The sequence below is a fragment of the Monodelphis domestica genome, chromosome 1 (genome assembly GCF_027887165.1).
Source record: "Monodelphis domestica isolate mMonDom1 chromosome 1, mMonDom1.pri, whole genome shotgun sequence".
In the NCBI taxonomy this organism is placed as follows: Eukaryota; Metazoa; Chordata; class Mammalia; order Didelphimorphia; family Didelphidae; genus Monodelphis; species Monodelphis domestica.
In genome coordinates, this window is record NC_077227.1 from 228166927 (window position 1) to 228311105 (window position 144179).

General features: G+C 38.1%; 2 protein-coding genes across 10 annotated transcripts in view; both read left to right on the forward strand.

Moving 5' to 3' along the window:
• The first annotated feature begins 8866 nt into the window (after window positions 1-8866).
• PPP4R3A (protein phosphatase 4 regulatory subunit 3A) lies at window positions 8867-77444 on the forward strand. 7 transcript variants are annotated; one of them, XM_056810516.1, is made up of 16 exons: window positions 8867-9004; window positions 17565-17722; window positions 39344-39399; window positions 47668-47766; window positions 53860-54477; window positions 59688-59765; window positions 59850-59966; window positions 60697-60879; window positions 62418-62549; window positions 62683-62785; window positions 63802-63960; window positions 71398-71567; window positions 72280-72422; window positions 73438-73628; window positions 74318-74544; window positions 76703-77444. In XM_056810516.1, exons 5-16 carry the CDS (start codon window positions 53935-53937, stop codon window positions 76811-76813), a joined length of 2157 nt encoding a protein of 718 aa, XP_056666494.1. In that variant the 5' UTR covers window positions 8867-9004; window positions 17565-17722; window positions 39344-39399; window positions 47668-47766; window positions 53860-53934; the 3' UTR covers window positions 76814-77444. The 7 variants fall into 7 exon arrangements, with proteins under 7 accessions (XP_056666494.1, XP_056666496.1, XP_007472647.1 ...); XM_056810517.1 differs by lacking the exon at window positions 8867-9004 and adding an exon at window positions 14502-14639; XM_056810518.1 differs by lacking the exons at window positions 8867-9004; window positions 17565-17722 and adding an exon at window positions 13797-13924.
• Window positions 77445-108501: 31057 nt separating this feature from the next.
• Window positions 108502-144179, forward strand: part of CCDC88C (coiled-coil domain containing 88C) — a 244952-nt gene continuing 209274 nt past the window's right edge. For 2 of the 3 annotated variants that reach the window (XM_007472588.3, XM_001366033.5), the window contains exons 1-3: window positions 108502-108734; window positions 109716-109816; window positions 121293-121401. In XM_007472588.3, the coding sequence (XP_007472650.2) occupies window positions 108675-108734; window positions 109716-109816; window positions 121293-121401 (270 nt within the window). In that variant the 5' untranslated portion in view covers window positions 108502-108674. Of the gene's footprint in view, window positions 108735-108957; window positions 109162-109715; window positions 109817-121292; window positions 121402-144179 lie in introns of those variants that run through there. The other variant, XM_007472590.3, reaches the window with a different exon arrangement.

Below are 144179 nucleotides of genomic sequence, written 5' to 3' on the forward strand. Positions count from 1 at the left end.
TAACTCAGACCCACTCTGGCTTAGGCTGAGCCAAAGCAGGCTTTAAGGCCTTGGATAGCCAAGGCAGAGAGAAAGGGATCAGTCCTTATCACTTACGTGATCAATCTGAAGGAAAGCAGTCCGCGGGGCTCCTCCAACTCCAAGCACCAGCCTGACACTGACTCTAGCCCTCCTCACAGGAAGTCCCGAGAACTCCAGAGGCTGTTCTCTACCTCACTTCCTGCATCTCACATGTGCCAATGGTGGCTCTAGCTTGACCACCCAGAGGTCCATCCTTTTTTTGCACATGTCTGTTGAAGGCCATATTCTCAAATAATTAAATCTTGAGTTTGCTGCAGCCCTTCCTAACCTTGTTACACTGAGTAGGGTGGAGAATGTAGTTTCCAAGACCTGATTCTATTATTCCAGGTATCTCTATTGTTATTGATCAGGAAATAGCTAAATCTGATCTTCTAAAGAGTGGTCTGAATAGGGTGGAGTAGTTTTGAAATTCACACCACCATCACTGCTGATTCTACATCCAAGAGGAGGAGCCTCAATGCCCACACCCTTTATCCTCTGTCTATAGGAAGTACTTAATGACAGAAAGTCAGTGGGCTCTTGGGAAATGTAGTTCTTTTTTAGGGTAATAGCTTTTCAATTATACATTCCCCCCTGAGACCCACAGAAGACTAGTCTCTCCAGTGGGTCTTGTAAACATACCAACTTTGAAATTACAAGAATTTGAGGATGAGGAAAAGAGAACAAAATTGACAAAAAGCCAGTTAGGGGACAGTCCCCTTTGGCATAAGAGTATACATACAAAACAAATGCATTCAACCCCACACAGTTCAAATCACCACATCCCAAAGTTCATTCTGGATCTTCTGGTGCAGTGTGTGGTCTGTGGAGGCATCTTCATGGTGCTTTCTCCAAAGAGCTCACTTTCCAGATTTGGAGAGGTAGCATGTGTCTTAACCTAAAATTACTCTCAAAAAGAATTTAAACTTTGCAATTTAAAATAATAATACATTCCCCCCTGAAAAGGATGTTGAAAAACACAGGGATCTCTTAGGAATCCATGGCTACGTTATGAAGTATATGAATCAATTATCAAAAGAAAAAACCAAAAACATAAAAGAAAAACAAATGGAAGAAAACGTAAACTTTTTTGGGAGAAAGAAAAAATTCAAAATCAGAATCAAAATATCAAAAATTTATGTACATAAAATTTTGAGTAAACAAGAATAAATTAATAACAAGACCTTATATTGGGGTCCAATTAAAGAAATTTCTATCCCATAAGTCTGTAGGACAAAATGCAGTACTATTTTACTTATCCATTTGCAGCCAAGACTACAGGAAGTTGGCACACTATGAAAGACAGAATAGGGACTAGATTATAGGAGCCAGGTAGGAGCCACATTTGAGATACTTGGTAGAATGTGGGACAAGGAAGACCTGCCTCTGACACATGTCAAAACAACTGCAACCTCAAACCCCAAACAAGTTCAAGTCCTCTTGTCTTGGTTCAAAATTTCATCAATCCAATTGGGATTGGTTGGTCTCTTTGACCATGTGCTCGATTGGCACTATGCGGTTTAGCTTTGTGCTTCTTTGGCACTGTGCAATGACTCTTTTTGTATTCTCTTGTCCTGGAATCAGACAAAATCATTAAGCAAAGTTCCATAATTATTTTTAATAAATGGCAGGTTTCCATAGTTTAAAGCTTTTGGGTATACATTCATATTATAGCAAATACATTTTAAACTTAATTATTGCAAATTCAAAAAAGTTAAAGAAAAATCTCAATACTGTTGACATGTGCTTCAAATACAAAAAGGAGAGAAAAAATAAAACTGAAATAGTATATGGCACATGCAAGCAAAAACAATAATAAAAGAGTTTTAAGATTCAAAAATATATAGCTTACAATCATTGACACACTGTGTCAGCTAAGGAAATGTGAAGTACAAAGGTTACTCACCCAAAAAATGAGATACATTTCATTTTCAACTTAACCACTGTGTGAGTACAAATGATTTTCAGAATAAAATAGTAATACAGTAGATAATACACATTCAAAGAAGTACAAAAGTCCCCAAAATTCACAATATCCCAGTTAATTACAATAACAAACAAACCCACTATCATATTTCGTATAAGTTGTTATATGACCGAAAAAAAAAAAACACCAACTATGATGGATATTTGTAAAATTTTTTTACAGACATAGCAAATCTTTCAACTTTGGCAAATATATTTTTAAACAAAGTAAAACTTATTTGGGTCTAGAACATCACCAATAAATCTAAATTGTTCTGGTGGAAGTAAATTAAATTGAAGAATTTTGCAGGAGTTCTTTTTGGCTTCCTGCTTTGTAGGAATATTTCTTTGTTTCTCTACCTTTAATACGACATTTTTTATAATATAAATATTTTTAAAAATCATCCAGTCAGAAACCACTAGTTAATTAAAATTATTTCTGAAGACCCTTTAGAATCACCATTTAAATTTTTAGCTCATTAAATTCTTCAAATATTGTTAGCCAGGTTGAGTTCATCCATCATCTATGTGACACTTAACAAATGCAAAATGGAAGAAAAAGCAGTTTATGGACTTTACAATATTTTGTTCAGTATAGTTATAGTGGAAAGGTAACAGAATATATCTAATAGTTAAAACACAGTAGATTAAACTGATTCTTAGTGTAACAGAATAGAATTGAATACATCAATGTATGAACTTAAAATAACAAAATTAAATCTTAAAACAATCAGCAAAATATAGAGACTTTCATAAAACCAGTGGAGTCTGAAAAGGATTAAAATCTTCACCTCCAGTCTCTTTAAAGTTCCTTTCTCTATTCATTCAGATTCCTTTTGTCACAACAGTGGTATTTCCCATAGCGAGGGAGAACACGAGTTTGAAGAATCTCAAACTGGATAAATCTTAGAGACTGAGCAGGCCCAAATGGCAAAGGGTTGTAAGGGGATGAATTTCTCCCCTGAATCTCAGGCAAGATAATTGAAAGGATTAGTGGTAGAAAGAAAAAACATCCTAAAGCTGGAAGCTGTTTGAAATTGGTAATGCACTGCTCTTTCATAGAATATGCCATGCTTGTAATCAACTTCGTGTTTGGAATGCTAGTTTCCCCAGAGGGAGTTAGAAGGCTAATCATTGCCTAAGGAAAAAGACCCCATTGGGTTTTTTTTGCCATCTGTCCTGACGAGTGACTCCAAGGATTCCTAGCTTCTCGGTGGCAGCAATCAGCCCAACAGGGGCAGCAACAACAGTCAGGGTCTGGGTGGAGGCAAATTTAGGAGCACAACTGGAGATCAAGAGGAGGATTTTTGGAGGCCCAGGGCTGGGCCAAGCCTGATGAGTGATTGGGGTCAGGGGCTGGAGGAAGAAGTATCAACAATGCCAGAATCTGCAGTGAGGAACGAGGAACAAAGGAGGAACGAGGACTCAAACAGTTAGGTGAGAGAAGCAGTTGATCACTTCTTCTCCAAGAGTCCCTTGGCTAAAAATAGCCTGGCCAGTAGGGAGAGCAAGCAACCGGGTAAAAATTAGGAAAAGAAAAACACAGAAGCTCCAAAGAGAGTTGGAGTTTGTGAGGGTGGGTGGGGTGGGCAAAGAGCCTTGGCAGAAGAAATGTGGCTTAAAAAATTTATCTAGGCTCTCTTAAAAAAATTGAGAGGGGGCAGCTGGGTAGCTCAGTGAATTGAGAACCAGGCCTAGAGACGGAAGGTCCTAGGTTCAAATCTGGCCTCAGACACATCCCAGCTGTCTGACCCTGGGCAAGTCATTTGACCCCCATTGCCTAGCCCTTACCACTCTTCTGCCTTGGAGCCAATACACAGTATTGACTCCAGGACAGAAGGTAAGGGTTTAATTAAAAAAAAAAATTGAGAGAGTTTCTTGTCCCTTTTGGTTGCCAACTGTAAAAATTAAAATCTCAATAATAAAAATCTATTTTTAAGAGATTTATTAATGATTATTAGAAATCAAGGAATAAAGAAGATACAAAATAAAGACCACATGCCCATGGCTGATCAGTCATTTTTAGCCATCCCCACTCACCACCATCACTACTGATTCTACATCCAAGAGGAGGAGCCTCAACGCTGTAAAAATTAAATTAGTCTCTAGTAATAGAAATTATACTTTTTGAGGTTTACTAAGGATTATTAGAAATCAAGGAATAAAGAAAATACAAAATTAGAAAACCACGTGCCTAGGGCTGATTAGTGTTACAAGGGAATCACTTTAAAAGACTGATATATATTAATTTAAGGTCGCCAAGGAATCAGCTATGTAATTCCTAAATGAAAAACTCAAGTCAGCCGTCAGCCTTTTTTGGAGTTTAATTACAATAGGAGCAAGAAAGGAATTAGAGATATATAGAGAGAGAGAAAGGGGAGAGAAGGGAATAGGGCTTAAATACCCCTTCTGTTTAGGCTGGGCCAAAAGGCCCAAGCCCTTAGATAGCTGGGGCGAAGAAAAGAGATCAGTCCCTATTACTCACGTGTCCAAAATGGAGAAACAGTCTCAGAGGCCCCCACCTTCAGCTTCCTTCAGAGCAAGCTTCCTCAGAGCCCAGGAACCACACCAACCCAAAAACTCAACTCCCTCCTCGAGTCTCCAGACCCTCCTATCTTTAAGGAAACCATCCAAGTTGCCTCCCCTCAGTCCTCACATCTACCAATCACTCTTCATCAATTTCCCTGTCAATGGAGGCTCTCGCTTAACCCAGGACCACCCAGAGGTTTCTGGCTTTTGCACATGTCTGTTGAAGGTCATATTTTTCAAATGATTAAATCTTTACTCCTTTGTTACAGCCCTTTCTAAATCCTGTTAACTTGAGTATGGTAGAGATTGGAATAATTAAATTTTGATCTAGGCTGCAGCCCTTACTCAATCCTATTAGGACTGAATAGGGTGGAGTATCTCCATTGTATCAATTCTAAAATCAATCAAGACTCAAAGAAATTCCTGTTCTATGCTCAAGCATAGGTCAAAGTCCTTTCCATTGTTCAGCAAAGGGTCTCTGTCCTAAAGTAATCTTAAGAAGGGAAGAGAAGGAACCTCCCATGCCAATGGGGTTCCCATTCCAATAGACTATCAGTAAGAAATTTTCCAAGTATGAAATATCCCAATGGTGAAATTTCCAACATTTATAAGTCTAAGGAAATTTGAGGTTTACAATAGTCCATTCAAAGCTTACTTACTACATCTTGCAAATGCCCGAGCAGAGAGATCGAGAGCATAGAAGAAGGAGAGGTAGGCGTTACTGCCAGTTAAAATACTAATTGTGATCTCGCCCAGGTGGAGACTCAGGTGAGATTATAGGGAATTCTGGGAAATACCAAGGACTTCTGGTGATTGAAGTCTAGGGTTCAAATCTCCATATTACAATGCCCACACCCTTTATCCTCTATCTATAGGAAGTATGTAATGACAGGAAGTCAGTGGGCTCTTGGGATATGTAGTTCTTTTTTTAGGGTAACAGTTTTTCAATTATGCATTTGCCAGAGTTTGGTAAAGATTATCCTGCCTCATCCTCCCCTCAGTAAGAAATAATATTTCTCTATCAGCCCCAAAGCTCTCTCTCTTTAGAGTTTCTTTTGTCCAGCTCACTTTTCCCTGGAAAGAGACACTTGTAATAAAAGTTCAAAAATTATCTCAATGTCAGAAAAATTTCTATTAACCATCCAAGATTGTCTTTGATGTAGCATTATGCAAAGGCCCAGGTCAAGATTGCCATTTTATAAGGGTCTCCAGCCATGTTCACTCATTTCCAGTTCAACTGACTCTCTGAACTGCTTTACCTCCTCACCAACTGTCTTACTGCTTATATCCATCTTTCTAGTCTTGTTCAGGCACTCTCTTCTCCATCCACAGATGTATATATTTCTGTTCTGTTTTGTCTCTCTTGTTGGAATGCAATCCTGTGTCCCTATCTCCTTTTCTTTCTTTTGTATCCCCAGCGATTAGTACAATGCCTGGCACAAGTAGGTGCTTAACCAATGCTTTATCCATCAGAGATCCACAGGGTTTCCTGATAGAGCAGTGAAATTATAAAATGACATGCAAATTACATCATTCAATCAATCAATAAGCATTTATAAGCACTTGCTATTGTCAGGAACTAAGCTAAATTTGAAAGACACAAAGTAAATGCAAAAGCAGTCCCTGTCCCCATAGAGCTCACATTCTAATGGGGAAGATAGCATGTAAACAAATGGATACATACAAGGGGAAAGCTTAATGGAATGCTCTAACAGCTGAGATTCACCACTATCTCCTCAATGTCTGTCTCTGAAGTGACTCTGCTCTTTTGCCAAGGAAAATTTGTCTATCTATACCTTTAATCACATTCTCTTCTGTTTTCCTTTCTTCCTTTCTTCCCTTACTCCTTCCTTCTTTCCTTCCTTTCTTTCTCCCTCTCTTCCTTCTTCCTCCCTTCTTCTTACTCCTTCACTCTCTCCCTCTCTCTTTATTTTCTCTTCCCTCCTTTCTCCCCTTTTCCTTCTCTTCCCTTCTTCCTTCCTCTTCCATCCCTCCTCCCTTTCCCCTTCTCCTCCCTCCCTCCTTGCCCTTCCTCTTCTTCCTTCTTCCCTCTTTCTCTTCCTCTCTCCCTCTTTTCTTCTTCTTCCTCCAGAGCTGCTGCTACTGCTTCCTCCTTTTGTGTTTTAAGCCTGGGTCTCCTTATCTCACCCTGGAAGTTCAGGGACCACTCAAAAGCTCAGTCCCAGTGCTGACTCACACCAAAAGCTTTGTCCTGGGTTTGTTTCTAATTTGGGCCTTTGGCACAGGGTTTACTCCTCCTCAGGCAGACTAGTGGCCCCCAATTCCCAGAGGCTTACCAAATTGGTGCCAGACAGTGAAGACACTTGATTGTCTTTAGTCCTACCATAAGCTGGAAACTCCCCAGATAAATCATTCCACGAGCTCCAACATCCTCCTCTCCCTTTCCCTTAAATCTAAACACTATCTATGAAATCTTAGTCACTTCATTTCTCTAAGTTTTACTTTTCTCATTTGTAAAATGGAAATAATAACACCGGCACCAACTGCATCATAGGATTGTTGTGAGAAAAGTGCTTAGCAAAATGAATTAGAAATATGTTTATCTTTACATAGTATTATTAATTCATCAGATTTCGAGTGGGAAAAGATACTAGGAGTCATCTAGTCCAATATTTCCATTTTATAGATGAAAAAAGTAGGGTTCACCTAAATGAAATATTTTACCCAAGTTCACAAAAGAAGTAAGCAGGGAAGATTGGATTTTTTTTTACTCCAGTTCTCTAGCTCCAAATCCATTGTTTGTACAAGTACACCATCCTGCCTCCCATCCCTAACTGAACTCTGTTATAATACAGTGATGCCCCAGAGGCTTTGAAGTATGTAGAACTGTTTGTCCTAGATGATCTCAGACTACTATGTTATACACAGAATGGGGAAAGAAACTGGTTCTATGAGTTCCTGTGTCTGTGAATATATGGAAGAACAAACAAAATTGAATCAACTGGAAAGAAGAAAGGGTAATAATATGACAAGAGAGTGCCAAGGTTGGTCCTTGCTCCTGTAATGAGTAAAAGACAAAATAATTGAAGAAGCAAAGATTTGATCTTCTGAGCATATTGATTTATTAAGTAATTCATGCCAATTGTCTAACAAATAGGGACTAAGCCCTTCCTTGGTTTTGGGCAAGACCTACATATATGGGGGATACAGACTTTTCTCCATTAAAAACAATTAATTAGATATGGCTAATTAGTTAAAAGGAAATGATATGACATTTGGTAATATGATTTTTAATTGAATAAAAGTTTAGGGACTTTCCAAGTTGAGAGGAAGAAAGTGAACAGGTACAATTGCCTTACTTCAGAAAAAGAGATGTTCCACTCCTCCTCAAGTATTTGTAACAATCAAAGGAACATGAAAACGATAACCGATTAATGAATATGGGCCCAATTTTCAGACAAGACACGTCTGTAGCTTGAAATATATACTTATGAAAGAACTCCTTACCAATCTTAGAATCTGACTTAATTTCTGGTCAATATAACCTGGATCCTTGGTTAAGGGTTTCTAAATAGCAGATAGAGGTGCTCCACCTACCCACACAGGGCTAGGTTCAAACAATGCAATAAGGTTCTCTCCCAATTCCTACAATTGAATAATCTTTTCTCACAAGATAGAATTTGGCCTAGGCCCATAATAGAAAGGGAACTAAACTAGCTCCAGAATTGAGTCACAAGATAGAGTCAGTGTAGTTTACTCAATTCCCACAATTAACCACTTGCTGTCCAAGTCCCCTTAATTCAATTTTCTCACACTCTTTAGCCAATTTTTGATGGAACTGAAATAGCTTTAATGAAAAATTCTCAATATAATTAAAAATGCCAGTTTATCATCATGTAATAAGAGTTCCCATTTTTATATAATCAGAAAGCCAATATTTAAACAGAACATTTTTTGAACAGAATTATTTTCTGTGATTCTCACATTTCCCAGCAATCTCTTGATTTCTTGAAAGTCAATAAAAACCCTAAACTTCTAAGCAATAACATTAAAACACCACAAGTTTAACCAAGGGATATGAAGGTAAGCCAGGAAAGATGGCATAGTATAATGAAAAATATACTGGATTAAGGAACAGAAGATATGGGTTTGAAATGTGCCTTTGGTTCTTAGAATCTAACACCTAGTCTCTCCTAGGAAAGGTGGATGGTTTTCCTGAGCCCTGTGACATGTTTTAGTTCCATAAGGAGGCTTGACTCCTGATTGGCTTAGAGAACAATGGACCATGACATTATGAAAGGAGAAGGCATTTACTTCAGTTTGTTAGACACACTTCCATGAGAGGACCTCAAGACCTGTTTAGGGAGGCAAGGCATGAACTTTTGAATGGCTAATGGGAGTCCCCAGAGCTGCAGACATGCGGAGAAGCTGGCCCCCATTATGTCCCTTGACTTCCATGTTTGCAATCCTAGAGAGTGGACATCCCTTGGTGAGAACATTCCCTCTCTCCTGGTTTGAGTTGAGATCTTCTCTTACTCCCAGCTGAAGGGATGATTTACTCTTATGTGTTTTGGGGGTATATTCTATGTTTAACTTCTCTGATTTCTGTTTGCTACTTTCTTTGATAAAAAGGTTTATTAATGTTTATGTTCTCAGCATTTGATGGGAAGGAGCCAAGTTGGCAGGGTTAAACTAAAGGCTACTCTTTTCTTTTGAGAATCATCAGAAAAAGGATTTTCATTATGACTAACCCATTTCAAGTCATAACCCTAGATTACAGATATTTAAGAGTTAGCAGACTGATATAGCTGGCCCAATAATCTCCTTGCTAGAAGAGACACCATCCTACTTCAGTCATCCTGGACTTCCTTGCCTTACTTTACCTACTGCTAGGCTATTAGGACCTCTATAAAGGTGGGCCAGACCTCATATCATATCTACACAACATATGAACCATATCTATAGACTTTAATAGTTTCATGTACACATACACACACACACACACACACACATATATCTTATACTAATATACTAGTACAGTCCTTTTTAGGTGTAGATGTGAGATGCAGAGTGTTTCAGGCACACTTGGGCATATCTACACCAATCTCCAGCATTCTCCACTACAGGATTATTTTATTAAAATGAGCTAAGTGCAACAGTGGGCTTGCTATCTGTGTGACTCTAGTAATTTAAATTTTGTCTGCCTGAGTTTTTTCATCTGTAAAATGGGGATAATTAATGGTATCTACCTCCCAGGGTTGTTCTGGGAGTATAATAAGACTTTCTAAAGTCCTTGACAAACCTTAAATCAATATATTAAATCTTTTCCTTTCAAGGTTCAAAGGCAGGATAGTGGGATTGCTCTGGAATATGCTTAGAAATTACCCAAAATTGCAGAAATGCTTTCTTTAATTAACTAGACCCCAATCCCTGAAGAAAGCCAAGGAAATCTTTTCTCCCATAAGCCAGGTTTCCCTTTCCAGTGCTGAACCATGAAATCATACAATCTTAGGCAAAGTCATTGTTAAAGTAATCAGTCATTGTTAATGTAATTTATTAGGAATATTAACTTAGAAATTAAAATAAGCATTTAAACAAAATACAGAAAACTACAATGGAACTCAGAGGTTATCATTTTTCTCCCCGCTTCCACTCTATATCCAGCTAATCTAAGGGAGATAGGTCAATAAGGAAAGAATTAAGATTTAAACATTGGATAAAATTTCCCCAATATTATACTCTATTTTTTTAAATGAAGGGAAAGGAAGAAAGGATCTGTTGACTAGACTTCACTAATAGCCATAATTGCCAGTTTGGGCTGATTTTATCTGCAGTTCAATTTTTTTGCCATGAACCTATCTTTTCTTCTCTTGCTGTCCCATTTGTTTTATGTATCCACTCATATCTTACTCTTTCATCTCTACCTCTTCTGTCTTGTGCCTCAAAACTTGAGCAGAAGTCCTTTCAAAGTCCCAAAACAAAGTTTTCCCAAATGCCTGTAAACAGACCATTCCAAGAATTCTCCATCAGGTTAGGGAGGTCATCAGAATTCTCTTCTGATCCCAGGTTTTGGCAACCCAGAGCTATACTAATGTGATCCTGATTTCACCAGATACCCAGTTTTCTCCTTATTTAAACCAATAAGTATTTATTAAGTGCCTATAATGTGCAGGACCTGAACTAGCTAGTGGAACTACAAAGCAAAAATGAAAAAAAAAAAAGGTTGCAATCTGTTAGGGGTTGCAACATTTACATAGGAAACAAGTATGAGATAATTTGAAAAGGGAGGGAGCACTGATAAGGATGGGAATCATTCCTGTAGGGAGTAGAAACTGAATTGAACCTTTAAGACTAAATGATTCTAAAAGTAGGAGATGAAGATGAACTGTTTCAAGTAGGTGGGGCAGCCTATACAAAGGAACTAAAATGGAAAGTGGAATGCAAAACTTATGGAACAGTAAATAGGCCAGTCTGGCAGGGACATAGAGACCATGAAGGGAGTGTAAAAATATATGCCACTTTTTAAGGGAGTCAAACTTGAATAGTCATAACTGTCAAGCTTAGAAGTTTGTGTTTTATCCTAGAGGATATAGAGAGCCATTGAAGAGTTTTGAGTAAAGAAATAATATGGTCAAATTGAAGTCATAAGATTATTGTATAGAAGATGAATTAGGACCTGAACTAGGAAAAGTGGTCTTGTGAAGGGGACAAACAGGAAATATTTTGTTAATTGACATGATTTGGGAGCTGACTGAAAAGAGTGGGACAGTGATTTGCAATGAAGAGTTTGTAAGACCCAAATGTTAGAAACCTCAATAACTACCTAGAAGGAGAATTTCAACAGAAATAGGGAAATTTGGAAGAAGAACAGGTTTAGAAGGGAAAATGAATTGTTTTAAATTGAATTTGAGAATTGAATTTGAGAAGCCTACAGCATATTGAATTTGAGAAGCCTACAGCATATCGAAAGTAGAAGTGTCCCATTGGCAGTCTGATGCCAAACTGGAGCTCAGGAGGGAAATTGGGTCTAAATATATAATTCTGGAAATCAAAACTAATGAAATCATCGAGAGAATATGCATACAGAAAAAACAATTTAGGACAGCTTTGGAAGACACATCCAGTTGGTGACCATAATGTGGATAAAAATCCAATCAGAAAACTGAGAAGAAAAAGTTGGTCAAGTAGTACTATAATCAAGAGAAAGTAGTATTACAGAAGCTGAAGGAGGGGAAAGTATGCAGAAGAGGTGATCAATAATGGTGTCAAAAGCTGGAAAAAAGTCAAGAAGGATGAGAATGAAAAATTGGCGACTGGTATTTCTGAACAGTCCATTTTAATCTAGGGTTAGTAATCAGGTATTGGATAACAAAGGATTGAGAAATGAGTGGAGAGTAAGGGAAATTGGAGGCAATATAGATGAATTTTTCTAAACACTTGGCTATGTAAAGGAGGAGAACACAGCAGAGAATATAGCAGAATAGGAAAGGAAGTGGTAGAACAAATAAATCTTTGATTCCTCTCTTAAAGTTGATTACCCAGTTTGGGGTTCATTCCAGATTTTGTCCCCTTTAAAGCACAATTAATATATTTCAACAAGCATTTATTATCACCTACTTTGGGGAAGGAATTGTGTGCTAGGAGCTGGGGGAGGGGGGTATAGGGTGTGTACAAATCCCTTAAATTCCTGGGAAGATTTGAAAAATCAAACAAAGATAAACCAAAACATCCTAGACAGAAAGCCTGATTGAAAGGGGAGAGGGAGAAGTGTTAGGATTTTATCTGTAGAAATGAGGGACAGAGAGGGTTCTGGTTCTGGTTCCATATATACATGTGTACATGTATATATGCACATGTACACATGTATATGCATATACATACACGTGTGTGTGCCTGTGTGTATATGTATGTATATATGCATACATATGCATATGTGTATATGTATATGTGGAGTCAGAGACTGAGACTTAGAGCTGGAAAGGGCCTTAGGTAAGAGTTCATAACCTGAAGTCTATGAACTTAAAACTGTATTTATATATTTATATTTGTATATGATATATTTATTAACTATATATTTATATGACAGCTGTACTTCAAATAAAATTAGTTTCCTTTGTAATATTATGTATTTTATTTTATTTTTTAAAAAACATTTTGAAAAGGGCTCCATAGGTCCATAGTCAAAAAGGGTCCATGTCACCAAAAACAACAAAAATTAACCTCTACCTTAGAAATACTCTAATCCAAAACTATTTTACAAAAAAGTGCATTGAAGCCCAAATAGGTGAAATAACCACATGAAAAAGATCAAATGGCAGAGCTCGAACTAAATCCTAGCTAGGTGTCTGGGCTCTCAACCTAAATATTATGTCACCATCCGACTCTCTTCAGGAAGGCACACAAACAGATATAACAAAAATTAAAATGTGTCAAGTGTAGGGGAAAAGATACAAACCCGTTAAGATTTAGGAGTTCTGAAGAGGGAAGAAGTATGCCTATTGAGTGCTACTTAGTAATTCATTCTTCTGCTCTTTATTGTAATGCCTCTCAATGACAGAAATCAGAATTCTGCGTTTACTATTTGTTTCAGCTATATTAAGGCGACACAGACAGATACGGAGACCAGTTTCCTCAGTCATCTGCCCTTCAAACTCCTCCACAAGGGGAAAAGGGTCTCACAAACCACCTGAGGCTCAGGAGCGAGAACCAAGTGTGTCACCCCAAGCTAGGACTTTTTGGAGCTCAGGGAAAATAAAACAGCAGCTGGGTAAAACACCAGCCCCGGGGAGTAAGAATTTTATTTGCAAAAATTGAAGAGGGAGATATCCGTGGGTTCAAGCTCCAGGAACCAGTCACCAGCCCGCGAATGCACGTGGGTGGAGCTCCGGGAGGAGCCGCTGTACGGACTAAGACAGGGCGGGCTTTGAACAGTTTGAAATTCATCAGCCAGGCTGATGACGAACGTAGGGAGCGACGGGAGGCAGATCGGTTCAGCCGGTCCCTAAGCTTAGTTTACCCGCGTGCGCAAGCAATCTCTAGGAAGTCCTGGGCCGTCACTAGGGCGACGAGCCTTCTTTTGCATCCCTAGAGCAGCCGCGCTCGCTTCCGGTCTAGCCTGGGAAACTCCAGGCCCGCCCTCTGCCCTCCCCCGTCCCGTTCTTTCCCCTCCCCCTCGCTTCCTCCCTCCTTCTCTCTGAAGCATTTCTACCCGGCTGCCGTCACCAAGCCGAGGGGCCTGTTCCTTTAAATGGCGTGGCCTCGGTACGGCCCCTGCAGCTGCGGTCTGGAAGACCCCGCGCGCCTCTATTGAGGGATGAACCAAGATGGCGGCTGCTTTGGCTCCGTGAGGGAGGAGGAAGAAGCGGCGGCAGCGGCCGAGAAGGGACCTGGCATTGGAAGGGCGCCCCAGGTACGACCGGGGGGGCCCTCGCCGACTCTGGAGAAGCGGCGGGCGCAGGGGCACAGGCCGGGGGCGGACACGCTCAACACCCGGAGAGCGCAGGGGAGCAGTGGAGCCGCCGGGGGCGGCCGCGGCGGCGGGGCCCGGGTATGAGGAAGGAGAACATGGCGGCGGCCTGAGGCGGCGGCTGGAAGCTACTTGACGAAGGAAGGGCATGGCGGAGGCAGGAGCAGGGCAGTGACCCGTGCCCAGTGCCCCGTGGAGCTCGTTCCTCCTCCTTCCCACCTGGTAGGCAGCTGGGCCTGGACAATAGACCCGCGCAGGAGCATCGGGGCAACACTTGCAGGGGGACGGCCAATCCGGACTCCGGCCCCCGGGTTCCCCGGCCTCCCGGGCCGTGACATGAGGGAGGAGGCCGCGGCGCGTGGGAGTGAAGGACCCCTGCAGGGAGGCTGCGGTCCGCGGTGCTGAGCGGAGAGGGCCCAGTCCGTCGCGGCCTCCCTTCCCCCTCCCGGGGCCCGCGGGGCGTCTCCCCCACTCCTCACCCCCTCCCCGGGCAGTAGCTGCGGGGGGGGCGGCAGGATGACTGACACCCGGAGACGGGTGAAGGTCTACACGCTCAACGAAGACCGGCAGTGGGACGACCGGGGCACCGGGCATGTGACCTCGGGCTACGTGGAGAGGCTGAAGGGCATGTCCCTGCTTGTCAGGGCGGAGAGCGACGGTGAGTGCACGCGGGGCGGGCGGCAGCACTAGGCTGGGCGGAGATGCTGGGAAGGACCCCTCTCCCCCCAACTCCGGCCTCCTCTTAGCTGAGGCAAGTTCAAATAAACGGGATGAGGAGGGCGGGAGGAGCGCATGGCACCCTTCTCCCTTGGGGATGGGGATGTCTCAGAGCCCTTTGAGGAAACGACGCTGTAGAGGGAAGGAAGTTCGGAGACAAGTGCCTATTAGGTGCCAAACGCTTTTACAGATACCTTCTCTGATTCCCGCGACTACCCTGGAGTGGATTAGGTGCTGCTCTACGGATAATAATTGGAAAGGTCTCTGTTAGGGAACGTTATCCCTCGGGTTGAGTGAATGGACCAACCGCATGCATTTCCATCATTCCCCCTCGGTTAAAGACAACCCCTCCGATTTCCCCTTTCCAGAAACGTTTCCTTCCCTTCCAAGGACTAGTCTGCTCTTTTGCTTGACGCATGTGTTTCTGCTTTCAAATGTGTTAAGAGGAGGCCAGCAGTTTTGCTTCTGTGGCCTACAGGTGTGTGTGGTGTGAAGTGGCGTGGCGCGTGGTGTGCGTGTTTTCTAGCTCGCACACGCCACATGTGAATGGGTTTGAAGTCAATCTGTAAAGGTTTATGATTTGTACCTACTAAGTGGCAGGCACTGTTGTGCCAAGCGCAGGAAATAGAGACAAAAGAAAGGCCCCTACCGTATTCCAGGCACTGTGCTAAAGACTGGAACTACTAAGCAAAAGCCTACAGTGTTCCCTAGCACTCTGAATTGCTTGGAATACAAATGAAAGCAAAAGTTAGTCTTGATCCTTAAGGATCTTACAATCCAGTGGTTGACAGAGGGCCTTCCTTTATTTGGACTGGGGAATATAAACAGAAGCAAAAAAAAAAAAGTCTCTTTCCTCTAGGAGTTTATAATCTAATGGGGAATCTTCATTTGAGAGTGACCTTGAGAAAGTCATTGACTAATGCCCATCTGCAGAGTAGGGGTGTGTGTGTGTGTATATACATATATATTTTTTTCACAAGGCATTAAGATATTTATTAACCATTTCTTAGTTTTTGAAGAACTACCATAAATGGATTTTGGAGTACTTTGCTTGAAAATACTATACGCTTGAGCTCCAGTTTCACATCAACAAAGATAGGCTAACTTCGTTTTTTATAGAAAATACTTCTTTGATCTCTGAGATATATATGTGCTGTTTACTCTTAAAAGCATTTTGTAGATGATATTGCCCTTTGTCCAGGAAACTTCCCATTTGCTGTCGTTTTTTCTATGGGACCTCTTTCTTATTTAAACGTGGGAAGAGAAAGCATGATATGATAGCCAACCTTAGAGCATCAGAGTCACCTGGTTTAAGACTTCTCTCTGACATACCCTGACTTAATGACCCTGGATGAGGGTTCTTCCTCTAAGCCCTCCTAGTAGGCACCTCTTCAAATTTTTTAAATTACTAAATTTTTCCTATACACTTTGGTGGGAGACACCTTATCCCAAATTCCCATTCATAAATTGGGACAAAACAAGGATATGATGGTGCCTACTGGTAAAATTCCTATTACTCTTTGAAAGTTTCTGGAGTACTTCCATTGATATGGGCTTTTTTGTTACTTTGCTTAATTTGACATAAGTCCAAGACCAAACTATAGGTTCTTTGAATATAAATTCTTAGGTTTGTTGTTTTTTGTTTTTTTCCAAACCTTTTGGTTACTACTGCCCTCCTTACAGTCATCAGTTTCAGTGAGCTAAAGGGGAACTATGGTCATCAAACATTAAACTTCAAAGTACATTTTACTGCACACTACTTTATTGTGAAGTGTTTTTAAAACTAGAAAGTTCACTTTCCACTCACGATGGAATTAAATAGTCACATACTCTTTAAAAAATAAGAAGCAACAAAGAGAAGAAAAATGCAAGGAATAACCACAGAAATAAAAATAAGCATATTTTTAAATGGAGAAAATAAAAATAACACTACATAATAGAATTATGACCAATAATAGAAATTGAAGAAAATAAAAAAATCATATAGAAATTCAACTTAGAATTTAAAATTACTTCTCTACCCTTCAAAAAATTGAGAAGAAACAATGAAGAAAAAAGAAAATCTCAAAAAAAATAGACTTGAAAAAACTGATTTATGCACAATAATCAACGATTGAATATACTGGCTCAAAAACAAATTGAAGAATTTTCAGAATCAAATCTCAGAATCAAAAGACAAATTTAAGGGATACTTCACAAGATGATAATTTTGAGATTACTGAAATCACAGAAAATTTAGAAAAAACAAGAATATAAAGACTTCTAAGAAATCTTCATATAAAATTTATCAGGAAAAACAAAAAGAAAATAAAATAGAATCCATTGAAGGAGAGTCCTAAGATTCACCTTCTGGCTAAATTCCAAGAATACAATGATAAGGAAAACATTTCAAGCTGCCAGAAGAAATAGAGAAAATATCAGAATCATAGTGGAAATCACAAAGGATAAAGAGATGGTTTAAAGAAACTGAAATGTAATGTTTATACAAATAAGCCAGAATTATTTGCCCTGCAAAATTTCGTATGCTGCATAAGGTATAAATGATTACTATTTGAGAAGTATTCAGGTTTTTAAAAGTTTGCAGTGAAACCTGTGGCTTTAGGGAAATCTAACAACAGTCAAGCCTCAGCCAAAAATAGACAAATATTTTAAAACAACTCACTTCTCAAATCAAGACAAGTTAGTTATAATATTGCGTTTGAATCTTCAGTTTTGTTTTAGATAATCACTGTTTCAGTAATGTGCTTCTGACAAAAGTACCCCCAAGTTAAAGAAACCTTGTTAATAAGGCTGAAGAACTTGATTTAGAGTGTTTTTCTTAAGTTTAATGTCAAATAATAAGAAAATGTATGTTCCCTTTCTATAGAATGATTGAAGAAAAGACAAACCTAACAGTTTTGTAATGCTAAATAAGAATGGATTAAGCTCTCCAATAATATGAAGAAGTCACAGAGTGGATTAAAAAGCAGAATTCAACAATGTCTTTGTTCACTGGAAACAGTTAATCCAGAAAATCCGGAATCTGTAAGGAACTGATACATATTTCTATAAGACTAATTACACATTCTTCAGTGAAGCATTGGTCTAGCTAGGGATGTGACAGTTTTTGAAGATGAAAGTACAAACTGGTTACCTGAAAAAATTCTTATATTCTAATGATCAAAGAGATGCAGTTCTAGATGAACTTGGAATTATTATAATATCCTTGCATCCACTATAATGACAAAGATTTGTTGGGGAAATGGACACTCACTGTTGGGCTTGCAGCCTGGCATGGTCATTTTAAAGATTGAGTATGCAAGTATGATTGTTTTATTTTGAGGCAATGATTCCCATTGATAGGGTTTTATTATAAAAACATCATAGAAAGGGAAACAGTCTTCATGACTGCTTTGTTTTGAAAAAAATTGAAAGCAACCTTTATGTCCAGCAAATAAAGAATGGCTGGATACTTTTTGCAATGTTGAGGTAATCAAATTTAATATTATTAGAAGTGAATAAGAAGCATCCTGTGACAAGTACTTGTTTAAACAATGAATGATGAGGTCATTAGTATCAGAACATTGTATATAGTGACTATAGGTATATAAAAAGAAAATCCATGGTTATAGAATTTGGAAATGGGAACATTGAACAAACATTTTTATTTAATTTGTTTGGTTCCACTTTGTTTTGATAAGTTTTTTGATAAGTAATCTCTTGATTTTGTGTGTTTGTTTTTGTTGACAATTCGTAAGTTTATGGTAATTAAAAAACCCAACCCTATAGGTTAAATGGTTAAATTGTGACCAGCTATTTAAGAACAGATTTTAAATTAAACATTACTCTGGAATTTTGCACCTTTTTATGATTATTCACCAGTTCAGATTGCAACCCATCCATCCCTGCTTAGCCTGACTCTTGTCTTTGTCTTATAAATCTTTCGTAGGGCATCCACCCTATGTGGCTGAAGGCCTTCCTCTAGATCTCTTGATGTTGCTTGAATATCAGTGGGGAAAAGGTCATTCCATCAGTACCCTTTGCCCCCAGTCACCCACCTTGCTAGGTGACATCCTTTCTTTCTCTTGTTTTCCAGAATTTGTTTTTATCACTATCATGAAAAGACGCATGGCATAGTCATAGTATCAGTGATTTAGAACTGGGAAAGACCTCAGCAGTTTTCTTGTCAAAATCTTTGGAGGGATTCCTTATAGATGATTAGGTTGTCTAGATACATCTGTTTGACAAAGTCAATGCGCCAATTGCATTAAAGCACAAAAGTTGCAAAGGTTTGCAAGTGTGTTCCATAATAGGAAAAAATGACTGGGTAAAGAGTGCAGATTGTCCTATTATATGTATTTGAATGGACAACCTAGGGAGCTTGACACAGATCTTGGATTAACACTGTAAGTGGATGATAGACCTACATTCTGAGTTGCCAAGAAGAGCAGAGTAGGTTAAATTGCTTTTGGGTAATTGAACAGTGCTTTTTATTAACTAGTTCTCCCTAACTTCCTCCTCCCAAAGCTGCTCCCTGAAACAAAGGCCATCTTTTGTACCTTATAGTTTGGAAATAGTTTCCTTCTATCTGCCTTGTTACATTGTGTTCTATAATTGCCACAGCTGAATTTTAAAAGTTATGTTTTTATAACTCACATTGAAACCAAATAATCCCACATTTCACATAAGTGATTAGCATATCCCTCAACTAGGAATTGTCCATCATATCCTGCTTCTTTTTCCCAAGAAACCTGCTTCCACTTCCCCACCCCCAAAACAATTATAAATGTTTGTCTGGCAAATACTGTCACTATATTACTTTAATTGAAAAAGGAGTATTTTAAGAGCCTTTTAAATGAAGATCAGAGCCATTCCAGACTTTTGTGAACAATACTTCATGTATTTCCCTGTGCTAATATTAAGACAATAGAAAAAATTTTGAAATTCTGGATTCATTATTCTTTTATTCTTGGAGGGGTGAACAATGGCATTGAAAGCCATCTATTGATATCTCAAGCCTTTGTCACTTTTTTTTTTAAACATTACTTTATTTGGTCATTTTCAAACATTATTCATTGGAAACAAAGATCACCTTCCCCCCTCCCCCCATCCCTCCCATTGGTGATCGCGTGATTCCTCTGGGTATCACATCTTTGCCACTTTTTATGTAGATGATTTACAGTGAATTTTATATTGCATACTAGTTGGTCTACCTTCCTTTCCCACCTTTCACAGGTTCCAATGTAAGTTTGGGGTGTGTAATAAATATGAAGGATACAAATAAATGGTCATAATGCTAGCTTATATAAAAAATAGACTCGAATACAGGACTACAATCCCCACGAGCCTTTGCTCCACTTCCCCAGAATGCCTTGTAATCTCACCTGGGCCGAGATTGAGAAGGTATTTAAGCTGATTCAAAGGCTTTTGAAGAGCTCTCTTGGGTCTTGGACTTCCGTTTGGGGCAGATGTGGCTTTTTTTCATAATGTAGGTGAGGTTGTGTCTAGGCCACTCTATGGCCTGGACACGTGTTTCTTATCCTGTATTTTCTTTAAACCTTAATCTTCAACAAACCTCTAAAAATATAATACTCCTTGCAGAGAGAAACTAATTTCTACCTGCCTCAGCTCCTGCCTCAGTCTCCCCATCTCCCCTAAATTTTAATCTTTACACTTAGTGTAAGACATTAAGAATTAACCTGTCCAGATACATTATACTTCAGTTCAAGAAAATGTCAAAATTTTCTTCCTGATATTTAATCTCAATGTGCAGTAATTCTTGGGAATCTATAGTGTGATAAAGGATGGAAAGGTTTGCGATTTTATCTAAAATCCTATCCTAACAATGGGGAACAGAATTGGGGAGCTAGAATCAATGGGAGAAGCGAGATGAAATTTTTGAAAGTTTAGAAGTTTTTAAGAAGAACCTTTAGCAGAAGTCTTGCAAACAGGTAAAAATTTGCCACAGACAAGCAGTGTGAACCCTTAACATTTTTACAGATGAGAAAACTGATCCCCACCCAAGTCAAGTGTTAACTAAATTCAAATAATTCTTATTGGAGCCCTGTTTAGAAACTGAGTCTTCTGACTAACTTCCCAGAGCAATGTCATGATATTCAAAGCCAAACACTTGTTAATTTGTGTTAGTACTGTTTTGGATTATCTGTGACACTAGTACAAACTTCCTTCCTTTCATAATGTAGGTGAGGTTGTGTCTAGGCCACTCTATGGCCTGGACACGTGTTTCTTATCCTGTATTATAGGGGTAATTGATCATTTGATTGTTGATAGACTGAGGAAAAAACAAAGATTTGTAAAATCCTTTATAGCTATTGACTAATATATGTATCAATGGAAAATTGCTAGTGTCAGTTATTGTAGTTATAGAATAATTAGTAGTGGACCACACCGAAGTCATGTTAACTTTTTTTACCCAATAAACAGTCTTCTAGTTTTTTTGTTTTTATACAATCAACACAAAATGAAATATTTTAGAGTCTCCCTGTGTCTATGGGGAATTGGTTAAGTATTCCGCTAAATGTGGTCAGGTACCTAACAAATCTTGCCCCTGCTAAATGTTCCTATCAATAATAAAAATGTTTCTTCAAAAATAAATATTCACATAGGAAGGATGAAGTTATGGTATTTACTTATTTTGCCATTGATTTCTTTTTTTCCCCCATTTTTTTAAAAACCCTTACCTTCCATCTTGGAGTCAATACTGTGTATTGTTTCCAAGGCAGGAGTGGTAAGGGCTAGACAATGGGGGTCAAGTGACTCGCCCAGGATCACACAGCTGGAAAGTGTCTGAGGCCAGATCTGAATCTAGAACCTCCTGTCTCTAGGCCTGGCTCTCTATCCACTGAGCCACCCAGCTGCCCCCCTAATAAACTGTATTTCTAAAATAACTAGATATAAATTTGTAGTGCTTGCCTTGGTTAGTCAAATATTTGCTGTGAATTTGCTGGAATATAAGAGAGATGGTCATTTGCTTTTTTTCCCCTTCCCCAAGTAAACTAAGTTGGATGTGATTGTACATGATTTATAAAGGGAATAAGGAAAAGTGAAATATACCAACATGCCTTTAGGAAGTACAACTGTGTAGTTTGGGAAAACATGTAAAGTTCTTACTCTAAACTGTTTGAAAAGATTTAAGAATGGATTTTCTTATGCTTTGCTTACTTTTTAATATATTGGGTTTTGGGGTGTGTGTGTGGGGGGTTAAACCCTTACCTTCTGTCTTAGAACCAATACTGTGTTAAGTGGGTTAAGTGATTTGCCCAGGGTCACACAGCTAGGAAATATCTGAGGTTAGATTTGAACACAGCACCTGCTGTCTCTGGGCCTGGCTCTCAATCCACTGAGCCACCTAGCTGCCCCCTAGTCATTCGTTTTTTAAGACTGGATCTCCTGAACTCATCCAAGCTGGAAGTGCAGAGGCTCCTCACAGGGTTGATCTGCTGCTAATGAATGGGCATAAGAACTTTGACCTGCTGATTTCTAACATAGTTCATCCCTCTTTAATCAAAGTAATGGCTCCATGCTTCTGGCTATTTTGCCATACTGATGCTGAATTTTAGTTGGGATGACTAGCTCGCTACAGCCCTCTCCTGAGATCTGCCAGCCTCAGCCTCTCTGGTAGCTGAGATTACAGAAGTGTGCTACCACCACACCCAACCACCATAAATTTTGTATAATACTTTTAGTTTTTCAAAGCATAATTATACTCATCTTTGTCCTCAAAGCAGTCCTATGAATGTAGGTGTTCTTATAGTTATACAAAGAAATCGGTATAGAAAATGATTGTACAAGGCCACACAGCTAACCAGTAGTAGAACTGAAATAGGATTACCATTTTACTGAATTCACATTGTCCTATGGTTTGATGTGTTTTCTGTATTTTACCATTAACATGTAAAGTTTGTCAAATTACTTTTGGGGGGAAAGAAGGAAGGAAAGAAACAAGCATTTATTAAGCATCTACTATCTACTATGTGCTAAGAGCTTTACAAATATGATTTTCATAATAACCTGGGGAGTTAAGTGCTATTTATTATCTCAGTTTTACACTTGAGGATGCTGAGACAGATAGGTTAATTGACTTTCTCAGGAACACACACATAGGGAATTTCTGAGATTTGATTTGAACTCAGATATTCCTGATTCAAGGATTCAACATACTACCCACTAGGGCCACCTAATTGTCTAAGCAAAGAATTTGTTGGCCTGTTGGATTTATTCCATATTACATTTTAAAAGTTATGTTACTTATAAACACATATATTATATGAATTACATACATGTAATATTACATATGACAACCATTTTCAAGACTACATTTGCCCAATAACCTAATGACTTTTGTCATTATTTTGTCATCTAGCACAGGGCTAATAATAAGGAGGAAATAGGTACCTACTATTGGGTTTTTATTATTGACTTCATTTACAAACCATTTATGTTGCTGTGTAAACCTTTCTTGAGATCTCCTAGGGTATAGGAGGGGGTCAAACAATGGATGTCTGAGTTTTGCATCTTTTTTTTTAAGGGTTTTGGGTTCATAAGTAGGTTGAGTTTGGGGTGCTGAAGCCTAAGTGCAAGTTATTGAGAAGACCTCTGAAGCAAAGGTTTTAAAAGACAATTGTAGGATATTATTTTTTCTGAGCTACTAATTGTTCATTTTAAAAATCTGGATAATTCTTAGAATAAAATACAAAGTATTGGAAAAGAGGAATTCAAGATAGGTCTACCATGAGTTCACAGTAAATCTATAACTGTAACATCTTCTAGTTTTTTGTTTTAAAATTTTGTATGCATTTGTTCTTGGTACCATTTTCTCTTTTCATTCAATATTAGCCTCTTGAATATTATGTTTATTCATTCCATGCACTTTCCAGTTCAATAAAGAATCAAGAGTCTCTACTTTTTACAGAGCTTAAATTTGAGTGATGGGGAAGGAATGGATTGAGAAAGCATCATGGTGAAGGGGAAAGAGTGTTGTTTGGAATTACAGGACCTGGGTTTAAATCCTAGCACATCCACTGTGTGGCTGTGTAACCTTCAACATATCTCTCCAGGTCCTCACTTTTATCATCTTTAAAGAGTAGGGTTGTACTAGATGCCCTAGAACAGTAATAATGGTGAACTTTTTAGAGATGGAGTGCTGGGCCCCACCCCCACTCCACCCACTGCTGGGCTTGCCCTGTCTCTTCCCCCTCCCCCTTTGCCCTACACAGAGGAGGTAGAAAGCACTCCCATTAGGCTGCTGGGCAGAGGAGTGGGTGATGATGGGAGGAATGTCCTATGGGAGTATAGAGAGGGGGAAGGGAGTGGCCTGAGGGTTCTGCTACCCTCTAGCTTTGTTGCTTGTGAGCCATGTGCTCCTATTGGGCTGCTGAGCAGAGGGGCAGGGTTGGGGGAGGGATGTGTATGAAAAAATATTATCAGATATGATGGGGAGAGGGAAGAAAGCAGCTCCACTTCTGCCTGGGTGTGGGGAAGAGTGGAAGTGCTCATAGAGCACTCTGAATGCCATCTTTGGCACCTGTGCCATATGTTTACCATCACTGCTGCCTAGAATGTTCCTTTTCTCTATAATCCTATATATTATATAGGGTAATTTGAAGATGAGCAAGCACTAACAGCTAGGGTGGATCAGGTAAAGATTTATGGAGGATATGATTTTTGAGCTGTACCTTGAAGAAAGATAAGGACTCCAGAAACTAGAGATGAGGAGAGGAAATACATTTTAGGCATATGGGGTACAACTTATGAGAATGGGAGTGTTGAGCCTGGGGAATGGTTAATAGTCCAGCTTAGCAGGAATAGAGAGTGCATGAAAGGGAGTATTGAAAAATAATTTAGGAAGAGTAGGTTGGAAACATTGTAGAGAACCTTAATCTGCGCACTATTTCAAATTGTATACTCTCCTCTTCAGTTAGCCTGGGACCCTTTTGTACCCCCATACATATTTTGTACCTCCTGCACCCATACTTTGTTTTGTGCTCTGTCTGGAATGCTCTCCCCTTACTGAATTCTTCCTACCCATCCAACTCAAGTGCTACCTAACTCCTTTGTGAGTCTTTGATCTTTCTCCCCCCTCCCAAAAATTTTTTTTATACCTTTCATGTACTTCTGTAGTATTTTATGAATTTTATATTGATGCTGTTTTTAATAACACTTTTTTTCCAAATATATTGTGCCCACACATAGTGACCCTTCCCTTTTAATAGAGTTTTAAAAATAGAAAACAGCAGTTCAGCAAAACCTTTGTCTAACAGTTTATATAATATTGCTACTTGTCATCTCTCATCTTTGCAAAAAAGGAATCAGATTTTCTTAAATCTTCTCTGGCTAAGCTTGGTCACTTATAATCACATAGCCATTAGTGGTTTTTTTTAAGTTGCTTCTGATTACATTTTTTCATTTTTGTGTTTTCCTAGTTAAGTGTTCATGTCATCAGTTATCCAGGAAAAAAGCCTTTTTAAAAGTTAAAACATAATTTTTTCCTTTTGTTGCTTGCTTTAGTAGACAGTGACTATGAATATTATTTAATTTGTTCTTTGGTTGCCTTAACTACTACCTAAGTATGAATAAAGTAAGTATAGCAAAAATAATGAGTATGAAAAGTGGTAACAACAAATAATTGAACATGAATTGTTTCCATCCTTATCCAGAGTAAAGTTGATTGATGTAAAATTTGGTTTGAGGTGCACTTTTGTAATTGCAATGATCAAAGGTGTAAAGGTGAGCAGAGTATTGTATATTTCAAAGATAACTGTAGTTTGGCTTTTAATGTCAACCTTAAAGTATCCATAGTAACTACATCTGTGACTGAAACCAATTTTTCCTCTCTTCCCCTATGATAGGCCAATCTGTAGACAGTTTTCCTTGCTTAGATATGAAAGCTATTTAAACCCTTGCCTTTTGCAGGCCACAGAGTACCAAAAGCTCTGTTGGATATTTCAAATATGTATAAAAATGACATCTCCATATGGCTTACCATATATGAATGCAAATAACTCCCTAAATATTAACTGATTCTACACCCCTAAGCATAAAAAAAGAACATGGGGAAATGAAACATTAAACTAGAAGTAACATAAATCATAAACAAAACTATTTGTGGCACAACATGGATGGCATTTAGCCTGCTGTGTAAAATTTTAAAATGAGGCCTGTAAATGTTGGGGGTGCTGGTAAAATCTCCCCTCCTGCTTCAACCTAATCTCTTGGTTTCTGATATGTGAGATTGTTTTCTCAGTAATTTCATATTAGTATCCTATCTTTTTAGGATTCTTTACTTGTATCATCCACGTCTTCATCAAAACTGTCTTTACAAATGTTACAAACTTTCTGAAAACAAGGAGGGTATAGCATCTCATAACATAACACAAAGATGTTTATGGCCTAACCCAGTTGTATAGGATACATTAATATCATCTCCTTTTTTTAATGATGATAAAAGCTTCTTGATATGCTTGTTTGATTCATCCACAGTTTTTCTTGTCATCACCAGCAATCTCAGCATCTTGTTTCCTTTTAAAAAAAATACTTTAACATTTTTTAATTACCAAAACAAAGAATAGTTCTCCTTCTCTCTCTCTCGCTCTCTCCCCCTTTCCCCCCCTTGTAGTTTGCCACCCCCACCCCTCCTTTGGGTACATAATAAATTTCACATTGCTTTAAAAACTACCCTCCTTGTTTATTACTTCCTTTTGAACAACCTTCTATGAATTTTTAAAAAATGCTTCTGTGGCCCTTGTCTCTTTGGGATCACTTGGCCAACCTCTTGTCTCTTCCCAACCCACTCCCAACTATAAAAGCAAAAGAGAGGTTCATTTGTAGCAAATATTCAGTCAAGGAAAACAAGACCACACAATAGCTATAAAAATGTTTCTGCATCTGGAGACTATCACCTCTCTATCAAGAGGTAGATAGTGTGCTTTACTTAAGTTCTCTGGATATATGCTTGGCCACGTTGCTTGCATATATAAGTTCTTCTGGTTCTGTTCATTTTATTCTACATCAGTTCATGATAACTAAATTTCAGTTTTCTCTTTTGACATTTCTAATAGTGCAATTATATTCCGTTACATTCATACCACAATTTGTTCAGCCATTCTGGAGTGATAGATGTCCTTTGATTCTAGCTTTTTTCTTTTTCCCTTTTTGATCTCCCTCCCTTTAAATTTAAATTTGCTCATTACCATTCCCTCTGGGATTATCCTCCTCTTTAATCCCTTCCTCTCATCCCCACCTGTTGAATTTGATAAATTTTTTCACCAAAATTTGTGTCTTGTCTCTAACCTTTGGGTAATAGCTAAATTCATCTGATACCTACTACTTCCATTCTGACTACATGCTTGTTTTTATTCTTCTCATTAACTTCATTTATGAGAAATAGCAAGTTCTACCCCTTCTTCCTACTTTTCTACATTATTTGTGTTTTTTTAAACTCTTTTCCCCTTCCTTGCTTAAGGCCCTCAGAACAGAACCAATCCACTGCTACCATCCCCAGCATCTCTGGTTTTCTTTTGTAAAGACCATATATGGTTCTGAAGGGACACTTATTTTCCTCCCTTAGTATGTTAACTCTTTAGGTTTCTCTGGACTCTTAACATTTGTATTTAGAAGTTCGTACTCAGCTTTGGTCTTTTTTTATCAGAAATTTTGAAAGTCTTTTCCATTTGTAAACCTCAAAATTCCTTAGACTTATAAATGTTGGAAATTTCACCATTGGGATATTTCATACTTGGAAAATTTCTTACTGATAGTCTATTGGAATGGGAACCCCATTGGCATGGGAGGTTCCTTCTCTTCCCTTCTTAAGATTACTTTAGGACAGAAACCTTTTGCTGAACAATGGAAAGGACTTTGACCTATGCTTAAGCATAGAACAGGAATTTCTTTGAGTCTTGATTGATTTTAGAATTGATACAATGGAGATACTCCACCCTATTCAGTCCTAATAGGATTGAGTAAGGGCTGCAGCCTAGATCAAAATTTAATTATTTCTAAATCTCTACCATACTCAAGTTAACAGGATTTAGAAAGGGCTGTAGCAAAGGAGTAAAGATTTAATCATTTGAAAAATATGACCTTCAACAGACATGTGCAAAAGCCAGAAACCTCTGGGCGGTCCTGGGTTAAGCGAGAGCCTCCATTGACAGGGAAATTGATGAAGAGTGATTGGTAGATGTGAGGACTGGGGGGAGGCAACTTGGATGGTGTCCTTAAAGATAGGAGGGTCTGGAGACTGGAGGGTTGTTGAGGTTTTGGTCGGTGTGGTTCCTGGGCTCTGAGAAGGCTTGCTCTGAAGGAAGCTGAAGGTGGGGGCCCCTGAGACTGTTTCTCCATTTTGGACACGTGAGTAATAGGGACTGGTCTCTTTTCTTTGCTCCAGCTATCTAAGGGCTTGGGCCTTTTGGCCCAGCCTAAACAGAAGGGGTATTTAAGCCCTATTCCCTTCTCTCCCCTTTCTCTCTCTCTCTCTATCTCTAATTCCTTTCTTACTCCTATTGTAATTAAACTCCAAAAAAGGCTGACGGCTGACTTGAGTTTTTCATTTAGGAATTACATAGCTGATTCCTTGGCGACCTTAAATTAATATATATCAGTCTTTTAAAGTGATTCCCTTGTTACACATTAAAGGCCCAGTTTATAAAATCCTATAGGAAAATACTCAGCTTTGCAAGATAAAAGTAATTGTTGGTTGTAAACCTGTCTCTCTTGCTTTTTGGAAAATAGTATTCCAAAATACCTCCATTTTATTTTTTTTAATTGATTTAATTAATTTAGAATATTTTTTCCCAGGGTTACATGATTCGTATTCTTTCCCTCCCCCCTCCCATAGCCAACAAGTAATTTAATTGGGTTTTACATGTATCATTGATCAAGACCTATTTATCGTATTATTAATGTTTGCAATACAGTGAACATTTAGAATCTACATTCCCCAATCATATCCCCAACCAACCATGTGATCAAGCAAATGTTTTTCTGTGTTTCTACTCCCACAGTTCTTTCTCTGGTTGTGAATAACACTTTCTCATAAATCCCTCAGAATTATCCTGGATCATTGCATTGCTGCTAGTAGAGAAGTCCATTATGTTCAATTGTGCCAGAGTGTATTAGTTTCTGTGTAGAATGTTCGGGTTCTGCTCCTTTCACTCTGCATCAATTCCTGTTGGTCATTCCAGTTCACGTGGAATGCCTCCGGTTCATTATTCCTTTCATCACAATAGTATTTCATCACCTACAGACACCACAATTTGTTCAGCCATTCCCTTCTGTTTTCTTAATACACAGCCTTTAGGCTTTTAAAATCATGTTTTTCATGTAGTTTTGAATTTCAGATTACTTCTCCTTGACCTTTATTTTCAATAGCAGATACTTTTCTTTTTCCTTCCATTTTTCTGTCTTTTAGTTTTATTGTATTGTTTCTCTCTCGTGGAGTTAGTTTTCTGATTTGGGACATTTAGTCTAGGGCCAAACTCAGCATCCTCAGCAGTCCTGCTGCATTTTTGAGTGGGATGGTTAGCATTGTTTGATCTCACTTTGTCAGAGTTCCTATACTGATCTCTACTTTCCGATTTCTCCCCTGGCCTCTCCTCCCCCAATTCCCTTCTCCAGTCATTCATGTTCAGAGGGCTGGATACTCAGGAATTTCATGTTGCCATACAATCTCACAATGGAATCCAAGAGACATCGGCATCCTGGGCATTTAGTTAATCTAATCTGTCCTTTGCTATTGTGCTTGCTACTGTTCCCATAGGGAGCATATAAATTTATAAGTACCCTGGAGTCTTGGCGGGAGGAGAGGTTTTCTACTCTTGCTACCTATGATGGCCAGAGAGTCTTGCAGTCTACACATGTCTCTGGCCCATCTCAGAATCCACTTGGGGGAGAGACTATGGAGTGTTATGCCTTCATTGGTGGTGACTTTTCTGGCAGCCCTCTTCCATATGGTTTTCAACAGTTTTTGAATGGAAGAAGTCATTCGTGTTTTTCATTGTATTTCAATGATCATTATTCAGTTTGGAATTAAATTCATGTAAAACAACTGAGATTTAGCTTTTCCTCAGGCTGTATACACCTACCTTGATTTTACTTCTTTAATATCACCAAAAACATGCTACTGTGAACATATTAGTAAATATAGGATCTATTCTTCTTCTGCCTTAACTTCTTTGGGGTATCTGTTGAATCCCTAAGACAATGGAAATCTCTCAAGTCAAAAGGTATGGATATTTTAGTAACTTTCTTCATATGATATTTAATTGGTTTCTGGAATGGTTGGACCAGTTTATAGTTCCAACAGGGTATTAACATGTACCTCTTCCCACAGATCTGTCAACTTCAATTTTCTTTTTTTCTTTTTCTGTCAACTTCAATTTTCTTTTTTTTTCTTTTCTTTTTCTTTCTTTCTTTCTTTTTTTTTTTGGTCACCTTTGCCAGTTTTTTGTGTGTGTGAAGTAAAATCTTAAAATTACTTTGATTTGCACTTCTCTTAGTTTTAAAGTTAAATAAGAATTGGCGTCTGATTTTTATACTATCCTAATTTTCCCCAGGATCTTTCCTCCTACTTCTCCCAAAGAGCTATCCCAAAGAAAGTACAAAATACATGCAATGTGCAATACCTGTGAATCTCCTTATTTCTACTAGGTAGAAATCAGCAGCAAACTTGGACCACTCACAGTTTTTCTTCACTTCCATCCTGGGCAAGGACAACCAGAAAGAATAGTGACAGAGGCATTAAAAGAAAGCACATGACCTATCACTGTATAACCTCCAAATTGGTGAAATGGTTCTGTTTCCCATTCTTAAATCTCTGAAACTAACCATCTTTGAAGAAGTACAGATTTTTTTATATCTGGGCCTGTCTTTTGGTAGCTTGGCAGAAGTCATTGAGCACGTATTGCTGGAATACAAATGAGATCTTTCTCTACCCTGATGTTAAGGTCCATGGAAAGGGGGATGGGGAGTCTGTCACCTTGTAAAGCTATGAATGCAGCTACAGATGATATAGTCCAGGGCTTTTTATAGAGGAATATGCATATATAGCTGCGTGGTTTCCTTCAAAATCTGTAGGTCCTGGTTTTCCTTTCCAATAATCCTGACATCTAACATCAGTAGACAATTTCAGAACAGCTGCAGAAAGGCTAGGCATTTCAAAATTAATTGCTAATTTTTGACATCCAGAGAGCTGAAAATCAGTTCATCAGTAACTTTTTAAAGCAGCTGTTAAGTGAGGTGTACATGGTTTTCTTTTTAAACCCTTACCTTTCCTCTTAGAATCAATACTGTATATTGGTTCCAAGGCAGAAGAGTGGTACGGTCTAGGCAATGGAGTTAAGTGACTTGCCCAGAGTCAAACCAGCTGGGAAGTGTCTGAGGCCAGATTTGAACCTTAGAACCTCCCATCTTTGGGCCTGGCTCTCAATCCACTGAGTCACCCACCTGCCCCATGTATATGTCTTTCTTGCAAATCCAGCTCCCAAGTGACATGCAGTTTTAGGCTCTATGTCTCCCAGGTTGCTGACCTTTGCTTTATAGCAGATGTGAGAATGCCAAAGAAAGAATTTTAATTGAGTGCTCTAAGACAACTGTGCAATAATTTAAAAAAAAAAAAGATAGTTTGACCCTAAAGTGTGTTATCCCTTTCTTCCTTTAATTGAACTCTTTTGAGGACAGAGATCATTTCTTAGGCAACTTACAAGTTGTGCTCCAAGTTTCTAATTTGGAACACGGGTTTTTCCATAGAAACAAATGATAGATAATAATCAAACTAATCTACAAAAGCCATCTATCTAATCTCTAATAAAACTGAAATACTATGTAACTGAAAGCCAGGAAAAATCAATATTGTTGTATGCAATACAAATAACTAAACAAAACCTTCTGAATATTTTCTATCTTAAATAAAATGAAGAGATAGCTGGACTTTTGTAGAACGTGAGTGGGTTTCTGCACATTTTCTGGGGTTTTAAAGATTGATACTGGCTTGTTATATCTTATTTAGAAATTTAAGGTTTTCATTTAACTGAATTGCTAGTTTTGTAATCATCCATGTTCGTGAATTTAGAGCTGGAAGGGGACCTTTATAGCTCATCAAGTCCAAATACCCTCATCTTATAGATGATTTAGAGATTGAATGACTGCTGATGGTCACCTAACTAGTAATCATCAGAAGGTAGATTTGAACCCAGGTCTTTCTGACACCAAAACTAGTACACAATTCATCTTATCATGCTCCTTATGATTATTAGGGAGCAATCCCAAAGCACCAGAGCAAACATTGTAGAGAAGAGAAAATTGTAGAGAAGAGAAAAGAGAGTGTATTTATAAGGAAAAAAAGAACTTAACTAAAACTTTCTCTTATGTGAACATCAAAAAACCAAGCAATCTGTTCCCATAGTAATTAGAAAAAGACTTTGGATCAGCATTTCTGGGTGTTAAATACAGTTGAGGTGAGTGGCAGGCAAGAGAAGTAACTTTGAATTTGGAAGGCAATGTCTTTAATGAGCATATGTAAATTAGGGAATGTGTGTACTTCTGTGATGTATCAGTAGCATTACTAATCTTAGTAGTTATGAGTTAAACCTCTTGAGAAATCATTTTTTTTTTTTAGCAAATTAATCTGTAGATATTGGGATCAAAAACATCCTTTTGTATATTATTGGGAATGGATTAAAGTTAAGGTAGTGAACTTTAGAATGGATACCCATTCAAAGAACAGCTAGAAAAATGAATGTCTGAAACATATGCAGTAAGAGAATTTGGAAAGAATAGAATACTTTGTATTGGAGAAGTCTTTTCTGAAAAAGACTAGACCTTTTGATGTGTTCTAATTTAATTCTTAATATTACTTAAGTGTTTACTATGTGCAAGGGATACAAGATAAATAATCATTTTGGCCTCCACCTCAAAGTGCTTTTAGTTTAGTGGGGTAAGATGTGAGCAAGTAAATAATTGTAGTCCTTTCTCTCCAGGATCTTAAATTCTTTTTATTGGGGGGAATGTGATATGTAAATAGTTTTTAAAAATACATGATTTTTTTCTTTTTAAATATTTTATTGATAATGCTTTATTCTTTATTGCACCTGTCACTTCCCAAGAGGAGACTTTTGCTGCCTCCTCAGAATTCACTTGCAACCGATAAGTAAAGAAAAGCAGGACCTTAGGGCTATATCTGAAAATGAATGTCTCATGCTACACTGGTAGTCCTCTCTCTGTCTGCTGAATGATGAGATCAGCCCTCTGAAATCACACTTACAGATGACAATTTTGAGGGGAAGAACTAGCAACTAGAGAAATAAGGAAAGACTTCTTTAGGATGTAGCTGAATCTTGAAAGGATCTTTGAATTCTGAGAGGCAAAGTTGAAATAGTGCATTCCAGAGATAGACCACAGCTTTGTAAAAATCATGGAGATGGCTGATGAAAGGCCAAATTCAGGGGAAAGTAAATGGGCATCTGTGACTGGAACCCATGTTCCTGAAGAATAATGGGCAGTAAACCTAGAAAGGTGGATTGGAGTTAGTTTGGGAATGGTTTTAAGTGCCATACTGGGAAATTTAATGTTTTATCCTAGAAGCCATAGAGAACTACTGAAGTTTCTGCGTAGGGTGAGTGATATATTCAGCTTTGTGCTTTAGGAAAATTATTGTACTTAAGCACATAGAAAAGATCAAATAGACTATAGCTTGAAAAATTTGAGATGGAGAGAGGTGCGCTTTTAGCTGGGAGACCAGGAGTGTAATGGAACTTCAAGGTTATGTCTGAGCTATCCAGAGGAAAAGAAGAACGGCAGTAGGCAGAGATTAAAGTGGAGGAGTCCATTCCAGGCCCAGAGATAGCGTCAGAGAAGTTGCCATGACAGAAGAAGGCACAAACAAGATCAGAAAGCAGCAATTGGAGTGTATGCAAAAGGAGAATGTATCCGATGTGGTTGAATAGGTAGATAAAAGCCAGATTTTGAAGGACATTGAATGACAGATTTAGGCATTGGTATTATATTCAGTGGCAGTAGAGTGCCACTAAAGTTTTTTGAGCAAGAGAGTGCACCACTCACCTTTATATTAGGAAGATTACTTTGACTGCTGTATAATGATAGATGGGAAAGCTAGGAGTCTTAATTGGAAAAGTAAAAGCAGTAGTAATAAGAGTGACCTGATGTGGTAGCATTTGGAATAGGGATGGTAATACCAGGACATTATGGTACAATTAAAAAAAAAAAAAAAGCACTGGCTTTGGAGCAGAATGACCTGGATTCAAATATTGCCTTTCACTGCCTGTGTGACCTTGGGCAAATTACTTAACCTCTTTGGGCCTCAGTTTCCTTAATTGTAAAATAAAAAGGCTAAATTATCTTTAAGATCCCTTTTAGTGCTAATGTTAACATTTCTCAGATGTGAGAGATGCTGTGGAATTAGAATCAGTAGCTCTTGGCAACTAATTAGAGATATGAGTTGGAAAGGCTTAATGTCTCATTCCAGAAAATTTGTTTCCAATCGCAAATTCTAGTTTTGAGTGGCATTTCCGACTGCTTTGCTAGCAAATCTTTCCCTGGATATCTTTCGTATCCATAGTTTTAGAATTATATGCTACCTTAGAACTCATCTAGTTGAATACCCTCATTTTTTTTAATAGATGAGTAAAAACTAAGTCAGAAATATAAAATTATTTATCTAAAATTATATAGATAGAAAAAGTAGCCCCATTGATTTAGAACCAGATCCTCTATCTACAGCATTTCCACTAGCTCCGCCAATTCTCTTCCACTAGAAATTTGGTTGTGGAATTTCCTTCCAGTTCGTTTGTGTTAATTATCAAGACCTACTGATTCAACTTCTACAGTGACTACTTCTCTTCTCATAGACCTTCATAATGGACTTTAAAATGTTTTCCTTATTGTTATGAACATGTTAATATCAATAAACATGAGCATTTCCCCACATAAAAAGGAGAGAAATAGAAGATTTAAATTTTAACTTAATAGCTTTTAACAATAACCTATAGCTTTTAGTTTGGTTTTATTTCAATTTACAGTGGTAATTCCAACACTGTTCTGCTTCTCTTATGACCAAAAGTATTGCAATATCTTCATCTAGGCTGATAGACATTACTTCCCCATACATACTCTACTGTCCAGCTTGTTGTTCCTTACATACAACACATCTACCATCTTTATACCTTTACCTCTTGTCTTTCTAGTTCCCTTTAAGCTCAAGTGCTATCTTCTAAGTATCTTTCCTAAACCTCCCTCTGCATCCCCCATCACCAGTTGTTATTGCCTCTTCTCCCATCATTATATAGAACCTCAGTCTTATTTTATAGATACTAAATAATTTCAGTTTTAAGTTTAGATTATAATCAGTTTTTATGCCAATGAAGTTTTTTGTTGTTTTAAAATTTGATGATATACTTTTTCTCCTGTTTTCAACTAGGGTGACAATTTTAATTTAGAATAATGGAAGTATCTTCCAAGACTGTCAAATTGTGCATTTAATTTTAATAACAAATTAGTTTGTTGTTTTCAAGGAAGAATTATTCTTTCTAGCCTTTCATCATTTTCAAATGTTCAATGCACAATGCTAGTGACTTATTTTGCAATCTTACAAACTTGTTAAGTCTTGTGTCGAAATTGATCTCTTGCTCTAAAGTTACACATTGTAACAAATTCAGGATTTTTCTATTCAGAGATTAATTAATACTAAGCCTATATTGGTGTTTTAATAAATGTCAAACTTTATTTTCATTGTTCCTTTATATTCAGAAGACAAATTCTCACCTTCAAACCAGGAGAAAGTTGGCAATGAGAATATTTTAAAGTAGTTTTATATAGTGTCTAATTTCCTTAGATTTAGCTATTATTGACAATACAGTGGTCCAGGACAATACAGTGGTCCAGGACTTATGACAAAGAATGATATCCACCTCCAGAGAAAGAACTGTTGGAGTCAGAATACAGATGGAAACATGATTTTTCAATTATTTAGGTTTATGTTGAGATTGGTTTTATAGTGTTACAAAAAATGAAAAATATGAAAATATGTTTTACATAATACATATATAACCCAGATCAAATTGACTGCCAGCACCAGGAGAGGGAAGGGAGGGAGATAAGTTTGATCATATAACAAAGAAAAACTTTTGTGGAAATTTGATATATAACATGTAATTGACGTGAAATAGTTTTAAAAAAATAAGAAACTATAATGCAGATAAGACCACTGGCAGTTCCTTGAATTCTTCAGCCTGTTAATCTATTCCTATACACTTTTTAAGAATTAAAAAAGTGAGACAATCCTTGATCTTAAGAAGCTTACTTCCTGCTCAGTAGATAAAAATTATTCAGATGAGTAAATATAGGTTGTTCACAAAATTAATATACTATGGAGGGGAGATCAGGAAAGGGAAGTGACACTTAAGCTTAAACTTGAGGGAAGCTAAGGAGACCAAGAGTCATAGCTGATGAGGAGAGGCCATTTTGTGCTAGGGCAGAGCCTGTGCAAAAAGCAAGGAGAAGGAAGCAGGCTAATTTGTTGAGAGTGGGCATAATGTATGATCAGTTCAGTTCTAAAAAAATAAATTGAAGCCAGATTTGACTTTCTCCTAAGGTCTATAAGAAGCCATTGAAGCTTTTTGAACAGAGGAGTGACATAGTTAGACCCATATTTTAGGAATATCAGTGTCATCTATACATAGAATCAAATTTAGAAAAGACTGGATGTAGGAAAGCCAGTTAGGAGACTATTACAGTAACCAGGCAAAAGATGAGTCCACGAGCTGGACTGGTGTCCATAAAAGTAAAAGGGAAGGGAAAAGAAAAAAAAAGAATAAACATTCATATAGTGCCTACAGCTAAAAGGATTGCCAAGAGAAGAGTGTAATTGGAGGAGATTAGGGGAAAGGAGTCCAGTAGAAGGTTCTAGGAGAGAATGGATATTGAGAAGAATAAGTTGAACAAATAAGAAGTTAATGGAAAGTACAATTTCATGAAAATCTGGAGAGAGTAGAGAATCCAGAATAATGCTGGGCAGCCAGGTCATAATGTTTGGGTTATGGGGAAAGGGCCATTTGACTTTAGCAATAAAGAGATCGTTAGTGAGGCAAATTAGACTTGATTAATTCCCACACACATACTTATTGTTTTAGATGGATACTCCTTCAGTTTTCAATTTTATGTCATCATGAAAAGAGCTGCTATAAATATTTTTATACTTAGTCTTTTTCCTCTTTGATATCTTTGAAATATAGTTAGTAGCAGTATTTACTAAGACAGAATTTACATGCATAGTTTAATCATTTGAGACCATATTTCCAAATTTCTTTCTGTAATGGCTGAATTAGTTCACAGCTTTACCAACAACAAAGTGACTTATTTTTTGAGCACTTTCAGCATCTTTTATTTTCCTTTTTGGGGTTCAACTTTGCCGATCTAATGGATATGAAGTAGTTTCTCAGAGTTGTTTTTAGTTTATATATTTCTCTTAATTTTTAGTGATTTAGAGAATTTTTTTCAAAAATGGTAGTGATTGATAGCTTGAATTTCTTCCTTTGAAAACGCAGGGTTGATTAATTGTAGGGGAAATATTTTCATAACAACATATGGCTCTCCAAAAATGGACTGGACTTCTTTGGAAAATAACAATTTTCTCTTTTAGGCAAGAGACTGAATGTCCACTTACTAAAGTATAGTGCAATATATGTTGAACTAGATGGCTTTCAAGGTTTCTTCTAATCCCATATTCTGCCTTTCTCTAATTTTAGAGAAGTAGTTTCAGGCTGCTTCAGTTTAGAACCCACGTTTTAATGGGTTAAGAAAGGGATGAAATGGAAGCAACTAGTATAGACAACTTGTTTTAGTTTTGATATTTGAGTTAAGAAATTGGTTACTAGCTTGCTGATAACGACGGAGTAAAAGAAAAATTTTTCAAAGGAGATGAGTTTGCTGAATGACTATGGTAGAGGAGGATTCCTAGAAGTGATAAAGATCAGTAACCTTGGCTACTCCCCATTCTTTTCTAACCATAGATTCTAGGAAGAGTTACATCCTTTCCAGTAGCAATGATAATATTGATTGATTATTTACTAAAAGAGATGTGAGAAAAGGGTGGCAGTGGGGGAGAGATTGTGGTATAGGACATGATGCTGCCTGGTCCTGGGTTAAGGGCTAAAAAGAAAGGATGAAGTTTAATCTGGGTTTTGGCTAGTGATAAGAGGATTAGTGTGTTTTTGTGTATATACCCATTCAACAGCCAGGTTGCCCTCCATTTGTAGTTTGCTTTCCTGTTCCTGGCATGAAGAAAGTCTCCTTATCTCTTCCTGTCAGAAATCCTTCTTCAAGTTTCATTTCAGGTTCTACTTCTATCCTAAAGCCTTTCCTGATTACCTCCATTTGAAAATGTTTTCTTCCTCCTCCAAGCTTTTCTTGGCATATTTGGATCTCTCTTTTGCCCCTACTCATGCTTCCTAGTCTTATGTTTAACAAGAATTTTGGTGTCTGTCAGGAATTTTGGTGTAGTAGTCTACAGACTTTCAACTTCACAGATTCAACTTGTAGCACAGTGCCTTCCATACATTAGACACTTAATACATGTCCATTGAAAGGTATTCTGTAGAATTTGTAGTACCTGAGAATATTAGCTAAGGATAAATCTAGTCATATCCTTTTAAGGGTCTGAACATTCAAGGGAAGCAGTTTACTTTTCCTTCCAGTTCCAAATGAATAGTATCTTTTTTTAGACTAATCTGCACTTTTCTTAAGAATAAGGTGAGAGAAAATTAGGCAGCTACAGCAGAAACCTGTTTCCCCACTACTTGGTGACTATCATCAAGTCTTTATAGTTTGTACTTTGTCTTAAGTTCTCAGCCCTTGGTATTTTGGAAGTTTTAGGATATGGTGTAAAGCATACTTCACTTCCTTTCTCCCACCAGGCATTTGCTGTATAAAGGTGATTCTTTCCTCTCCTTCCCCCTTTTATGGTAGAGGGGAAATTGAGAAGTACAAATTAGCTTGATATAAATTATCTTTTTTAAAAAATCAAATAATGGTCACTATTTCAAGGCTTTTGAGAGCCAAAAATATATATTCAGTACACTTAGTTCTTGGGAAAATATCATTGGCTAAACCGTAATCTAGAATAGATGTGTTCTGTTACCTATCAGGTCAAATGATGCTCTTAGATTTTACTTGAGCAACTCTTAGGTTGTAGTCCAATTATTATTTTCTGTTTTATAGAACATGATACTTTATCATTAATGAAAAATACAGATTTATATAGTACCTGTGATTTACAACATACCTTTCTCCTATCAACCCTATTAAGTAGTGAATATAAGTATTATTTCTTTTAGAAGGGAAAAGAGACTTGAGAGAGCATAGGTAAACTTGACCATGTTTAGTTTTAGAGCCTAAACCAAATCATTTTTTAAAAAGGAAATTAAAATATATGCATTTTTAAGGTTCTGCGTTGACATTTAATCGTATAAATGCCTTAAAGCGGGTATTTAGCGAATTTCTTCTCATTTTTTGTTATATAAATGTTAAACACTGAACATAAATTATTAAAATATATATCATAAGCTTACAATGACTTTATTATAATTGAAGGACATGTACACCGTATTTATTAATTTTTACTTTTTTTTTCTACTTTAGGTTCTCTACTTTTGGAGTCCAAAATTAATCCTAACACTGCATACCAGAAGCAGCAGGTAATATTTGAAATTCATTTTCATTTTCTCATCTTGAGACAGCTGTCATGAAATGATTAGGTTATATCATTGCCTTACCTTTGCTGACGAGTCACAATTCTGATTTCTAAATTATGATATGGAAAGAATTTCTGTTCAGCATTTATAGCAATCTAGGTTGACTATTTGAGATTTAAATGATATCCCCTCACCCCCACCCCAAAAAAGAATAATCTAATTGATATTCTGGATTCTCTGCTAAAGTTCTGCTCTGGTAATTCCTTTTTGTTTAGTGATTACCCTGAATTCTCTAAGGCTACATGACTGAAATAAACACTGGAAGTCCTACTAAGCTACAGGCTTTGAGTGTATATCCAGGAATGGTTTGTATGCCTGTTATCCAACACCCATTGATTGAGTGCAAAGTGACAAATTTTTGACCACAGGCTACTTACCGAAAGTTATTTACTCTAGGGGTAGAGGGCTAGTATCCATTTAGTGGAGAAAAGTACCCATATCAAAAGAATAGTGGATCCTTGAAGTATTGAAATAATATTCAGGATATATTATCAACTGAGCAACCTCTGTGTCTGCTCTATATAGGTACAACTATTAGGCAAAAGAAATCATAAAGTAGCTACTGAAGTTGCTAATCAGTATTTTGACTGCTCAGAGATTGGACTTGGATCTCTTATTAGTAACTCCTTCAAACAGGAGATTGGCAGAAGCTGTTCTCCAGAGTACTAAAGGGAATCTATATGTGTGTTAAGTAGAAATCAAAACTTAAATTCTTGCCTAAAAAATTCAGGTTGACTAGCATGCTGATTGATGATACAAATATTGTAGAATATAGCAGCCATTCCACTGTTATGGTAGTACAAATCTCAGTGAGCAGGCTTTTGATTTGATTAGTTCAGAAACCTTTGTAATGATAAATGTCCAGAATTCTCTTCTAGGTAAATGGAATCACTATAATAATGTTAAAGTGCATGTATCCATGCCATTAGCCTTGGTACCTTACAAAGTCAATGAAGTAGGTTTTGTTTTCTGTATTTTTTTTATTTTTTCATTTAACAAAAACCTATTTTCTCTACTTCAACCCAATTTAAAAAATGTTAATTCTTTGTAGCAAATATGCATAGTTTAAAAAATAAATTCTGTATTAATCATTTCCAAAAAGTATTTTTACTCTGCTCCTTGCGTTTACTTCTTTTTGGAGGTGAATAGCCTGCTTCACCAGATCTATACTCCTTTAGGAATTAAAATTTTAAATAAATGATAGTATAGACATTATATTTGACTAAATAGGAAGGCTTTTTCTAAGATTAATTATTTATCCTTATTTTATTAAAATGTTAACATTCCTATTTTTTCCATTCTTTATAGTCTGGTGCAACCCTACCTTATTTTATATTACTTATACTCTCATGCACTCTACATTCTGACCAGTGTTGTCATGATTTCCTACCTCTGTGCATTTTTTTTCCCCTTTACATCCTTACCTTCCATCTTAGAATCAATACTAAGTATTGGTTCCAAGGCAGAAGAGTTAGGTAGGGTGAGGCAGTTAAAGTCAAGTGACTTGCCCAGGGTCACACAACTGGGAAGTTTCTGGGGTCAGATTCAAACTCAAGGACTTCGCATTTGTAGGCCTGGCCTAGAAATCCACTATCTATCCACTGAGCCACCTATCTGTTCACCCTCCATGCATTCTTGCAGGCTATCCCCCCATGATTAGAACCCACAATCAAGTCTCATCTTGTCTCTGCCTATTGAAGTATTTCTTTTCTTTCAAGGCTCAACTCAATGCCATATCCTTCATGAAGCCTTTCTTGAATTTCCCTCAAGGGAAAGTGTTATTCTTTCTATTTCCTTAAAAGACTTTGACGCTGGCTCTTTTGCATCTGACACATTGTACTTTTTTATTATACTTCTTCAAGTATTGTTTTTCCCAGCCTCACCCCCATTTGATTGTAAGCTCTTTGGGAGCAAAGACTCTTGTCATTTTTTATCTTTGTATTCCCAACAACCAGCATTTAACAGGAACTGATTAATGTTTCAATTGAATCAAAACAACTTTGTGAAAAATTGTTAGTATTCATGTTTTACATGTAGAGTTGAGGCTTATCAATCATGACTTGTTGACATTATTCAACAAGGCAATAAGAAAAGATGGTATCAACTCATAGGTTTTCAGTTGGATATCTTTGCTCAAAGGATAAGCAATAACCAAGGTATTAGCAGATGTACAAAGCAAATAATGTGGAAAAAATATATAAGGAAATACCTGTCTTAGGTCTTAGGAAAATAAGCTTTTAAAAATTGTATTTTTTTCAATTAAAAAGCATCATTTCCTCTCTTCCTCTGATGACTCCAAGTCACTCCAAGAATAGGGAAAATGCAAAACCTCTCAATAAATGTGTGTGAAGCAAAATGTGTTCCCACATTGAATTTGCTGAAAAAATGCATGTCTTATTTTGCATATCTAGTCCATAATCTCTCCATGAGGAGATAGCAAAATTCTAAACGATCACTCTTCTGGAATCATGGTTGATCATTGATCTGAATTCTGAAGTTTTTCAAATTTTTTAGTTTTTCAAAATTTTTTGGTATAAATTTTGTTCTGGTTTTGTTCACTTCATCCTCTCTCTGTTCAAAGTAAAGATCAAAGTGACATTACCATCCCCACTCCCCTACTCTTTCAACTTGTATCCCTCTGATTATTTATTGCCACCACTACCCCATTCCTCCCCTTCCTTGTGTATCCTTTTTCCTTTCTCCTAAAATAATCTAAATAGTTGTGTTTTTTTTTAATTACTCTGAGGCCTTTTTATTACGATAATATACTTTTTTTCCTTGCTGACATCCTGGTTCTTAGAGAATACTTTTTATCATTTCTCTCAAGACTGCTTTCTTCCCTTTCATTAGAATGCAAACATTTTACCCTTATAAAAATCTTTTTAATTGCTCACTTACATATACTTTTTTTACACTTTATTCCCTTTTTTTGTATTTCCAAATTTCTCCAAGTTGAGGTCTTTTCATCAGGAGAGCTTAGAAATCCTCTTTTCATTAAAAGTCCATTTTTTTCTCCTGTTTAAGGATTATATTTAGTTTTATTTGGTAAATTATTCTTAGCTTTATGATCTGACTTTGGTTTCTTTATACTTAAACTCTTTATTTCTGTCAGCATTCAGAATTTTTTCTTTTATCTGAAAGCTCTGATTTTGGATGATGGTTTTTTGAAGAATATTGAAATTTATTTCAGAAGAGGGCCCGTAGATTCTGTTTCACTTTTTTCCCTTTTGTTGACAATTACCTTTTGTTACTTCTTGAAATATTATTCAGGTTCTTTTTGTTTGTAATTCATGGCTTTCAAGTAATCCAGTGACTTTTAAATGATCTCTCTTTGGTCTCTTTTCCCCACCAATTGTTTTTGATAGGCAATGCCTTACATAACCTTCTATTTTTCCATCTTTTGACTGTTTTAATATTTCTTATTGTCTCATGGAATCATTAACTTCTGTCAGGGGACCATTCTGATTTTCAGGGGGTCTGTTACTTGAATAGTGTTTGTACCTCTTGTTAGTTTTTTCCCCCCAAGTCTCCTCCATAGCTCTCATTTCATTTTCAATACGTTGTCTAGCATTCTCATTTCGCTTATTTTAAACTCAATCTAAAAATTTTTGTGTCATTTCTTATAGGAATTCTAATGATCTTGTGGTAAAGCAATTTTTCTTCATGGTTTTTCTAGTAAGTGTGTTTGGGCATTCCTAGTGTTAGATCTGACTGACAGAGTGGAACCTGAGGCAAATGAGACAGCGATTGAGTAATGCAGCAAGGCCTTATTGTGGAATAGGAAGGAGAGGTGGGGAGGAAGGGAGAGCAAGGAGGGAGCCTGCAGCCTGCAGATGACTAGGGGTCTCCACTGAGGTGGGAAAGGAGGCAATTTTTATAGGGTGGTGGTCTAGGATGAGGTAACCTGGATTGCCTCTACTGGTCAAGTGTTGTGCTTTTTTTGGGTTCAGTTGGGGATAGCCCTAAGGGGGTTGGGAACCTCGGTCTCTGGGGGTGGGAAGTTCTTAGACTTAGTGATTAGTGATGTGAGAGGTCATTTGTCTGGGCCTGACAACAAAGTTCTGATGTTCTGTCAGGTTTTATTGGGGGCTATTGATCTCCATAGGGATTGGGAAAGGAAGGCCTTTGGTCCCAGGGTCTATCACCTAGCTTCTTTACCTTTTTTTTTTTAATTGATCTGTCCTAGATAATTTATTATTGCTAATCTGGCTGAGAGTTTTTAGGATTGAGTCTCTGATCTTAGCTCTTCTGAAAGACATCATTCCCTCCCTTTCCCTTTCCTGGGTATGTGATTTTAATCCAAGATCTGTTCTAGATGTCTCCAAACTGGATTAGCCTAAGAGAAGCTGTGTGCCCTTGGAGAGACAAAAAGTCAAAAATCTCAAGGGAAATAAGGAGGTTGATGGGTAAGGAGGGTCTAGCAGTACCAAATTTCTAACTGTACTACAAAGCTATAATCATCCAAACAACTTGGTACTGGTTAAAACTGAGAAGTCAACCAGTAGAACAAATCAAGTACATTATATTATTCAGAAGCAAAGAAACTCAGTAGCAAGTTATTTGATAAAATCCAAAGACCCCAGCTACTGGCATAAGGACTCAACAAAAATTTCTATGGAAACTGGGAGGCATTTTAGCAGAAAGTAGGTATAGACCATTAATTCACACTTATAGAAAGGTAAGATCCAAATAGATAGGTGGTTTGGACATAAATTGTGGTGTAAATACATTAGAGGAGTTCAGAAAAAACATACTTTTCAGATGTATTGATAGGAGAGGGTTCATGAACTTGAAACAAGGGGTAGAAAAGATCACAGAACAATAAAATGGACAATTTTTGCTATTTAAAATTTTTAAAAATTGCATGCACAAAGCCACTGCAGTTAAAATTAAGACAACTGGGGAAAATCTTTGCAGTAAATTTCGTTGATAAAGTTTCATATATCCAAGCTATGTAAGCAACTGACTTAAATTTTATAAGATCAAGGGCCATTCCCTCAGCAGATGAATGATTAAAGAATATGAATAGGCATTTCTCAAGGAAAGAAATCAAAACTTTATACCTGTATTTTTTAAATGCCTCAAATAATTAGATACGTGAAGATTACAGTGACTGAGGTCCCTTCCCATGCCCATCAGGTAGACAAAGATGACAAAAAAAGAAAAATGAAATGAGGAACTTTGGGAAAACAGACACACCAATTAATGCACTGTTTTTAGAGCTTTGAATGACTGGATCCTCTAGAAATCAGTTGGACCTATTCCCCAAAAGTCATTAAATAGTGTACCTTTTACCTAGTGATAACCATCTCAGGCTACTCTAGGTTTCAAAAAATGAAGAAAGGACCCATATGAATAAAAATATTTAATTCTCTTTTTGTAGTAGTAAATAGGTTACTAAAAAAGAATGCCCATCTATTTAGGGAGTGGCTACAAAATCGTGATATTTCAATGTAGTAGAATACTATTATTTGTTATTAGAAAGGCCAAGAGTATTATCAGGACTTTGTTTTTCTTTTTCACTTCCATAACTCTCCCTTTCCTGCCCCATATCCACTCAATTTGTAGATTTTGTCAGTTTATTTGTAGTATTTCTTGCATCCATTCCTTTTTCCCCCTTACAAGAAGATGTATTATTGTCTTACCTAGTGCAGGCCCTTTTGACTTCTCTTCTGGACTCATACTATGGTTCCCTCTTAAGAACTTTCCTCTTTAATCCATCTCTCATATAGCTACCAAAATAATCTCTTTAAAGCATAGGTCTGACCACAGAACTTGCTTTGTATCATTTTTTTGTTTGGTTTTCGTAGTCCTGATTTTTTAATATTAGTAACCACACTGTTACATTGACTTAGATTCTATCACACGAATTTCTCCAATCAGATAAACTGAAATAAAACAAAACCCCCAAAATGTATCTAATCCCTTTTGCGACCTTGTAACAAATCATGTTGCTTCTGATCCTAAGTTTCCTATTGTGGCCTAATTGTGGTATAAGCCTATTGGCATATAGACAGCATACTTGTATTCTCTTCTCCACTAATATTTCCCATTTGTTTTCCATTATCCACCTTGCCATAATTAGAGCTATAGCTGTCCAGTATACCTATAAACACATGATGTTACATCTTATCATCTATGAGCTTTAGTTTTTTTGTTTGTTTTCATATATTAGGCAAATCTTGTTTCATATAGTATATCCCCAAGATCCTAAACATGTTGATATTTTGCATGCATGCACGGACATGTACCTGGTGTCAGGATCAGAATATACCTTACACTACTACTTTCAGAATTTCTTTTGGCCATGCTCTCTTAACAACTTCTCTTAAATTTTTCAACTCTAAATTCAAATCATGTTGGCTCTTATGTGCCAACTCACAGGACATTCTCTCTCTTAAAGAGTTAAGCATTTGGCTCTTTATTTACCATCCTCTCCAACCTGGCCCTTATTTTAAGGTATTTCAATGTCAGTGTTGATGTTTCCCTCAAATTTTCTAATTTCCTAATTTTTAAGTAGCTTTACATTTTTTACCTCGGCCACACACAGGAATAGTCACACCCTAAATCTCACTATTACCCACATATTTTCCACTTCCTTAAAAGCTCTGGATACCTTTGTCATAGTGTTCTAACTTACTATTCAGTTTTTCCCTGTGTCTCACTCCTAAACCATTATTTCCCTTGCTTACATGACAACTTTCAGTTTCTTTACCCCAAAACATTTTTTCAGGGCATTATCCTTGCTCTTGACTTTGCTTTCTGTCCTTCACAATCTCAACTCTTTTGCAAGTCCATACTGTTCTCTTTATTTTTTAAACTCTTTTAACACACTCACCCTTTGCTGCTCACCCCTTGCCAAATCCCAGCTCTGGATTACTACTACTACTGTCTTCTTCATTTACTCCTACTCATGTGCTGGAAATGGAACTGGGAAGAATTAAAACCCACCTGATTATTCTTTTACCTTAACTACCCACCACAATGGTCACACACCAAATCTCTCCATTACTCAAGTGCAAAGTTATGTCATACATATTATGATACTCCTTATCACCATTCTCTGTATATTTCTGGCCACCTACTAAGAAGAACTGACTTCTGTTTCTCTTTGATTTTCTTTATCATTTGTCTTTATTTTCAGATAAGTCCTTTCTCAGATATTTCCTCATTTTTGTGAGAGATCTGGGATTCTCTCTAACCTTTTATGACACCATCTTTATCAAAATATTGATGCCTTTTGATTCTGTGCCATTTGTTTCTCCTTACATTCACCCCCACTGAGCTCTCATTGTAACAGAAAAACGGTTAAGCAATATAGATTAGCAAAGTTGTGACACTGAGAACTACCTTTTGTGACAACATTTTAACATTTTGCCTCTGTTGTCCATTTATCCAGAGGAGAGAATGTTTTATCACCTTTAGGACCAAGATTTTCAATACAGTTAATCAGAGCTTAGCTACCTGATTTGATTTTTTAAAATTTACATTATTGTATTTATTGTATCTGTTCTTCTGGTTCTATTTCCTTTGCTCATGTTGTTGCAATAGTTCATCCAAGCCTTTCCCACATTTTTTTGGATCATTTTATTCATCTTTTTTACATACAGCATGTTTATATTCCATTATGTTCATATGCCACAATTTTTTTTCAGCCATCCTCCATTTAGGAGCCACTCAGTTTGTTTCCAGTTTTTGTTATCATGAAAAGTGCTGTTGTGAATATGTTGCTATACATGGAACTTGCTTCAATGCCTCAATTCCCTGAAAATATTATGTTCAATAGTGGAATAGCTTGAAATACCTTTTTTTTTTTCACATAATTGCAAGGTGTTTTTCCAGAGTGGTTAAACTACTTTTCAGTATTAATATGCCTAACCTCATAATCTATATGCCATTCCTTAACAAAGCTGCACCATCCTCTTGACTAGAGAGATGATTAAAAACCAGATAGTTGCTTCTTTTTTAACAGTCCAAGGAGATACAGGAAGGAGAATATTGATCTGACACTAGTCTGCTTTAAACCTTATTATAGGGGAGTGAAATTAGTTACTATCATCTAGAATTGGGTCTTATTCCGCATTGTTAGTCTATAACTTCACTCATTTAACTTCATTCCTTTATTTTTCACATTCTATAATTTGCTTAAAGCCATTTATGATAAATCTGATCACAGTTAATTATTTGTTATTCTTCCTTTTATCTTTCAAGGACACTTTGATCGTGTGGTCTGAAGCAGAAAATTATGACTTGGCCCTTAGCTTTCAAGAAAAAGCTGGATGTGATGAAATATGGGAAAAAATATGTCAGGTACGTTTCAAGGTGGACAATTTTTGTTAAATTTGCTTTTATTTTGTAATACAACTCCAGTAACTAGAGTTGACAGAAGGTAGAGTAGGAACATTCAAATACCTAGACCAATATTGGCAAAGATGTGGCAGGCAGCTTGGAGAGCAAACCCTAATCCCAACCCCCTCTTCCCAGCATCCAAGGACATTTTTTGCATGTCCTGCCCCTATGTCCAGCTGCCCAAAGCAAGTACTTCTTCTCTCAGCTCTCCCTGGTAATCCTGGGGTTTATAGACAGCTTGAATTTGCCCTCTGGGCACTTGAACTAAGAAAAGGTTCGCCAGTGCTCACCTAGGCAAACCAGGAGAGTAGTATGTATGGAATTAAGTTGTTGATTTAAACTTTGAGAAAATCATTTTGGCAGCTGTATGCTGTTGGACAAAGGAGAATAGTTAATGCCAAGATTATGAACCTGAAGAGAGTAGAATTGAGGAGAAAGATAAGAGTTCAGTTTTGGGCATTTAGTTTGAGATATCTCTGGAATGTGAAGATTGGATTTAGCTCTTCTCTGATTGTAGCAATGAAGATACTTAGCTCTTCTTTTATTGTGAAGATTAAATTGTAATCCTCTGTAACAATGAAGGTATTTAGCTCTTCCTTTATTGGGAAGATTGAATTGTAATCCATAATCTATTTTTAGATTTTAATCCCCAAAAGGTGATAACTCTATTTTAAGTAGATCTACCCATTTTAACTACAAAAAAAGGTGTTAAGTAACCGAAAAAGGTATTATCTAACCAAAGAAGGTATGAACTAAAGAGTGGGAGGTCCTGGAAAAAAGTGTCTGCTGTGATTGGTAGACATGAAATTTAGGGGAGGTGGCACAAGGGGAAAAGATCTTTAAAAAAGAGGACCAGAGGCCAGAAGAGAGGATTTCAATTCGAATTGGGGAGATCAAAGAGCTCTGACTCAGAGGAGAGACTAGAAGATAGACACCCAGACTTACTTCCTTTTAGATGGTCACCGTTGGAGAGTAAAAGGCTGACTTAGTGACCCTGCCTTTCCCAGAAGTGTAAACCAGGAATCGGGAGGTGTGAACCTCCGAGAAAGGCCCATCATCTTGAGACTCTTCCCTGATTAGGGCCTTAGTATTTATACCTGGCTCAGAGGAAGCCGGTGTTTCACCTCTCTCTCATTCCTTAATATCTTCCCTCTATTGTAAATAAACTACCATAAATTCCATTTACTTTAGTAATGCGTTTTGGGATTTAGAAATTAAATCCCTGGTGACCACCTAATTAATATCTTTTAGCCTCAACCACAATTATTTTAACAGGAACCATCTGAAAGATGATTTGAAATACTGATAGGACTAAAATTTAGAAGAGAGACTGGAACTGACCATATTGAGTCCCCTCTCCATTTAATTGTTTTTCTCATGTCATACTGGATACAAACTAATAAGTCCTAGGTTTTCTTAGACTGCCATGTCTTCATTTGCCTCTCTATATTATGCAGAATTAAAGTGCTTATAGGGGAATATACATATATATGTATCTTCCTCCCCAACTCTTTTTCTCTCTCTTCATCTGCATAGAGTAAATTAAACCCATCAGAGCTGATGAGATCACCTGGAGAGCAAATAGAGAAACAAAGAAGGCCTAACACGGAACACACAGTTGACAGGAATTGATAATATATGGATGATGAGCCAGTAAGGAGATAGAGATAGAGTAGTCTTACAGGGAGGAGGAGAATCAGGAAGCATGAGAAGAAAAAGGCCCTGGCAAAGAAAAGGCCACCTCTCCTTTGGAAACTGGAGGGGAGGAAGAAGGAGGCAGGGTGCATGGCATCATTTTGCTCAGTAAAGTAATAGGCAAATATTTTATTGGAGAAGAAATTGTGGGTGGCGACATGTGGGAGGCATTTAGAAAGGGAAAAAAGTTTATAATAGTTTCTATTATAGTTACCAGATAGGGATTCAGTTAGGAGGAAAAACATCACTACCTTACTGCAGTGGGAACCTGATTGAAGTTGCATAACATAGATTTTAATATACCCAATCAATACAGCTTTTGCAACTTCTCCATCTTTGCAAATTGCAGTCAAAGAGAAGGATGTTGGGAGTAATTCAAGACTATGGTTTGGTAAGAGTTGAATGGTCACAGGACAAGAAAGTGAGAGATTTAGGAACAAAAGATAACATGAAAGTTAAAATTACTAACTCTAGGGGTAAGATGGGAGAGGATAGTGTGAACTTTAAAAACTATTCCACCCTACTTAGACCGTATTTTAGGGGAAGATAAAGTTGTAATCTCCTGATTGAACAATGAAGGTACTTAGTTCTCACCTTATAGTGAAACTAGAACTTGTAAGCTAAGTCTATTTTTAGATCTGATACAAAAAGGTAACTATAAAGGTTAAATTAATCACAAAAAGGTCAAGTAACTCACAAAAGGTGAACTTAACAAAGAAGTGTTAAGTAACTCTAAACATATAATCAAGTCAAAGAAGGTGAGAACTAAAAGTATGGGAAATCTTGGATAAAAAGCCTTTAATGTGATTGGTAGATGTGAAAATTTAGAGGAGGAGACACAAGGATGAAAGGTCTATATATTTGAGATTTCATCCCTCAAAGAGACTCTCTCTTTTCCTGATTGGCGATGGAGAGTTAGCTGAGAGCTGCACTGCGTACTGAGCCTTTCAGCATCTTAGCGTGGCTACAAGCTATTGTCCGGTTTGGTGGTGAATTTCTGACTGAATTTTCCTCCTTTGCTTTCCAACTTTTTCCTCTCAGAAGCTTCTAATCTTCTTCAGAGACCTAGAGGAAGGGAGTTTAAAACTCCCCCTGGCATAGGCCAGGTAGGAGAAATCCTATATCCTCTTTCCTCCTCCTCCTTAAATTCCTTCCCTCTATATTAATTAAATTACCATAAATTTCCATACTGACTTGGGAATTTTATTTGGTGACCAATTTAATCTAGATTTAAAGTCACAACCCTAAAATTATCTGACAGTAGGAAAGGGAAATAAGAGCAGGGCCTAAGAAAGAATAAAGAAAGGATGGGGGGCAAAAGATCTTTGTGAGAATGAAGAAGAGGTTTAGGAGAGATCAAATGAGTCAGATTACATGACTTTAAGTTCTGCAAAGCACGTTATATACTCAACACCCCATAATCTAAGAACCACGGGTACTTTAGTCCCCGTTTTAAAAATAGGAAATCAAAGCACAGAGAGTTTGCACCACATAGCAAGGGCAGGGGTTTTCAGAATATTTATTTCCCAGAACGTCAGTTCATGACTTAAAAGGGTACTGGGTAAATGTAGTTCAGGTATATCAAATTTCTATTTGCACGGGTCAAAGAGATGAACCAAATCCTTGTCTCACATTAGTAGTAGGACAAGCAGTAATATATTTGTTGAATTTTGTTTTTCTGTAAGGCTGGTTTCTACCTGCATCTACCATGTACTGTTAAGTAATTTGATCATGCAGTGGAATAAATTAAGAATAATTAAACTGAGCATTTCTGAGCTGTATTCTACCTTGTAGAATGGGAGCTGGAGGGGGGGGGGGGGGGGTTAGGTGTTAAGGATGCAGTTCTTTGATCAGTATAGTTGGTCCTGTACATGTAACCAGGCATTGTACCTAGAATGTGTGTGGAACACCCAGGACCTGCTCTTATTTCAATTCACTTCAGAGAGTTTTTTTAATAGTGTTAAGAAGCAAGGCATGTATTTAAGCCAACAATCTATTGATATCCATAAGTAAGGAAGAAATAAATGATGGTTATTCTTTGTTTGAAATTATGAGTGGCCTGTTTTTTTCTATCTCCTGCATATTAACTAGTAACAAAAGTTTTTTTTTCCCATTTCCTTGTGAATTTTTACATCCTGTTTGGCAAGTCCCATTCTGATATGCCATTCATATAAATATAGATTCCATATGGTGATAAAATAGTTCTAATTAGAATCATTAAAGGCCAACAAGATTTGACAGCCAATTGGATATAGTAGATTAGGAAGATTCATGGTTGGCTACGTTTGGGAAAATGAAAGGGTAGTGGTGAGAGAAGAATTAAGATTTCAATATTTTCCTCCTAGGAATACTATGGATAGGGAAAACTGGCATTTTAAAAATCATGGAAAATAGTTTAAGAAAGTTAGATGTATATTTCAAGAAAGTAGAATGCAATGGAAAAATTTATTTTTAAAAATTGAGTTTCAAATCTCTTCCTCTAATTCCTTCCACACCCATTGAGAAAGTCAATCAGTATATCAGTTTTACATGTGAAGCCATGCAGAACATATTTGCATAGTAGCCATGTTGCAAAGGTAAGAGGACAAGAAAAATAAGGTGAAAAAAATATGGTTCTCTCTGTACTCAAAAGTTCACCATTTCTTTGGAGATGGATAGCATTTTTTCATTAGGGGTTCTCTAGAATTGTCCTAGTTGTTGCCCTGAACAGAGTAGCTTATAGCTTAGTCTTTCACAGTTGATTGTTACAACATTGCTATTTATATATTTACACACACATATATAGTGTTCTCCTGTTTCTCCTCAATTTACATCAGTTCATATAGGTCTTTCCAGGTTTTTCCAAAACCATCCACCTCATTATTTCTTAAGAGCATAGTAGTACTTGATCACAATCATGTACTATAATTTGTTCAACCATTCTCCAATTGATGGGCAGCTCCTCGAAATTCAGTTCTTTGCCACCACAAAAAGAGCTGCTGTAAATAGTTTTGTGCATATAGGTTGTTAGCAAAGGATATCCACTCTTTTATAGCCCTTTGGAAAATTGTTCTCCAGAATGATTGGACCAGTTCAGAACTCTACCAATAGCACAGGAGTGCATCTATTTTTCCACAGCCCCCCCAAAATTTATCTTTTTTCTGTCATGTTAGACATGATTCCTTTGATATTCTTGATCTTTTGTTCTTCCAGATGATTTTTTTTCTAGCACTATAAAATAATCTGTGGTAGTTTGATATGGCATTGAATAAATAAAGTTAATTTAGGTAGAATTGTCATTTTTATTATATTGACTCAGCCTACCCATAAACAGTTAATACTTCTCCAGTTATTTATTTAGATCTATATTTGTGGGAAGTGTTTGTAATTATGTTCATACTGCCCTATGTTTGTCTTGACAGGTAGATTCCCAAGTATTTTATAATGTCTGCAATTATTTTATTTTTTATTTAAATTTTTTTTATTTAAGTATTTTTCCATGGTTACAGGATTCATGTACTTCTCCCCCTTTCCCCTCTCCCCCCTCCCCCCCACCAACTGACAAGCAATCCCACTGGGTTATATACTATACATGTATTATCACTCAATACCTATTTTCATATTAATCATTTTTGTAAAAATCTTTTAAAAACCAAAACCCCACATCCAATACCCATATTTCCACAGTCCCCCCAAAATTGAAAAATCAAATGTTTTCCTTCTGTGTTTTCCCACGATTCTTTTTATTGGTGTGGATAGCAGTCCTTCTCATAAGATCCTTGAGATTTTCCTGGATCATAGCATTGCTATCAGTAGCGAAGTTGATTACATATGATCATCCCACAATGTTTCAGTCTCTGTGTACAACATTCTCCTAGTTCTGCTCATTTCACTCCACATCAGTTCGTGGAGGTCTTTCCAGTTAGTATGGAAATCAAGTAGTTTATCGTTTCTTATAGCACAGTAGTATTCCATCACCATCATATATTACAATTTGTTCAGCCAATCCCCAATAGAGGGACACCCCTTAAATTTTCTAATTTTTTGCCACCACAAAGAGCATGGCTATAAATATTTTTGTACAAGAATTTTTCCTTATTATCTCTTTGGGGTACAAACCTAGTAGTAGTATTGCTGGATCAAAGGGTGTACATTCTTTTAAAGCGAAAGCCCTTTGGGCATAATTCCAATTTGTATGCAATTATTTTAAATTGAATTTCTATTTCTTCCTGCTTGTATAATGGAAAAAATTAGGAATAAGTAGCTCTTGTATAAGCCTAAGAATGCGTTTTATCATTTTGGAGGTTCTGTTTAAGAGCATAATTTAAAATCACTAGTTATAATTACATATACTTAATAGAATTCTTTACTTTTTAATAGGTTCAAGGAAAAGACCCTTCCGTGGATATTACTCAGGATCTTGTGGATGAATCCGAAGAGGAACGTTTTGATGATATGTCATCACCAGGTTTAGAATTGCCATCTTGTGAATTAAGTCGACTTGAGGAAATTGCTGAACTTGTGGCATCTTCTTTACCTTCCCCCCTTCGTCGTGAAAAACTCGCACTAGCACTGGAAAATGAGGGCTATATTAAAAAGCTCTTAGAACTTTTTCACGTGTGTGAGGACTTGGAAAATATTGAAGGACTACACCACTTATATGAAATTATCAAGGGAATCTTCCTCTTGAATCGAACTGCACTTTTTGAAGTTATGTTTTCTGAGGAATGTATAATGGATGTAATTGGCTGTCTAGAATATGATCCTTCTCTATCACAGCCACGGAAACACAGGGAATTTCTTACAAAAACAGCCAAATTTAAAGAGGTGATTCCTATATCAGATCCTGAGCTAAAGCAGAAAATTCATCAAACTTACAGAGTTCAGTATATACAAGATATGGTTCTACCCACCCCTTCAGTTTTTGAGGAAAATATGTTATCAACACTTCATTCCTTCATCTTTTTTAATAAAGTTGAAATTGTCGGTATGTTACAGGTGAGTCAGATCAACAATTTAACAAGTTGATTGTCTACTTTTCATTGGACACAAGACAGAATTTGTTCATTTTAAAAGAAAATCTGAAAAGATGTCCTATTTAATTGGAGCCTTTTATTAGTGTATAATAGCTCTTATAAATAATTTCCTCTTTTCAAATAACTGGTTTTTGTTCTTGATAATTTACATTTTGTACAGTGTGACAATTATAATTTTAAAATATATTTCTAAGGAATAGTTGAATTTCTGTAAGTTTTAACTATACTCCTAAAATGGTACCATATCATGGTGGAACAAAAGTTATTACTACTTGGTACATTTTTATTTAGCTGGACATTTTGAACTGGGTCCCATAAACATCTTAAACTCAACATGTCCAAAACAGTTCATTATCTTCACCCTAAATCTGTCCCCTCTTCTGAATTTCTCTATTACTATTAAAAGTACTACCTCGGTGTCATCCCTGATTCCTCTTTTCTTGCTCATTCCTCAGATCCGTTCAGTTGCCAAATCTTATACTTTCTCTACAGCTTCTCTCACTTATGTCTCCTTTTCTATACTCAAATATCCACCACCATAGTTCAAGCCCACATCACTTTTGGGGGGGGCTATTGCAGTAGATTTTTATTTGATTTCCATGTCTTGGGTCTCTACTTACTCCAGTCTGTCCTTTGCTCAGCTACCAAATTAATTTTCTGAAAGTCTAATTATGACTATGTCATTCCTCCACTACTCAGTAAAGTTCAATGACTCCCTATTATTTCCAGGTCCTTTAATTGTCATTTAAAGCTCTTCACAACCTGATCCCCTTAATCCCACATTATTCATTCTCCTTTCCACATACTCTTTGAACCATCCACACTAGCCATTTAGTTGTTGTTCATTCCATCTCCTGCCCTCTCTCTACCTTTGTTACTACCTTACCTATCATGTCTTGAATGGTTTATTTCTGAACTTCTGACTAAGGATACATGGCTTCCTTTAAGACTCAGCTCAAGCATCACTACCAGAAGGCCTTTTCCAACTTTGTCCTATCTCTTGAGATTATCTTGTATTTATTTTATATGTTTTGATTTTGTCTCCTCTGTTAGAATGTGAGATTCTTGAAGACAAGGACCTTTTTTGCTTTTTCTTTGTATCTCCAGTGTTTTGCACAATTTTTAGCACGTAGTAAGTGCTTAATGCTTGTTTACTAATTGATTAAACTGTATGCTTTTCAAGATTTTTTGGTTAAAAGGTTTGAACATTTTCTTCTCTTTTCTAGAATAAAATTGCTTTCCAGAATGGAATGAGTAACTTAACTAATAGTATATAAGTTTGCCTATCTTCCTGTAGCTCCTTCAGTACTGACCTTTTCCATATTTGCATCTTTTTGTTTGGGGATGAGGTAAAATCTTAAAGTTGTTTTTATGAATGTTACTTTACTCTTATGGTCATTTGATCAACCTGGCTAATAATTTCCAACGCTGCTTTTGACTTGGATCTATCCATTGAGGAATAGCTCATTATTTTTGCATGTGCATACTTACAGATGCATATTTGCGTGTGTGTGTGTGTGTGTGTGTGTGTGTGTGTGTATGCATACATATTTGTGTTCATTTCCTATATATCTTGGACATCAGAGACTTAAAGGAATTGTTTCACACACCCTCTCCCTAAATTCTCAGCCCTTCTCCCTAGGTCCCATTTCAAGTTTCATTGATTTTGTTTGTACAAAATCTTTTCCGTTTTATGTAGCCGGAATTATCTATTTTATTTTTTGTGATGTCTGTCCTTTGTAGCCAAAGTTTTAAAAGATACATATTCATTTTCCTCCAACTTTTTATGATATGGCCTTTTAGATTTAAATCATGTCCTTTTGGAATTTATTTTGCTGTAAGAAGCCTGTCTTAACCTATTTTTTGCCAACAAGCTTTCTACTTTTCTCAGTAGTTTTTAAAAAAAGAAGAATTTACTCTAATGGTCTTTTCTCTGTGTTTATCCTCTTGACCTCTCTGTAGCATTTGACAGTGTCCCTCATTTCCTTCATGTTCTCTTCTCTCTTTTCATGACATTACTCTCATTTTTCTACCTCCCTGTCTTGTCATTCTTAATATCCTCTGCTAGATTTTCTTCTAGGTCATATCTACTAACCACGAGTGTCCCTCCTGGCCCTATTCTCTATCTTCTCTATCCTCTCTCACTTGGAGATGCCATTAATTCTCACAGTTACTATCTCTTTGCCAATGATTCTTAAGTCTATTTATCTAACACTAAAATTTCTTCTGACTTCTATTTTGTGTGTGTGTGTGTGTGTGTGCGTGCGTGCGCGTCTCCTACCTATTGAGCTTCTCAGATTAGATGTCCAATAAACATCTTAAACACAGCTTATCTAAAGCAGAACTCATTCTCTTCTATCTTATTATCGTAAAAGGCATTACCAACCTCTCGGTCACCCAGGTTCATAACTTTGGTGTTATCCTCAATTCTTCACTCACACTCACCCCATATATCCTTTCTGTCATTAAGCCTTAAGTTTTCTGCTTTTGTAACAGTGTTTTGTATTATATATCACCTCTCCTGACAGTCACTAACTACCCTAATACAAACCCTCAGTTCCTCAAAAGTGATGCTATTGCAATAGCCTTCTGATTAGTCTCCCTGCCTCAAGTCTTTTCCTCATGTAGTCTATCCTCTACTTAGCTGCCAAAGTGATTTTCCTAAAAGAAAACTCTGTGTCTGTGTCTGTGTGTTGCTCATTGATTCTAGTAGCTCCCTATTATTGTCCAAATCAACTGTAAAGTCCTTTGTTTGACTTTTAATAGCATGGCCCCTTACTGTCTTCAGTATTCTTACACTTTATACCCATTTCTACATACTCTCATAATGCAACAACACTAGCTTTTTACTGTTCCTTGTATAGCACAATCCATTTTCCATTTTCTTAACTCCATGATTTTTCATTGTCTCTCATGCCTGGAATGCTCTCCTTCCTCATTTCTACCTCCTGGTTCCCCTGGCTTCCTTAAAGACTCAGCTCAAATCCCACTTCTTCAGCGCTCTTACCTAGCTCACCTTCACCCCTCACCCTAGTATTTACATCCTACTTACTATTTTTAATTATTATTGTGTGCATTATTATCTACACATTGTCATCCCCCTTTAGACTAAACTCCTTGAGGGGAAGGACTATTTTTGCCTCCCTTTGCATCTCTAGCCATTAATTCAGTGCCTGGAAGTTCTTCATAACTTGGCCTCTTAATTTAATCAAGCACTTAAATAATAGTTGTTATTGTTGATGATGATATTTGGCCATTTAGATGATTTTTTAGCAATGTGGGCACTAGTTTTCTTATGACATTCTAAAAACAGCATGTCTAAATTATTTAGAATAAATGAAAAATACATCTGAAATACGATTTTCCAGCAATGGTTGTATGCACATCACAGAATCTCAAGAGTTGGAAAAGACCTTAGATGTCACCTAACCTAGCCCATACCTGAACAAAGAATTCCTTTGATTTTTATATAGCTTAACAGACAAGTTATCAATCCAGCCTTAGTTTGAAGACCTCCACTGAGGAAGAACCCAGTACTTCCAAAGAAACTAAGTCTACTTTAGAAGAACTCAGACTCTTTTTAAAGAACTTTTTCCTTATTTCATTTTCCATTCATTGCCTTTAGTGCTTTCTGGAGCCAAATATAATAAACATTATCCCTTTCCCACTTTACAGCCTTTCGGATACTTAGCTATCCTATCCTAGCTAGATTTTTTCCTAGGCTAAAATATCCCTACTTACTTCAGCTAATCCTTATATGGTGCAAGTCTTTAAAACTCTTTACCATCTGGTAACTTTCTTCTGAGCATTCTCCAGCTTATCAATGCCTTTGTAAAATATGATATCCAAAACTAAACATAGTATTCTTGGTGTGCTCAAATCAGAGCACAGTAAAATACAGCTATCATCTCCCTAGTCCTGGACACTATGCTTTCTTGGCTACCACATTACCCTGCTGGCTTTGTATGATTGCAGTTCATTAAGACCCCCTATACCTTTTCCAGATGAACTGATATATTCTCTTTCTCATCTTGTATTGGTGACATTAATTTTTTTTTAAACTCATGCTAAAGACTTTATCGGTATTGAATTTTATCCTATACTGATAATGAACTATGCTGCCTAGGCACCCTCAGAAGAGACCTGACAGAGTAGATGTGTACAGTGAGTCATATATTCTCAGATATAGCCAATGTGTTGATTTGTTTTGTGTGAGTAAAATTAAAAAAAAAAAAATATATATATATATATATATGTATGTGTGTGTGTGTGTATATATATATATATTTAAACTAAGGCTTTTATTTTTTGAGGAAAGGGTATTTATGGATGTAATTAGGGGCAGTGTTAATGATGGGGGGAAAGTGTCAATGAAATGTGAAAAATACAGAGAACAGATGGAAGTTCAAAAAGATACTCCAGTAAATAGAGAGCAATGTTGGAACTATAATGTTGTATGTACTTTTATTTTAATAGCATGCAATAGTTTGTGTCATATACAATCCTCTTTTTCTGATTTTATTTCCTGATCATAAGAGTAAAAAAAAAAGAAAGGAAATTTTGTCTTATTAATTTAGGTCAATTTTTTATTAGCTTGTTGAGATCTTGAAAAAAAATTCTGTCATCTAGTGTTCTTAGCTATCCTTATTTTTCTGTCATTTTCAAACTTGATGAGTTGACTATGTGCTTAGCCTTAAAATATTTTGTAGCTAGTAACAGAGTGGTATATGTCTTATTGAATTTTAATTTAGGGGGCACCTAGGTGACTTACTAGATAGGAGAGGCTAGGCCCTAGACATTTCCTAGCTGTGTGATTCTGGGCAAGTCACTTAACCCCTATTGCCTACCCCTTAGTACTCTTCTACCTTGGAATCAATACGTAGTATTGATTTTAAGATGAAAGGTAAGGCTTTTTTAAAAATCTTTTTAAAATTTAGTTGAACCAATACATTTGGGGGTTTGGGATTATTTTCCCAGAAAATGATGATTCTGTTAAAAAAGTATAACTCAATCAGCTAAAGATTTAAACAAGTTATGTTATTTGATGAAATTAGCATTTAGTTGCATTCACACTACCATCCTTTTCTATGGTAGTAATTTATATTGTATAGCTACTATCTTATGATTGTATTTTAAGCATTAATTTTTAATGGTCATCATTTGGTATTATAGGAAGATGAAAAGTTTTTGACAGATTTGTTCGCACAACTAACAGATGAAGCAACAGATGAAGAAAAGAGACAAGAATTGGTAAGAAATTATGTGTTATGAAAATAATGTAAACAATTAACATTCATATTTTTATATTTCACTAATATTTTTTCTTAATTTCAGGTTAATTTTCTTAAAGAGTTCTGTGCATTTTCCCAAACATTACAACCCCAAAACAGAGATGCTTTTTTTAAGACATTGTCAAGTATGGGCATCCTACCAGCTTTAGAAGTCATCCTTGTAAGTTTAGTTTCTTTTCTCTAAATACTAATTGTCATAAACAGGAGCCATTTTTAAAAAATGTTTCAGTGCTATTAAGACCTTTTAAACTGGATTTATGAAGAATTTTTTACTTTTGGATATTTTTATATGTCTGTATAGGTGGTATATTTGAATTCATTAACTTAATTTGAACAATAAGAGCATTTATTATACACTTACTGTGGAATACAAAAACAAGAAAATAAATTGGTCCTTCCTCTCAAGGAGCTAACACTCTAATAGGGAAGACAGAACATAAAAGGCGCAGAGATACATATATAGAAACAACAAAGCTAATAGGGTGGTTGAACAACCAAAGAGACAGTTGGAAGTAAAGTGAGGGCGGGGACTTGGCAGTCATGCAGTCCTGAGTGCAAAGTTAATCTATAGGTAGACAAGGTAGCTTGTGGGAAGGTGGAGCAGGCTAGAAAGAGATCTGGAAGTGAAGAAATCTCTGAAAGCAAAATAGCAAGTGGACAAAACTCTACTAGTGCTGATTACCAAGTATTTGTTTCAGGCAAAAAAAAAATCATTTTTACTAAATGATACTCAAATTCAAAAATATATTAATAATAATTTTTAAATAATATATTTTATTTCTAACCCTGAAACTTAGTGCAGTCCAGCTTTTTAAATTAAAGAACAAACATTGAAAATTATAAAAAGAATGCCTGAAATATATATATCTCCCATGTTCCATATTTTTTAGAAAAAGAAAAGTACTTTTTATCTACAGGGTATGGATGATGCACAAGTGCGAAGTGCTGCTACTGATATATTCTCATACTTGGTTGAATATAATCCATCCATGGTACGAGAGTTTGTCATGCAGGAGGCACAACAGAACGATGATGTAAGTAAGAAGTTAACAGAGCAAAAAATAACCAACAAGGTAAATATTATTTGCACTAATAGTAAATATTTCTTAAAGATTTAAGTACTAGCTATTTTTAAATGGGAAAGAGGAAAGAGTATAGGCCTACCTAGCCAGTGGTGAAAGAATCAAATATTATCTTCTGCCTTATACAAAATTAATACTTTTGGGGTTCCCTGGTTTTTAATTGTTAATATGTTGTCATTTTAAAACTGTTGAGAATCAGGTTTATTTCTTGTTCTGCCATTCACTTGCTTTCTTGCCTTGTCCTTATCATTTAATCAGTTTTGAATTGTGCTTATGAAAATTTTTAATAATGTGACAAGAAAAACTTGCACTTGTCAGGAATGTATTCCTAAAATAATTTATAAAAATGTTAAAGGAAGCATTTAGGAATTTTAATGGCATTTCTGATTCTGCTGGGCTTACCAATAGAGAGGAAATAGGTTGTTTTTTTCCCTCTTGAAGTAATAGAGAATGTATGTAAACTATATTATTTCTTCTTTAGTATCACTATTCTGATGGCAGAATGCCTCTTTGTTAATTTTAACAAGAGTTTTTAAAAAATCAGAGTTTATTTGGAATGCTCTTAAATTTAACTTTTGTTTTCCTGTTTCATTGTGAATCATTTCTCCTTGTTAATCCTAGAAACTACTTATTTGGGGGACCTTTTAAAATATCTAAATTATTGTTAACCTTTTGTATTCAGAATTTTATTTAATCAGTGGCATTAAGTATTTAAACTATAAATAGTTTGATTTAAGTCAAGTGATCTTTAGAACTAAGTTATTAGTATAATTATTGCTGCAAACTACATAATATATTTGTAATATATAGGGCACTGTGGAAAGCAGGTTATACCTGTTCTATTTAACATCATTTAGTTGTTCCTTAATGTATCTAATGTGCTCTTAGCATCTATTCTATGTGTAGCATGCATACCTACTCCCATCATCTACCCTCATTTCTGCCTTGCTTTGTAAGCAAAGCTGTCCTGTTTCTTCTTATGGTATGCAAGAGTGAACAGGATTATTTTTCTACTATATCTTCATATCCCCTTTAACCATATATCATTTACCAACCAGGGCTACAAAAAGAGGGGCAGGGGGGTTACTATGGGACAGCTAGGTACCTCCAGTGGATAGAGCCAGGCCTGGAGACAGGAGGTCCTAAGTTCAAATTTGTCATCAGACACGTCCTAGCTGGGTGACCCTGGGCACGTCATTTAACTCCCATTGCCTAGCCTTTACCAGTCTTCTGCTTTGGAACCAATACTTAATATTGATTCTAAAATAGAAGGCAAGCAATTAAAAAAATAATAATTTAAGGCCCTGAACAGGTCAACTACTAGTTTTCCATGGTGTTTTATTAATATTAGGCAGCTGTGTGCTTATAGTCCTATTAAAGATTTAAATCAATTTCCCCCTTTATTACATTGTGTTAACAATAAGAGGAAAGAGATAATGAAAATTAATGCTATCATTTAAATTCTAATGTTTTTATCATCCCTTTTATTCCATAATTATGAACCTTTTTGTGTGTATTCTTCTCATCAGGATATTCTACTTATCAACCTTATTATAGAACATATGATTTGTGATACAGATCCTGAACTTGGAGGAGCAGTCCAACTTATGGGTCTGCTTCGAACTTTAGTTGACCCGGAGAACATGCTAGCCACTGCCAACGTAAGCTGTAGCTATTTTTTGCACTTCTTAGGTTTTGTAAGATCCATAGTTATCATCATATTCCTATTCTTAATGGTTAAGACTTAATAACCTATGCAATTAAAGTTCATGAAAGTTTCTTTAAATTCCTTAGAAAACTGAAAAGACTGAATTTCTGGGTTTCTTCTACAAGCATTGCATGCATGTTCTTACGGCTCCCTTGCTGGCAAACACAACAGAGGAGAAACCTAGTAAAGGTAAGATGACAAGAGAAATAGTTTGTTTCTAAATTATATAATTTTGAGTTGATTATCTGTGTTAAAGTAGCTATTGAAATTGTTGAGTTCTAATAATTTTCCCTCAGAATATTTTCAAATTAAGATTTCATTGATTTTAAGATTAACTTTGAAATTTTAATTTTTCAATTGGTAAACCTTATTTATACTTCACCTGCATTTATAAAGGCAAAATAAAGGGCAGAGGAATGGAGGTAAAGGAGAATTTGAGTACTGATAAATAGTTTGGATAGTTGTATTGTCTTGTACTTTCCTTGTAAGGACAGTTCAGTTTTCTAATTTATTTAGTTTTTCTCCTATTGTACATCATTGGGCAACTTATATACCATTTGTAGTCGGTGTTTTCTTTAAATTACTAAGAACTTTAACTGAAGTTCCTAGTTAAGAGTATATTACTGAAACAGGTAGGAAGCTTGATAGAGAAGCCAGGCCTGGAGAGAGGAGGTTTTATAGGTTCAGATGTGGCTTTCAGATACTTCCTAGCTGTATAACTCTGGGCAAGTCATTTTAACCCCAACTACTTAGCCGTACCACTCTTCTGCTGTGGAACTGATACTTGGTATCAATTCTAAGAAACAAATAAGAATTTCAAAAAGAAAAAAAAAGTATTATTACCTATCCCAAATATATTATGTTGAGAAATCAATATAAGAAGCACTGTATTGCTTTACACCCACTTTTAAAATATAAATTTAAATAGATGTTGGGGGTTTTTTCCCTAAATTTGTTGAATCTTGAAACTTGAATAAGCTATTCACTGTTTAATTGCACTCCTATCACTTAAAAGCCAAGGTGCTTTTTTTTCCCTCCATATTTTCCTTTATTGGGTTTAGGACACTTGAGATTTTGATGTGAAACTTGGGATTCTTTTTCAGAAATGTTAATACTATTATGTACATTTAACTTGCCTTCTCATATTTTAGGAGCAAAGAAATAATGTCACAATAAAGAACTTTCCATTATTACATTTATTTTAGATGACTTTCAAACTGCCCAGTTATTGGCACTTGTGTTGGAATTGTTAACATTCTGCGTGGAACACCATACCTACCACATAAAGAATTACATTATTAATAAGGACATCCTGCGGAGAGTACTAGTTCTCATGGCTTCAAAGCATGCTTTCTTGGCATTATGTAAGTGTTACTTTTACTAGGATCAACCAGTACCATAGTATAGAGGTTACGCCTGTATTGCTGATGTCAAACAGTTTTATTCTTCTTTCTCTTCCCCCCCCCCCCCCCTTCCCATAATTTTAGGATAGCTAGTAAACTTGTATGCAAATTATTTTCAATTTATTGGAATGGAATACTATAGTAACCACTGAATATTGGTGGACTGAAGGCATGTTTTGTTTAACTCTAAATCCTAGTACTTCAACATCTCCTACCCAACTACTTTCAATCTTACTGCATACTAAAAGCAGAGCCCCCAATCCCCTGGTACTTAGACTTTTGTTAGCAAGTTCACACTTATTATTTGCTTAATCCCTACTTTCTCAAAGCAAAAAACAAAGTACCTTCCTGCCTCTGGACTATCATTTCTGTCTCTCCACACCTTCTTGGTCCCTTTCTTCCTTCTGTTCCCGCCACCATCTTTCCATTTTACTCTGTAGAATCCTGTTCCTATCAGTAACAAATTTTCCCCTTCATCCTGGGTTACTTCTTTTCATATTCTTTCCATTTCCCTGCCCGCTTTCTTCAGTGCTGCATTTTCCTTTTCTTTAATGTGCGAATAAGCCAGGTGGAGTTGGCATCCTTCCTATCCATTTTTTACTTCATTTATCTCCATTACCTTGCCCAGATCCTTGTGCTACCAGTTTTCATTGCCTTGTCTCCTTATCAAGTTCAGTTTATAAACTAACGTCCCTTTGAATATTCTGGCCTCTAATTCATTTAGTTTCTCCAGCTCCTATGAACTATATCTTCATTTGATCTTAGCCATCTACAGGAATTTCACTGTTATGCAGAACTGCCACCTCTATGGTTCTCCAGATAGATCACAATTTCCTATCTTTCCGTTGCTGTCTTCTGCCTATTATTTTTGTCGGTGCAAATTCCAGTCCCTGTTCTCTTAGTCTCTCAGTCCTATCCAGTCTTTCCATCCCTTCTTTTTGTCAGTCTGGACCCAATTCAACAAAAACATCCCTCTATCCTAAACTCCTATGACTGTATTCCATTGCTGTTCATGTCCTACCAGTCCTAACCCCTGATTTACTCACATCGTTTACCTTCGTTTCTCATACTGTTCACTCTTGAAGAAAGTTGAAGAAATACGATTTTCAAATTTCAATTTACGACTGAATAGAAATCCTTTTATTTTTTTCATACCTTTCAATTCTCCTACAATCACTATACACATATCCTTTTTCTTAACAAAATACCTTACCTTTTTTAACTAATATTTTATTGCAGAATTTGCTATTTTGTAGATTCATTGTTTTTCCTGTCTATACCTTAGAATTCCTCTATGTCTTGACTCATACTTTTTCTTGATTGCTCTAGGCTTAGAGGAAAAGATTCATCTCTCTTGACAAGGCCTGAACCCTTGATTCCATCTTTTCCCCCATTCCCCTCATATGATCTGGGAATTTTCCCCTTTTGTTCTTCCTTTCTCTTTCCTCTACCCCTCCAAATCTTCTATCTATCATACTAGCTTACTTTTTAATTACCTGCTAACATACTGAAACATCCTTCCTTTTTACCTCCTGCATTATCTCACATCCTCTCAAAGCTCTCTTCCTTTCAATTTAAAAGGAAAAAAGTCTTCTCTCACTACTGGATGCACTTCTTCATTTTCTACTCCCCCTACCCATCTCATGCAGGAGATAGAATAAATGAATCAGGAGTTAGAATAGACCTGAGGGCAAATCCAGCCTCAGACACTTACCAGTTAGGTAATCAAAGGCAGGTTATTTTAACTTTTGTTTACCTCAGTTTTCCTAATTGTAAAATGAGGATAGCACTTAACCTCCTGAGATTGTTTTCAGGATCAAATGAGATAATATTTGTAAAGTGTTTAGCATAGTGCCTGGAACAAAGTAGGTGCCTAATAAATACTTCTTCCCTTCTCCCAGCCTCTTACAACCTGACTTTCTACTATACCACTCCAGCAAAATTTCCTTTTTCAAGATTTTTGACAGCTTTTAACTGCTAAATCCAGTGACCTTATTCCCTATTTTCTGATCTCTCTTCAGTTTTTGGTTTGGGTTTTTTTTTTTTAATTGCTTCCTGAATACTTTCTCCTTTGGCTTCATTGGCACTGTTCTTCACTGGTTTTCCTGCCTGTCTGACTATTGTTTGGTCTCCTTTTCTAGGTCATTATATGTCTTTCAACCAGTACCTTGGATGTTACTAAGAGTTCTATCCTTGACCCTTTTCTCTTTTTGTCCTCTTCCTTGGTGATCCTCTCAGCTTCTTTGGCAGCCATCCCTTCCCTGCAGTTGACTCCTCAATCTGTATATCTAATCTTAATCTTTCTTCAGAGCTTTAGTCCTCTTTTCTCAGCCACTTCCTGGACATCTAGTTCTCATCTGTCAGTGCCTCAAATTCAGCAAGGCCAAAACAGAATTCATTCATCTCTTTCCCTTAAAAACCTACTCCCAACTTCTCTATTTCTATGAAGTAAATGCTGTTGTTATTATCTTCACTTTACAGTTGAGAACACTGAGACAGACAAGTGAAGTGACTTGCCCACCAGAGTCACATGGCTTGTAGTTGTCTGGGATCAGATTTTAACTCAGGCCTGATTTCAGACCCATACTCTTATCTACTGTACTAACAGAGCCTCACTGAACTGTAATTTCATTTGTATCACTGGCAGCCACTAGAGTTAAGCCCCTCATTACTTTTTACCTCATCCTCTCACTTCAAGTCTTTCATTATGCAATCCATTTGTCATATGGCTGGACTGCTATAATAATCTTTGTAAGATAGGTTTAACTGTTGCTTCTTGCTAAAGCATCATTAGTGACTCCCTGCTTATCCTAGGATAAAATTTCAATTCTTTTTATGATCTAAGTGAGCAGTTAGCCATTCTCTAGAATTTCACTCCAATCTTTATCTTTATGCATTGATGTCAATTGTCCCTTGTGCTTGTGATGTCCTTCCTTGTACTTTCCCTCTTCTCATCTGTAGTTGCCAGAATTCTCTTCTTTCAAGTCTCAGCTATGATACCCCACCTTTTCAAAGACTTCACTCCTGACCCTATGTGTTGGTTCTCTTGCTCTTCAAATTCCACTGGATTACTCACTTGTGTAAACATTGTATTTCTCTTTCCTCTTTCTCTTCCCCCACCTCCCTGCATGTGTACATATATAATACCATTTTATGAATGGTAAGTGCTTAACAAGTGTTTGTCCAATTGAATTTCAGAATTTGTCATCTTTCAGTACTTGACTGTGAAGCACAATCCTCAGTTCAGGACATTTACAATAAAGTAGTTCATGAACATGTAGGTGTTAGTCTAGCCAAGTAATTAGTTGACACATATAATCCCCATATTTTTAAATTTTTGGAATGTAGAACCATCTATTCCTTAGAGGCTAAGTAAAAATTACCACTTTTGTGTTAATGACATTTTTTTTTGCCATTTTGTTTTTTAAATGTGTTTTAAAAGATCAACTTTGATGCCTAACAGAGGAGCAAATTCAAGTATTTGTCTGCTATATTGTTGAACTTAAAACTTAAGTTGCTTTAATTGTTTACTTTCTAAAAAACACACCTGAAAGAATGAAAAACATCTCAAGCTATTTGTTTTACTAATCAACATTTTATTTATTTATTACAAATTATATCTCAGGATAGTATTTAAGTTACTTAACCCGTATATATATAATTAAATGTAATATGTACATATATGTGTATATATACTTACTATTCTAGGGACACATATGGTCAATTTTCAAACACCTACTTTTTCTTGCTATTATTTTTAGTGGAATTATTTCCTGCTCTGTGTATTTGGGTTCTTTATTATATATTTTGGGTTTTTCCAGACATCTTAAATATTTCATTTAGCACTAGTATTTGACTTGGCATATAAATGAGCAAGAAATGTATGATGTTATCTCTTTACTACTATACTTATCCTCTTGGTTAGTACTATTTAGAAAGTCTTATAATTATAAATGTTAAGGGATAGGATAGGGCAAACCAAAAGGACAAAGGGAAGGGATCTATATTTTAGGCTTGTGTGTTGTTTTGCATCATTCCAAAATGTGGAGCATGGAGGATAATGACCAGTGGATCCAGATGGAAAACTTGAACAGATTTCCAGGTCTTGCTTAGTCCAATTTTGTAGTGTGGCTTTATTATTTTGTTCAAAAGTTGCATTTAAAAGTTTTGTTACTTTTTTTTAAACTGCTTTTCCACTTTTCTATAGACTAGGAAGAAAGATAAAAATAAATATCAGTTGAGAAAAAGCAATTAGGACATTGTTTGTTATACTTTGATATCAACGTTAATAAAGCATAATTACAAATGCTGACTGAGTCAAGTGATCATTATACATTTTCTTCATCCCAGACAACCAGAGCTGTTTAAAGGATAAATTAATGTCTTGTCTTAATATTAACCTTGTGTAACAGCCTAGATGGCAAGTATTAGTAATCACTTACCTACTTGTAATAAGGAATTCTCCCCTCAGGATTCCTCTCAGCTCTACAGTAGATGTTAGATAGCTCTCTGCTAAACATTGAGGATAGTAACTTAATATTTCTTCAAAATAGTTGCAAATTTGGGGTAATGTACACTGGCATTGTGCTAAAATTGTGGCAATATTGTGATATATCTGTAGCACAGGTATTTTATGAATTTGAAGGGTAAAGTATAAATTTCAAGAAAACATTAATTACACTCATCAGAGTATACTCTGAATTATCAGACTTTATTCAAATTAAAGCATATCTCACCCATATACAAATACAGAAGATTTTCTAAAATTTAATAGAGAAATTACTTGAATTATCTAGTTGGAATTTTCTTTGCCATAACTGAACTCTGATTGTATTTATCTTTATTCTACCTATTTGGATATAGTTATTGTGAACATGGCTGAAAAAAAATGAAATGACCAGTAGCTTACTTCCACACTAAGTTACAGCACTTGTGTACATATTGAATAAACTATAAACAGTGTAATATTTTCCCACATATTCTCCTTAAGATCACAGAATTTTACCATGTTTCCAGCTATAATCATTCTATGTTTTTTGTTTTGAAAAGCATAGGGATTTGTTTCATAATGAAGTAAAGAAAAACATTCAATTAAAGAGGTTCTCATTTAGTTACTTAAAGAGAGCCAGAAAACCATATAGCAATTATATAACTAATTCTCAAGACCATCCTATATGCTAAAAAAGCAAATTATTCATTTTAGAGTGGAACAAAATGAGAAATATTTTAGTAATGAAAGCATTCAAATAGAAATAATATATCCTAATTATAATCCAGTATGTGTGTTATGCAAAATTTTGTTTTTTATCCTTAAAATCTGGCCAAAGCCATAACTTAACTAACTTGGGAGCCCCCTAAAAATCTTTTTTTTTTTTTAAATAGAGGTCTAGAAAACTTTAAAAATAAGCTTGGCCAAAGATGGTGGTTTAATATCTGCAGAATTGATTTCTTAGTACAAAAGTTGTAGGGTATCTGGGGAAATTGGGAAATTTTATTAATAAAACTGACAAAGTACTTTGGATATTTGAGTTTCATTGCTTGTACTATAACTAGTGACCTCCATATTCCAAGTAGTCAGAACCTTGTCGTGAATATAGGAAATATGATTCTTGGGAAGCCATCCACTTAAGAATTGCATGCAACATCTGAACAGCTGGTTCACAGTGATTATTGAACTCTGGAGAATTTAGAACTAATATATTTCTTGATTGAATACCAGTTTTGAGATAGGTTCTTTCCAGCTAGCAACTAGAAAACAATTTTTTGGTTTGTTTTTTTTTAAGTTGGGCCAAATTTAAAACTTTAACCTAAGCCCTATATATATTTGAGGATCATAGAACATTTTATCTCGGCCTTATTGCACTTCATTTGGTTCTCTGAAGTAAAAACACTTAATTTTTAGTGTTGCTACTTTAGGGGAAATTTTTTTTCTTAAATCCTTGTTAGGTTTTGACTTACTAATTACACAGAAAAATGTTTCCCATCTTATAGTTTTAAACTGTCTACTTCACCATGCTTATGTATTTGAAAATATTCAGTAGTTAAAAACAAATTAAATGCAATTTTACTATTCTAGAAACTTTTTAAACTCCCTATCCAGTGTGTTTCTTTTGTAAGAGACACTCTTGAATAAGTTTGATTGTTAGAGCAGTTTATAATCACCTGTACCTAATTTGGCATTCACTTGTGGACCTCTTTTCTGCCAACTGAAGAAAAATTGAGCTGCTTTACTCCTCTGCCTTCCCACCCAGAAACCGTGTCAACATGGTTACCTGGCTACCTGCTCATGAAGGACTTGATTAATAACAAATTGGCAATTTAACGAGCCACTTCCATGATCTCCAAAGAATCCAAAAAACAAACACAATATTTAATCTTGCCAACCGAAGACGATGTGACTGCATGAAGTGAGTATGCTTTTTTAAACTGTTTACAATAACTGGGGCATTAACTTACTGATGATTCAGTTTAGGTAAAGAGGGCTTTGTTGAAGTCTAGTTGTCAGAGTATATTTGGATCTTGACGAATGGCGACTTAATCCAGTAACTCCCCATACTTCAAGATGTGAATATATCTCTTGATCTGTAAGTTAAAGCCTAATTAATTGTAAAAAAAAAAGAAAAGAAAAACTAGAAAAAAAATTTTTAAAAGCATACTCGCTGAGATAAGAGTAGATTAACAAATTTTTAAACAATGTCCTCCATGTTTGTTCCTAAATTGTCGGAAGGCAAATATTTTGGGGGTTTTGCACCTTACCACAAGTAAATGTGTTAGTTGTATAAACCATATTTTGGGTGAAGTTTAAAAAAAGAGAGAGAGAGAGAAGTGTCCAAGTTGAAGCCATTTTGAAACATCCTAGAAAGTCCATTCATCAAATTTGGAAGCCAAATACTAAATAGTTTTCTACTTTTAGCATGCAAAACAATATGCTGGTGTTAGGTAGGAAACACAGACGTTTAATATGTCAGATTTTTGTCACTCTTTATTAAAATATAAACCCTATTTTGGCCACATGAAACAAATTCAAACTGTTCCTAGAATTTTAATCACTGAAAAATTCATGCTTTGAAAATAGCCCTGGGTATGGATTGTCTGGTTAACTAAATATTTCACAGTGTTTCTAATGAAGAAATTTATGTGTTCAATAAAAACTGTCCTGTATAGTTAGGACCTACTTTTAGAAGCCATTTCTTGATTACATATTTGGTGGGTGTGCGTGCGCGCGTGTGTGTTTTTGTTGTTTTTTTTTAATCTTTTACTTTAGATTCACTTTTCCAGAAATGTGAACTCACTCTGAACAAGGACTATGTTATCTATAGTTAACATGCAGTTATTTCTTTCTCTTTTTAAAAGCATAAATCATGAAAGTGGTTAAATAGTCTTGCTTCTGTGTTGCAGGTGCCCTTCGTTTTAAAAGAAAGATCATTGGGTTGAAAGATGAATTCTACAACCGATACATAATGAAAAGCTTTTTGTTTGAACCAGTAGTCAAAGCATTTCTCAACAATGGATCCCGATACAATTTAATGAACTCTGCCATTATAGAGATGTTTGAATTTATTAGAGTGGTGGGTCCTCTAATTTTTTTAATTAACAATTTAATTTTGATACTTTAGATTCATAGTAATTTTTGTGTTGATAAAATGTTTTTGCATCCATGATTTTGCTATATTGTATAATTAGGAGAATGTGTTATGAACTGTGTGTTGGCATTATTTAAATTTCTGGGTGGTTTTTTCCAATAATTTCTTTGTTTGTTCTTAGTCACAAACTTAGTTGAGTCTACATAATCCTAACCTGAATAGTTATAAATCTTTTGGATTAATTTTCAAAACAGTCATTTTTATGATATCGTAAGTCATTTTAAGAGAATAGGAAATCAATTGAAGCAAGTATGCGGTTGACTTTTAAATAATTACTTTGCGTTTGTTAATGTGTTTCCTGGGTTTATATTTTCATTTTTAAAATAATGAAATGACTGTCAAATAGACATTACAGAAATCATAGTCCCTAAAGTTGGCATTTTGCCACCACATTTCAACACTTTAAATCTTATAATCTGGTGTTTCTTTTTTTATACCTTTTTTTGGTGATATTCAGTTAAAGCCTAACTGAAATTACTGCACTTTAGTTAAGAGGTATTTATTCACTTAAGACCTTTTTTTTTTCTTTTTTTAGTAGATTGCTATATTTGCTACATTTCAACCAGATATATAAAATTTCAGAATCCTAAAATAACATTTCCCTCTTTTGGTTTATGATTATAATTCTTTTCTGTAGGAAGATATAAAATCATTAACAGCTCATGTAATTGAAAATTACTGGAAAGCACTGGAAGATGTAGATTATGTACAGACATTTAAAGGATTAAAACTGAGATTTGAACAACAAAGGGAAAGGCAAGATAATCCCAAACTTGACAGGTGAATACATGTTTGGCTCTCTTCATTGTTTATTCACTTTCATTAAAGGGAGAAGGAGGGATGTAAGGGGGCTTGATATTTGGGGAGATAATAAACAGAGAGATTCCCTAATCTCTATAATAGCAATTCCAAATATTTCCCAAGTGCTGTATAAAATCCTAGTATCTTAAGACTTAAAATGAGAAAGGATGACCACAGAGACCAGTCTACAGATTTCATTTTACAAATGAGAAAACTGAGACACAGAGAAGCTGTGACTTGGCTCAGTGTCACCCAGTTAATAAGTGTCTTAAGATGGATTTTGAACCTGGATTTCCTTATTCCAGGTATCATGCTTTTGTCCACTACTGCACACTGCCACTTTTGTTTATATGTTGGTATGATTCACCGATCCATGGTTTCCAAGCACATTTATCAGGCTAGAGGTTGAAAAATTGGATATTTTCAACTTAATTTGCTAATAATAAAACCAGAAAATCATTCCAGCACTTCATTTCTGTTTTGAAATGTCAATTGTCATACTTTCCAAATTTACCACAATAATGTCAGAATTTCTTTTCATCAAATATACATGCCTATTTCATTAAAAACTCCTCTCATAGGCATTATCCATTTGCAACAAATTACACTGTGGTTAATAAAATGTCTAGATTCCTGTTAGAGAAAATGGGAAATGGAGTGCATTGAAGGCAATGAAAGGTATTAGTAGTTTTTTGTTTAATGTAGCAAAAACAGCAAGCTAGGATAGAGCCTAGTTAATGTATGTATCAAAAGATTCTTTGTCAATTAAATCTATATCTATAACATTGCTTTTAGGGTGATTTTAAATCATTTTATATCTTCACCAACCTAAGTGTTTTTTGTCTAAAGGTGATGAATTTTGTTTTCTATTTTCCTTTTAAGACTACAGTAGCTGATTGAATTGGGCATTATACTTTGAGGATAGTATAAAATTATCTAATTAAACTACTTCTATAAGTTCATTGAATGTATTTTAAATTGATTTTGTTTATAGTATGCGTTCCATCTTGAGGAATCACAGATATCGGAGAGATGCACGAACACTAGAAGATGAAGAAGAAATGTGGTTTAATACTGATGATGAAGACATGGAAGATGGGGAAGCTGTGGTTCCTCCATCTGACAAAACAAAAAATGATGAAGATATTATGGAACCAATCAGTAAATTCATGGAAAGGAAAAAATGTATGTTAAAGGGGTCAGATGTAAAAAAGAATACCTATAGCCATGACTATAGAGCATACTTGTTCTTTTTTTTTTTTTAATTGATAGACCTCTGACTATTTCTGTAGACTTAACTGTCAGTTTCTGAGGCAACATGCTATAGTTTGGAGCATGGGTATCAGAAAGATCTGGATTTGGATTCTGTCACTGACACATAGCCTCTGTGCTCCTACAGCTGCTTCCTGGGCCATAGTATAAATCATGAACTACTTATAATCTATAGAGATGGAGGGCCTTGCCACAGCCAGGATTCCCCAAAGCTGAGGAAATCACAAATCTTTTTCTATGTTCACATAATTGCTGAATAGGGTATTGTTTCTTTTAAGGAACTGTTAAATCTGTTATGAAATTTTAGATTGCACATTTGGATACATTTCTTGGTTTATGGGGAAAATAATTGGACAGAGACAGAACCTATGATATATTCTAGGTTCATTTCTCTTATAAGATCTAGTATTTAAATACATTATTGTGTGGTCCCCTGCAAACTCTACAAGTCATAGTCCACTGGCACAACTTAAATTGCCATTTTTTAATGACAAAAATTATTAGGTAGCTTTCCATTTTAACTATTCATGCCTTTATGCAAGGATATATGAAAGATAAGCACCATGTGACCGAGATTATTAATAATATTATTTCTTTTTCAGTAAAAGAAAGTGAAGAAAAGGAGGTACTTCTGAAAACCAATCTTTCCGGTCGCCAGAGCCCAAGCTTCAAGCTCTCCCTCTCCAGTGGAACAAAGACTAACCTTACCAGTCAGTCATCTACAACTAATTTGCCTGGATCTCCAGGATCACCTGGGTCTCCAGGTTCACCAGGATCTCCTGGATCCGTTTCTAAAAGCACATCTCAGACGGCAGCTATTACTACCAAGGTATATATTTTCAACTTTCAGACCAAGTAGCTTAGTTATTTTCCTAGCCTGATATACTCCCCCTCTCCTTGAATTCTCAAGTTTAATATTTATTACTAAAGTTTTGTTTTTTAATGTTCTTTGTCTCAAATATAAGCTTAAGAATAGGGAACAGGCTCTATGTTGAGGCAGTAATATTAGTCAACCAGAAGGGGGTTTAAGATTACTAAAAGCCTTAGGTATTTTGTTTGTTCTAAGGCACTCCTTTAAAGGACTTAAAATATCTGTCAGAAATAAGTTCATAAAAAAAAATTTTGAGGGACATTTCATTTTATCATCTTAGCCAGCTATAGACTTTGGGAACAAGGATTTTTTTTTTTAATAGCTTATCCATAAGGTAAAGAAGCTCTTTTTCTTACCCAAAAGTGACAGATGGAGGAGTAAGTTTTCTGAAAGAGCTGAACTTTTATGTCTCCCATCTTTGCAAAATCCATTCTTATTTGTACTTGTACAAACTTTGTGTCAGCAACATCCATGGCATTTGTGATATGAGTTAATTTGTGCAGAAGTGAGAGGGACAGAGTTGAAACCTAGTCTAAAAATCGAGAAAGATCTCTTAATTGAATGGCTCAGTATATCGATACAAACTTCATACTGGCCAACTTCATTCTGGGAATTACATGATTTGTACTCTTATTAAAGAAAGTTTGAAGAAGAATCATAGTATTGCCCACTCCACAATTATAGTATCCTCAAAAGTTCCATACTGGTATATTCTGGTAATAACCCTTTCTTGACAATATTCTGGGGTCCCTGCTTTTACTTCAATTATGGCTCTCTGCTGCCATCTGCTGGAGCATCCCCTCACAAGGTCTTTAGCAAAATTTGGAGGTATTCTTTTGGTATTGGCAAATGATATTAAGGGGTTTCTTTTTTGACCTGGATAGGGTTACAGTTTTCCTCCAACAGGGCTAAGCACCAGACCAGAGATTCTACCTTCCTGTGTTTGTACTGTAAAATAGTTTTAACATCATCATTGGGTCACATTTAAAGCTCTTATTTTGACATTGTCTCTGCTAATTAAACAACATGACTCTTTTTTTCTCCTCCACATTATCTCAAATATAAGATTTTTAATATTGGGAAGCTGCCTCTACTTTGAACTATAGAGAGGTAACTAATCTGTAATAGATTTATGATTGCTAAAAACCATACTGGCCCAAGATATCCTGTATTCCAGCTACCATTCTTCTCTTAAGTCATCTTGAATGAAGAGAACTACATAGGCTACACATGTGACTTGTTGTTTTGTCTGTATTAAAAAGTAGGACTAAATGATTAAGCCACAGCCAATCCATTTTTAGTTAAGTTTAAATAGTAAACTTTTTGTCTTAGAATCAATACTGAGTATTGGTTCTAAGACAGAAATACAATAAGGGCTAAGCAGTTGGGGTTAAGTAACTTGCTTATGGCCACACAGTTAGGAAGTGTTTGAGGCCAGATTTGAACTGAGTCCTCCTCCCATCTTCCAGGCTTGGCTTTCTATCTGAGCCACCTAGCTGCCCTAAGATAATACATTCTTATTCAGGTAAAAGCTTATCATGCTACCAAAAGACTTCTGCCCTACCTCCTCTATTCCACCCAGCCCTGATAGGGCAAAGGCTAAAGAGAAAGAAAAAAAAATCCACTTCATTCCTCACTCCTGTCTTCCTATCCCTACTATCCCCCATTCGCAAGCATCTGGGGAGACCCTGCTTCAATTAAAAGGAGCCACAGCCAGTAATTGAAGAGATCCTTGCTTCTGCCTTTTTTGTAATAGCCAGAGAGGTTTCTTTTCCCCTTTGCTAACCCAAATTAGAGCTCAGAGCACATTTTTCCCAAAAAAATAGATAGTTAAAGTAGGTAGTGGCTAGGATTCTGTAGCACTACAGGTATTGTACTTTAGGTATGTCATCAGTTAGTTTTTGTGGATTAACTTCAGTATTTCATCATTATTTACAACATTGTTTTACTGAAACTATGTTCTAAGTTTCCTAGAACTGATTTAAAAATGAATTTCTAGAACATGATCTATTTGGAATTTAGAAACAATTCATACTATAATTAGTAGCAGAGACTGTATTGGAAGGAAGAGTGCTTTCTTTTTTTTAAGTACTTTTTAAACCCTTTTTCCAAACAGGGAGGCCTCGTGGGTCTTGTAGATTATCCTGATGATGATGAAGAGGATGATGAAGATGAAGATAAGGAAGAAACTCTACCATTGTCAAAGAAAGCAAAGCTTGAGTCATAATAATGGCAACTGCCTAAGATCAGTTCCTGTTGAAAAAACTGGTTCTCTACTAAACGCCCCTCACCCTCACCCCCAAAAGATCCACAACAAAGCAGCAGTCTCTTGTGAATGACTGACATAGATCAGCCTTATACACTTGGCTTTCTGCTAATCAAGTGCCAATTCAATGGAGCAGAAGGAGGGGGAAATTATTCATTTAGGGGAAAGACTTAAGCCTTTGAGCTTTCCAGCTTGGACCACACATTGCCCTTTTCTCAGGGAAGGAAATGGAAACAAAAAAAAGCCAACAGGGCAGGAGTTTTGTTAGTGGAACTCTGGATTGGCTGGTCAGTTGCTACAATCAATATATGCTTTCTTGGACCATGTATGAGACTTAGAAGAATGGGCTTTTCTGGTCTAATTCTTCACTAGTAAGAATGCCAGCAGTTTCTTTGTATAAAGAGACCTGCCTTTGAAATCATACATTCTGAACATTTTAGTCAAGCTACAATAGGTTTGGAAAAACCTCTTTGGGGGAGGGGCTGAGTATAAAGTTTCCTCTTTTTTATCTGTTCCCTTTGCCCTTCAAACTGCAGATTTTTTTTTAAGTGAGGATTTGTCCTTACTTGATTAAAGATTGAGTGGAATTCTAGATGTGGTCATTTGTGTCATAATTTTTTGTTTTGTTTTGTTTTTTGTTTGTTTATTTTTTCCCCTCCCCTGAGTGTATGCTTAGCTATGGAGTATATATTTGGGACCATTAAAACTTTTTTTTTTTTTAATGTAATATAACCTAATGTTGTGCTGGCACCTGTTTCACCCTGTGTAATTTTGTTCTACATCACAATTCTTAATTTGTTTAGGATTTTATGGAAAATGGTATAGTTTTTATTGATAAAAGCAAAGTAATCTTGCAACAATGTGCATACAAAAGCAATACTATTTTGTGACTAAATATTTTATATTAAAATTTACATCAGCAACTGTCTTGAAACGATTCAGGGAACTAGGGTGGAATTTAAAATTTTAAAGTTTTGTTAAACCTAGAAACATGAAATTAGTATTCCAAAGAGATCTGAAATTTCATATCTGGGCAAGATAATGGTACTTTAATCAAAATTGAGGATGAATGATTTAAGAATAACAACACATTTGACTTTTGAAAAATAAAAAGAAAGGTGAAGATTAAGAGAAATTGTATTAGTCGTATTTTTTTTTTAACCTCTCCCTTTGGAATACCAGCTGGAGATAGATATGTGATGGTTTTTAAATTATCCATTGTGCCATCAGACTTTATCTCTTATTCAAATCATCATTAAAATCAACATAATGTGTTCTTAATCTGTTTTCCTAGGTGTGATAAACTTATTTTGGGAGAATGAAGTTAAATGATTATTAACCTCCACATACCTCAACCCTCCCTCCCCCCCAACTCCTGCCTTTTTTAAAGCAAAGATTTGTAGCTTCAAGAATGTATCTGCAAATGTGAATAACAATTCATGTACAGGAAAGGAGGATCCATTTTAAGGATTACACACTTTTCTTGATGATCTAGCACCATGTGCTTTTTCTTGACATTCATTTTTGCTCACTTTTCAGTAACTTGTTATATTGTCCATTGCCAATTAAGAGGATATATTTAAGCAGAATGATTTGTTAAAGATCCAGAGATTGGTGGAATGCTACAGTCCTAAAACCTTCATTTTTGGTCGATTTATCTATGATAAAAGCTTTGCATATATTTTCATTATAAGGATAGTAAGTTAAGCATATTTTATGTAGTATATTGCTACTTTTAAGTCCCCAATTTTCATTAAGTTCAAATGAAGACAAATTACCATAACTTACAAATTAAGAAGGAAAGATAAGGTGGGTTGGGGGAATTCAGGGGACCTCAATTAATTAACTTTAAATGATTAACTTCTTACTCAAATTCCCTTGTGCTTTCAAATAGAAGGTTTCTGGTTTTCACAAAGTTACTATAATAGGGGAAAAAAGCAAGGATGCTAGTTATCATTTTAGTGCTTTAAAAATAATTTATAATTTTTATATATATATATAATTTATAATAAACTGGCCCCTTTGTACCATTCCCATCTGTAACCTGATTCATTATCCTGAGGTTACATGGAAATGTTGGGGCACTTGGTGCTGAATTTTTCAAGATGAAGGGTAGGTACAAACAATTGGCCCCATGCATTTGGTGCAACAATGTACATGCAAAGTGAAATACTGGTCCTGCTCATCTTTAAAGTTTCATTATCACTAAAGGGTTGTTTAGTTACTGATGTTAATGATCACTGAAACAAAGACTAGACACAGCTGCTCCTGCAGGAAGAAAAGAAAGTTGGCAATTGCAGTCTGTCATCTTGAAAGATAATTTAAATTTGAAATAAATTTTTGGAAATTCAAAAGTTGAAACTGCCAGACAATTATTGACCGATCTATCATATTGTCAGTTAATAAATCATTATGCCCCAAATTATTGTTTTGGTAATTCTAAGTTTAAAGCACAGACCTCCAAACTCTTAAGCAACCCTGCACTTCAAAAATCATTTACCCACTTGCCTAGAGCAATTAAATTTGTGACAACTAAGTGGCAGAGTTGCATAGGTATCATTTCTGTATTGCCTCCTTGGCACACTAGATTTTTAATGATATTATATATTGCCTGGTAATTTTTTAAAAAGTTTTATTGTTGCCTTCTGTTTTTTTTTTACACTAATTATTTTCCCTTAATACCTCCCTGGTTGGTTCCTTCAAACAAATATTCACACAAAGCCATTCAGCAGCCATATCTGAATATTGTCCATTCTGCACCAAGATTCTCCTGCTGAAAGGAAAAAGGATTTCATGATCAATTCTTCCTGATAGAGAATATTTATTACATGCATCAGACCAAGACTGTTTCTTAGCATTATTTGTTATTGTATATATGTATATTATTCTTTTGGTTTTCTTTATTCTGTATCTCTTCAAGTCTTCCCAAGTCATTTTGAATTCCTCATCTGCCTTAGATTATGGGTATTTCATTAACATGACTACAATTTGTCCAGCCATTCTCCAGTTAACTTATTTTTTTTTCCAGTTTTTTAGTCTGGTTATTTTTTAAATAGTTTTTCAAATAAGTGCTAAACCCAAGTAAGACCCAGGATTTCAAATCTTTTATCTTATAATCCATTTTTTCATTAAATGTTTTATCATTTTCATCACTATTTTCTCAAACACTAACCCAGAATTATGAGATTTTCCATTTTGTCAATGAATGGGCTGTTTCCAAATTTTAATTTTACATACACAACTCTCAAGGATTGAACTAGGTGAAAATACAGGCAAATCATTTTTATTAAGATACCATTCCATCCAAAAATATCTCTGTGCAGGTAGGTAATTAAATTCAGAACAGAAATTTCAAAGATCCAAATAGTTACCTCTTTATTATGAGAAATAACAAACTGTAGCAAAATTCTGTATCGCCAAGTCAGCTATTCAAATTCCTATATTCATTGCAATGAGATTTAGCCATCCACTCTAAAATGTTTATAAGTTCTTTTCCTCTTACATATGGTACCTGTTAATGTTCTTTGGCTTTCAGTGGTTCTTCCAGTCTTGGGAAGTTTGAGGGACTGGGAAAACATTTCTTTTTTTCTAATATAATTACCCAGATACTTGTGGAGAGAGATTGAAGGAAATGTCTGACATCCTATCTTGTCAGTAAATACTGTTAGGTGTCTTTCTAGTACAAAAAATTTGGCTGTTCGGAAATGTTTAAAGCTATAGTGTTATGTTGTGCCATATGCCTTAGAACCCTAGTTTAAAGGTGAATTTTTAATGGATGAGAATTTAAAACTAGAAACTCAGTAGGACACAAGGTAGATGAATTGGGGACATTTCTTTCAATGTACTTATCTTAAAATAAAATGTTATATTCTTCCAGTCCTATAAATTTTTTAAAGGACCACACTTGAAGCAGTAGGAGAGTATAGAATCATATATTAGTTCTGGTAAGGCCCTTTAGAAGTCTTCCAGTACAATTCAGATTTTACAAGGCAAGGCAGCAAACTTTTCAGCATGTCAATTAAAAAGAAATCTCTAGTGAGAGGATCCAGCCAGGAAAAAAAAAAAGATATTCATAATAAGCCAATAAAAATGCTAATTTTATTGATGTTTTATTCCCTGTGTTGCTTGGAATAACGGAGTGAAATAAACTGGTAAAATCGGTGACATATAAATCACTGGTGATTCACAACAAAGTGACTGTCAAGTGAAAGCTTATATATAACTTTAGTGTGCCCATTGTGTATTTAAGGTAATATGGAAACAATGGCTTATGGTTCAGTATGGTCCAGTTTATTTCCTCACTGCTTCATTTTCATTACTTATTCAGAATAGTTGATCTGGAATAAACCTCAGGAAATCCTTTTGTTGTCACTGAGATTTTTACTTTTTTATCCAAATATTTAGATATTATATAGCCCAAACCTAAAAAACATTTTCAATCAAGATGATTTTTGACAAGTTCCCTAAGAAATTATATTGGGTTCATTTAACACAGGAATTTTGTTGCTGATATTTGTTCCAAATGTATGTGGGGAGAAGTGTAACAGAATTCACTTTTTAAAAGAAAAGTTCTTTTATAATATTAAGAGTAAGTCATTCCCCCAATTTATACTTTGGGAAAATTGGATTTTCATATCTAGGATTTTAGATTATAAGATTATAGATTTAGAGCTGGAAAAGGCTTTGGAAGTCTACTTCAACCCCTTCATGTCACAGTTGAGTAATCAAAAGCCAAGTGACCTGTTTACAGTTTCTCTGACTCCAAATGTAGTATTCTCTAGGGTTTGCTTGAATTTATAAACCTGTGCTATTGTTTCTGAACCCATACATCTAAGAGTGAAAATAGCGAAAAGACATTTGCAGTGTATTGTATTGTCTTCCCTTGATTTATATGGCTATTCTCACATCAGGAAATACTATGACCCTACTACCTGTCAGTTTAACTTTTGGATTAGCTTTTGTGATGCTTCTGGCTGTCGCTAGAAACCATTTAAAATGGATAGTGCTGATTTATTATCGGTGTTAAAGCAAAGTTTGGAAATTCTACAATTGAGATTGTCATTTTAGTACTATTAATAATAACATGGTTATGACCAAGAACATCTGACTCTTGTAGCTTTGGCCTATTTTTAAGGTTCCCCTTTAAAAAAAAATTCAGATCAAATGTCATTTGAGAATGGGTAAAAAAAACCATACATATGTTTTGATGTGTTCTAATTCATCATTAGCCCCACTGGGCTAGTTTAAAATCTTATAAAGAAAAGAATTGCCTTTTGCCAGATTTGAAAATAAGGATAGAGAAATTGAGGGAAGCCCCCTGGAGTAATGAGAGATCTGTACTATATTAGAACTCAAGACACTATATTGTATCTATAGGCCCAGCTCTGTCCCAAATTAGTTTGGTGACTTTCAGCATGTCACTTCTCCAGGGCCTCATTCTCATCTGTAGATTGGCCTACATGGCCACTGATTCTAGTTGCACCAGTGTTTCATTCAGTGGTTTCTCTGGCTGACTAAGCTATCTGAAGTGCTCAGTTAAATGTACTAAAAAGAGCAATATAACATGGTAGTAATCCACAATAAAATGTAGTCACCACAAAAAAAATATATATGAATTTTTAAGTTTGCTCTATCACAATTATGACTATAAACTTGGGTATGCCTCTGGGTTTGTTCCCTCATTTGTAAGGTGAGGGGGTTGATCCGATCCCAGCCTCCATCTTCCTCCTAAGTCACTATCTTAATAATTTTCTTGATGCTGGGGGGGAGGGGAAGGTTCCAGATATGAGTCCTGTATTTTCAAATACTTGAGAGGGGTGGCGCCAGGGTAGGTCAGAAGCTCCAGAGTGTTCTCTGCTACCTAGTCTGATGGTGGGGAAGGAGGGGGACTAACCCACTGCAGAGAACAGTCGTGGAAAAGTTATCTAGCTAGTGCTTTCCCATGCACGGCCTTATGTGTGACTGAGCTTGGAGAGAAGAAACCAAAGCCAGTGCTTTCCCTCCCAGCATCATGGAACAGCCCCATCGAGCCACAAAACACTACCAGCCCCCATCATGTAATCAGCCCCTAAAATTCCACAAAGTTATCCTGGATTGCCCGCAAAGTGCTTCCCTTTACTATGAAACATAAAGCTCCTGCGTTCGAGTTGTTGATTTTTACTCTACTTTGGGACTGGCCTTTGTGTTCCACCTCTGAAATACATATCCTGATCCAAATGTATATAGCTTAGTGTCCATGCATGTATTGGTTTGCTGTTTCTGTGCTGCTGTCTGTATGTTCTGTACACACACCTGCATATATACATGTCTTAATGTGTACGCTCCTAGAGAGCAGGGTCTATGTAATTCTTTGTATAATTCCCAGGACACGTCTGTGCAATGGGGTGTATTTAATAAATGCCTTCTGTTGACGATGACGATGCTGATGGTGGTGGTGATGGTGATGGTGACGATGACATGTGTTCTCTACCGTGCAGGGTAGAGCAGGGCTACAATTTTATTTGACTTCCCTTTTTCAAACCAACCAGAAATGTCAGGCCCCCCAAAAGAAGAGTTCTAGTTGGGCACTCTAAATACATTGTGACTTTCCATAAGTTTTCGTTCTGGTCTGTTCCAAGAGTGAGGTTCCTGGCTGTAGGACAGGCAGCACTGGCCTGAGAACTTTCTCAGGAATATTCTATTCTCTTCAGAAAACCCACTTTGGTACCCACTAGAGGAAGAAAATATGCTTAAAAGTTAGCATTTCCCAATCCAGTACTTCCAGGCTACGTCATTACATCATGAAAACTATTTCCTCCTTCACACCTTCATTGAAGGTCATCGTGAGTTGGCGACTCACTTTCTGGCCATGAAATTCTGCAATTAGCTAGGCTAGTCTTTCCCTCCATGTGTCAGTGGTCAGCACCACCCAATAGGGCCAAAACATGGCCAAGATAACCCTCTTCCCTTTAACAGTTCCTAAAATTCCAGTTTCAGCAGAAGGGTGTCCATACTCAATGCCTTTCCAGCATGGCAGGACTTGTTTAAGCTGGGAAGCCCAGGGTCACCTTTATGCAGGAGGCATCAAATTAATACTTTAATTCATATAAAAGTTCACCTAATTTGAATATCTGAATGTAATAGAGCTGCTAGTTGGTTAGCCTGAAGACCTGGGTTCAAATCTTCCTTGTTGACTCTAAGCAAGTCCGTTCAGTTCCCTGGGTCTAAATTTCCTCAACTATTAAATGAAGTTAGACTGGATTATCTCTGAGGCCCCTCCCAATTATAAACCTCTGATTTTTTTATCTGTGATCTCATTTGGTACAGATACTCCCTTGAATGGTGTCAGTGACTACCTATCCAGGGCTTATGGTGTATCATTTTTGTCTTTTCATAGATCCTTCAGAGGTTAACTACAACGCAGGCTCTCTTAGTGTTACTTTTAACATTGAGACCCTCAAGCCATCCTCCTTTGCTACTGATGTGTTCTTGACATCTTTTATACCACCATTAAGTCATATGCCAGTCACCACTGATGATCTGTTTGGTCTATTTTCAATTGCTCTTTAGGTCACCTGCAATTGATATTGGAGGGATTGCAGCTATATAAATATCACTCACCAGGAGAACGTAGGTGTTGAAAAGAAGTTTGATAGGAAACAATTTAGGATCATTAGAAATATCATGTAATTTCCCAAACTCAATCCATCCCAGTGTAGTTCTATACTCAGTTCAGTATCCAACTGAAATACCTTCCCCTGTCTATATGCATCAGTTCAGGGGGCTCCCCAACAAATGTACGTATGTAGTCATCTGTTCAATATATATGTTCATCTGCTTTGCTTTCCTGTCTGGGTGGCCAAACAAATCTCGTGTGGCCACGGACCTCCCCGAGGAAGCCATGGAACATTCCTGGGCTCAGCACAGTCAGTACCATGTCATCCACAAATAGGGACTTCTGGAAGATCTCACCATTTACTAAGAAACCCTTCTTCTACTTGGAGTTTACTCAAGACATCTTCCATGACCCTGGCAAGCCCCAATAGTAAGCAATATACTTCTCTCGTTCATGCTTCAATGTCTGTTCTAACCATGTTCCCTTTGATATCCATGAGGAGGAAAAGATGGCCGCATCAATAAAACTCACCGACAGGAACAACTTAGAACATCCCTTTCGTGCCCCTCCTCCTACTCGCAAATCCCAATCCCAGTCCAGTGTCTTTTCATTCCTTTTTTTTTTTTGGGGGGGGGGGGAGATAGTTGTGTGTCAGAGTCCTTCATATCGCTACTGAAATTTGAATATAACTTACTTGAGGGCAGGAATTCTGATTTTGAAGATTCCTTTCAACCTAACCCAAATATAAACCCATTATGAAGTCTCTTGATACCTTGGAAAGAACACTGGTCTTGGATGAGAGGGCCTGAGTTAAAATCCTGACTATTACCTGTATAACTTTGAACAAATCACTTAACCTCCCTGGGTTTATTTCAGTTTCCTTGTTGGTAAAATGAGAGAGTTAGCCTGAATAATCCCTAAAATTTCCTCCACTTCAACATCCACCATTACAGACCAAGGTCGAGGATTCCAATTCTCCTTTGTCCAACCAAAATTATGGGCCCCAGCTCAAATCCCAGGAGTTTTCCCTCCCACTCAATCAATCCACAAGCATTCATTAAGCACATACTTATATGGCAGGCACTGTGCTAAGCACCAAAGATACAAAGAAAAAAAGGGAAACAGTTCCTGCCTCTACCAAGCTCATCATCATTACTACCATCATCATCATTGTAACAACTAGCCAAGGTGTGCAGAGTACTTTATAAATAGTATCTTATTTGATCCTCACAACCAGCTTATTCCTATTTTACAGATGAGGAAATGAGGAAAGAGATGAAGTGACATTCACCATCACAGAGTATCAGAGGCCAAATTCATTGGTGGTTCGTGTCATAGCTAGGTGGTGGAGTGGATAGAAGACCTGAGTTCAGATATGACCTCAGACACTAATTATATGACTCTGGGCAAGTCACTTACTAACCCTGTTTGCTGGAGAGAGAAATGGCAAGCCACCCCAATATCATTCTAGAGAAAACCCCTTCTGGGGTCATGAGTTGGAAATGATGGAACAACTACAACAAACATGACTAGGAGAAGGGCCACCAAATAATCAGAGACTGGAAGAAGGGAAGAGAATAAGAGAGAGGTTTGATATCAAGGGGATTTGAGTTACAGAAAAAGGAAAAATAGGAAACTCAAAGAGAAAGACCTTATTTTCCAAGTAAAGGATGAGGCCATGTCCTCAACATAAAGAGGTTTGAATAGCTTAAAGAAAGAAGATAAGGTTGGGAACAATTGTTGGGGGAAAAGAAATGAAGAACCAATTACAGAGTGTATTTGTACAATGATAGTCTAGTTAATGAAATTAAAATTTTGTAGTGGATCCAGTCAATGGATATGAGACAAATTCTGGCCAATAGCTCATGAATAAGGACAGAGGAGTAAGATGGTGGAGGCAATCCAGAGATGGGACTTGTCAAGATGGGACTCACAATGTTTAAATATGAAAAACCAGGGGGCAGCTGAGTGGCTCAAGTTGACTGAGAGTCAGGCCTGAAGATGGGAGGTCCTAGGTTCAAATCTAGCCTCAGACATATCCTGTGTCCCTGGGCAAGTCACTGAACCCCCATTGCCTATCCCTTACCACTCTTCTGCCTTGGAACCAATAGATAATGTTTATTCTAAGGTGGAAGGTAAGGGTTTTAAAAAACAAAATAAATATTAAAAACCAACAGGTGAAGGGGAATGCAGGATTTAAAGTAAAAGAGAATGAAATAATAATGAGTATTTTATATTTCTATATTAAATATATATTGTATATGTTTATATATACACTATAAGAATGATGTTAGAAAATAAATATTGTTTTATTAGTTTAAGGATAAAAAGTTGAGTGCTGGCTTGAGAAAAAATTGGAGTTTGAAGCAGATCTGAGAGAGTGTGTTGATTTCAGATGTTGACAGTTATAACCATTTTTCTGTGTCAGTTACTCTCTATGGTATTTGGGAGTTGCTCTCTGGCAGCTTGCAGAGACACACACTCAGAGACTTTCTCTCAGGGCTGGAAGAGGTAACATCTTTGCCTCTCTCTCTCTCTCTCTCTCTCTCTCTGTCTGTCTGAGGGAAAGACTTGAAGGAACTTAGTGTTTTCCTTTCTCAACTTTGGAAACATTATTGACTGTCTATTGCAGTTTTTATAGATTGATTTAACTCTGAGAAGACCAAAGAAAAACCTGATCTTTGGTTTGGAAAACAGACTCAGAGTCCTAACTTGATTCTTGTTGAGACTCAACCAGTTAGTCTTTGCTATTTGATAATTTGAAGGCAAAATGAAGAATTATAGGGATAATAGTGGTAGTTTTTATTTAGATAATATAAATTTGGGTAAGTCAGATCAGGGAGGAGTAGTGTAGCCTGTGAAACACAGGAGAAGCAGTTCCTTGCAGAACCAGGGAATTTATTTGGGTGGATTTAAAATCCCTTAGAATTAGAAATCCTTTATTATCCTTATATATTTCAATAAATATTTTATTTTTATAATAAGAGTCTCTTTAGGGTCCTTGCACCTGGCCCTTAAGGGAAGTTCACATTTGAGCTTCACTTCGTCACTGAAGATACTTTTGATTACCTCTATCAAAAGTATCTGAGCAGATTTGAACAGGTATTGGCAAGTTATTCTATATTTCTGTATTATATTATATCTATATTATATCTTTCTGTACTCGCCATTGCCTTTTATTTTTACAACACATACACACATGAACCACGAATTACCTGTTTCTATTTATCAGCTCTTTCTCTGGGATGGACATACACAAGTTATTCTTCAAACAATATTTCTGTTGTATGAAATGTTCTCTTGGTTCCATTTGTTTCAATCTCCATAATTTCATGAAGGGCTTCCCATGATTTTTAAAAAAATTAATCTGCTCATCATTTATTTCACTGAAAGCAGTATTCCACCACAATCATATCCCACAACTTATTTAGCTTCTCCTCAATTGATGGGCATCACCTCAATTTCCAGTTCTTTGCCACCACAAAGAGAGTTGCTATAAATTTTAAGATATATAGGTTCTTTTCCTTTTTTTCCTGATTACCTCAGAAAATAAATCTAATAGTGCTATTGCTGGGTCAAAGGGTAAATACAATTTTATGTGGTATAATTTGGGCATAATTCCAGATTTCTCTCCAAACTGATGATGCATGATCAGTTCATTGTTCTACTAAATAGTGTATGTGTCCTGATTTTTCCACATTCCCTTCAACATTTGTCATTTTGCCTTTCTATCATGTTAGCCAATCTGATAGGTATGAAATGATATTTCAGAATTGTTTTGATTAAACATAAATGGAAATATCATAAACAAATTAGAACAAGGAACATATTACCTATCAAATTTATGGATAGGAGAAGAATTTATCAATAAACAAGAGAGAGAAAGCATTGTGAGATGTAAAATGGATAATTTTGATTACATTAAACTAAAAAGGTTTTGTACAAATAAAACTAATGTAGCCAAGGTTAGAAAAAAAACAGAAAATTGGGATGGAAATTTTATTGACAGTTTCTCAGAGGTCTCATATCTAAAATATAGAGAGAACTTTGTCAAGTGTTTAAGAATACGTCATTTCCCAGTTGATAAATGGTCAAAAGATATGAACAACAAATTTTTGGATAAAGAAATAAAAGCTATCTACAACCATGAAGTTAATATTTTTAAATAACTTTAAAGTTTGCAATGTGTTTTATAAATAGTATCTCATTTGATCTTCACAACAATCCTGGGAAGTAAGCACTATTATTATCCCCATTTTTCAAATGAGGAAACTTCCTTGGATCACAGGTAGTGTTTGAAACAGATATAAACTTAGGTCTTTCTGACTTTCAAGTCCAGTGAACTATCAGTATGCCACCTAGATGCTTGGTGTAGAGTAGAATTTGCTAATTAAATGACCTGAATTAGAACGGAAAGAAAGAGAAGTTAAAACCGGGTGGCAACATCTTAGAAACTACTAAGGGAGTGGAGCACCTAAGTGACTCAGTGGATAGAGTGCCAGGACTGGAGACAAGAGATTCTGAGTTCCAATCTGGCCTCAGATACTTCCTATATGTCAGTAAGGGCCATTTTCAGGCCCTCTGTCTCATTTTACTCCCTTAATGACTTCAAATGATATTAGGGTTCAAAAGAGACCCTTGTATCATCTATCAAATTGTAAACAATTCATCCCTTCAGATTTTTCACTTCTACTTACCTTTTTTTGCCTTTCTCTTGATTCTAAATATGTATTTCAAAATTTCTATTCACCTCTGGTTTTCTCTTTAAGAATATTTTTAAGTCTTCTAATACTTTGATGATCCATGTTTTGACTTGAAAAATGAGGTAGCATACCAGGCATGTTGGCATCTGGGAAGTATGATTGATGTATTGATATTGTATTACCAGACACATGGTCAGACCCCTCAGCAGCCAAGCTGCCTCAGCTCAGAGTTCATTCATTTGCATAGCACGGTTAGATTAGAGCCCTTGGGGTGGGGTACTTCCATTTGCAAAGTGCAGGTCGGATTAATCCCCACCTCTTTGATCTCCTCATTTTCAATTCAACCAATGTTAAAACCTATATCATGTTACTTATTTGTTGATCCACATTCCTAAAAACCTTCAATAAATACTGGGGAACTAGCCGAAACTCTCTCTTACAAGCTCTCTTGCTAGCTCTCTCAATTTTACTCTTACTCTCTCTTCCCCTCCTCTCCTCTTTCCCTCTTGCTTCACTATATCTCTTTCATAGCGACCTATCACCCCCAGTGCTTCCTATTGCTATAGGAGCTACCAGGGAGTTGTGACTCCCCGCCTTTTCTAGCAATGTGGTCGCCCCCAGTGCAACCTATTGCTATAGCCTCCTCTCTCCACCTCAGATTATTACCTACAGATAAATATTATAGGAATACAGTGGGGGGTCGCTATAAATGATATTCAGTTTTACCAAGTTATTCTTGGTTATAATCCTGCATCTTATACCTTTTGGACTATAACATTCTACACTTTTCAATCTTTAATTTCTTTTGTGATCCTGACTACAGTTACTCATTACTTGAACTTCTTCTTAATGGACCCTTATAATATTTTTTCTTTTATTTTCAAGCACTAGTATTCCTGGGAGTTTTCATTTGGAGGTTTCTTTCAGTAGGTGATTGAAGGATTCTTTGAATTTTCATATTGTCCTCTTGTTCTAATATGTCTGGTCAGTTTTCTTCTATGATTTCTTAAAATTGGAAATGTATGCTCTTTTCCTTTTGTCATAGTTTTTCATTTACTATTAAATTATCTCTCTTTAATCTATTTTCCAGGTGAGTTGTTTTTTTTTATATGAGATGATTTACATTTTCTATTTCTTCAGTGTTTTCACTTTCTTATTGTCTGATGGAGTCATTAATTTCCATTTGGTTTATTCTAACTTTTAGGGAATCTCTTATATGGATAATATTTTATGATTATGTTGTCAACTATCTCCTGAAATCTCTCCACCATAACTATAATTTCTTTTATAACTCTTCCTTCTTGTGGTCTTGTTTCATTTGTGATATAAATTTTATAGGTATCATATTATTTGTCTGTGCAATGGATAGGGGAAAACTGAAGGGGGAAAATTTGGGACTCGAAAATTTTTTAAATAAAAGTTAAAGAAACATCCAATTTTGTCACCTTGAACAATCAAAATATTAGATGTAAGCAGTTTAGAAAGTAAAGTACATCCATCAAACAAGATTTTCAACTGTAGCCACAGATATTATGAATTTCTAAGTATAATCTTAAAAAAGAAGGCATTATTCATCAGAGATGAGATCTTTCAAGAGTCTTTTTCTTATTAAAAAATAGTAACTGCTCATTTAGAATTTTTCAGGAAAAAAACCACATCATTTAACAAAAATCTTGCATCATTTCTTCTAGGAATTCTAATTGCTCTCATGGCCAAGCTGTCTTTCTCTCTGAGGCTTTGCTTGCAGGTGTTTTGGAATTATTTTCTTTATCTGTCTTTGTGTCTTTACAATTTCTGCCATCAGAATAGCTCTTTGTCTTTTTATTGTTATTCTTGTTAATCACTCTTCTGGGCTTATTTGACCCAGATGGAGACTTTGAATTAGGGCTAAGCTCTATATACTTCTGGAAAGACTTTCATGACCTTGTATGACCATGGCCTGTGTTATCTTTGTCCTGTGGTCTTGTTCTTTGCCTATGGTCTGGCTCTAAGATCCCATTGTAAAGGTTAAATTTAATGGTTGGATGCAGTTTATTTACCAAAATAGAGGAGAAACAATAAAGTAGAGAAATGTGAAAGAGGTTAGAGAAAATACCTATACTAATCTTCAGCCAGGAGGGCCAGTAGTGAGTAACTACAAGGCCTCCTCCAAGATGGAAGCTAATCTCTTAGGAAACTAAGAAGGGAGTCAGCCTTTTCACTCACCCAACCAAGTAGTCCAGGAGTCAGGGTCTAAGTTGAAGTCAGGATCTATGCTGCAGTTTCCAATAAAGTTCCCTCGAAGACTATCTCCAAGAGACATTCTCCCTGAGACTCAACTTCACCAGCCTGCCAGCCAAAGGATTGTGTGGCTTTTATGGTGGTTTCCTATCCCCACCCCTCTACACAGGGGCCAATCACAGTTTCCAAAATTGTTATACCTCCAATCCTCTAAGGGTGGCAACTCTTATCAAAGGCCTCCTAAGGCCAATTTCTCATCAAAAAAGTTTATAGTTTCTGATGCTGTGAACTCTTAAAAGAATTCACAAGTTTCTGACTGTTTGAGTTAGAAAAAGGGGTGGAGCTCTTTCAAGTATCTTGATGGCATCTCACCTCTAAAGGTGTTAACTCTTCCTAGGAGTAAGAGTTTGTGGACTTCCCTTATTTTAGGGTTAAGTATGGGTATATTCGCTTTCATTGATTAATTCAAAAGTAGACAAAAGAGAGTTAATCTTGTCTTCAGTCTAATGAGGTACTGAGTAAGGGTACTTAAGTTATTCCAAAGTGTTAACTCCAACTAGGCAAAGAAAACAAAGGATTCCCTTTTCACAAGTGCAAATTCAGAATAGACAAAGAGAACCAAGAATTTCCTTTCACAACATATGCTAGTTAAAGAGGTAATACCTGTGCCCAGGAGCTGAGTCTCAGATACTGTAAAAATTAAATTTAGTCTCTAGTAATAGAAATATTATATTTTATGAGGTTTATTAAAGATTATTAGAAAATCAAAGAATAAGGAAAATACACCACGTGCCCATGGCTGATTAGCCAATTCAGAATGCCCGTGCTTAGCTTACTTACTATACCATTGCAATGGCTGAGTAGAGAGAGCATAAAAGAGCATAGAAGAGGCTGAGGTAGGCTTTACCCCAATTAAAATACTAATTGTGATCTTGCCCAGATGGACAATCAGGTGAGATTATAGGGAATTCTGGGAAATACCAAAGACTTTTGGGAATTGAAGTCTAGGGTCAAATCTTCATTTTACATATCCCCCTGAGGTCCGAGGAAGACTAGTCTCTCTACTGCATCTTATACCAACTTTAAAATTACAATAAGTTGAGGATAAGAGGAAAAGAGAACAAAACCAATAATTACTGGACACATTGACAGAAAGCCAGTTAGGGGGCAGTCCCCTTTGGCATGAAAGTAAACATACAAATAAATGTTCAATCAACCACACCCAAAGTTCATTCTTGATCTTTCTCGTGCAGCTTGTGGTCTGTGGAGGCATCTTCATGGTATCTTCCCCAAACAGTTAAGTTTCTGTATTCGGAGAGGTAGCATGTTTCTTAACCTAAAATTTCTCTCTCAAGGAATTTAAAATTTGCAATTTAAAATAATAATAATTTTACATTCCCGCCCCCCCCTGAAGAGGGTGATTGAAAAACACAGGGATCACTTAGGGATGCATAGCTGAGTTATGAGGTATATAAATCAATTGGCAAAAGAAATTAAAAACATAAAAAATCCAAATAAAAAATAATTTCTGGATGAAATATAGACTATCAAAGTCTTATGTGTAAAAATTCCAAGTAAAGGAAAAATAAATCTATAACAAGTCCTTGAATCAGGGCCCAATTAAAATGATATAAGCAATTAAGCATTTACCCAATCAGTAGCCAGGACTACAGAAAATTTTCCACACTATGAAAGACAGAATAGGTACTAGATTATAGGAGCTAGGTAGGAGCCAAATTTTGAGACACTTGTCTGTAATGTCTGTAAGTATTTTCACAAAGATTGTGGAATCAAGGAAGGCCTACGTCTTAATGTATGTCAAGTGTCGTAACTTCAGGTCTCACACTAGGTTCAAGTCCTTTGTATTGGCTTAGAAGTGCATCAGTCCTACCTGGATTGGTTTCTTCTTTTTTGACCTGTGTGCTCTTTTGGCACAATTCAGGTTTAGCCTTGTGCTTCTTTGGCCCTGTGCAATGGCTTTTTTGTATATCTTGTCCTGGAATCGGACAGAATCATTAAACAAAGTCCCATCATTTTTATCTTTTTAAATAATTAATGGCATCATTTTTATAGTCTTGGGCTTTGGGGGCATGTATTGACATTATAGAAAATATATTTTAAACTTATATTACTGCAAAAAAGTTAAAGAAAATCTTAATATTGGTGACATGTGCTTCAAATATAAAAAGGAGAGAAAAAATAAAGAACTGAAAGAGTATATTGCATATGCAAGCAAAATATAATAATAAAAGTTTTTAAATTCAAAAATATATCTTATAATCATTGACACACTGTGTCAGCTAAAGAAATGTAGAATACAAGGTTTCTCACCAAAATGAGATCCATTTCCTCTTCATACCTGGCCATGATCCACTGTGTAAACCTTAAAATTTCTTAGACTTGTGAATGTTGGAAATTTCACCATTGGAATATGAACCCCATTGGCAAGGGAGGTTCCTCCTCCTCCCTTCTTAAGATTACTTTAGGACAGAAACCTTTTGCTGAACAATGGAAAGGGCTGCAGCATAGATCAAAATTTAATTATTCCAATCTCCACCCTACTCAGGGTAACAGGATTTAGGAAGGGCTGTAGCAAAGGATCAAGATTTAATTATTTGAGAATATGACCTTCAACAGACATGTGCAAAGCCACAGACCTCTGGGTGGTCTTGGGTTAAGCTAGAGCCACCATTGGCACAGGGAAGACATGGACAGTGATTGGTAGATGTGAGAACTGAGGGGAGGGAACTTGGATGTTTTCCTTAAAGATAGCAGGGTCTGAGGACTAGAGGTGGTTGGTCTGAGAGGTGGTGCTCTGAGAAGCTTGCTCTGAAGGAAGCTGGAGGTGGAGGCCCTGAGACTGTTTCTCCATTTTGGTCACGTGAGTGATAGGGACTGATCTCTTTTCTTTGCCTCAGCTATCTAAGGGTTTGGGCCTTTTGGCCCAGCCTAAACAGAGGGGGTATTTAAGCCCTATTCCCTTCTCTCCCCTTTCTCTCTCTCTCTCTCTCTCTCTAATACCTTTCTTCCTCCTGTTTGTAATTAAAAACTCCATAAAAGGTTGGCTGCTGACTTGAGTTTCATTTAGGAATTACATAGCTGAATTCCTTGGCGACCTTAAATTAATATATATCAGTCTTTTAAAGTGATTTCCTTGTCACAACTGTGAGTACAAGCAAATGAATTTCACAAGGTAACAGTTTTTTTACAAAGAACAGTAGTACAAATATGTAAGTATCAATATCCCCAAAATTCTCAATAGCCCAATTAATTACAATAGCAAACAAAGACCACTATCATTTTTTACATGAGTCTGCTGTATGACATTTAAAGAAAATGGATACTTGTCACAAGTTTTTCAGGTGTAGCAATGTTTCAACCTTAGCAAGCATATTTTTAAACAAAGTAAAACTTATTTGGGTCTAGAACATCATCAAGAAATCTAGATATCATTAAAACATGTGGCAGAGGAGTCTAGGAAAAACCAAAACCTCTGTACTGTGGATGTTGGGTAAAGTGAGCTGAAGAGTTATAAATGAGAGATATGCTCCTCTTTTGGGAGTCAGGGGTACCATGCCCTGGGATTAACTTCCCAGCTCCTTTGGTATGAGACTGTCACGTCCCATCCATTCACATTTTTATAAATAAGGGAGGTGGGGATTATAATTATATTTCACTTCAGCTACCAAAATGGACCTTATCAGAGTTGTTGAAAAAAAATATGTAAAAATCATGTCTAAAAGACTCCTTAAAATCAGTTTGAGATATTTAGCTCATTAAATTTTCCAAAGGTTGTTATACAATTTTAACTAGTTTTTATAAAGTCCATCCATCCTCTATATGACAATTTACAAAGTCAAAAATAGAAAAAAGCTGCTTTTATATGGGCTTATTCAATAATATTTGTTCAGTGTAGTTATAGGGGAAAAACAACAGAATATAACAGTAGTTAAAACCCAGTACTTTTTATAAAGAATAGTGTAACAGAATAGTATTGACTGAATTAATATATGAACTTAAAACCAACAAAATTAAATCTTAAACAAAGCAATCAGCAATATGCAATAAAATACAGAGGTTTTTAATAAAATATTGGAGTCTGAACTGCCTTAAAAATATAACCTCCAGTCTCTTTAAAGTTCTTTTTTTTTTTTTTGTTAGATGCCTCTTGTCAGAAGGCAGAAGATGGGTAAGGGACAGGCAATGGAGTCCAAGTGCCTTGCCCAGGGTCACACAGCCAGGAAGTGTCCAAGGCCAGATTAGAACCCAGGACCTCCTGTCTCTAGGACTGGCTCTCAATCCACTGAGCCACTGAGCTACTCTCTGATAGTGAGTGTGGGTTTTAGGAATCTCAAATTGGGCCAAAGTGTTGCAGGGAGATGAAATTCTCTCCTGAATCTCAGGTGAGATAAATAAAAGGACCAGTGCACTCAAAAGATATTCTTTGAAATTCGCCATGTTTGTAATCAACTTCCTGTTTGGAAAAGTCTATTCCTTCTCCTCATTGCTGCCCCTCCCCTCGTCCCCTTCCCCAATGAAGCTAATTGTAGCCTAAGGAAAGATCACCCCTGTTTTTACCAGCTGGTTTTTTATTCCAAAGACACAAGGGGCAGCTACCAGCAGCCTGAGTCCTGGGGCTGGGCCTGGGGTGATCAGCGATCTGGGTCAGAAGCCAGAGTTTCTGGGGCTGGCCAGGGCTGGGGCTGGGGCCGGGAGAGGGGTCTGGGTCAAGCAGGTCCAGATTGCTGGAGAACAGAAGCAGGCAGCAGGAGCTGGGCGGGTAGGGCTGGGACTATGTGAGCAATCTGAATCAAGAAGGTCTGGAGCAGATGGCTGGAATGAGCTGAATCAGAAACACCTTTGTGAGGGTAGGCGGAAAAACCTTGGCCAGAGAAACATAGCTTAAAAAAAATCTAGGCAGTTGTTCCCTCTACAGCTGATCAAAATAAGCTATAAAAAGCTGAACTTATGAATAGTCACAGTAGAGAAAAGGTTTAGGAACATTAAGAAGATTGAGGGTATTTTGTCACAACCGTGGTCGCCAAAACTGTAAAAATTAAATTTAGTCTCTGGTAATAGAAATATCATATTTTTATGAGGTTTATTAAAGATTATTAGAAAATCAAAGAATAAAGAAAATACACCATGTGTCCATGGCTGATTAGCCAATTCAGAATGCCCACACTTAGCTTACTTACTACAAATTGAAATTGAGATCCCAATCCTGATTTTGTTCCTAGATTCAAGCTCCTTGATCTTGCCTTACCCATGTTCCATAGCTCCTGCCATATTCACTTATTGAATTTGTAATCTTGGGCTAGAAAGATAACTGACTATGCTTTCTTATTAGATTTCTAATTACTACTTGTTCTGGCATTCATTTGACATCTTTGTTTATGTCACTATTGGAAGCTGAGGTGCAATACTACTCCTTTGCTATCTTGGTCAGTCCCTATGATCTCTTTTAGATGAAGGTAGGTTGGCTCCTTGTGATTGCTACTTCCTTTTCCAGATATTCATTAGCCTCTCTTTTAACATATATTCCAGAATCATTACAGTATTGAAATCAAGTTCATGGGCCCATGTTTGCTGACTCCACTCTCTTCTTTTTTTCTTTTTCAAAAATCATAATTCTTCTCCATTCCTGCACCAGTTCTCCCATTCTCCATGATTTTTCAGTGGTTGACAATTGACATCTACATTTTTTTTAGAACAATAAGATGTAGTCTGCCTGGGCCTAATAACTTGAACTTATCAAGGTAAGTAGGGCTTCATATGTGTACTACTGATAGGATTGGGTAAATGGTTGTGCAATACTTTTTTTTGTTAACCCTTACCTTCTGACTTAGAATCAATACTATATTGGTTCCAAGGCAGAAGAGAGGTAAGGGCTAGTTAATGAGGGTTAAGTGACTTTCCCAGGGTCACACAGCTGGGGAGTATCTGAGGCCAGATTTGATCCCAGGACCTCCTGTCTCTGGGCTTGGATCTCAATCCACTGAGCCACCCAGCTGTCCTTACAGTGACTTTTCATCTTTTGGTTGAAAATGACTGATAGCAAAGGGAGAAATCCTGACAACTGTAGCATTCTTCGAGGAGATGACCATTACTAAGAGGATGAGCCCAAAATGTAACTTGGTTTGCCAGAAAACATCTTGCATGATGAAGACAGTAGAGAGTTGAGGGGTAACATAATGAAATCATTATATAACAGTCCTCAAAACTTTTCTGTATGCTGATCATATTTAATTCTCAACCTCTCAGCAAAATATAATAGCATTGAATATTGGTACTTTTTTAAAAGAGTTTTTTGATGTCTTTTGTTTTTTACATCACTATAGTTTTCCCAAGTGTCCTTCTCCTACCCTTCTCTGACAGCCATCTTATGTAACAAACAATATTTATTTATTTAAAAAAATTTTTTTAAGCCCTTACCTTTCATCTTGGAGTCAATACTGTGTATTGGCTCCAAGGCAGAAGAGTGATAAGAGCTAAGCAATGGGGGTTGTGACTTGCCCAGGGTCACACAGCTGGGAAGTGTCTGAGGCCAGATTTGAACCCAGGATCTCCCATCTCTAGGCCTGGCTCTCAATTCACTGAGCCACCCAGCTGCCCCCAACAAACAATATTGTTAAAGGCAAAAAAGAAAAAAGGAAAAAACCAGCATAACTGATGAATACATTGAAAAAATCTGAAAATATGTATAATATACAATGCTTGTAGACCTCTCAACTATGTGAAGCAATATTATGGGAGTGTCTTCCCATATCTCTTATTTTGAGCCATATTTGTTCTCTATAATTTTTTAACATCCATTTAAAATTTTTGTGTTTTTTCTTTCCATTTACATTGTTATACTAGCAATATGTATTCTTTTCTTTGCTCTACTCACATTGTATCCTTTTATACTTCCTTTTTATGCTTCTATAATTCTGTCCTCATCACAATAGTCATTTCTTAGAGCACAGTAATATTCCTTTATATCCATGTATCACTCTGGTATGGCCCAACTATAGACAATTATTTTATTCCTAATTCTTTGCATCAAAAAAAGAGCAACTATAAGCATTTTGGTGCATATGGCGCCACTGCCACTTTTTTGCATTTCAGTCTTTGCCAGGGCTCGAGCGCTTGTGAATGTTGGGTGTTCAGCATTTCTTCTGGGTTTAGAAAAGAATCACCTGTCTCATAGCTGATCCACATCGTACACCGAGTACCTTTCTGTTTCCCTCTTCAAGTTCGTTAGTTGGTGAATTGAGGGGGCGACTACCCCAGGCATGTGGAGACTTCCTCTGGCTGAATGGGCAGATGGGAACAATTTGTTCCAACAGTCATGATGATGGCTCAAGCAGGTGCTGCGGAGTGCTTAGAGCTTCTCAGACACCAAAGTCATCCACTGCATTCCAAGCCATCACTGGTCTTCCTGACTTTTTTTTTTATTTTTATTTATGTTCTGGCTTAGCATTGATCTTAATTATTGGTTCCTTTTTTTTTTTTTAAACCTCACCTTCTGTCTTAGAATTAATACTGTGTATTGGTTCTAAGGCAGAAGAATGATAAGGGCTAGACAATGGAGGTTAAGTGACTTGTTGTGTGACCCTGGGCAAGTCACTTGACCCCCATTGCTTGGTCCTTACCACTCTTTTGCCTTAGAACCAATACACAGTATTAATTCTAAGACAGAAGGTGAGGTTTAAAAAAAAAAAAAGTAGATTCCTTAAGAGCAGGCATCCCCAGCCCTTGGTATTGCTTATCACGTAGTCCGAGCCTGAGAAAAGGAGTCCCCTCACTTTTCTGGGTAGCCGGGCCCCCCAGGACAAGACGCCATTCAAACTGGACTTCGGGTGGGCATAGACCTCAAGTTGAATGGATTCCCAGTTCAATCCCTTCATCTTAAAGAGGAGGAGAAACTGAGGCATGGATTAGTGAAGTGACTTGCTTAAGTAACACAGCTCCCGTACCAGGCTGGAGTGAAACCCAGATTCTCCAACTCTAGAACCTGCAGTTCAACAAAAAGCATGCCACATCCCTAGTTCTCCGCTGCTACAAAAAAGGGGAAGGAGTCTATCTTCAAATCTCTCTTTTTTTAGGCCCAAGCTTGGCCATTCAAGCTTGATGGTGTTCAAGCATTCCTGACTCTTCTTGACCCATGGACTATTCTGTTCATGGAGTTTTCTTGGCAAAGTTACTGGAGTGCTTGCTATTTCCTTCTCCAGTGAATTAAGACAAATTAGAGGTTAAGTGACTGGCCCGGGATCACATAGCTAGTAAGTGTTGGAGGCTGGATTTGAACTCAGGTCTTCCTGACTCCACACCCAGTGCTCTATCCATTGTACCTCCTCGATGCCACCATGGAAGCTCTACCAATAGTATATTAGTTTTATCCCACAATCCTCTTTTTTTTTTTAATAAACAGTATTTATTGAATATCCCAGGCATTTTTAAATATGAAAGACAACAACATTGATGTATGACTCTTGGTGGAGTTTTCCCCTGGCCTATTACATACAAAGCCTCTTTCCTTTTTTATCTACATTTTCATTTCCCCATTTGTATATAATTCTAAAATCAACCTAGCCTTGAAATACACAAAGCATATTCTTTTCCTTGTGAAATTCCAATTTGTCATCAATTGGAAATAGCAATTATTACTACTCATTGTTGTCAATTTAAAGAAGTGGAAACCCTGGGTTTTAAAGTTACATATAACATGTACTTATTTATTCATTTAATGGACAAAATTAAAAACCACATAGTTCCCATGTATTTGATACTTTTGACCTCCCCAAATTTCTCTGAGAAACTGTAATATCTTCCTCTAGCAGTTAAGGGGCTGATGGGCTTGATATGTATGAAGCATTCTGCCAGTGTGATAAATGAGAAAATGTTCTCTTTGAATATTAATGGAAAGTATATCTAGAAATCAGAAAAGGCAAAAGAAGATATCAGAAGAACAATTAAAACACACGAAGCATTATTTTATATATAGCCTCAATTTATTTTTACATCCACAATTTAAAAACAAAACAAAATCCACAAAGATGTAAAAGTCTGAGGATAGAATTAGATTTTCACAATTGAGTTCCTAATAAAAATTGCTAACAGGTGTTGACCCCTTCTCCACTCTGCAGCCTCTGTGTGTATTTCCACAAAAAAATGGACAACCTCAATTTTATAATTTACAACTAGGATTACCCACTGCACAGTCAGGCCTTCTTCTAAGATACTGAGAAGATCCCTGGGGTTTAGGATTTTCCTATCCAGCAGCAAGACACTGGAGCCAACAAATTCTTGGCCATGAGAGTGAGTGTAATGAAGCTGGGGGCCAAAATCTTTGAAGTTTTTAAAAGGAATTGCTTTAGAGGGTCTGTATTCTTTGCCCTTTCTCTCTCTGACTACCCAAAGGCAAACAAATGATTCATCTTTAGGCTTGTGTTCAGATCTCATTTGGCTCACAGTTCATACAGGGAAACTATTTCTTGAGTTCTGAAACTTCATTCCTCGACTTAAGATGCATCGGTCTGGAAAGTTTCCTTAGCTCCAAGTCTTGGGTTTGAAGTCCACCACCCTATTGTGGGGCAGAGGAGAAATCCATTTTCTTAACAGCCTGAAAGTCTTAAAGCAGAGGCCAAGAGTTTTGATTCCTCTTTTTCTGGCAGTAAAAAATTCATACCTATTTTTACTTATTCTCATATAAATATTCTGAAGAATTAGGAGTTAGAATTCCTAAATTCTAACTCAAAAGTTGTTGGGTTTGTTTGTTTGTTTAACAAACAAAAATAATCACCACCACATTTTATTTTATTTTTAAATTTTATTTAATTAGATGATTTAGAATAATTTTTACATGGTTACAAGACGCATGTTCCTTCCCTCCCCTTTCCTACCCCCTCACATATATGACACACAATTCTGCTGGATTTAACATGTGCCATTGATTAAGACCCATTTCCTTATTCGTATTTGCACTAGGGTGATCTTTTAGAGTCCACTTTCCCAGTCATAGCTCCACCAACCCAAGTGATCAAGTGGCTGTTTTTCTTCTGTTTCTTTTCCTAAAGTTCTTCCTCTGGATTTTAGAATGAAAAGGGAAGCTGGGAAGAGAAGGTTGGCGATCATTTTTTTTTTTGGCATGGATTTATTCTAATTGAATAGAAAATAAATTTCCAAAAAGCCAATGTTATTTTCAAAATTGTTTTCCTTTACAAAATTAGTATACACCTAAGTAATCACCAGTCTGCCAGAATCTGAAAAAAAGAATTAGATAGTGAGAAAAAAAAACAGCAAGGTTTTTCTAGGCATCTAACCTAGAATAATTTAAGGAATTATAATTCATAGTAAGTCAAATATGTATACATATATAAACACACATAAACATATATATGAACACATATATGTAAACATACATATACACAGACATATATGTATATATTTATTGCTAGTGAACCAGGAGCATGAAAAATGCGTGCAAAGTGGAAGCTGAGTGTGCACCATATTACTAATCAAGGGAATGGTATAAAGGACTAGCTGGTATTTATGTAGCTAGACAAAGAGAGAACTTAGGTGCCAAGTGTTAGAGAAAACACAGAGCGGGGGCAGCTGGGTAGCTCAGTGGATTGAGAGCTAGCCCTAGAGATGGGAGGTCCTAGGTTCAAATCTGGCCTCAGACACTTCCCAGCTGTGTGACCCTGGGCAAGTCACTTGACCCCCATTGCCTAGCCCTTACCACTCTTCTGCCTTGGAGCCAATACACAGTATTTATTCCAAGATGGAAAGTAAGGGTTTTTAAAACTTAAAAAAAAAAAAACACAGAGCACAAGTGTTCCTTTAATATCCATCACATTATAAAAGATGCCGAAGAAAGGCTCTAGCATGTCAGATAGATTCTCTACAGAAAATCTGTGAAAAGACATGAACAGAGTTGCTCTAAGGGAGATGGGATGAGTGCTAATTTTGACAAAATCATAAGATAATTGAACCCGATTCATAAGGGACCTCAGAGATATACAGTTCAATTTCCTTATTTTAAAGACCATCGTTACACCAACATATCAAAGTATGAAATTAGAGGTAATTCTAGATGGACTAAATTAATTTAAAAAACCCAAAACAAAAACAACAAAAGAAATTATAGGTAAGGGTTTTTAATTTAATTTTTTAACATATTGATATAATTTTTAATAATCATTTCTGACATTTTACAATCCAGGTTCTTTCTCCCTTCCCAAGACAGCAGGTAATAGGATATAGATTGTACATGTGTTATCAGACAATGTGTATTGCCACGTTCAGCATGTTGTAAAAGAAGATACTCTATTGCTTATATGAGAAAAATTCATGGGAAAGGTGGGTTCTTAAGGAAAAGAGCCTGTCACAGACTAAGGGAAAGTTATTTAGAAAAACGTGATTTAGTACTAACTAGAAAGCACCGCAGATCCGGGGATTTGGGAGCTTCCCCTCTAGCACCTATGCAACCTTGGACAGACCTTTTACCTGCTCTGGGTCTGTTCCCTTACGGATAAAGTCGAGGGGATCGCATTCGTTGTTCTCTAGTGACCCTTTCCACCTATAGATCTAAGAATCCGTGAAAGGAACAAGCCCTTTAACCTACCCCTCTCTAAAACGTGGTACTGCCCGCTGCACAAGCTCCACAGAAAAGCCGTCTCCCAACCTTCTAGCACTATCGGAATGGGTTATTGTTTTTAGGGTAAGCAATCCCGGGGAAGCGATGCCTGCTGGGCATTGCAGTATGCCAGGAAATTATTCCTCCTGGGAATTCCCAGTTTCCTAACTAGGGAATCTCTTCTCCGTTCTATCTCCGTTCCCACCTCTAACCCCTTCCTTTCTAAAGCAATTCCGCCCCCTATCTGGGCAGACCAAGTCTAGGACACCTTCATCACCTTGCGGTGTTAACGGCTAACAGAATTGGCTGCAATACCACACTTCACCAGGAGATGGCAGAGTCCCAACGCTTTGACAGGTCCGCCCACAGCGGCTCGGGCGGAACAAATGACTACTGTATCTTGTTGGCCCACTTATGGGTTGTAAATTCTGCAAACGGAATTTGTTTAGGATTAGGAATGCCCGTATCTTCCCACCGGGGTTTAGGATGACCGCCGCCAGGCTGCAGCGGGGCGGAGGGAGCCTGCCCCTCCGCGGTTTCAGTCATCCTCAACAATTTTCTCTTTGGAAAATGGATTGTTTACGCAGGACGGAACAAAGGTCTGACCCTGTCTTGAGGCATTTAGATTCTTTTGGGCTGAGGGAGAGCTTCTTGCTTAAGAGTTTAGGTTTCTGACTCAATCAATTCTGACCTCCATTCTTTGCAAATTTGGCTGGCAAACACATCCCGATTATGGATGAACCGTGGCTGGACTGAGACAGCCATTTAGCCCCAGGCACAGGCTCGGAGTCACCGTCACAGAGTATCAGAGAGGAAAGAGAACGCTTGGCCATTTAATTCAAATCCCATTTTATAGAGGAGCAAACGGAGTCTGAGAAAGGAAGAGGCATGCTCGCTTGCCTATTCTTCTTCCAACAAGGAGGTACAAAACTAGGAATTAAAACCAGGTCCTGATTTTGAATCTAGAGTTCTGCATCGTACCACAAAGGCACAGTTCATTAGTAATGGCACCAAGATTAGGAAAGAAACAAGCATTTATTCAGCACCTACTACATGCAGGGCATTGTGCTAAGTGCAGAATCTTATCTGATTTAAAAATATATATATATATTTTATATCCTTACCTTCTGTGTTAGAATTCATACTAAGTATCAATTCTAAGGCAGCAGAGTCAGGGTTATGTGACTTGCCCAAGAGCACCCAGATAGGAAGCGTCTGAGGTCACATTTGAACCTGGGACCTTCCAAGCCCAGGAGCCACTCTCTATGCACTGAGAAACCCAGCTGTCCCTATCTTATTTGTTTTCTATAATAAGCCTGACAGGTAGTGGCTATTATCCTCATTTTAAGGCAAAGGGCACAAGTTAGGTGACTTGCCCAGGGTCCCACAGCTAGTGAGGCTGGCTTTGAACTCTTCTTCACTTCAGGTCCATGGCTCTGTCCACTGAGCCGCTTTGGCACTGTGTTGGCAAATATTACCTCTGACTCTCCATCTAAGATATTTTCTACCACACCAAAGTAAATGTGAGTTTATTAACAGGAAGATCCAAAATCCACACTTGGTGCCCCTTGGAGCCACAGAAAATTTGAATGGGTAAGGGTTTTACTTACTCCAACGTATTCAATCATCAAATACTTATCAATTACTCACCATGTACTTTGATTTCATGTCTTGTGGGTCGTCACTTCATTGTAGTATTGTTGTGGGACAAAAACTATATAGTTTGAAGAATATATTGCAAATGTAAACAGATGGGAATACAAGCTTCATCTTTCTTTAGCCATTTTTGGAAGGGAAAAATGAGAAGAAAATATATGTATGTTGGCTTTTCTCTCTCTCTCTCGAGTGCTATTTCTGAGAAACATAAAATGAGGACATACTGCTTATGCTGTTCACAAGGATTAAAGCTGCACATCAGAAAAATTGTCAAGAAAAACCTAGATGTGGTTCTGATCAAGGATATATGTAAAACCCAGTGGATTTGCGCATCAGTTAGGGGAAGGGGTGGGGGAGGGAAGGGAAAGAGTTATGATTCTTGTAACCAAGGAATAATGTCCTAAATTGACTAAATACAATTTTCAAAAAAAAGAAAAACCTATATGGGCTTTGTGTGGATTTTTAAATGCCAAAGTCTATTTCAGGACTGAGGTTTGATATCTGAGTAACATGGAAAAAAAGAGAAATAATAGTGTGCGGCAAAAAAACAACAACAACAAAAATTTCCAGTCTCTGAAGGAGGGATTCTAGGAGATGGGAGGGCTAGGACAGGAACACCATCAATATGTATATACAGCACAGTGGTGAACAAGGAAGACAAATGGAATATATGGATGGAATAATTTATGGACACTGGAGGAGGAAAGAACATTTACAGGGGAGGGAATAGGATGGGGGTCTGCCTGAGCTATTTTGAACAAAGAAAAGGAATTTTTCTAATTCTAATTTCTAATTCTAATAAACCAAGTGAGCACAGATCTCTTATCTCCAGGCTGGGCTGGAGCATGTGTGGGGCAGTAAGGAAGGGAATAAACATTTACTAAGCACCTACTATGTGCCAGGCACTCTGCTAAGCCCTTTACGAATATTATCTCATTTGATCCTCACAGCAACCTTTTGAAGTAGGTGCTGTCATTCACCTTCATTTTTCAGGTAAGGAAACTGAGGCAAACAGATTTTAAAAGTAATTTTGACCAAAGCCACCTAGCTAGAATCTTTTTTTTTTAAACCCAGTTAGCCAATCTTGAACTCAGAGCTTCCAGACCCCAGGTCCAGTGCTCTGTCCACTATGATATCCTACTGCCTTTATAATAGAAAAGGATTTGGATTTAATCATTGGACCAAGGTTCAAATCACCTATATAAGTATTCATTAAGACCCTATTCTATGCCAGGAACTATTAGGAACTGAGGACAAGAAGATACTTTTTACTCCCTCAGTGCCTGCCCTCATGGAGTTTCCATCTTTTGGGGGAGAAACAATAAATGTATGAATAAAATAAATTCAAGGTCTTCCTGTGGGAAGTTATCATTTCAGCGAAACCTTGAGAGGGGATTTCAGAGGTGTTTATAACAGTTGAGGGGGAGGAGAAGGAAATAAGGGATGGTGAAGGAGAGAGATCAGGATGGGAGAAGATTGTCAGAATTCAGTAGGGTTGTATGTTTGTTTGTATGTAGGTGGCTCAGTGGATAGAGCCACTGGACCTGGAATCAGGAAGACTTTAACTCTTCTGAGTTCAAATATGACTTCAGATATTTCCTAGTTAAGTGGCCTTGGGCAAGTCACTTAATCAATTTGCCATAGTTTCCTCATCTGCAAAATGAGCTGGAGAAGGAAATGGCAAACCACTCCATTACTTTATCAAGAAAACTCCAAAAGGGGGATTCAAGAGTAAGATTCAACCAAACAACAAATATATCTCTCTTTTATTGGTATTAAAGTAGGCCCATTTCCATGCTGTTACTTGGTTGCAGTATAACCCTGAGTGGATAATTTCACCCCTGGGCCCCAGGTGCCTTTTCTGTGTTTTGTGGAAATTTTGTAATTTTTTTGTTTTGTTCTTGGTCCTAACTTGTGACTTGCTAGTGTAAGGAGCTTCTTGGCCTGTGAATAAACATTAAGTGCCTACTATGTGTCAGGCACTGTACTAAGACTGGAGATATTTTTAAAATCCCCTAAAGGAGTTCATGTTCCCAAGAAGCTCGCTGCCTTCAGGTATTTCACATCTGCAAAACAAGAGACTTAGGGCCCAGGGGCCTGGGGAACTCGTGACTCCCGCTATATGTGTAAAGGAGGGGACTAGAACCCAAGCCCCCCAATATGAAATGGGCACTACATGCCTTTCTGCTATATTAAGTAGGATGCAAATTTGCATATACACATATATAACTATAGTTATACATAACGCATGGTCTTGGGGGAAAAATATTGAAATGTATTGAAACACGAGTCATAGCTAGGGGAGTTTCCCTTGTTCTTTGGGCAGGTGGCGAAGTGGGTCGGCCTTCGGCCCCAATGAATCTCTTCTAGTCGCTATTACAGGCGACTTCCTTCTTTCTGCTCCTATTTTCCTTTTGGCCTTGGAAAGTGGAAGGGGAGGGGGAGGTGCGTCCCAGGAAGAAGTAACAGCCAAGGCCGCGGGGCTAGGCGAGGTGAGGTGGCCAGGTTTCAGCCACCTGGTGGAGGCGCCTTCCGGGCACGTTAGTCTTCTCGCCTAGGGTTTCCTGCCTGCGGGGCCACAGAAGGAACTCCTCCCGTGCAATTACGCCCCAGCTAGGGCCCCAGCCACCCCAGCAACCATTTCTGAGGGCGGCAAAACTCGTTTTGACTCCTCCCAACTTCCGTGTATGGGTGAGGTGGCCGGGCCCCTACACAGGTGGCGATGAATGGTCCAGACCTGCCTGTGTGGTGGTCTTCCCTGCTTCCCTTGCCCTGGTGTTGGGCAGCAAAATGACCCCTCTCCCTACTCACCATGCAAGGAAGGTCCCAAAGACAGCGAACTCATGCCCGCTCCACCGTAAGCCCGCCCCCTCCCCCTCCCTCGTGGCTTGGTTCTTCAGTACGCCTCCGCACGTGGAGGCATGCTCTCAAGCCCAGTAAGCCCCTCTTTCCGCTGCAGCGTATCCCACCCACTAACAGTGTCCGTGCCCCCACTTTCAATGAACCTATTCCTCCCACGTGGTACTAAGGGCAGTGTGAATCCTTATTTGCAGCAGGTGCCCCCCTTCATTTCCTCTTCGTGGGGGTGCAGTTCCAAGGTCGGGGTGATGTCTCCCCACCCTTAAGGAGTGCTCCTACTTATAAGGAACGGCTTTCCTCCCCTGTGGAGTTAGGGTCTCAAGGGCCCAAAGCCTGCTCTCTGCAATATTGCCTTCCTCTCTTGCGTGTCGGCCGTTTTCATTTGGAGTGGCCCCCTTTACCACAATATAGAGGGATGGTGTCGCCTGCCATTCCGTATAGCCGTGTCCTCACATGCAATGAAACCCTTTTCCAACCCCATGGAGATACCGTCCCGAGGGCAGTGACTCCACTCCTTTCCGCCGCGTGCCCCCTAAACTTAAGAGCAGCCTCGATCCCCCGGGCAGTGACCCATCCCCCATTCCCGCAGGGCCGCAGCGGGCGGCCTCAGAGGGCAAAGATCAGCCTTCCCCAGCCGGGGTCCCATGTGCCACAGGGACTGCCCCGTCTTCTCCCACTCTGAGTGGGAGTCGCAAGCGCACAGATCACCCCTCTCCGACAGCGCAGGTTTGGTGTGCAGTGTCTACCTCTTTCTTCCCCTACACTCAGTCCTGGTCCCAAGTGCGGAGGTAATCCCCTTTCTCCTCTACGCTCAGCACCGGTCCCGCGAGCACCACTTTCCGCCCGGGGGTAGCTGCGGCGCAGCGCGGCACGGCGGAGGCGGCGCGAGGGGGCTGCCCCGGGGACCCGAGGGGGCGGGGCCGCGTTCGCATTGTTCCTTACCCGAGTGAGTCCTGGGTCCCTCCCACCCTCCCTGGGCTCTTCCCTCCACCACCACCCCCCTTCCTTGGGCGCGGGGGACGCGGAACATGGGCTCGCGCCCCGCCTTTGTCTCCCGGGCGCGAGCCGCAGCCCCGCGCAGCGCAGCGTAGCCGCCGCTCGGCTTTTGTACCCGGGCGCCCGGGGGGACGCGCTGCCGGGGAGCTGCCGGCCGGCCGCGGCGGCAGCATGGACGTGACTATTTCGGAGCTCTTGGAGCTCTTTCTGCAGAGCCCGCTGGTGACCTGGGTGAGTGCCATCCCGGGTGCCGAGGGCTTCAGGAGGGCACGCAGGGTTGGGGGCACCTCCAGTGGCAAGCCGCCCGGGGTCTCAAGCTTCCAGTGGAGCGTCCACCGCCCCGTCGGGCTGGCACGAGATAAAAAGGGGGCGGCAGAGGGTGGGACCCGTGCCCCTGTGTCCGGAACGTTGGCCCCTGGCTTCCCCTCCCACCCCTTCCCCTGAAGAGGCTCGCATGCATCGCTCTTTGTTTGGAAAGTGTGCCCCCACCCTCACCCAGTCCGGTGCAGTCCCTCGCAGGGTCTCCGGTGTCCTCCTCAGCCCTTCTGGCCTGATTAGAGCTAAGTGAAAACCTGCTGGCAACCTGTCCCCCCTTCCAAACCCGGCCTTCCCTGGCCCCAGAGACTGTGCGCCGGCGTCTGGAAAAGGGACGCAGCAGGTGGTTACCTCCTTCCTCTACTCTCAGTCTGATTTCAGAGGGTTGCTTTCATTGGGGGAAGAGGGCAGAGGTTGCATCTCCAACCCCCCGGGAACAGAAGTTAAGAAGCTTTTCCAACTCTGACGCTAACTTGGGCACCGCAGCGGTGACCTGCTTACGGAATTAAACTTTCTCCTCTGGAGAGGACTACCTTTGCACCTGCTCCTGTCTGGGAGAGTCTGGCCATCCCGGAACTCCCGGTGAATTTGGCTTCTGAACGGATCCACACCAATGGGGATTGTGTTTAGTTATTCCTCCCTCTCTCCCTCCCGGGTGCCTTTAGGGAGGTTGGAAGGAAAGCCAACCCAGCAACTGCCGAGACGTGGGGGAGAACTGTTCTTCCCTGAGCTTCCCTTCGGGGTGGCTCGGGGGTACGTGCGCGCACGTGTACATAGGCGGTTGTGTGCGCCCGATCCCTTAGGGACGAAGGGCCTGTACAATTTGAACTTGTGCCGAGATCCCAAGCCAGGGCTAGATAGTTCAGCTTCATTAAGGCTTGACTTCTTTTCCTGAAGGTGAAAACGTTCGGGCCATTTGGAAGCGAAAATGAAGACAAGCTGACTATGTACATGGACTTAGTGGATGGCATCTTTTTAAATAAAATCATGTTGCAAATGTAAGTAACTTCAGCCAGAGAGCGGGAGCGGGAAGAGGAGGGAAAAGGGGACTCTGGGGAGTGTTGACTTAAGGTTGACATATGCCAGGACCTAAGGCCTAGTTTCTTGGTGGGCTCTGCCGGACTATAGTATCATAGGGCTACCCTGGGTTATTTTAGGGACCCCAGAATGGGGTTTGTAGCTTCTTTTGAAAGTTGAAATTGAATGGCCTCCATTAAAGGGTTGCAAGTGCAATTGACTTCAAACGGGTACTTGACTTGATGAGTTTGTGACTCAATCAAGTGTCAAAAGCCCCCCTCTTCTATTCTCGTGCATGAAACTTTTATGTGTGTGTCTGGTTACAGGAAGTGTTAGGGCTAGAGCATCCATGGGTGAAGATAAAGTTTCAGGCTGGGTTGGGAGTGCTTTTTTTCATTCTAATCTTGACTGCCAGTTGTAGGATACCAGGCACAATTGGGAAAACACCTTCCTCCTAAGTTGGTTCAAAAGTCCACTTTTAAGGGAAGGACTTGGGAGCAGTAGTCCTGTTATTTGTCATAAAGAATATGACTCAGAACAACCTTTTGGTAAAAGATATTATACTTGCTGTCATCTAGTCTCCACCACATCCGTTCTTGTTGCTTTATTTTGCATGCCTGCTTTGGCCGCCTTGTTGACTGGCAACCTGTCATTTTATAGTTTCTTGGTGTTTCATGCCCCTGACTCTTTGGTAAAATACATTAAAACTGCGTTTCACTGGGAATCATTGAGGTTTGAAGAATTAGAGACTATTGGAATGTTCATTTTTTAATGAAATTACTTTTTCTTCATATTTATATTTCTTCCCCCCCCTCCGCCACTGAGAAGAACGAAAAACAAAATCTTCTGTTACAAGCATGTATATTCAAACAAGGCAGATTCTCACATTGGCTATGTCCAAAAGAAAAAAAGGCTCCATTTGTACTCTTGAGGCCATTACCTCTCAATCAGGAGTGGATAGCCTGTTTTTCTAGGAGTCCTCTGAAATCATGCTTAGTCCTTGTGCTGATCAGAGTTCTAAGACTTTCAGTGGATTGTTTTTACAATATTATTATTACTGTATACATTGTTCTACATCTGCTCACTTCGTTCTCCATCAGTTTGTACAGGTTTTTCTAGAACCATCTCTATCATTTCTTACAGCACAATAATATTCCATTATATTCAAATACCATTAATTGTTCAGGCATTCCCCAGTTGATGGGTACCCCCTTAGTTTAGACATTTCTTTCTATTTAGGTGCTTTTCCTCTTTTTGATTTGTCAGTCAGTAAGCATTTCTTGAGCTCCTACTATTTGCCAGGCATTGTGGTAAGAGATAGGGATACAAAGAGCTTAAAATATACTGGTCTCTGGAGTCTTAACCTTGTATGGGTGTTTTTAGCTCAAAAGGGGATGCAGAGTTTTTCTATCTTAGTGGACCATTCTTTTAAAAATGTACAGACCAAGCTGGTTAGAGGTATTTTAAGTGGTGCAAAGAACTCTGCTCCAGGGATGTGGCAGACCTGGATTCTTACCTCAGTTTTACTATCAGCTGTGAGGCCTTGGTTGCATATTTAGCACTTTACTCTTTCTGGACCTCAAATCCCATATATATTTTTAATTTTAATTTTTAAATATTTTTCCATGTTTCCATGATGCATTTTCTTTCCCTTCCCCCTCCCAGAGCTGACAGGCAATTCCACTGGGTTGTAAAAATGTTATCACTTGATACCTATTTCCATCTTACTCATTTTTGCTATAGAGCATCAGATCCCGTATTTGTGAAAGGAAGATGTTTTCAGATTGGGACAGGGAAAGGAATAAGCATTTATATAGCACCTACTATATGCCAGTCATTTTACAAATATTGTCTCTTTTGAGGTAGGTGCTATTATATTCATATAGTTGAAACTGAGATAAACAGAGATTAAGGGATGTGCTCAGGGTTACCCAGCTTAGTAAGTGTTTGAGGCTGGATTTGAACTTGGGTCTTCCTGACTCCAGTCCCAATACTTTCTAGCTATTGTATCATCTTGCTGACTATATAAAAGAAAATCCAGTTCTAATTATGATTTGCATTTAAGAGGGTAGAAATCAGTTAATTGGAGACTATTAATTTATGGCAAATGATAAAGAAAAGGAAATTTTTAACTAAAATTAAAAAAAAAAGCTTTGTCTTTTTATCAGGGGAGGGGGAAGCCAGATTTAATTTATAAAATGCCTTTTAAGATCTAGTTACAAGACTTAACATTGCCCATTCATTTTCCCTCCCAGTGAATAGTTTGAATCCTTTAGCAGGTTGTTAGACACTAGGCTATAGGGTTTAGACACTAGCTTTCTTTATATAAAAATACTAAACCTCAGTGTTTGATTAAAAGCTAAAAAAAGATGACTCCCTAGTTTCAGACAGAAACTGTTTTGGCAGGGCTACCCAGTGTGTAGAGATGAAAATGAATTCTCTCTGGAATGCCCTGTGATAAATGTATCATTTTGGCTGCACTATTCATTCTGTCTGCCTGTTAAGTTATTGGATTCTTTTAGTCCAGAATCAATGAAACCCAAGGCTTTCTTTACTGAGACCTGGAGATTGTAAAATTAAGAAAATCTGGGATATATACAGCTTTTTACACAGAAACTTATGGAGGGGAGATTTGCTCCTGGACATTGCTCTCTCCACTGACCATTGGCATTTATCAAGCAAATGCTACTTGCTTGTAAAACCAGAAGGATCATTCTGAGTGGGTCAAAACAGGAGAAAGAGAGGCAGAAAAAGGCCAGCTCATCAATTCTTCAGGTTTCTCTTGTGGGTCAATTTCAGCTGGAGAGTTCTTGCTCTGAAATTGCTATATTCTGATTGGATTAAAAAATTAAATTCAGTAAATATGGATTAAATTACTACAGAGCAGTGCTTCAGGTGCTAGGGCTGATAGAAGGTTTAGCTAAAGAGAGACCTTCCCTTCATGGTGGGAACATAAGACAAATACAGGAAACAATAAGGCAGACAAATTCTATTTAAGCCAGTCTCAGAACACACTTCACTCCCATCTAGTCATCTTTCAGGAAAACAGGGCTTACCCAGGCATCTTCTCATCTGTGCAAACTCCTCCCCACCTCCTCCCCCCTCCCCCAACCCTTTTCCTCTCATCTGGAAGACCAGAGACCATATTCTCCTAGAGAGTTGTTTCACTTACTTTTTGGGACTTTCTCCTGGAGAATGTGCTGTCCTGATTGGTGAATGATTGAGTAGAAACTCACAGTCTTCTCACCATCATGAAATTGGGCTTCATATCACATCTGGCCTTTAGACCAGAAATCTGGGCCTACTGTGCCATCTTGACATACCAAAGTGCTGCCCCCACCCTTAATCCTATTGAACATCTAAATTGTCCACAACTGAATTCTTCCCTCACTCCCAATCCTTCCCACTTATTATGGTTTAGGGTACCACCCACTTCCCACTCAAATCAGATTCACAACTTCAAAATTAATTCTTCATTCTCAACCCATATTTGTTTCCAGCACTTAACAAAATTAGTAATAAAACAATAATAATAAATAACATTTAATAAATATTTATTGAATTGAACTTTTGTCATTTCTACTTACACAACACATCTTGGTTAAGGCCCCTTCTCTGTACTCACACTCACAGTATAAAATTTAAATCAATATCAATAACTCCAAGTATTATTTTCCATAGTTTATTAATAATCACTTGAAGTAGAAAAAAGAAAAAGGATAGAAGTATAAAGCCTAATTTTCTAACTTAACCGACCACATGTGTGGCTTCTCCTGCTGTGGTTAGGGAAGAAGAGAGGAGGGGTGGTGCCACACCAAAACTTTTATTCTCCATCCCCCCTCACACTTGTATATTCACCCAGGGTTAGTGTGCAAATGGGATGCTGGGAAAGACTAGCTGGTTCAGACCAACCATGGGGAGTGAATTCTATCTACATAATCCCCCCTATGATTCCATTGGGAGGCAAGCATGTTGAAATCTCCTAGATTTACATGCCTTGTCTCCCCAATGAATCATTTCAAATAACCAGCTTATATCTCTAAAGATCTCTTACTAGAGGTGAATACAACATTGCACTTTCTAAGGGGAAATTATAATAATTCTGGGATAAGAGGGAAATAAAAGAGAAAGAGCAAAACCAATAGGTAGACACATGGACAGAAAAGCAATTAAGGGGCAATTCCCTTTGGCATAAGAGTTTATATTCAAAATAAATGCATTCAACCCCCCTCAGCTCAATTCACTACATCCCAAAGTTCATTCTGGATCTTTTGATGCAGTGTATGGTTTCTGCAGGCATCTTTATAGCGCCTTCTCCAAATAGTTCACTTTTTTGATTCAAGGAGTTAGTGAGTTTCTTTTCCTGAAATTACTCTCAAAAAAATTATTTTTTTAAATCTTGGATTTAATGAAAATTATACAACAGACACAATCCAAATTCAGGCTCTCTATTATTTATTATAGTTGGGAAGAATTCTCAAATCTCTGCCTCCCCCCACTCAAATTCATCAGCCACTCAATTGTGCCAGGGTGATTTTCCAGAAGCAGAGGTGGGATTGTGTCACTCCCCTACTCGCTAAATTCTAGTGATTCCCTGTTAACTTTTGTGTCAAACACAGGGCAAGTCTGACAGACTTTACCCATAGTGAGAGGAAATTGTTGAGTATAATTGCTCAAAAGTGACTTGAATCTCTTGGGCCCTAGGGAGGTTGTCTTGACAAGTCACCTGAGGGAACTGTTTATTGTTTAACTCCCCCAAAAGATGGCTATAATTGGAGCCAATTGTTCTGGGCACTGGCCTACTAGTGACATCAGTGCTTCTGAGAATAGAATTATTGGCTTTTTAATCAGAAAAACTAGATTCCTCCCTTGGTGTTTGAATGCAGGAGAACTCACTTGGGGTCACTTATAAAAAATTCTGAAACTGGGAAAACTAGGAAGGTCTAATGAGTCTAATTTAAGTCTCTTAAAACTGAACTCAAGCTCAGTGACACAGTGGATAGAGCACTGGGCCTGGAATCAGGAAGACCGAAGTTCAAATATGGCTTTTAGACCCTTACTAGCCGTGTGACCCTGAGCAAGTCACTTAACCCTTTTGGCCTTAGTGCCCTCATTTGTAAAATGAGCTGGAGAAGGAAGTGGCGAGCCACTCAAGTCTTTTTGCCAAAAATACTCCAAATGGGGTCACAAAGAGTTGGCTACAACTGAAATGACTGAAGAACACCAACTCATAAAACTAAATAGAGTCTGTAGGTGGGATGGCAGAGACAATCATTTTAATTATGTTTATTAAGTTTGGACTTTAGAAAATATCTTTCTATTCTCTTCCTGGGAAAAATCAGTTTTACTTGACACTGAAAAACCTAGAGGCCAGAGGTTCTTCATCTTTCCTTTGGCAGTTGGGTGAAGCCTGTGGATCCTTTCCCAGATTTGGTTTTTAGATGCCTAAAATAAAACATGTAGAATTACAAAGGAAAACAGTTATATTGAAATAAAATTATAAAAATGGCTTAAAAAATTTAAATATTTAATAATAATGAATACTTAATAACAATTTAATATTAAAATAAAAAATAAAAGGGGGCAGCTGAGTAGCTCAGTGGATTAAGAGCCAGGCCTAGAGATGGCCTCAGACACTTCCTAGCTGTATGACCCTGGGCAAGTCACTTGACCCCCATTGCCTAGCCCTTACCTCTCTTCTGTCCAAGACGGAAGGTAAGAGTTTAAAAAATATAAAATTTTAAAATAAATTTTAAATAAATAAAAATTTAATAATAAATTAAATTTTTTTTTTAAAAAATTAAAAAAAAAATTCAGGTGTCTTTTTCCATCTTCTCAGGAGATGAGGGCAAGGTCTTGGGCTGGTGACAGGGCCAGGGCTGAAGAATGGCTGTTAGTTCCGGGCAGAAGACAGGATGCAGGTGTTTGGAGACCTTGGTGAAGGCCGGGCGGCTCTGTGAGCCTGGAGCCTCCTCGCATCTCAGGGCACCAGGTTTTCTACCTGTCTTGGAAGGATTACCGCTGCAGTGGGGTCATTTCAGTTGGGGTTTTCTTGGCAAAGATTCTGGAGTGGCCTCCAGCTCATTTCAGAGAACTGAGGCCAACACTGGCCCTAGGTCACCTGGGTAGTAGGTGTCTGAGGCTGGATTTGAACTCACAAAGGTGGATCTAACTAATTCCAAATCCAGGGCTCAATCCACTGTTCCCCTTTATTTAGGATGAATAAAATACGAATACAAGACTTTCTTCTAAAGAAAAGGGTCAGAGGGCGGCTCTGTGGCTCTGGGTAGAGAGCCAGGCCTAGAGATGGGAGGTCCTAGGTTCAAATCCAGCCTCAGACACTTCCCACCTGTGTGACCCTGGGCAAGTCACTTGACTCCCATTGCCTAGCCCTTACCGCTCTTCTGCCTTGGAACCAATACACAGTATTGACTCTAAGATGGAAGGTAAAGGTTTTTAAAAGAAAGGAAGGAAAAGGAAGAAAGGAAGGAAGCTAATAAGACATGTATAACCCAGTGGAATTGCTTGTCAGTTCTGGAAGAAGGAAGAAGAGGGGAGGGAAAGAACATGAATCATGTAACCTTGGGAAAATATTCTTTTTTTTTATTTTTTAAATTTTATTTAATTGATTAATTTAGAGCATTTTTTCAGGATTACAAAAATCATGCTCTTTCCCTCCCCTTCCTCCAACCTCCTCCCATATCCGACACACAATTCCACTGGGTTTTCCACGGGTCTTTGGTCAAGACCCATTTCCATATTATTGATATTTGCACTAGGGTGATCATTTAGGGTTCATAAAACCCCCAATCATATCCCATGGGAAAATAGTCTAAAAACTAAAATTAAATAATGTGAAAAAATCAAGAAAAGGGGCTAGGAATGAGAAAGAACGCCATCCACATCCAGAGAAAGAACTGTGGAAACAGAAATGCAGAAGAATTAGGGTTTTGTTGTTAAGTCTAACCCAGTGGAACTGCTTGTCAGCTTCAGGAGTGGGGAGGGAAGAGGAGAATCATGAATCACGTAACCATGGAAAAAGATTCTAAATTTAAAAAAAAATTAAAAAAAAATTTTTTTATCTGCAAAAAAATTTCTGGGAGGACAAAATAAAATTGTTTATTCTAAAGCTGAAAAAAAGGGGGGGTGTCTAGAGATTGTAAAAGACAATGACAATCATTATCTACTATTAATGATGGGATCCAGGGAACATCAGGGTTTGGGGCCGATACACAGTAGTGATTCTAAGACAGAAGGTGAGGGTTTTAAAACAAAAACAAATAACTGGGGGTCCTTAGAGTCTACCTAAAGTCACCTTATAGAAGAGGAAACTGAAGCGCTCAGGAGAGGTTAGGTCAGTTGCAGGGATGCAGTAGTTGAATCCGGGTTTTTGTGTCCTGAGACTTCTTCTCAAAGCCAAGTCGCCTTCTTTACATTTTCTCCCACCATGCCAGGGATTTTGAGTGGAGAGGACTGAAATCTATTACTAAAGGAAGCTGAGAATCAATTGAGAGAATTTTCTTTCCTAAATAACCTTAGTTTACCCCGGGCTCCCTCGGAGCCCTAATGAGATGGTAATGAGACTCACCAGTCCTAAGGTAAGCAGGGAGGTTCTTTTGTGGTAACTCTCAATTAGCAAAGTGCTTCCAGAATTGGCTGAGAACCCAAGCCCGGGTGATGGGAGGGACCCGGGAACCCCCCTCCCCCACTATCAGCCTGAAAAGCTGGCCCTGGGCGGATGGGCGAGTGCCTTTGTGGGCTGTGTGCACTTTGCTGAAATGCACGATGATTTTTTCACTTTCTGCTTGTCATTTTCTTCCCGCATTTGTCAGAAGCTTCTTAAGTGACAACAGTAAGCTGGTTGATAAATGGGAATAATGAAAACAACTAAAACTCCCATCACCTCCCCTTTTTATTCTTCCTCCCAGGCCCAGATGCTGAGATCTAAATGATGCTTTGGCTTGTTTAGGAACATTTCTTTCCCATATTTACTTCTGCTCATGTAATTTATATTATCCTTTTCTCACCCCCATTTTTTTGGGGGGGGCTGGGACTTGGGATTTCATCAATACAGCACATTTCTGGTGTGGAAACTCCCTCCATCATATACCAGAATTTATTCAACTGCCATTCCCCAATTGAGAGACACCCCCTCATTTTCCAGTTTTTTGCCACCACAAAGAGCACCGCTATGAATATTTCTGTACGCCTTTTTCCTTATTATCTCTTTCCCGCCAAGAGTACAGATGAACTTTAATCAGATCTGAAAATAGGCAGTCATAAGGACAGATCAGATCAAAATGCTATTAGTAAATAGTTTGAATATTCACAAAAAACCCCCAATACAGATGAACAGCTTATTATAATTTATCATCTTGAGGCAGCCAGGTGGCTCAGTGGATAGAGACCCAGGTCCGGAGACAGGACTTTCCTGGGTTCAAATGTAACCTTAGACAAGTCACTTAACCCCAGTTGCCTACTCCTTACCACTCTTCTGCCTTGGAACCCATCCTTAGTATTCAAAGACAGGATGTAAGGGTTTAAAGAAAAATAATTATTTTTAAATAAATTTAAATTTTTGTTTTAAAAATATATTTAAATAATAATACATAAAATAAAAATAAATAAAATTAAATAAATAAAAATGTTAGGTAAATAATAAATAAATATATTTTAAAATTTTAAATATATTTTAAAAATAAAAAAAAATTATCATCTTTGATGCCTGGGACACAAGGAAGTTTACTGATGGGATCATACAGGGAACATAGGTTTAAGTTGGGAATCCTTTTGGTTCCTTAAGGTGTCCATGTAAAATAACTCCTCTAAACTCCCCCCGTGTTGGAGTTTTCATTTAAAGCATTAAAAAAATACTCTGGGTTCATTAGGCACCTTTAGCCATTCTCCTCTGAAATGGTCCCAGTCTTGTAAGCTCATTTCCAGTGAATGAAGTTCATCTTTAGTTTCTTGGTACTTCATAGATCCAAAATAAACATGTAAAATGTCAATATTGGCCAGGTTCCATTGAGAAACAATAAGGTCACATGGCTTCTGAATTGCACAACCTTTGCTACCCTAAGATGCTTATATTTCTATTTTGGGGACAAACAATGAATATATAAAATTTGTGGCTGGGTGATTATTCTATAGAAGGCAGAGCAGGCGTCTGCACACACATCTGGTTGTTATTTAGTAGGTTTTCAAAAACAGCCTCGCAAAGTGTGAAGTGTTTTTAGTGAAGTGTTCAATAAACACGTTTTTCCCCCATAGCTTTTAAATAGAATTACATAAAGCTATTTTATTTCTAATGGCATTTGAAATGAATTCCTCTTCTAGGCTTTTGTAGGCATTTCTCATTTAGAAGGCTTTTATGGGCTCTTCAAAATAGGGTTTTAATTCCTTCACTCCAGAAATTTCACACCCATTGATGTTCTATTCTTTATAATTATATCATTAACAATATAATTATATAATCATTAACAATATAATTATAATGTATCATAATTATTAACATTATTTATATTTTATAATAATATATTTTATAATTTTAAAATTATAATATAATTTATAATATAACATTTTAGAGTAAGAGTATTGATTCTACCTACTTAAGTCAGGACCCTAGGATGTGAAGCCTGATCTATGAGAGTACCTGAGGGAGGGATTTGAGTAAGACATCATAGGGTGATTGAAAGACACACAATTTAGAATTAGAAAATCTGAGTTCAGATTTTGGAGCTTTTATTTTTGTGCCCTTGGAGGAGTAACTTGACCTCAGCTTCTTCCTTTTTTTTTTTTAAACCCTTATCTTCTGTCTTGGAGTCAATACTGTGTATTGGCTCCAAGACAGAAGGCAAGGGCTAGGCAATGGGGGTCAAGTGACTTGCCCAGGGTCATACAGCTGGGAAGTGTCTGAGGCCAGATTTGAACCTAGAACCTCCTGTCTTCTAGGCTTGGCTCTCAATCCACTGAGCTACCCAGCTGCCCCAGCTTCTTCCTTTTTTAAAAAAAGAGGAAGTTGGATTCTGGGGTCCTCTCTAGCTAAAATCCCAAGATCCTGTACCTTTCCTCTATAAAATAGAATATAAAAATATAATGTTTAATAATAATTTAAAATAAATATAATACAAATAATAAAATAAAAATAACATTTTATAGTAAAATAATAAATTATGTATAATATAATAAAATAAAAATAAATAAGATATAAAATAGAATAACAATGTTTGTACTGCTTCCTCCTCCCCAGGGGATATTAGGAAAATTCTTTGTACTGTGTATGAATATGAGTTGCTATTTTGAAAAGCAGCCCATGGCAAATGTAGAGAAAAGTAGACTCTGAAGTTCTAACAAGCCTGATTTTTTTCATACATGACAAGTTTTTTTTATTTTACTTTTTTAAGAAACACTTAACCTTCAGTCTTAGAATCATTACTTTGAATTGGTTCCAAAGCAGAAGAGTGGTAAGGGCCAGACTGTGGGAGTTAAGTGACTTGCCCAGGGTCACCCAGCTGGGAAGTGTCTGAGGCCAGATTTGAACCTGGTAAAACCCTTTTCTTTAGACTTGGCTCTCAATCCACGGAGCCATGCTGCTGTCTTGCCTCTCTATTTGACAAGTTTGTAAAGAAATGGGACAAATTCATTCATTGAGATCAGTCTTTCTATCGATTTCCTTTCCATAGAGACTGACATTAACCTAACATTGGAGAAGAAGCCATAAGACTCACAGGAATTATTGGCAGCATCCTTCCCCGCATATTTTGTAGTGGAATATTTTATAGTCTATGAAATGGGCGTTTTAAATTTTGTGAGTAGACACTCTACCCCTCCAGAATGAGACCACCAGTCCCTTCCCAGCTCAATGGAAACCTGCCTGTCAGATCTCATCTAAAACCCTCCCCTTTCTGGGAAAAGGTATTTCCAATATTTTCTAACCTTAGCTAAGCCTTCTGAGATTTTTGTTGTTGTTCAGTCGTTCTTCATTCATCTTCATTTCTTGGTTTTCTTGGCAAAGACATGGGAGTGATTTGCTGTTTCCTTCTCTGGCTCATTTTACAGATGAGGAAACTGAGTCCCAGAGAGGTTATATGATTTAGTTTCTCTTCGTGGACCCAGTAGAAATTTTTGGGAATTTCTATTTGAGGACACAGTGTGCCCTTGGTGGTGTTTATTGTCAAGTTAATAATAATAACTCACACTTAATAGTGCTCAGTGTGCCAGGCACTGTGCTAAACACTTTTCAGTGATTATCTCTTGGAAAGTGGACAGCTGTTATTCTCACTTTACAGAGGAAGAAACTGAGTTAAAACAGAGACACAGCTACTCAGTTTCTTGTGGGCGAATTGGAATTCCCTCCAGGGCCAGCCCCTGAGCCATGCAGCTGCCTGGGTTTTTGTAAGGTGTTTGATCTTTGGTGCTTTTCAAGAAATGTTTCATTTCTTCTTCTTTTCTCGCTAGAGACCCCAGGCCGACAAATCAGCGCATCAACAAGCACGTCAACAATGATGTCAACCTTCGGATACAAAATCTGACCATCCTGGTTAGGAGCATTAAAACCTACTATCAGGTAGGGACCCTTTCCTTCTCTCCCCTTCATGACTGTTTTGTGGTGGAGCCCACGGTTGCCAAAGCAACGGGATACAGGAAACAGAGAGGAAATGATGCTCGTTTACATACGCCTTCTTAAATTCTGCAAACCTGAGTTTCCGTCTTCATGGGCCTTTTAAGAATGATTTTATCGGTGCCAATTTTCCCTTAATCTCGAGGTTTCTTGATTAAAGGGTGGATATTGTCAGTAGGTTGGTTTTCTCTTCTGTGGCTTTTCAGTGTTTTGGTAATGGGTCCCCGTATCCCAGGTTTGGGCAAAATGAGAATGTAAAGATTGTGCCTGAGTTCCCCCAAGTTTACCCACAAGGCTGTGTGTGTGTGCTTTCCCCTCTGTAAGATTAAAAATTAACATCTAATACACAAAATATTATTTTTTATAAGATTGATTAACAATCACTTGAAGTAAAGGAATAAAGGGACAAAAGTAAAAGCCTGAGTAAAGCCAGCTTTCCCAGCCTGGAACGCTGGAGAAGAGAGAGAGAGAGGGACAGAGTTACACACAACTTTATTGATACAATATAAGAATGTAACATGAGGACAAAGGGAAAGGGATTCTGGGAAATGTAGTTCAAGGGCACAAAAATTCTATTTACATACCCCTTTCTCTCCCCCCCTCCCCATTTTTTAGCTTCTTATCTCAGCCTGGAGACATATCTTAGAATCTGGGGGAATCTTTGTACATATTTTAGAAATTCTCTGAGCCTCTGTGCTCACCCACGGTCTGTGACTGCGGTTCTATTGGCCCCAATCTTGGCATATTTGTGTATTAATTTTGTTTATATAGTGACTCCTTGGTTCAAATGAAAGCTCCCTGGAGGCAAGGACTATTATTTTTCTACCTATGCAAGAGCGCCTAATAGCTACATAGTGAGTGGATAAGTTAAGTGCCTGTTGATTCTCAATTTATGTCCTTGGTTGAATTATTTAATGTTTATTCCTTTGCAATGCAGCCATGTTTTGACTTGATAAAAGCAGGTACTTGCAGATAATTGATTCTAGAAGTCCTCTGCTGAGTATCAGAGGATAAGAGTAGAAAAATGTCTGTGAATTTTGAGAAATGATAGTTAAAAATTAATTGTTTTTATTCAGTTCTTTCCTCCCTACACCATAGAAGGCATCATTCTGCAAAATATATAGATTATGTCTTTCATGTTTTCACTTCTCAGTCCATTTTCTGGAGTGGAACATTCACATGTTATTCTTTGAATATGAAATTTGTAGCTAATATAATCTTCTCTTGGTTCTATTCATTTCACTCTTTAAATATTTCATGTAGTTCTTTCCAAGTTTTAAAAAAAGTGATCTCATTGTTTCTTACAACACAGTAGAATTCCATCACAATCATATATCCCAAGATTTTGTTGTTTTTGAAATAACCTTTTCAGGGATGCTATGGAGGACTTTTATGGGTTGTTGTGTGTGTGTGTATGTTGGTTCTTTGAGCCCACCTCACTCAGTGATGGGTTAAAAAGCTTTTGGAGAAGGACGTGGATCACCAGACTTTGGAAGAATTCAGCTGTTGGATGCCTTCTCTCCCCTAACCTTTTGGGTCCCTCATCCCTCTTTGTTCTTTTCTGGGAGGCCCTTTTCGGGAGATCTGAACTAGCCTGATAACTTCAATTATGTTCATCTGTAAAAAATCCATTCTCCTCCCTAGAGAAATTTTTTTTTCCCCTTTGGAAAGGCAGAGGAATGAATGTCGGATTGTAGGGTTAGACATGACAGAGCCTGAGCAAGGGTGACAGTTTTAGTGTAAGCTGTTTGCTGGGACAGCCATAGTGCTGAAATTCATTTCACTTCCAAATGTTTGGCAGGGATTTTTTTTTGGCATGTTGTGTAGTTTTTAGAGGGTGCAGGATCCTTCCTGGTCATCTAACCACCCCCTCATTTTATGGTTGAAAAATTAATATCTTATCCAGAGTCACCAAATCTGAATTGGAATCCAGTTCTTTCAGTTCCCGAGGAGCTTTGTACATTATTTACAAATAATGGCAAAGTCCTTAGCATGTGAAGGCTTGGCACATAGTAGGGCTTAATGAATGTTTATTCCTTTCCCCTTCAGCCCTTTCACTGCATGGCTCTGTAACAAAGCCTCCCCCCATTCTTTGGGTAATAAATGGGGAAATGTAAATTGAATTGTTAGGGTTATTAACAGAGCTGGTCAGAAAAATTATACAGAAATAGTGTGGATTTATGTCAGTCTGGAGGGAGGTTTCTAGCGGCATGCCCAAAGGGTTCTCTGATGGTATTAAACCCATTTTACAGAAATCCCTTGATGCTAATTCCCATTGTGATTCTTAGCCTGCTATTGTGATGGTCCTCCTGGATTTGTATGATTATGACCAAGTCACCAGCCTGATAGATTCTTTTAAAATTTTCTGGGTTGGTGCTGGGGTGAGAGCTGGGCTTGTAGTCAGGAATACCCAAGTTCTAATACGACCTGAGATACTGACTAGCCGTGTGACCCTGTTTGCCTCAGTTTCCTCCTCTGTAAAATGAGTTGGAAAAAAATAGAGCTGACTACTCCAGTGCCTTTGCCAAGAAGACCCCAAATAGGGTCACCGAGAGTTGGACACTACTAAAATGACTGAATATAATGACAACAATATAGATCAAATGGGCAATAAATACTCTGTTCCTTGCATGAGTTATTTTCTTTGGTAGCTGAATTCTTTTGGTAAAGCACGGAAGGAAGAGGAGGCAGGAGACCAGGTTTGAGTCTTTGCTTAGCCATTGACTGACTCTGTGACCTGATTTTATCTCCCTTATCTCTAAAATGGAAATAATAATAATATACCTGCTTTCCCTGCCTCATAGGGCTCTTAGGAGGAAAAACACTCCGTAAAGCTTTGTGCCAAGATTTTCTTCTTAAGGATAATTTTTTTTTTCTTTTTGTGGTTATCGTTGAGGCTTGTGAGACTCTTTGTAACCCCATTTGGGGTTTTCTTGGCAAAGACACAGGAATGGGCTCACCATTTCCTTCTCCAGCTTGTTTCACAGATGAGGAAACTGAGGCATACAGGGTTAAGTGACTTGCTCAGGGTCACACAGCTAGTAAGTGTCTGAGACTGGATTTGCACTTTGGGAAGAGGAGTCTCCTTGACTCCAGACTTGCCACTCAGTCCATTGAATCACTTAGCTGCCCTAGGTCATGTCCCCTTTGGTATGGCCTTCATCCAGTGTTCAGGATAAATGTCGCTATTTAACTAATTTAATTTAATAAGAATTTAATAGAAATGGGCGGATTTAACAAAATAGTGAGCAAGTTTTCAAGCAGAAACAAAATAAGTTCATTTAGAAATGTTGCGAAGGTAATTTCTCTACAGCATAGTAAGGTTGGGTTAGATGATTTCTAAAGTCTCTTCTAACCCCTTACCTTCCATCTTGGAATCAATCCTATTGGTTCCAAGGCAGAAGAGTCCTAAGGGATGGGTGGGGGATAAGTGTCTTGCCTGGAGTTGCACAGTGAGGAAGTGTCTGAGGTCACATTTGCATTCCATCTCCCAGCAGCCCCCGAATTTGTATATTTTTTTTTGTCTGGTGACTTGTAAAGGGACTAAGCCAGAACATACATGGATAAGCTTTTCAGGGGAAAAAATACTCATTAACTTCTCTCTTAAAGGAACCATTCATGTAGTGAAAATTTAGAAAGAGAGAATGAAGAGAAACACACACCATGAGCTCATAGTGATCTCGTGCAGATGCTAGTTTCCAAGTAATTGAGAGCCTCTCCAGACACCACCGATCCCCAGGCTTGACTCTGGGGACTCCCGAGATTTCCATCCTCTTCCGACAGGGTCCATTCTGCAGCGGCTCTTCATAAAGGCCATCCCTTTCCCAAACACCCCATGGATGAATGGACCACTTCCTCTGTCTGTGCTCCTTAGAAGCACACGCCACCACCACTGCAGGGTCAGAGAATCAGCTCCCCTGGTGGTGTTTTTAGAGTGACCTTCCTGATCCCTGAGCTGCCCACTTCTTCCTCTCCTCCCTGCTCTGCAGAACAATGGGGCCATGAAAAATGTGAAAGGCCAGAGGCTGTCCTTGGAAGAGCTCAGGCTTATTTGTTTTCCGAGGAAGCTCTCCTTTGACCTCAGGGAGAACTTGCCAAGGAAGATGCTAAATTTTGATGGGCTTTTCATGCTCAGGCTGGGATGATGGAGAGGGTGAAAGTCTCCAAGGATTTGAGCTAATTCCAGAGCAAGAGGTCACTTTTGGTCACCAGCCCTGCCTTAGAATCCTTCTGATATTAGGATGCATGAATGACTGAACGGAGAAGGGGAATAAGCATATTTTTAAAATTTCTTTTTATTTGGATTTTTTATTTTTTATAACAAATTTCCACAGAAGTTTTCCCAAGTGATAGGATCCACATTGTCTCTCTCCCTTCTTCCCTCTTCGCTCTCTGAGCTGACAAGCAATTCAATCTGGGTTTTATACGTGTATTACCACACAAAACATATTTCCTTATTATTCATTTGTGTAAGTGAATAATCTTATAGAACCAAAATCCCCAAACATACCCAAATAAACAAGTGATAAAAACATATGTTTTCATCTGCATTCCTATTCCAACAGTTTTTTCTCTGGAAGTAGATAGCAGGGAATAAGCATTCAATTAATCAATTACTTAATTTTTATAATATACATTATAGTAATATATTATTAATAAATGAAATGTAATTATATTAATAATAAAACAAACATAAGTATATTTTATATATTATAAAGTATAATATTTATTATATTATATTATATGTTATAGAATATATTTAAATACATACAAATATGTACAAATATATAAAATATATTTAAATATACATAAACATATATTTATAATAGTCAGCTAGATGGCACAGTGTATAGAGCACTGGGCCTGGGGTCAAAAAGACCTGAATTCAAATCTGGCTGTGTGACTACGGGCAAATCACTTAATTGCATGCCTCAGTTTCCTCATCTATAAAATGAACCATAGAAGGAAATGTCAAACCAATCTAGTATCATTGCCCAGAAGATTCCAGATGGGGTCATGAAAAGTTAGACATGACTAAAACAAAAGTCCCAACAACAGAATTTTGCGTAGGTTGCCTTAAAAAAAGGTAGTGAGCTTCTCTCACCAAAAAGGTAGTGAGCTTCTCCCACCAAAAAGGTAGTGAGCTTCTCCCACCAAAAAGGTAGTGAGCTTCTCCCACCAAAAAGGTAGTGAGCTTCTCCCACCAAAAAGGTAGTGAGCTTTTCCAACCATGGGAGGATTCCAGTGCAGCAAGGTTGCAGATGGAATTCCTGTTAAGGGGTGGGTGATGCTCGGTGTCCTCCCTGACCCGGTCTAGCTTACAGCTTGAGTAAGAATTTTGGAAGCCAACTGGGAGTCTCTGAAGAGGGTCTCACTGTCTCCCGGTAGGGAAAAGTGGGCAGGACAGGAAGTTTTTCTTCTGTTCTCTCCCGCTGCTGGATGGCTATGGTGGGGGGCTCTACAGGTGCCGTCTTTTTCTTGTTTCTTTGGTGTTTTCTAATTTATTCTTGTCTTCAGCCACGTACCTGTCCCAGACGGCCCTTCAAGCGACAGTTCAGTAAACAAATGTTTAAATGTTCCTCCCTGTTCTACATCCCAAGTTCTGCCTCTCTGATCTATTCTCCGGAGCTTCCAAAGGCCGGTGACGTCTTAGTACCTCGAGGATGCGTTTTAAAACCCTGTTTGGCAGGTCTGGAATGTAACCTTCTGGACCACACTGTCGTCCTCTCTGTTCCTCATAGAGGATGTTCCGGCTCTCATCCCTGTGCTTAGACCCTCATGTCTGACTACTCTCCCTCTTCCCCTCTGTCTCAGCCTTTAAGATGCAGCTTGGCAAAGTTTTAGTGTTAGAAATTGTTTTTGCCTGTCCCTTGGGGAAAAGAAAATATTAAATTAAAAAAAGACCCGGAAGAGTTCTGGGATAAAAGCGAGAGGATATTTCCTCCTGGAAAAGGATTGGAAGCCATTTGGACACAGGATCTAAACAAAAAAATAAAAAGCATTTGTGGATTAAAAAAAAACCAAACCCTTACCTTCTGTCTTAGAATTAATACTGCGTATTGGCTCCAAGGCAGAAGAGTGGTAAGGGCTAGGCAATGGGTATTAAGTGACTTGCCCAAGGTTACACAGCTGGGAAGTGTCTGAGGTCAGATTTGAATCCAGGACCTCCCGCCTCTAGGCCTGGCTCAATCTCCTGAGCCACCCAGCTGTTCCCTGAAGTTGTGAATTTTGAAAAGGAAAAAAAAATTAAGATGGAGATCAGGCACTGTCTTTTGTATGAAGCCTTTCTTCATCTCTCCAACTGCTGATGTTGTCCCTTTTCCCCCTGTATTTAATTACCATGTATAATTTTTCATTTACAAACTTTAGATTTATGTTGTGTGTATATATTTAAATATGTAATACATTTAACATGATCATTTTATAGATTTATATGTAAACATTATATTTTAAATTAATATTTAATTTAATATATAAATATTATTCACAATTATGTAACACATACAACATATGTTATATATATAACATACACAACATAACATAACAATTATATAACATAATTATAAATAGCATAACAAATATATAACATAAAAATTATAACATAAAAATACAATATAAATGTATTTCTATATTATATTATACACATAAACTAATTCTATAAATACATGACATAGTAATCTACAAATGTATTAATATAACATAGTACTAAAATAATTAATATCTAATACTATTATATATAATATGTTTTGTTCAGTCATTTTTAATCATGCTTAACTCTTCATGACCCCATTTTGGGACTTCAAAGATAGTGAAATAGTTTGCCATTTCCTTTTCTAGTTCATTGGGGAAATAGAGGCCGGCAGTTAAATGACTTGCCCAGAGTCTCATTGCTATTTAGTATCTGAGGCCAGATTTTAATTCAGCTCTTCTTGACCCCAGGTGTGGCTCTCTGTTCCCTGCGCCTCTTAGGTGCCTGATTTTACTCTGTTCTTGGCATCTTTTCTATGAGAACGTAAGCTCTTTGCAAGTAGTGCTTGTTTCCTCCTGCCTAGCTCAGTCTGGTCCACAGCAGACACGTAATATATACTTGCTAATTGATTGATTGTTTTATTCCATGTTGGCCCGGTTGTATGGAAAAAAATTCCCAACTTTTCCTATTTTTGTTCAAAATATAGGCCACATCGTCCCTCAGTCTGTTTTGAGAAAAGCTTAGCTAGAATCAATACCTGTGTGTTTTCTTTCCAAAAAGAACTTATTTTAGGGATGTGACCTATACATGAGGTGGCTTACATTTAAACCAATATAGTAAAATGTGTGCACGAGATAACTTCTGTCTCTGGAAAATGTCTCTGGAAAAAGGAATTTTTTCTTTTTTGCACCACTGAAAAGCAAGTTTGTGGAATACTGTTTTCCATTGTTGTTGGCTTTTCATCCAGCCTTCTCTTAGTGGCACTGAGCTAGCAGTCCACCCATATGTGAAATTTCATTTTGGCAAACAGTTTTTAAGGGTGTGGGGGGGCTCTGTGCTGAACGACAGAAATACAGAGACAGTGAGGAAGAGGTTTCTGTTTCCGAGTATATAGCAAATACAATATAATAAATATAACATTAAATAATGTAATACAATCATGATTTTCATTTCTATAATAGCACCTACTATGTGCCCAGCATTGTGTGCTTTACATTTATTATCTCATTATCTCATTTTTATCTTATTATCTTGTTTTAATTCTAAAATCTTATTTTAATTAATTCTTAATGAAAATAGAAAAATCTATTTTAATTCTGAGTGCTGTTATCATCCTCATTTTACATTTGAGGAAATGGCAAACAGGTTAAGTGATTTGCCCAGAGACCCCGAGTTAATAAGTGTTTGAGGCAGACTCCAGCTCTTTCTAATGTGCCACCTCTTTGCCTCGGTGTAATCTGATTAAAAGAGGGAGGGAGCACTAGTCACTGGGGCAATCAGGAAGGCACTTAACCGAGGAGATGGGGTTGGCGAATTCCATGGCGTTGATTTTGGAAGGAAGATAAATTAATAGGAGAAGAAAAGGAGAGAATGCAGTTACAAAGATGTAGGAGATGCAATGTTGAGTTTCCAGAATGGCTTAGATTCTATTGAGGCAGTCAGGGAAGTGGCACACAGACGGGCTTGCTTTGTTAGGATTTTGGTACCTCCAGAGAAAGAATTGTCGGAGTCATCCTTCCCGTCCATGTTTTTATGGTTTGGGGGTTTGGGTTATGTATGACTTTGCTCTTACAACGACATGGAAGTACATTTTGCATGACAGTAAAAATAAAAAAAAAAAAGATTATTTTGGTAGCCATCAGTAGGATATATTAGAGAGAGGGAACAGGAGTCCCTTATACCAATTTAGGAGGCTATTGAAGTAGGGCAGGGCAAGAGGTGGCAGAGGTCTTTAAGTAGGGTGGTGGCCATGTGAATGGAGGGAAGCCACAGATGGCTATCAGAGTTGTGGCAGAGGAATTGATAAGACTGAACAGCTGATTGCATATGGGGAATGAGAGAGGGTGAAGAGACAAGGATGACTCTGAGGGTAAAAAACCTGGGGATCTGAATTGTGTGCTGTCAACTAGAAAAAACGCAGAACTATTAAATAGTCAAAATCAATCTTTAATCAAGGGGAAAAGGGGTCATCAGAGCTGCTCCCCCAGACTGCACAGAGTCTGGACGCTCTGGTCACCAGCCCCTGGGAGTGCCAAGACTCAGGATGGACTCCGAGGAACAAAGGAACTTGGGGAGCCTATATACCACTCTAGATGACCCTGGGGGTTTAGGATGAGAGGGACAGTTGATTGACTTTACAATGGTAAGAAAGGAAAAGGAGGCGTTCCAGACAGGAATAACAGTGAGGGGCTGATGCCCCATAATGGACATAAAAGGGAAAGACTCAGCCCAGGGCTGGGCCTCCTCAGTATTGGACCTTAGCCTAGGGGGAGAAACCGTAGGACAAAAGAGATACTTAACATTGGATGGAATTAGCTGTTCCCACCCAAACTACCAGGATGTCCATTGTCTAGGGAAGTGGGACCTTCCCTCAGGGGGAAACCTCTCCCGTGACAAGGTCAAAGCCTGGGGTTTATACCCTTAAACCAAGTAAACTGAGGATCTCTATATTTCCATGTTGACAGTGCTCACAACAGAAATGAAGATGTTTGGAAGAGTGGGTTCATAGGGGAAGAGAATGAGTCCAAGGGAAGCAGTTCAAGAGAGAGGTTAGGGCTGGATATCTATCCCTCAATTTCTTTATCTGTCTGTCTGTTTGTCTATCTTTTGCTTTCTTTCTCTTTGTTTCTTTTTCCCTCTTTCTCTCCCTTCCTTCCTTCCTTCCTTCCTTCCTTCCTTCCTTCCTTCCTTCCTTCCTTCCTTCCTTCCTTCCTTCCTTCCTTCCTTCCTTCCTTCCTTCCTTCCTTCCTCCCTTCCTCCCTTCCTCCCTTCCTCCCTTCCTCCCTTCCTCCCTCCCTTCCTTCCTTCCTTCCTTCCTTCCTTCCTTCCTTCCTTCCTTCCTTCCTTCCTTCCTTCCTTCCTTCCTTCCTTCCTTCCTTCCTTCCTTCCTCCCTTCCTTCCTTCCTTCCTCCCTTCCTTCCTTCCTCCCTTCCTCCCTTCCTCCCTTCCTCCCTTCCTCCCTTCCTCTCCCCTCCCCTCCCCCCTTCACCATTGACTGAGTTAATGTGAGAGCCAATGAGATGAACAAGATGTATAGAGCTAAGAGGGCTCACGCTGGTCTTTATCTTGGGAAATGGGAGGACATACTCTTAAGAGGGTGGAGATGGATGTTAATCCAGCAATTTGATAAGTGGTCAAAAAAGATAGTAGGAGAATGAGGAGGTAGTGGTGTTGGGGGGGGGGGGGATGGGAATGGAGTCCGGACTATCAAAAAACAATATAAAAGCCAAGGATTTGGAAGCCTGAGAAATGGCCATTGGGTTAGAATTTAAGGGGTCTTGTTAACTTTGGAGAGAGCAGTTTCAGTAAAGTGTTTTGGGTTGAAAGTTAAATTTTTGAGACTTTAGGAAGTAGAGAGATCAAGTGGGAGGACTGACACTTTCTCTTGTATTTTCTGTCTTTTGGCCTCCCTAGATGAATGGTGTAATCCAGGAGATCTAGTTCTGACTATTAGCTAGCTTTTTACTTTGAAAACAAATAGTTTCCTCACTTCATCCTCAGTTTCCTCATTTATAAAGTGAAATGTGTGGATGACATGCTCTTCAAGGCCCTTTCTCTCTGGATTCTCTGATCATCCAAAAAAATCTGTATCTCCAAAATCCATCTTGAAAATCAGCAAATAGCTTCTTAAGAACTACTTATTCTTTTTTGTCTCTCTATTAATTAACCTGGATCTCCCTTTCTGGAGCAGACTGATACCAGGTAGTTCAGGCTGTTGTTAAAATCAGGTATTATACCTGGTGAAATTTTGTTCTATGCCAGTGTCCAAAGTGGCTCCCCAAATATTCTTAATCTACCCAGGAAGTAGTAGAATAAATTTAATCAGTACCACTCCTTATCTCTCTGGTCTTATCTATGCCAATTGTATCAAGTTGTCACCATCATTTCTCAATATAACCTCACTCTCAACTGACTTCTCCTTGAAAGAAAACATTCTTCTGAAACTAACTGATTCAACAGCTCCCTTTCAAAGAAGTATTCATTAGATTAATTTCATTGGACAGGTTCCATCCTTTGTTCTTTAGGACAGAGGTTGGTCATTGTAATTCTGCAGTAGAAGTGTCTTTTAGTATTACTTTCATTTACATTATTATAGTAATTGAATTTGTTTTTCTTGTCATTTTGCTTTACAATACTTCTTAAAAAATTTCCCCTCTTTATGTTTGTGTACCACAATTTGCTTAGCCATTCCTTGATGGTAGATTAAAAAAAAACAAAACCCTTACCTTCCATCTTGGAGTCAATACTTTGTATTGGCTCCCAGGCAGAAGAGTGGTAAGGGCTAGGCAAGGGGGGTTAAGTGGCTTACCCAAGATCATGCCGCTAGGAATCATCTGAGGCCAAATTTGAGCCCAGGACTATTTGTCTCTGGTCATGGCTCTTAATCCACTGAGCTACACAGCTGCAGTTAGATGGCTCCGTGGATAGAGTAGTGGTCATGGATTCAAGAAGACTTGAATTAAAATATGACCACTTGACACTTACTAGGTATATGACACTGGGTAGGTCACCTAACCTTTGCCTCAGTTTCAACATCTGTAAAATGGGGATAATAATAGCACCTAACTCCCAGAGTTTATTGCAAGGATCAAATAAGATAATAATTGTAAAGCGCTAATCACAATGCCTGTGCAGTCCCTGCTCAGATACTAGCTTTATGACCCTTGGGCAAGACTCAACCTTTATACTTCAGTTTCCTCATCTGTAAAATCCGGATGATAATAGCACCTTCTACCCAGAGTTGTTTTGAGGGTCAAATGAATAATAATTGTAAAGCTCTTATCATAGTGCTTGTACAGTTCCTATTTTCAATGATTGCATCATCTAATGAATGACATGTAGACAACTAGGACACAATAGATACAGGATAAAGAGGAGATAATCTCAGACATTAAGAGAGATCTGAAAAAGCTTCATGTGAAAGAAGAGATTTTAGTTAAGACTTGAAGGAAGTCAGGAGGTGGAGATAAGGAGGCAGAGGATTTTAGACAGGGTATAGCAGCTATACCCCCCAAACTAAGGCCTGTGGGCCAAGTGCGGCCCCCTGAGGCCATTTATCTGGCCCCCACCGCACTTCCAGAAGGGGCACCTCTTTCATTGGTGGTCAGTGAGAGGAGCACTGTATGTGGGGGGCGCCTCAAAGCTTGGTGTTGCTCACGTACAGTACTACTTCCGGTGACAATCCTTTGTGTGGCGCCTTGTTCTGAGAGTAACTGAAGGAGAACGAGGCGCTGCACAAAGGATTATGTGGCTGCACAATGGAAGACGTCAGCATGGTGAGCAGTGATCTGGGGGAGGGGGTTCCGCACTGTGTATACTGCTGCCCCATATAGTGGTGGCAGTGATGGGCCTGTGCAAGGTATGACAGGCCCATCACAGCAAGCGCTGCAGCCTCTGCTATCCCAGACAACAGTATACAGATTTGTTCATAGTTTTTTATAGTCCGGTCCTCCAACGGTCTGAGGGACAGTGAACTGGCCCCCTGTGTAAAAAGTTTGGGGACCCCCAGCAGCTTGTCTGGTGTCTTCACCCCATTTTACAGAAAAGGAAACTAAGGCTCAGGAGCCTTTAATGACTTGGCTCAGGTCACAGAATTAGGGCTGGGATAAAGAACTCAAGAACAAAGTCTTCCTAAGTCCTGGCTGCACGCTGCCTTACCGATGCTATTAAATTCAAGAATGAGAGATGGGAACAATTTTATTTTAAAGCGACCTTTCATTGGTTGGGCACAGTGGTACCAGTTATGATGGGGAAGGCTGAGTTTGATGGATTGTGGATTTCGTGAGTTTGGGAGTTCTGAGCTGCAGTAGGGTTCATGATGTCAGGTGTCTGCACCATGTTGGGAACCATTAAGTTTACCCCCAGGAAGCAGAGGGCCACCAGCCTATGTAAAGAGGAGTGAACTGACCCAGGTCTTATCAGCCAGATTAATTAACAAACAGACAGATAGAGTACTTATTATTTTTTTTAAAAAAAGGACCTACCATTCATATTTAGAATTCCAGAAATGGGCTTAAGAAGATAGTCAATAACTTGTAAAATGTGAAGATTTGGCTAATTCTAAAGTGCATTCCTACTTTTTAAAGGGACCATTATATGAAATGGCCATTTCTCTGGAAAGATTGAAGACTTTATGTTTCCCTTGAATTGCCCAAGTCTCTAAAGCAATTTTTTTCCTTTTGCCTTGGAGAATTTTCTCCTCTGAAACAGAGAAGTCGGACAATATCTTTATGGAATGTCTCCAGCAAAATTAGCCTAACTGCCAGTTGTTAGTTGGGTCAGAATTCACTGCAGCATTGATTTTTAAGCTTATCCTTTAAAATCCTACCCCCTCGCCTCCAAATCCTGCGACTATAAAAAGTAATTCATCAGAAGCAGATCCTTCTATCTCCTATCAGTTCTGGGAGCAGTTTGTTAATGTTCAAACAAACAGGAAGGTGGTCAAGGCTGCTTTCTGAGAGCTTATTTTCCGGTTAAAGTCCAGCTGAAAACTTTCAAGGCTGCTTTGGAAAGTGATAGTACTGGGGTGTAGATCTAAAAGAGGGGTGACCTGTTTGTGTGTCTCCTTTGTTCCTAGTCCTTCTCTCCCCCTATTTATTTTTTCCCCTTCCCCTCCTTTGTATTCTTTCTTACTATTTTCCCCCTCTTGTTTTCTTACTCTGAGACTCCTAATTTTTTCTCTTCTTTAGGACAATCACTAAAATCTCTTCCATATAGATGTGGTGCAGTCATGTTTGCCCCTTCTCAGTGGTGAAGTCTATAATCCCCCTCTTGAAAATAATAGTTTTATTTTTTCTTTTTTCATAACCCTTACCTTCCATCTTAGAATCAATGCTGTGTATTGGTTCCAAGACAGAGGAATATTAAGGGCTAGGCAGTGGGGGTTTTAGTGACTTGCCCAGGGTCACACAGCTAGGAAGTGTCTGAGGCTAAATTTGGACCCAGGACCTCCTGTCTCTAGGCCTGTCTCTCAATCCACCGAGCTACTCAGCTGCCCCCAAAAGAATATTTTTATTTTTATCATTTTTTTTTGAAAATTGTATTTAGTCTATTTAGAACATTATTCCTTGGTTACAAGAATCATGTTCTTTCCCTCCCCTCCCCCTCCTCTTCTCATAGCCGACATGCAATTCCACCAGGTATCCCGTGTCCTTGATCAGAACCTATTTGTTTGCACTAGGATGACCATTTAGAGTCTTCATCCCCAGCGGTATCCCCCTGACCCATGTAATCAAGCAGTTGTTTTTCTTCAGACAAAAGAATATTTTAAAATGCATAATAATAAAATACGTAGCATTACAAAGGAAACTGATTCTATTGAAATAATTAGAAAGTTTTAAAATTTTATAATATTTATGTATGATATGATATGCCATATAATGCATATATAATATATTATCTATTAAGTTTTTAATTTTCAATTTCACAGACTCTCCCTCTGCTCTTGAAATCTTAAATAGACGAATAAACCCCAGGTTAAGATGCCCTGCCCTATAAGGGCCCCTGTGATGGTTTGCTCTCATGTTATCACTAAACAGGGGGTGATCGATTTTATTAAGCGCTTATTCTGTGTCTGGCCCCGTGCCAAGCTCGGGGATACAATTATAAGTAAGACAGCCCTTGCCCGCAAGGAGCTTACCTTCATTTTGGAGGAAGACCACCCCTAGAGGGGAGCTGGAAAGTGGAATGGGAAGGAGGACACCCCTGGGAGGGGATCATGGAAAGAAAACCAGGCCTTGGAGCTTGTTCTCTGTTAGATCCTGTGTGGAGGAGGATTTTTCCAAGGGAGAAGGATAAAAAGCCATTCTGGGTTCCTGGGTTGGTTGTGACTTTGCCAGTCCTAAAGAGGCCCCGGTCGGGTCACCAGGGCTGCTTCCTGGCAGCTGTTCCTTCTATAAGCCAGCTGTGAGCTGAGCTCTCGGGAGTGAGCATGATAGAGGCTGAACGGGAGGCTCCCTCGCAGGAGATGTTAGACATTGAGTGTGAAGTCTGACTTCAGCCCCAGTCAGCAGCAGGGAGAGAGAGCCCTGGAGGAAAACGTCTCTCTGGGGCTGCATTATGGGTCTCTGGACTCCAGTGACAGTCTATTAAAGACATTAAACGTCACTTTTCCTCACTTGAGAAAGACAGTGCTACTGTAAGCAGGGCCACGAGTGCCTTTGGTCATCTGTGGAGAGAGGCTAAAACTGAAATCACACTCCCACCCTTCCTTCCCTCCTTTAAAAAGAAAAAATAATTCCTGGACATGAGCGGTGTCAAGGCAAACTTGGGGCTCCCCCAAACCCAGCTGACAGTGGAGGGGTGGAAAAGCAAAAGAAATGAGATGTTGGTTTGAGAACCAGCAAATGAAGGCAGCTGCCACTTGGGCTTCGGCTTTGTGGCTCTTAAGGGGGAGGACGTTTTGTTTTTGAAAGAATGGGGATTGCCAGTCTTCTTGGAGGAAGCTAGGCTTTTTGCAGGCTCTCTACGTTTTCTTGGCCTGATTCTCCTGTGGTTCTTCAACTTGTGGAAAATGGTCTTCTATTTTTAAGGATGTTGGAATTGGGTTTCTTTCCCTTTCCTCCCCCCTTTTTCTAGTTTTAAAGAAAGAAGGTCATCAAGATGCATTGAAAAGCAAATGATACTCTCCAAGGGCTAAGCTTGGGTCTTAGCCAATGGCTTTTGTAAAACTTGCCGTTTGGGACTATTTCAGCAGTCTTTTTGGCTGGCTCCAGCCATGAGCTAACATGCCACTTTTCAATAACTAGGAATACTAAGCTGCTAAAACGACTTAGCAATTGGGTGGTGCTAATTTTTATCCCTTGTATTCGATTTGAGGAAGTCACGCTATATTGACGAGGGGCCAACATTAGCTCATAGAATGTAAAGCTTGGCAAGGTCCTAAAGATTGCTTAGTCCAATTCCCAGAACATGATTCCATGAATTTAAAGCTTGGACTTTGTGCGTAGAGCTCTGGAGCCTGGGGACTCTGGTTCAGGACCCCTTTGATGATTCCTTTCCTGTAGGGATCTTCCAATGCAATTCAACTGTACACCCCCGTGAGACCCAGAAAAGAGAACCACAGATTGCATCACTCACCCCAGAAATCTGCATTGTCTGGCCTGGAAGATGGTAGCCGTTACAGGATGTGGGTAATACTCTGGAAGTGATTGGGGCAGGAAATAGAGAGGACCAGAAGTCATTGAAAAGGAAGAGAGGAGAGAGGGCTACACATGGTACTTTATGCCAGGATGACTCCAGAAAGATTTTATAGCAACTGATGCAGAGTGAAGTGAGCAGAACCAGAGACCATTGTACACAGTAACAGCAATATTGCATGCTAATCAACTCTGAATGAGTTAGCTATTAGCCATGCAAGGATCCTGGGACTCCAAAGGACTCCCAATCCAGAGAAAGAATAGATGGAATCTGAACGCAGATCAAAGCATACCATTTTTCACTTACTTTCAGTTTTTTTTTTTAATGTGTATTTTCTTCCACCACATGATGAATATGGAAATGTTTTGCCTGGTGGCACATGTATAACCTATATCAAACATGTATCAAAGGAGGTCTCAGGGGAGGGAGAGAGAATCTGCCACTTAAACTGAAAACACATGCTAACCATTCTTTTTACTTGTAATTCAGGAAAAAATAAAATATTGCTGAAGTTAAAAAAAGCAACCTCACATAACACACATTTATATAGTGCATTAAGGATCATAAAATCTTTTCCCCACACTAAACACTCAGAACTGTGCTCAATACAAGAGTGCTTCTCCCTGTTTTACAGTTAAGAAAACCCAAGAGAGGAAATAATTTGCTCTCAGGGCAAAGGGAATAAAGAAGCATTTATGTAGTGCCTACTATATGCCAGCCATTGTACTGAATATATTTTTTAGGACGTCTGATCCTCCCAGCAACTCTTTGGGGTAGATGTTATTCCCATTTTAGAGTTTAGGAAATTGAGGCTGACAGAGGTTGTCTTGCTGGAGGTCACACAAGTAATAAGTATCTGAATTCAGATACTGCTCCTACTGGTAATAGCTAACATTTATTTAGTGCTTAATATGTGCCAGGCACAGTGCTAAATGTTTTACAATGATCTCATTTGATCCTCTTAGCAGTCCTAGAATTATTATCTAATACAATTATTATATAACATTTTATAGACATATATTATGTATACATAGAATATTATCTAATACTCTGTATCTAATACTATTATTATCCTCATTTTATAGATGAGGAAACTGAGGCAAACAGAAATTAGGTGACTTCCCAGAAGTCACATAGTATCTGAGTCCAAATTCAAATTTAAGTCTTTCCCACTCCAGGCTCCTGTTGCTATCCACTGTACCACCAGCTGCCCATAGCATGAAAACTAATAAATTTCAGAGTCAGAATATGAACTTCTTCTTGTAAAGTCGTGGACCCCACCTTCAATCACATTGAACAGAGCCCCTGGGGGCAAAAACCTCTCAGAGAATCTTATCTGTCCCACTGCTTCTTTCTCATATTTTTATTTTTGGTTAAACAAACTTCACCATAACCTGAATTGCCTTCCCTAAGTGATGTATCTTTTCTTGGAATTGGAGGAGTGATTTTTCATTCCTGCTCTTGAAGAATTGTTCTGTTCGTCATCCAATATCTTGAAAGCCAGGGCCCTCCATCAGGACGAGTCACACCGGCACTTTTATAGGCTAAAAAGCCCTCAGTTCACTTCAGTGGTTAGTTATTTCTTCAGTTCAGCTTCCTTCACTTCCCTTGGGCTTGGAGAATGAACAGCGGTGGGTTGAGGTTGCCACATTTGTTGAAATCCTGTTTGCTCTTTAAAAGCCGAATGCAGCATTTCTCTCCTCTGTGAAGCCTTCTCTAAAACTAGGAATGATGTTTTCTCTAAAACTATGCTCATACATTGAAAACATACATCTGTCTTCCCTCCCTTCCTTCCTTGCTTCCTTGCTTCCTTCCTTCCTTGCTTCCTTGCTTCTTTCTTTCCTTCCTTCCTTGCTTCTTTCCTTCCTTGCTTCTTTCCTTCCTTGCTTCCTTCCTTCCTTGCTTCCTTCCTTCCTTGCTTCTTTCCTTCCTTGCTTCCTTCCTCCCTTCCTTCCTTGCTTCCTTGCTTCCTTCCTTCCCTCCTTCCTTCCTTCCTTCCTTCCTTCCTTCCTTCCTTCCTTCCTTCCTTCCTTCCTTCCTTCCTTCCTCCCTCCCTCCCTTCCTCCCTCCCTCCCTCCCTCCCTCCCTCCCTCCCTTCCTCCCTTCCTCCCTCCCTCCCTCCCTTCCTCCCTTCCTCCCTCCCTCCCTCCCTCCCTCCCTCCCTCCCTCCCTCCCTCCCTTCCTCCCTTCCTCCCTTCCTCCCTTCCTCCCTTCCTTCTTCCCTCCCTCCCTCCCTCCCTCCCTTCCTTCCTTCCTTCCTTCCTTCCTTCCTTCCTTCCTTCCTTCCTTCCTTCCTTCCTTCCTTCCTTCCTTCCTTCCTTCCTTCCTTCCTTCCTTCCTTCCTTCCTTCCTTCCTTCCTTCCTTCCTTCCTTCCTTCCTTCCTTCCTTCCTTCCTTCCTTCCTTCCTTCCTTCCTTCCTTCCTTCCTTCCTTCCTTCCTTCCTCCCTTCCTCCCTCCCTCCCTCCCTCCCTCCCTCCCTCCCTCCCTCCCTCCCTCCCTCCCTCCCTCTCCTCACTTTCTGTCTTAGTAGCAACCCTGGGACAGAAAGACAAGGCAAATGGGATTGAGTGACCTGTTCAGGGTCACACAGCTAGAAAGTGTCTCAGGTCAAATTTGAATCCAGGTCTCAGATTCCTGACCTCAGTTCTCTATTCACCTAGCCATTGTTATCTTTAAAAAAACAATACAAAACCCACATTCTCTCTTAGAATCAAATCTGAACTCATTATCTTTCTCCTAACCTCCTCCCTTTTTCTTAGCTTTCCTTTTACTGTTAAGGGTGCCAATTGAGCTCATCTACATCTTGTTTGTTTATAATTGCTTGCATGCTGTCTGCCCTAATAGACTGGGATATCCTTGAAGACAAGGATTGGTTTTTTTTTTTTTTTGTATTTCTTTGTATCTCCAGTTCCTGGCACATCATAGACATGAATTTTTTAATTAATAAAATAATTTTTGGAGAAGGAAATGGCCAACAACTCCAGTATCTTTGCCTAGAAAACCCCAAATAAGGACCTGAAGAGTCTAACAGGACTGAAAGAACCAAACAACAATAAAATGCATTACTTGTTGACCCCTGTCATTGGATGTATTGTGTTGTTGAGTATTCCAAGCCCACCTAGGAGGCACTAGGCTAGAGCGCCGGGTCTTGAGTCTGGAAGACCTGGCCTCAGACACTATCGATGTGACCCTGGGCAAGTCATTTCACCCTGTTGGCCTCAGTTTCCTCATCTATAAAATAAGCTGGAGAAGGAAATGACAAACCACTCCAGTGTCTTCGCCAAGAAAACCCCCAGGGGGGCCACAAAGAGTTGGACACAACTGAACAACAAAAAAGCGTATCTTGACATCGACGCGTGAAAGTGACAGAGCTGAACCCATTTCTGCATACTTTATTTGTACTCCTCCATGTGGGTGACTCTTACCATTGATGCACATCGAGCCTGAAGATATAGCGAGCAGCCTGGAGCGCAAGAAGGTGCAGGAAGATGCTCCTGGTTATAGCTTGAACCCTGGTCTCCCCGATGCCAATTATCTATCCATGCCGTGAAACGACTTCTTTTTGAACACTTCCATTTCCTGATCCTGTTATTCTTCATGGGCTTCTTTGGTACTGTTCATGAAGCAGCCTGGGAGCCCATGCCTGTGCAGGAGAGGCCTCTCATCACTGCGCTTCTCCTCAGTTTCCTCATCATTAGAAATGGGGATGATGAGCCTTGTACCAGCCCCTGCAGACTTGTTGTGGGGAGAGCCCTCTGTGAGTCTTGGAGCACTGTGGAACCTTTGGGGGCCAGGCCAGGGGCCACTGCATCTGGCATCAGAGGCTTCAAGTAGCCCCTCCACTTGGAGACGGGAAATCCTGGGTTCAAACCTGACCTCAGACACTTCCCAGCTGTGTGACCCTGGGCAAGTCACTTAACCCCCATTGCCTAGCCCTTACCTCTCTTCTACTTTGGAACCAATACTCAATATTGATTCTAAGATAGAAGGTAAGGGAATTTTTTTTAATGTATCTGCATATAAAATATTTCTTTCCTTTATTATTATGCCTTGTGTCCTTTTGCAAGGATCTTTGTGGTAGCATTACGTGATTACTGAGTACCATGGACTGTGCTGGGGATGAGAAACAAATAATGATTAAAGGGAGTGGAATTATTAGGGCTGGGAGAATCAGGAACGTCTCCTAAAAGAAATAAAGGCAGCTTGTTTTCCTTTCTCTATAGCAAATACCCATTTTTCCCAACCCCCAAACTAAAAAGAGACAGGAAAGGGGCCCCCAAGTATCCGATGCCTGATCATACACGGAAAGGGGGTCATTCTCCTGATGAAGGAAGAAGAGGGTGATTTCTGTTGAGTTATTTCTTGGGGCACGACGTGGTAAACAGCTGCTGGTGTGGTCTGAGGAAATCCACTGTTGGAGGACGTGTTTGGGCAAGCGGATCCCTGTTAGTAAAGACCACGGCAGTATTGGTTCACTTGGAGGACTAACGATTTTTAGAAGGCTTAATTAAGTGTTATCTCTTTGACCTTTTAGCGTTTTGGTCCTCGAAAGCAAATTTCTGAATTTTTTTTTTAACCTTTACCTTCTGTCTTAGAATCAATACTGCCCATTGCTTCCAAGGCAGAAGAGCAGTGAGGACTAGGTAATGGGGGGGAGGGGGCTGGTTTAAGTGACTTTCCCCAGGGTCACACAGCTAAGAAATGTCCACCTGGCTGCCCCCATCCAGACATTCTTCTAGCAGATACCCAGTGATGCGAGTACTGTCTTAAAATCTTTGGGAAATTGACAGGGAAAGGGGAAGAGGTGACCGCCATTCTGAAGCAGTGGGTTCACCTAGCCCGGGGTTTTTAACCTTATTTTACATCATAGACCTCCCTTTAGGCAATCCAGACCCTTCTCAGAATAATTTTTTTTAATACATAGAATTATAAGGAAAACTAATTATATTGGAATATAGTTATCAAACTATTTTAAGAAACCAATAAATGTTTTAGAACCTTTGGGCCAGGGACTTAGAAGGGCAGAAGAGTGGTTCTTTGGCCTAGTTAAAGGAGTTTTTTCATCATTTATTTGCAGAAGAACGACTTTGGAGGCGGAGGAGAAAGGAGGAAGCCAAGTATTGACTTATTAACTGGTTCTCTTGGCTTGTGCGAGGGTGGGTTTTTTGTAAGCTTGTTGTAAGGGCCCCAGGCTGGCCAAAGGGAGGGAGGAGGGGGAAGGAAGGAGGAAGGGGGCCACGAAGCATTGTTGCGGAGAAGCTCCCTCGTTTTGCTTTTGCAAGCACCCCGTGTGCTAATCCCTAGGGGTTAGCCTGTCTGGCCAGGTTTCAAAAGGGGACTAATTAGGTTTGCTTTTACAGGCAGCGATGCCAGGTTAACCAGGCTTCAAGTAGAGAGCTTTTGCTCATTCTAGAAGCTTTCTAGGATTGGTGACGAAGGCCCAGCCGCTCTCTGGTCCTTTAAGACCGATCTCCTGGCCACAGTAATAAGAAAGGACATTTAGCGATGCCTGCGTTTTTGCAGAATCCTTTACGTGCATCATTTGATTCATCTCTCACGTTAGCCCCGTAAGGTATTGCATCTTCTTTTAAAAAGTCTCACCTTCTAGGGAAGTGAGGAAACTCCTTCTCTCCATGTAGTGTGGACAGGTATATTAGTGCAACAATGAATTATTGCCTTAGAGAGTGCCTTGGGATCCTGAGAGCTGAAATGGCAAATACACCCATTTCATAGAAAAAACAAACAACCCAAAGCACTGAGGATTGGAGATTTTCACTAGGTCTAGTGATTTTTGCTCACTTAGTGGCATCCTCCTCACTTAGTAGAACTGAGTAAATGACCCAGTACCTGGTGGTATTTTATGCATTAAAAAGCCCTCTGAAAAGGGCTCCCTAGGCCCCATCAGATTTCACCCTGTCTCTTGATGAGGGAAGCAGGAATAAATAAGCATGATTCTGCTTGTTTCTCTCTCCTCCTGGGGGAGGGGTGTGTCTAGGGCTTTGCCACCCCCTGCCCTGTTTTCACACTGACAGGCTTTTAAAATGTTGATTTCCCCCTTGCAGATAGAGATGCCATATGTCAGGTTCCCTGGGGCCCTGTGCCCCTGATGCTGGGGGGAGGGGAGAGCTGGAAGGAAGGAGGGGGAATTTAAATTGATTGTTTTAAACTGGGTCTGGCCTGCCTCACTCCCAAGAGGCCTCTTGTTTTTAGGCTTAACAAGGACATTTTTCTCTGAGTTACATAAATTTATTGGTTCTTTCCATAAGTCATCCAGGTTTATCTTTTTTTTCCTCCCAACTTATGATATAACAACTCCTATTAAGGCCACACGCTGTCTTCATACTTCATTATTTTTATTAAAAAAAAACAACACCTTGTCTTTTGTCTTAGAATTGACACTAAGTATTGGTTTCCAGGCAGAAGAGCAGTAAGGGCTAGGCATTTGGGATTAAGTGACTTAATGCAGCATCACACCTGAAGTCACATTTGAACCCAGGACCTTCTGTCTCCAAACCTGGCACTCTATTCACTGAGCCACCCAGTTACTCTTCAAAATTCAATATTTTTTAAAAAATGAATCTATTGATATAGTCGTTGAGATATGGGGCAGTTTGAGCCTAACAGAAGAGGAAGTGAGTCAAAGTCGTTGAATCTTAGGATTTAGAGGTAAAAAGACTTTTTAAAAGAACTTCTACCCCTTTCCCCAGACTTTTGTACATTTGAAGAAACTGAGCCCCACAGATGGGAAATAGCTTGTTTAAGAATACAGAGGGAGTAAATATTTCATCTCTGACATTTCAGCTTTTGTAGAACATTGTTTTCAGGTCAAGAATTTATAACATTATCACTTAGGACTTGCAAAGTTGGATTTTTCAGCTTAATTTAATGAAGTACTTA

Coding starts and splice junctions, on each gene's coding strand:
- PPP4R3A (XM_007472585.3), top strand. CDS start 14,498: ATGACTGACACCCGGAGACGGGTGAAGGTCTACACGCTCAACGAAGAC. Junction 14,640..39,343: donor TGTCAGGGCGGAGAGCGACG/GTGAGTGCACGC, acceptor TTTCTACTTTAG/GTTCTCTACTTTTGGAGTCC. Junction 59,967..60,696: donor CAGCTTTAGAAGTCATCCTT/GTAAGTTTAGTT, acceptor CATATTTTTTAG/AAAAAGAAAAGTACTTTTTA.